The following is a 144179-nucleotide window of genomic DNA, read 5'->3' on the forward strand; positions in this document are numbered from 1 at the left end:
AGAATGACCCAAGATCTACCTTTATCCATGGCCACCACTGTAAGCTATCTCTCTATTCCATCTGCCTCTTTTGGCTATCTCTCTATTCCATCTCCCTCTTTTGGATCTTCCATTGTCGAATCTCCCTTAGCGATTGTTTATTTCAATGAGTCCCTTCTACGATTTGATCCTTTCCAACACATTGTCTTTGCATAATCATTGTCATTACCCACTTAGGCAGCAACCATGTTAGTATCCATAGGGTTATCATCATCCATGGGGGGTCGTCGACACATAGGAGACTGTCATCTTCTAAATCACTGCCATAGGAGGATATGATCACTGATTTTTCCACATGAGGCCTAATACAAATCCATGTTGGTCTTTTGTCAAGTCCAAAAAAACACCATTGTATTACTAGGAGTTTTAAAAATCTCAATTTGGATAGGTGTAACGTGCCTTGTGACTCTCCTAAACTTATTCAGACATGCTGTATAAGAGACTCCACTTGCATTTGCACTCCATTTGCATTGGTTCTAACTCAATATGTATTATGTTACTACCCTCATACAAAATCCAGGGTATGGGGCGACAAGGTTCATATAGAATCTGCATAGATTTCCTTTTAAAATTTCAAATATGTAAGGGAAAAATATGAAAATATCATGTCCCCCCTCCCACAAAATTTAAGGCATATGCCTTGTAAAATATGCACGAATTTAAGATTTGTACATATTTTTCATAATATGTGAGGCCCAAGGGGGGGGTCTTTTAGATGGGGGGGGGGAAACAAAAAATACAATAAAATAAGAAAACCCACCTCCTTTCAAATTAATGTAACTTTTTCATGTGTTATCTAAATTTCAAGGTGTGAAGACATATTTAAAGCTTTTTTAGTGTAGAACACAACCATGTTAATTTGACTATTTTCTACTCATGGAATAATTTTAAATTTATCTCATACTCAATATTTTGAAAGTTTTTTGTTACTAAAGAGAGTTGGCTCCCTAGGCATTGAGTACTACAAGGAACCACTAATAAAAGATACTACCTTAGTTCCAAAATAAATTTATTTTCATTCAAGGGGGGGCATATTAACATAAACCAATTCCAACACACAACAGGTAGGCACAAATTGATTTTTTATTAAAAGGGGGGACATATTGTCATATTGACAAAATGTAAAGAAGAGTCTACCTACATTTTACTAATTTAGTACTAAACCAACTCCACTATGTTATATGCTAGTTAATCACTACTACCATTGTACTAGATCAATACTAGCATAATACTAAAGTAGCTACAATAGAGAAATAAATAGTACTAAAATAGTAAAAATCAACAATTAGTTCATAACCTTAAGACTAAGTAAACGAAACAAAACATCAAACATATCCATCCAAGTTCATGACACTTTATTTTTAGAGTTGATAGAATTTTAAGATACATGGTCATCTCACTAGACAAGTCCACTAGGTAGATACCTCATTCAAACACAAATTTGAACTCTGATTCATCTTATACTCACTTCTTCTTCTCAAGACCGTTGCAATTGGATAAATTCCTTAAAAATAAAGTGGAAAAGTCTCTATGAGATTTTTTTGGAGATTGTGCTTTGCGCTAACCAACGTAGACGAGTCCACTAGGTAGATACCTCATTCAATCCCAAATCTGTACTCTTATTCATGTTATACTCACTACTTCTTCTCAATACCTTTTCAATTGTACAAATCCCTAAAACAAGAGTGTAAATTTTTCTATTCCCAAAAGAATCACACAAAATAGTACAACTTAATTGGCTTGCTCTATTCTCAAATAAGATTTTTTTACACATGGAAAACAATTATAGTAAGCCTTAGTCCAAGTTCTTAAGAATTGACTCCAAGCAACCCATAAACAAAAACAATTAGTGTGATTCATGGATAAGCCACACCTATCGTCGATAATTCTTCTCATATCTCATGATGCAACTTAAAATTAAGGAGCAAATATCATACAGATAACTAAAAAATTACATCTGAATATGGGGGTAGAATTCCATATTCACTCTTACTTAAACTAGGCACTCAAACCAAATAATATGTTACTAAAATTAATACTACTGTAACACTAAAGTAGTTGTAACAAAGAAACAAAATTCAGTGTTGGAATAGTAAACTAGTACTAAGATAGTAGGTGTAAAAGATAAATACATAGTAATAAACAGTTAAATCACTAATTAGTAGAAACTAGTACTTATATAGTGCCAATTTAGTTCTAACACAAATTGATTTTCCATTTGAAGGGATTGAAATAAATTGACTCCAACGCATAGTAGTTAGTCACAAACTAATTTTCATTCAAGTGGGGGACACTGACATATTGACATGCTGTATAAGAGGCATTTGCATTTGCATTGAGTACTATAGGAACTAGTTTGAACTAGACCAATTGTAGTACCATACATATTAGTTAATCACTAATAGTATAGTACTAAATAAATACTACCATAATACTAAAGTAGTTGTAATAGAGAAATCGATAGCATGAAAATAGTAAAATCAATAATTAGCACTATCTAGTACTAATATAGTGCCAATTCAATTATGACACGTCACCATTAGTATGCATAGTCCTAAAAATAGTTCAACTAGCATACAATACTAAATAGTGCTCACGTAGTACTACGTTAGTACAATCAACATAAGACATAGTAAATTAATCAATCTATAGTATGGAATACTATAATATTTAATGCTAACATATTACTATTTTAGTTTTAAAATGGAACAGTATTAGTACTAACAAAGTACTTTATTAGTATACTACTAGATTAACAACATATTACATGTCTAGGATTGTAATGATTACTATAAAAGTGAAATGTTAATAAACACACATGTTGCAAAGAAAATTTACCTTTTCTTTTAATCCCATAGTAGCCATCCATGCATATGATACAGAATTGTTGTAGGACCTCCATAGGACTAAGAAATACATTTCATGTACTCAAAAAAATGAAGTGTTACACACAACATGTGATATGTGTGCTAACATGGTGTAAATACCACATCAATGGTCTTTGTACAAAATCCAAGCCCACAAAATACCCACCTATGTATCTATGGAAAGGGTTAGTAGTAGGTACTAGTTTACAGACCTAGGCCTAAGGTAAAGCACAAATTTTGTTAATAGAATGTTTATCTTACCATTCAATGTCCACCAAACTACTTGCAAAGCCTATTGGATGGTGTACTAGATCATAAGCTACAAACCTTGCTTGGTAAGCTGCTCCGTAAAGTGCTTCATCTTACTTGAGAAGCTTCTACTTCCCTCCACCTACTCTCTGATGCAAACACAATGCATTTTTGCTAATTCTAACCTTCTTCTTGCCAATTCTAGATCTAATTCTAAGTTGTACATAACATTCATAAGCTCTTGCTCAAGTTCCTTATTAATGGTGCTAAAGGCATGCAAAAATATTGTCAAGTTTGCTATAGACCCAATTGATAGTATGCATAATTGAGTCAAACTTTTTTTTGGGCTCTTAACTCACTTAAGTTAGCTAAATCAAATTGTGACAAAGATTTGGCATTCTCCTCACCCACCTTACTCTTCCAATCACATAGCATAGTTTCCTACTCCAGAGTCAATCTCTCAAACTGCATACTAGTCACCTCCATTTTCATAGCATGTTTCGATTTCAATACTTTCATGGGGTGCCTACATCGTTCTACTATTTATACATGTTTTGTCCTAAGTACTTGCCCTTAGGTTTTGATATTTTTGGTGGGTGAATTCATCCCAATTCATGAATCTCGTATAGTCCAAAATTGCTTTGAAATAATGTTCTTAGGTTGAATCAATCTTTGACATTGCCATGTCACTAATTTGTCAATCCATGTCTCTTCAAAAACTAACATGCCATTAACATGCATGTCGGCATATTCTATACCACATTTTGCTTGCTATGAATCCTTAATATTATTGATCTCAATATCTTCTTGTCACCAACACTTCATTATCCCAAGAATGCTTACTTCATGTTTTCATCTCCTACAGTCATAATTTGTTGTCAAATTCTTGTTGTTCTAAACACTCCCTATGGCATCAATATCCCATTCTTCATACTCAATTTCCCATCTTGTTGGTTTCCAATTCTTCAATCGTCCCTATTTTCAAAGTAGTATTTTCCACTCCAAAGTCTCAAAAATTGCACATTTTGACTCAAATCGTTTCAAGTGAATTCCTTTTGTATTTACTATTCTCTCTTCGAATTTGGTGTCTCCCAAACATAGCTAGAGGCTTCATTCTCTTTTTGTTGTGGGTTGTGACAATTTCATTCCATAAAGTTTGATCTTGCAACAAAAAAGTCATCAAGTCTGTAGAAGGATAAATCCATTCATTGGAGCTTGTTTGCATAAAGAATGTTGCACATAGCCTTATATGTGAAATGCTCACAAGAGCAAGACTTAGAATTGAAATTGAACATCGAAAGTGCAAAAGAATGAGTGTGATCGTATACGCTATAGTCAATATTGAAAAGAGGTAGTTTTCCAATCAAAGGTGGCTTGTTTCACTTTGTAAAATAAAGTGAGCACATTTAGTATCATGAAAAAAAATCCTTATGGTTACTACAATCATCTCTTGCCTTGAGCCCATAAATATCAAACGTGTTGTATCACCCACAAGTTTGGCAATGTAAAAATTTATTTTCCCTACGACGAGAATGCATCATTTAGCTAACAGATATGTAGCACTAACTGAAGCTTGGACATATTAATATAGCAATAACTAGTGTATGCAATCCAATGACGTATAATGAAATGGTAGACCTTGGAGGCACAGTATGCTCTCAAAAATGGAATGATAGTTGACGTTATATGATTCAAATACCATGTGGGCATGTCTAATAATTACACGCATTTGCAACATGCTGCAGTTATCAATTCCACTTCCAAAGGTGTGGAAAGAAAACTAGGCACATGCAATGTCGCATCATTCTCTATAAAATACATCACTGTACTCTGGTGGTTTCACAGCTTCTCTAATTAACATCTTCCATGTCATGATCATTGTCATTGTCTCCATCGTAAAACTCCTCTTCCCGCTGAATTTGTTTGTCTTGAGTATGCTCTGCATAAGAAGAAGTCAAGTTAGTTCACAGCCTAGATGTTGGAAGTTTTGCTACTAAAGACAGACGGTTCATGAGGCCAACGTACGGTCAATGCGCTCATCTGGATTGAGCTCATCTTCATCAATGTCAGGTATATAAAAATCTGGAGGAACCTGACCATATGATCAATATGAGCCAATGTTTTCAAAATCAGTGAATTTAAACAGCAAGGAGAACCCCCATATACTAGCTATATATATGGCCTTAACCTCAATATACGTACTACTAGAATCAACAATTCCTAGAACAGAATAGAATGTCATCAGAAGTCGCATATTCCTACACATTTGACACAGTATAGATATACATCCTTTAAGATTCTCTTATTGTTGACCCCAGCTCATTTTACGTGCCTCATGTACGTAAAACAAACAGCTCGCAGTCTTGCAAAAATGGGTCTCAGGACACTGCCTCCACCAATTAGCAAAGTCCAAAGAAAGGGGGTCGAGTGAGGGTGGAGAGAGAAAAAAAAACTCAGAAAGCAAGTACCAGCTATTATGTCAGCACCCAGTTCCCTATTCTTACCACAACATCTATAATTTTCTTGAAACTTAAAGTTATTATGAAGGCCATAGGTCATATCCCACAATTTACTCACCCCCCTCTAAATCCTCTTCCCAGGAGCAGCAGCAATTAAATTAATATCAAAGTATGCAATTATATTTGTAGAGATGCTTATGCCATCCCAGTGCTGTAAAATGTAAACAATTACAATTAATTTTTCAGCTAGATTTCTCATAATCTTGATATTTCTTAAACTGCATTTTCCAAAGCAAAGTGATGGATACTACTAGAGCTGTGTCACCTCTGTTTGCTGATTGCTTGCACACACTGAAAGACTCATCTGTGTCTTACAGATGCGAGAGTCGAGTTTCAGTTCTGACACCTCCACTCAAAACACAAGCTTGAAAGACAAACAAGCACGTATACATTTGAAGAAGGCTTGTTGTGCAGAAGAATCTCCGTGAATGCACACACACCCGGCCACACAAGCACGCGTACAAACCAGACTTTGATTTTCTCTCCTCTCCTCATTCTCTTTAAAGAATTGTTCGGCTGCCCAGACCTTACTCTTATACTCTTATATGCTCAGTACCAAGACAAACACTACAACAATGAGCTGTCGTTATTAAAAGATGGACTGCACTTGAATTCTCCATGAAATCCAAGGTCATTGTTCTTCAATATGGTATCTAAGCTTGAGTTTTCTAAGCTAGAGGTACATGTTGAGATTTCATAAATGGTATTAGAGCCACGCTGTCAATGTGGGATAGTTGTGCTATCAAAACCCCAGCAATCTATTCCAAATACCTGCTTCTACAATTGAACATGCAGGCCCTTGTCCTAGGAAAGGAGGATGACTGCAATTCAGTCAAGAGTGCTATTGTAATCAAGTGAAGATTTGCAATCAGTGCGAAGGACGTCAATTGACAAAGCGAGGATCTACAAAGGCATCTATGGCGTCTCCTATGCATCTCCCTAACTTTGGTAAGAAGGGTAAGTTGCATGGAACTAACTATCCTGGAAAAAAAAGATACGGAATCACACTATGGCTAGAGCCTTATGGGAGATTATGATGGTACCAAACCCCAAGCCCCAGGATCAAGCGGATGTGTTGGGCAAGGTCGTGAAGGCTGTAGATTCAAGTTTCAACACAAGTCAAAGATTGGGAGCTCAAGGACGTTGAGGCAATATGGATGATCATCTGTACGACTAAGAATTTCATGCTTCTACACATTCAATTGGCAGAGACAGTTGTGCGGACTGGATGATATTAAAAGATCTGTACAAGACCACCAACGTCCTACATTAGTAACACTCTAGATTCAGCTATTCACACTGACAGGTGGCGAGGGAGAGTCTGTCAATGACCATTTGGTCAAGGTAAAGATTCTCAAAGATCAACTCCCAGCAGTTGGCCAAAGGTTGATAGCAATCAGTTAGCCATGTTATTTAGAAGCAAGCTTCCATGCAACTTCAAGGGGCTTGTGACTGCTCTGACATCTGGAGAGAGGTTTAAGCATCTTACCTTTGAGGAGGTTTGTGCTCTGTTGCTCCAAAGAGGTTGGAGTTGCAGGACAAAGGTGGCAACAAGACTATAAATAGGGCCATTGTTTCCCGCTGTTGTACATCGTTTGATCAAATCTTCTCCAGTGTATAAAGCAGAGTTTGTACCTACTTGTGTGCCTCCTCCTCTTGGATCCCCTTCTCTTTGCATCTATGCCACTACATACTCTGACAATATGATCACAATAACAGAACTTTTTCTGTTCCTGCTTACTATCTGAAGAGTTTCTATTTGAAGAATCTTTTGGACCCTGATTGATCTTGCCCCTTCTGTTAAGCCCTTGCTGAAGCAGTAAACGCCAGGAAGTGCCTGCCGGTCGGCTGTTTAGTCAGGCTGATTGGCCTGGCATGGTTGGCTGGACCAAGTTGGTATCCCCGTTTCCTTAGGATAATTCAATGTGACCATACATCGTTCCCAATAGAGATACAAGTTTGGATCTACAAACGATCTCCGAAACCCTTCCTTTGAAATAAGGCATCAACCTTATGGTTCCAAAGCCCTAGGGGGCCTGTTTAGACTGTAAACCATATCTTTTTTTCGAAACCTCATCCTAGAGGCTGCTCCACGTACACCTCCTCCTACAAGTCACTATCCATGAATGCTGATTTGACATTCATCTACTACAATAGCCACTACTAATGAGAGGCAAGGGCAAGAATTGTCCAAATTGTGTCCATCCTCGCTGTCAGTGCGGAAGTGTTCCTCCTAGTCGATGCTTGGCCGCTGAGCATAGCCCTTAGCCACAAGTCGGGCCGTGCACTTATCAACAGATCCTTCTAACGTATACTTGGTCTTGAAAACCAAGTTGACACCAATAATTGACCATCTCAACACGACTCGGAACCAAATACCAAGTCCCATTCTTCTCTATGGTTTCCATTTCACTTGCATGGCTTTCCTCCAAGTCTCCTATGAGAGAGCTTCCATAGCTGAGATAGGCTCCTTGTCCCGAATGATACGAGACATCAATGCATAGTTCACCTGGAAAGGCTCCTCCGATTGGGCTTTGTCACAAACTTGGTGCGAACTTCGAGGTCCATCCTCGTGGTCCACTCGAAAAGACACTTTGCCACTCCGAAATCACAAAATGTACCACCAACCACTTTGGTAACCGAACACAATGTTAAGCCTCCTGCTGCTACGGTGGCTCATCTCCAACCTCGGAAGTATCCTCTACTGCTGGCTGAGGCTGGGTGTCAGGAACACGAGACCAAGCCTGATATCTCTGCTGAGAACAACTTCCCTCCCCTCTGGGGCATATAACCCCTAGCTTTTGGAAAGAGAGTTACATCCCACAAAACAAGCTTCTAGGACATGGAGTCAAGCTTCCCCCTCTGCTTCTTTGGAACGTGTACATAGGCATCACTCCCAAAAACACGAAAATGGGACACACCCCGTTTCTTAGACCTCAAATGGAGTCACCTATGGAACAGTAGCCATTGAAGATCGGTTGAGGATAAGGACAGCTGTCGCCACAGCCTCTCCTCAAAGTGGACACAAAAGGTAGCGATGCTCCAACATTGTTCTTACCATCTCTGCCACAGTCCAGTTCTTTCTTTTACCTATTCCATTCTCTGAAGAAGTCCCTGTATTGGCAGCTCCCTCTTGATGCCCTTCTCTACATAGAATCCAATCACATTCCTTTTCCACCAAAGCACACGATGTTAGAAAGATAGAGTGGGAGAGCTTGCTTGCTTAGGCCAACACTCCCCGCACGCAGCAGAAGCTTAAAATACAGAGAGAGCCAACTAACTTACACAGTGGTATATTCAAATCCAACTTCCTTTCCTTAATGTGTACTATTTAGATGTGCAGACAGTAAATGGGCAATGCACAAGAGAGAGATGTAGAACCAGCAAAATATATTTCCGTCCAATGTGGACCAAATCATATACAAAAGAGTGTTCAGTGGGCCATCCTCTACCAGAAGAGTGCTAACTAGATGTGGACCCCTGCACACTGCCCTTGGCACCTCCAAAACACTGGCATGCATTGCCCCCCTAGAGCTTATGTGGTCCTCGTAAGATATGCCCCGCCATCACACCTCCCTGCTGCTCCTCAGGGCAGTGAATCCTCAGGCAGTGCTTTCTGTAGATTCTTGACCTCCCTACTGCTTTGAAGGCAGCCCAAACTGAGGCACAAGTCTCCTCCGGATTCCGTCTCCTTTGCTGCTGTGAAGACAGCCCCTTGATGAAGACTTCTAAGATATCTGATTTGCTGCAAACAGCCACCTCCCTTACTGCACCAAATGGTTCTTGGTTACAACCTTGAAGCTGGATGTCTGCCCAAAATCTGACTCCAGTATGAACTAAAGAATGAGCCCAAAGGGGCTCCTTTTATAGGTTGGAAACCCAGCCCTAAATGGCCAACTTTCCCAGACCTACCAGCTGACCAGGCAGTCACCTCTAATGATATCTCCTTCCCAGCTTGAAGAAACTCCGGCTAAAGAGCTTGCAGCTTATTGATGTGTTCCCGCATCGTTGAAGACTTTGCAGGATTCAGCACACACATCTGCAATTCCAAGGAGACGGTCTCTGGGCATAACAGCCTCCTCCTTGGTCCTGACCAGCAGATTGTTGGAGAGCGTAGGGGAGAGCTTCTGTGCTGCAGACGAATTTCTCACAGTTCAGGAGTCATTGGACAATCCTGAAGCACACAAAAGGGTAGATCTACCCACAATAGAAGAGCCGGATCATGGTGCACAGGAACAGCAGTAGCAGACTCATCTAGAGCAGCCACTGAAGTCCACTGAGGACAGCAGTGATCTAGAAGGTGTCGACAGCAGAAGGATCAGTAAACACAGCCTATTCCGATGGCTTACCTCAACGCTTGTTTGCTGAAGGTGTTGTCATAGTTTCTTGCTATATTTTGTACTTGGATATTACTCTATTTATGAGATTTTGTTTGGCAGAATATCTGTGTGCACTGTGTATTCTCTCCATATGTAAAGTGTTCTCTCTATTAGCACATGGATTGAGTTGTGTTCGATAGTCCATCTTGTGATCTCGGGGTTATCTTCTGCTGTGTGAGTAGTGTTGGCTTAAGCAAGCAACTTACCTCTAGTTTTCCAACATGGTATCAGAGCTAAAAGTCATCATGCTGCTGGTAATTACCAATCATTATTTGGATACATAAGTTCATCAGTGAAAGAAATAATCGCTGATGTAAATATAGATTGGGTGAAGCTTTTTAACTGCCTCACGTCACTTCAGAGAATTGCAAGGTTTAAGTCTCAGCGTTACACAAAGCCCAAGAGGTCGAAGACCGGAATCTTCTTCAAACTGAAGGGTGGAGTCCTTGTCAAGGAGGGAGGAACTAACATTCAAAAGTGCTTGTGTGACCTGCAGTCAGTGCAGCATAGGCCAGCAAACATCAGCGATTTCAGAGAGTCAAGGAAGTTGGATGGAACCAGCTATCCAATATGGAAAGTAAAACTTCGATGATATGGTGGCCAGGGAGATTCAGAGGATGATGGACAGCAGGGAGCCAAAATGAACTCGTGTGTTGGATGCCTCGAGGAAGATCACCAAGCCGACAGACCCAAACGAAGAGGAGTGGATCTTAAAAGATGCAGTTGGGCTGTCCATGATCAATGGGCTAACTGCGGTCTCATTGATAACACACATCCAGCTAGCAGACACAACGCACGAGGCATGGAAGACCCTTCCCGACTCTATTACACGGGGAACACAGGGAGGATTATCATGCTTCAAAACCAATTCTTTAGCCTACATATTGACAAAAAGGTGTCATCCCACGACTTCCTAATGAAGGTAAAGATTGTCAGAGATCAGCTCGGAGCAGTGGTCACAAGGTAGACAATAGTCAATTAACCATGCTCCTAGTCATTAAACTTCCAAGAAGCTTCAGAAGGTTAGCGCCAACTCTCACCGCTAGAGAACAAAGGAAGCTGGTTGCTTTTGAGACGCTAGGTCTATTGTTGCTTCAGAAAGAAACTCAAATAAAGTTGTACGACAGGTAGTATGAGGACAATGGCGATGAGAAGGCTTTCATAGCGAAGAGCAAAGGTGGTGAATGAAAGCCACACAAAAAGAAAGATGCCAAGGGTGAGGATGGGTATGCTTCTAATGGTGACAAGAAAAAGAGAAAGAGCCAAAAGAAGTGCTTCTATTACGATACACCTAGACACTTTGTTAAAAATTGCAAGGAGGAGGACAAGCGAAAGAAGACTGGTTGGAGCCGAGAAGAAGGAGGAGGACCAAGCTAAGGAAGACAGTCGGAGCCGACATGATACATCAGCATAGCGGTAAGAGAAGATTTGTTCTTAGTGATGACCCCATGTCTGATTGAGATAGAGTTTGTAGAACATAGGAAGGACAGTGTTCATGAGAGATCAAGGAGCGGAGCACAGAGCTTGCCTTTGTGATGGAGGATGGAAAGCACTGCTTAGCCATGAGATCTAAGGACCAGTCTAGTATCACTGGAAAAGATGAAGTGGCTCACTCAAAGATGGACCTTGAAGCCACCAAGGGGACGACATGCACAAACTTACACAAAGGCAGGAATGAAGATGGTACTTTTGGGAGGTACCTGGCTTGCTCCAATAACAAGCAACAAGACGAATCTTTAGAATATGTATCTTCAGTTTTCATTGAAGATTTTGGGAGTATGCTTTAGGATGCTTGTTTGTATAAGAGTTTCATTTCCTAGGAGAATAGGGGGTGACCCTCCATACAGACAGACGAAGAGTCCTCATTGTGGAGGCATTCGACGCATACTACAAGATTGCCATAGCGGCTGGTGACAAAGACTTTGAGGAGTTTGGGACACTGACCAGTACAGGTGATCACGGGGTTTCACCGTGGATACCCGGTTGCACTTTGCTGGAAGGACCAAAGGGTGAACCAATTGAACCCATTATGGTAGAGATTGGGGATCCAAAGGACTAGAGGATGTTTATGCCTGAGGTGGAAGATTGTTAGAATTATTATTATAATTCAGCAGTGACCAATGTAATGTAATAAGTAGGTTAGGGGCACTTTTCTCTCATTTAGAGGTTTTTTCCCCTAACCACAGTTAGTTCACTAACTACGGTTAGTGAAGGATAAGGTTTTGTCACTTAGACAAAACCCATCCCACTTCTTGTATTAGTCACTTCTTCTATTGCAAGTACTACGTTCAGCTCTCTTGCTTCCTGCTCTCTCACTCTCTCTTTTCTAACATTTGGTATCAGAGCATCTGCTTCTCTCTCCGGACTTCTGCCATTGTCCGTGTGTGAGAGTGCTCTTAGATCCTGAGCTCCTGTTTTCTGGACTAGCTCCCACATCTTCTACTCCAGCCCACAAGCTTCAGCTCAAGCGTGAGAAGCTACCTACCTGCGAATCATTCCGTACAGCCATAGTTGGCTGTTCCGTACAGCTCTCGTACCAACAACTTCCGTACGAGTGCAATCGTTCGTACACCCAGCGTCGCTCCAGTCGTACTGCATTTCGTACCAGCGTCAATCTGCTCTCAGCTCCCGTCTGTACAAGCGCCATCGTCCGTACTACAGAGTAGCACTGTCGCCATCTTGTACACTGCTCCCATGAGCAGTCCGTACACTGCAATACAGCACCGTACATGCGCTGTCTTCTGAACAGCTACCACCGGACGTTGTACCCCCGACAACCAGGTACCTGTGCCATACCTTCGCTGTACGACCGTCGTACAGCTGATAGCATACCATCGTACAGTTGGCCGTACACTTGCATCAGTCCGTACACATGTTCCCTGCACTGTCCGTACTACTCCCGTCAGTCCTTCCATATGTACCTGTAATAGCTCCGCTACCAACGCGTATTAGCCCGTACAACTGTACGGTCATCCGTACTATTCTGATCACCTGTACCTACGTCGACATTTGGGCCGTACAGCTCTCGTTAGCTGTCCGTACATCCGTATAGTCCGTACTGTACCGGTTGTTCTAATCTTTCTGAACAAGAGTGCCTTGGTCATTTGGAGAGTTCTCAATGCAGGTGAATCTTGCAAGTGTTAGGCATTTGTGCAGTGAGCCATTGTTTGACTGTGGATTCAAGCAGGTGCATTTTGGGGTTGAGGGTGTGCTCATTTGCGCACATAGGCCGTAGAATTTGGTTCTTTTTGCAGATAAATTGCAAACTGAGGCTTTCAGTCAATTTGCCCCTTTTTGAGTTGCAATTTCTTGCAAAAAATTGGGGCTTTTTGCTTTACACAGCAATTTCTTGCATTTTTGGGGCTTTCAAGCAATTTGCCCTCTTTTGGATGCAATTTCCCTGAAGAAATTGGGGCTTTTAGCATTCTGATGCAATTTGGCAGTGTACAAGCATTTTGGGACTGTTGCAGGCAATTTTGGACTCATTTTGAGCGACATTGCAGACACTGGCAAATTCTGCAGTGTTTTTTGGAAGTTTTTGAGAGCATTTGCAGGACAAATTGAAGTGCATTTTGAGCCTTTGATAGGCTGTGACAATATTTGTCACTAAGGGCAGATTTTCTTTGGCAGATTTTATTTGTGCATCTTGCATCCCAGGAAGGGATTTTACTTGTTCAGTTTGCTGTATTTCTGAGTTTATCTGGCAAAAATGGCACAGAACAACTCAAATGAGGTGTTCGGGGTTCTCACACAAGAGGATAAGTTGGATGGCACCAACTACTCCTTGTGGAGTTTCATGGTTCGAAATATCTTGGTTGGCAGAAATCTTTGGGATTATGTCAATGGAGATGAAGAAAGACCAGATACAACGCCTATACCTGTCACTCCTACAACTAGAGGCAGGGGTAGAGGTGATTGGAGCAGCCGCTCCAGGAGCTCCCACAGCAGAGCAGAAAAGATGGGACTCTAGAGATGCACAAGCTCTTTCAGTAATTTCTCTTTCTGTCAAGAGGTTCATTATACCTCATATTCGGTCATGCAAGACATCTATGGCAGCTTGGGTAATACTGGAGAGTATGTTTGCAGCAAGAAACAATGCCAAAGTTTCCTTTCTGAAGAGAGAACTTTCCCATATACATATGGAGGAGGGTGATTCCATGAATTCTCACCTCATGAAGCTTCAGGATCTCAGGAAACAATTGCTGAACATTGATGAAGTCATTCCGGATTCAGATATGATCTCCACCACTCTGAACTCTCTTCCTGAGTCCTATCTCGGTTTCCGCACCTCGCTGAATTTGTCATTGAGGGGGGGCAGCAATCCTCTCTCCTTTCACGAGTTGGTAGGACTTCTGTTGTAGGAAGAACAAACATGCAGAAATATGGCAACCCGGGCTGGCGAGCATGCTATGCTCTCCAAGTTCAAGCCCAAGGGTAAAGGGCAACATAAGCCACATGCCCATCGGCCCACACATCAGCATAAAGCTGATTCTGGACAGCCTTCTTATAAGGCACAGGGTGATACAAACAAGCAGAAAAAGAAGGGCATCTGTCATTATTGCAAGAAGCGAGGTCATTATATTGGAGAGTGCAAGAAGCGCATAGCCAAAGAAAAGAAAAGGGATTCCGGTATGGCTGTATCAGATGCATCAGGTCCACATTGCCATGATGGAGGAGATGTTGCAGCAACTTGGTTGAAGAGCACTATGCCTTTTTGACTTGCACTTCAGATTTTTCAGTGGGTAGTTCAGATACTACAGCCACTAATGATGATGACCCATATGCTTTTTTGACTTGCAGTTACGATCCTTCAAAGGATGAATGCTCTTTCAGTGTTGATGAGACACTACATACTTGGTATTTTGATAGTGGTGCTTCAAAGAACATCACTTCCAAAAAAAATCTGTTTGTAACTTTGCATTCTTCACCCACCAAGAAGAACGTAACTTGTGCAAATAATTCTTCTTATTCAGTGTGTGGAGTGGGAGACATTATTATCACATCCACTGATGGCACAGATTTCAGAATTTCAGATGTACTCTATGTGCCAGGTATAAAGAAGAATTTGCTTTCAGTGTCCTCACTCAATAGAGGAGGATTTCACGTTGTTTTTTATGATGACAAGTGTGCAGTCAGAGACAAAGAAAATGAATATGCTTTGAGGTTGTCTGGCACTTTGTATCGGGGTCTTTTTCAGCTTGATTTATATGAGAAAAGATCTTATCTTGCATTATCATTTAGCACTCCCACTGCTGCGATGCACAATGCGGAGTTATGGCATGCCAAGTATGGGCACATGAGCTATGGCAGCTTAATGACACTTCAAAGGCATGATATGGTTGATGCATTACCTCCTTTGGAGTCACCTCCTCCTCATGCATGTGAAGGTTGCATTCTTGGCAAAATGCATAGGCTTCCCTTCAAGAAGGATGGTGCAGTGAAAGCTACAAGAAAATTGCAGCTTATTCACAGTGATGTCTGCAGTCCCATGAGGACACCTGCTTTTGGGGGTTATCTCTATTTTGTTACATTCATAGATGACTTTACCAACTACACTTGGGTTTATGGTCTCAAGGCAAAATCAGAAGTGTTTATGCATTTCAAACACTTTGTGGCTATGGTTGAAAATGAGACAGGACTCAAGGTGCAAACACTTCGCACAAATCGAGGGGGGGAGTACATGTCTCATGAATTTGAGACATTTCTAAAAGAAAAATGCATTATGCATCAGCTACAGTGAGGCTTACACCTCAACAGAATGGCAAAGCTGAGCGGAAGAATCGCACCACCATGGAAATGGATAGATGCATGCTCACAAGTAAGAAGTTGCCTCACAGGTTTTGGCTGGAAGGCCTCATGTGTGCAAACTATATTTTAAATCGGGCTCCTACAAAGGCTTTGAAGACAATCACTCCCTATGAGGCATGGCATGGGAGAAAGCCTTCGGACCACTTCAGAGTTTTTGGTTGTGTTGCATATGCCCACGTGCCTGTGGAGTTCAGACACAAGTTGTCACATAAGGCACTAATGCATTTTTGTGGGATATAGTTCACAAAGCAAAGGCTCATTCAGTTGAATCAGCTTATGCAAGTACTCTTCTTGATGAGGAGGAGCCTAAGACATTTGAAGAAGCAAAAGATAACGTGCATTGGATGAATGCCATGCACGATGAGTTGCAGTCCATTCATAAAAATCAGACTTGGGATGTTGTGGATTTGCCACCAGGTAAGAATGCCATAGGTACACGGTGGGTTTTCAAAGTCAAAAGAAAACCAGATGGGTCCATTGATCGGTACAAGGCAAGGCTGGTTGCAAAAGGATATGCTCAGAAAAAGGGCATAGATTATGAGAAGACTTTTGCTCCTACATCCAGGATGACAACCATCAGGTCAGTTATAGCCATGGCTGCAAATTTTGAATGGAATGTTCATCAATTGGACATTAAAACAGATGGGTCCATTGATCGGTACAAGGCAAGGCTGGTTGCAAAAGGATATGCTCAGAAAAAGGGCATAGATTATGAGAAGACTTTTGCTCCTACATCCAGGATGACAACCACCAGGTCAATTATAGCCATGGCTGCAAATTTTGAATGGAATGTTCATCAATTGGACATCAAAACAGCTTTCCTTAATGGAGACTTGTTGGAAGAGGTTTATGTTAAACAACCTCCGGGCTTTGAAATTTCAGGAAATGCACTTCAGGTATGCAAGCTGAATAAAGCCTTGTATGGGCTGAAACAAGCCCCACGTGCATGGTATGCCAAAATTTATGCCTTTCTGACCAGCAAGGGGCTGCACAATAGTCCAACTGAGAGCACCCTCTATATCAAGAAGGATGGGGGGGATATTCTGGTCATCATTCTTTATGTAGATGACATGCTGCTCACCGGATCAAATGAGGAAGTAATTGCAGATTTCAAGGCCCAATTGAAAGCTACATTTGATATGTTAGACTTGGGCTTGTTACATTTCTTTTTGGGGATCCAGTTTATTCAAGAGAAACGTGGCATTGTTATGTCTCAATCCAAGTATGTTCAAAAGCTCTTGGACAGATTCAACATGCATGATTGCAAGCCTATGTCCACTCCCATGGAGCCAGGGCTGAAGCTGCATGATGCGGGTGAATCAATTGATGTCACACTCTATAGTCAGGTTGGATGCCTCATTTATCTCTGCAATACACGACCTAATATTCAGTTTTCAGTTTCTTAGGTGAGCAGGTATATTAACAGCCCAAAGATTATGCATTGGCAGGCTGTAAAACGCATCTTCCGTTACTTGCAAGGTACAAAGTCTTTTGGCTTGATGTTTCCCAGGGGGGGTGACTTGCAGATGCATGCTTACAGTGACTCAGATTGGGCTGGAGACTATGATACTAGGCAGTCCACCAGTGGGAATTGTTTCTTTCTAGGACATGCTTGCATTTCTTGGTTGAGCAAGAAACAGTCTACAGTGGCTACCTCCTCATGTGAAGCTGAGTACAGGGCAGCTTTCACAGCGACAGTTGAATGTGTTTGGGTGCGTCGTTTATTTGCTGATCTTCATCTTTCATTGGAGGGTCCTTCTCTGATTCTCACTGATAGTCAAAGTGCTATAGCAGTGGCAAAGAATCCTGTAATTCATGCTCGCACGAAGCACATTGAGGTTCACTATCACTATGTCAGAGAGAAGTTGCATGCAGGAGAGATCAGTATGATCTATGTGTCAACACATGACAATGTTGCAGACATCTTCACCAAAGCACTTCCACGTGAAAAGTTTGAGGCATTTCGTAGTGCCCTGAACTTATATCCTTTTGGTGATTGATCATTTCCTTGTACATGACATTGGCACTGCAGGGGGGTGTTAGAATTATTATTATAATTCAGCAGTGACCAATGTAATGTAATAAGTAGGTTAGGGGCACTTTTCCCTCATTTAGAGGTTTTTCCCCCTAACCACAGTTAGTTCACTAACTACGGTTAGTGAAGGAAAAGGTTTTGTCACTTAGACAAAACCCATCCCACTTCTTGTATTATCTTCTATTGCAAGTACTACATTCAGCTCTCTTGCTTCCTGCTCTCTCACTCTCTCTTTTCCAACAAAGATTGTGTGGTGTTTACCCAATGGTGTCAATTCATTGACAAGTTGAAACAAACTTGGAGGACGTTGTACTTTGCAGGATTCAAAGAGTTCTAAGTTTCTGAGAAGGGGACAATCTGATGGACCTGTTCATAGTACCTGGATCAAAATACGAGTTCAGTGGTACCAGTGACAATAGGTGCTGCCTGGATGAACCTTGCATTTCATGATGGCTAAATTATTTGGAGCCTCACTTGATGGATCAAGAGCTACAAAGTCAAAGACCCGCATTCAGAGAGGCCTTCAAAATGTTCCAGAGGCTTCTCCGAGGGAGCATACGGAGCTGCTGCATTGACATGTGGGTGTGGGTCCATTGTGGATCGGTGAGGGGGGGGTGTTGGAATATGAGGGTCACCTCCCCACTTGTGGGCCCTGAGATAATGAGAGGAGAGGGTGGAGTGAGAACTGCCATGTGGGCAGTAGACTGGCTGCCGCATGGGCAGCACCTAGATCCTCTGGTAGAACAAGGCCAAATAGCTGAACAGTGGCAATACCAGAGGCTACTGGTGGTTATGAACAGCATCAGTGTAGGCCATCTTCTGGTGGTTCTAGTGATGCCCTATAGGCCATGGTATGTGCCTTGTAGGCATAAGTGTAGGCACTTATAGTGTTAGTGCCTTTTAGGCCACATAGGATACTTAGTCCTATGTGACACCTAGGACACTTAGTCCTAGGTCTACATACAAGTACTTTGTACTTGTATGTTTTTGAATAATCTAAGATTTTGACGTGACGGCTGTTCTACTATGACTCCTTGCTACCTGCACTCTCTCTCTCTTCTCTCCGATCCTACAGTGGTATCAGAGCCAGGTTTTGCTCTCATCTTCCAGCTCTCCTCAGCCCCCGAGTCCTCCATTGCTCATTGGGAGTCTGCTGCCCTGCTAGTCGACACATCTCCAACTGCTGCAGTTTTTTCGAGGTCTCCTTCAGCACCCGTGGCCATCAGTCGCCATTTTTTGTGCTGCAGATCCAGGCGTCCAGCTTCACCTGTTCCGTACAGCATACAGTACCTGCACCATACAGTCCATACGTGAGCAGACGTACAGATCCTGCACACGTACATCGCCGTACTGCATCGCCATACCTACGCATGGATCCGTACATATGTGCTCCGTACATCTGCGTCGCCATACCTGATCCGTACACTGCGATCCGTACTTGTGCCGCCGTACAGCCACGTGTGAAGACCCGCCCACAGCTGCGTGAAGACCTGCCGCACAACGTTGGAGACGACCTGTGCACCGTACAACGCACAGCTTCCGTACATCGTATCCGTTCAGTGCATCACCGTACAGGGGTCCGTACAAGTTTCGTACAATTGTGCATCTCGCACTCGTACAGCGGTACATTGGTTCCCGTACTGTTCCGTACGTCTGTACGGTACCTACGCTGTACATTGTACTTCTTTCGGAATTTGGTTCAGGACTGTCCTATTGTGCCACGTCATCACTCAAGACATTGAGTCAGATTTTTCAGACATTGAGTCACTTCTGCAGGATATTGATTCAGATTTGCATACATTGGGTCACATTTGCAAAAATTTCAGCAAAATTTGGGGCTTTTCTACATTTGCCCTCTTTTTTGCCTATTTGCCCTCAATAAATTTGGGGCTTTTGCCAAATTTGCTGTTCTTTGCTGTGAACATTGCCTGTCACAGTCACATTTGGGTCAGATCTGCATTTGCCCTTTGATTTGGGTCTGAAATTTGCAGATATTTGCTGTCATTTTGGGACAGCCAGCTTTTTGCACTGATAGCCTTGAGGCTTTTGGGTTTTTAGGTCTTTTTCAAGGTATCACATTTGCTATGGCTGGGAACAATCAAGATTTATTTGGAGTTCTTCGTGAAGATGATAAGTTGGATGGCACCAACTTTCCGATGTGGTCTTACCTCATGAAACATATTCTTGTTGCAAAGCATTTGTGGAATATTGTTTCTGGGGCTGATCTGAGGCCAGCCAATGCTACAGTGGTTGCCTCTACTGCTGGTCCTTCAGCAGGGGATACTCCTCCTGATGCCTCTTCCTCTAGCCCTGCTGCTGCTCTTCCAACTCAAGAACAGTCAAGATGGGATGCAAGAGATGCAAATGCACATTCATGCATTGCTTTATCATGCAAGAGAATCATTATTCCACGCATCCGGTCTTGCAGGACAGCAAAGGATGCTTGGGATAAATTGGCTTCTCTCTATCAGATTCGCAATGAAGCTCGTGTTGCATATTTAAGAAGGCAATTACAGGAAGTCAATATGAATGAAGGTGAGTCAATGGATGCATTCTTGACAAAGGTCAAGGACCTCATGGAACAGCTTGCCAACATTGATGAGGTGGTGCCAAATTCACAGCTTGTCAGTACCACATTGAATGGACTGCCAGATACATATCAAGGGTTTGCTACAACCCTTCGATTAGTGGCCATGGGTAATCCAGACCACTATTCTTTTGATCAGCTAGTTACTTTGCTTTTGCAAGAAGAGCAAAGTAGAGCTAACAGACAAGCCATTATTCCTGATCATGCATTTGCTTCACAGCAGACAGGACGAGGCAAGGCTTCCAAGCCTATGGGCAAGCCAAAATCTGCGCATAGCAGCTGCAATTCCTCTCATGCATCTAAAAATACAGCAAATAAGGCAAAGAAGAAAAGATGCAACTATTGTCACAAGCCTGGACATGACATTTCAGAATGCAAGAAGCGCATTGCTTCGGAGAAAAAGAAAGCACGATTGACAGTTAATGCCTCACATGCTATTGAATCCCATGAGCCAGCAGATGCTTCACATGCACATGCTCTTCAGGATGATTGGGCATGGGCTGTCCATTGCTCATTTGATCCCTCCAAAGCTGATGCATTCTTTACTGCTAATGATGCTCAGTCCTGGTACTTTGATAGTGGTGCTTCCAAGCATGTCACATCTTGCAGACAGTTGTTTCATTCTCTAGCTGATGCACCTTGAGGGGGGACTGTTACATGTGCTAATAATGCTTCATATGCTGTAAAAGGAGTTGGATATGTGCCTGGCATTGAAGTCAACTTGATTTCAATTTCAGCAATTGCTACTTCAGGTTTCAGAGTAATTTTTGATGGCTACAGATGCCTAGTATATGATCTTCGTGATGACAATGCCATAGTTCTCACTGGCACTTTGCAAAAAGGGCTTTATCACCTTGATCATCATCCAGCTGCACTTTCTATTGAAGCATTGGCTATTTCAGATTCACAACTTGCTGAAACTCATCTTTGGCATGAGAGAATGGGCCATCTCAATTACAGAGCTCTTGCAAAGCTACATTCACAGCAGATGGCAAATGATGTACCTCAGACTCACACAGTTTCCAAACATGCGTGTGAGGGTTGTCTTTTGGGTAAGATGCATCGATTTCCTTTTCAAAAGAATTGTCCAAAACTCTCGCAAAGGAAATTGCAGCTAGTACACAGTGATGTCTGTGGCCCAATGAGGACAAATGCCATTGGGGGGTATAAGTATTTCATGACTCTCATTTATGATTTCACAAGATATTGCTGGGTATATCCTTTAAAGGCCAAATCTGAAGTTTTCTTATGCTTTCAGAGATGGCTGAATATGGTTAAGAATGAATCAGGAAGCAAGCTTGTCACCCTCAACACAGATAGGGGGGGTGAGTATATGTCAAAGGAGTTTGATGCATTTCTGTCTTCACGGGGCCTTATTCACTCATGCACTACTCCTTACACTCCTCAGCAGAATCATGTTTCTGAAAGGAAAAACAGGTCCACAATGGAGATGGCCAGATGCATGCTTAAGGCCAAGTCTTTGCCCAATAAATTTTGGCTTGATGCAGTAATGTGTGCCAACTATGTGCTGAATAGATCACCTACATGGGCATTGAAGACTTTTACACCTTATGAAGCATGGAAAGGCAAGAAGCCTTCACTCTCCCACATGAGAGTTTTTGGGTCTCTTGCATATGATTATGTACCATCTCAGGTGAGACATAAGCTTGATGACAAGGCAATCAAATGCATATTTATTGGTTACAGCCAGGAGAGCAGAGGGTATCGGTTATATCAACCAAATACTGGGAAGATTATTGTCAGTAGAGATGTGATCTTTGCTGAACATTCAGCTTCTCCTCTTGTGGACTGCAAAGCAAAGCCAGATGTTGACATGTTTGATGCCTTTGAATCTTGGTTACCTCTGCCATCATCAAAAGAGGATTTTGAGCAGCAACATGAGCCTCCTGCAGGCCCTCCACTAAGCAATAATCAGCCACTACCTCATGCTGATTTGCAGGTTTCTCTTCCAGCACAAAATGATCCCACTACTCATGATGCAGTCATTGAAGAAAGAGCTGTCAATAGACAGCAAAGGCAAGTTCCTAGATGGCTTCTTGATACATTGAGGGACAGCAAACAAGATCAGCCTTTTGCTGCCCGGACAAGATCAGGAAATAGACAGCATGGTCACTTTCTTGAGTTTGCACTCCTTGCTACAGCTTGCAATGAAGAGCCTCTGTGCCATAAAGACGCTTTTGATAGCAAAGAGTGGATGGATGCAATGAAAGCTGAGTTACAATCTATTGCCAAAAATGACACATGGGAATTAGTAGATCTCCCTCCCGGCAAACATGCCATTGGAACGCGGTGGGTCTACAAATTAAAAAGGAAATCTGATGGCAGCATAGATCGATACAAAGCACGTCTTGTTGCAAAAGGGTATGCCCAACAACAAGGCACTGTCTTTGAGGAGACATTTGCTCCCACATTCAGGATTACTACCATTCGATGTGTCATTGCCATTGCAGCCCATCATCATTGGCAAGTGCACCAACTTGACATCAAGACCGCTTTTCTTCATGGGGATCTGCAGGAAGAAGTCTATGTCACACAACCTCCTGGCTTTGAGGTTGTTAATTCTGAAAATAAGGTATGCCGGCTTAGAAAAGCCCTTTATAGTTTGAAGCAGGCACCCAGGGCATGGTATGCCAAAATTCATGCACACTTACTATCCCTTGGTTTTCAGAATAGTCCCACAGAACCCACTCTTTATGTCCGTGGGAGTGGATCTGATTTTTTTGTGCTGATTTTATATGTGGATGATATGCTCATCACGGGCCCAGATACTGAGCAAATTGCAGCTTTCAAGGCTGATTTGCAGCAGATTTTTGACATGTCAGACATGGGACAGCTCCATTATTATTTGGGCATTCAGTTTGCTCATGTTGAGGGGGGTATCATGATGTCTCAGTCCAAGTATATTGGACAGCTCCTTGATCGTTTTCAGTTTGAGGATTGCAAGCCAATCTCTACTCCAGTGGACCCTGGCTTCAAATTCTCAGCTCATGATGGGAGCCCACCATGTGATATCACTCTTTATCAGCAAGCTGTTGGATGCCTTATTTAATTATGTCACACCAGACCTGATTTGCAGTATGCACTATCACAGCTCAACAGATTCATGCACATGCCCAGTTCACAGCATTGGCAAGCAGTGAAGAGAGTCTTCAGATATATTAGAGGCACTCAAGATTTAGCCCTCTTCTATGGTGATCAGGGTTCACTTACCATGCATGCTTACACGGATAGTGGATGTTCCGACACCAGAGTGTCACATACGGGCAATTGTTTTTTGCTTGGCAATTCATGTATCTCTTGGCTCAGCAAGAAGCAACCATCAGTTGCCACGTCTAGGTGTGAGGCTGAGTACAGGGCAGCTTTCACCGCTACAGTAGAGTGTGTTTGGCTTCGTCAGTTACTTACAGATCTTGGTATTTGCCAGACATCCTCCACTATTGTCTACACTGACAGCCAGAGTGCTTTGGCCATTGCGCGTAACCCAGTGTTTCATGCACGTACCAAGCATATTGAAGTTCACTATCATTATGTTCGGGAGCGGTTGTCAGCAGGAGACATAGAGTTGTCCTATCTTCCCACAGAGGACAACATCGCAGATATGTTTACAAAGGCACTTCCTCGTCCCAAGTTCGAAGTCTTCCGACATGCTTTACACTTGGTTCCCTTTGTTACATGATCTAACATTCCTTGTACATTCATAGGTGGCTATATCCTTTTGGATGAACATGTGCCACCATGACCAAAAACTACCAGGTATTCTGAGATGTTTCCAGAGTACTTCAGCCCATCCCATGGAGGGGGGCTTGTAGGCCATCTTCTGGTGGTTCTAGTGATGCCCTATAGGCCATGGTATGTGCCTTGTAGGCATAAGTGTAGGCACTTATAGTGTTAGTGCCTTTTAGGCCACATAGGACACTTAGTCCTATGTGACACCTAGGACACTTAGTCCTAGGTCTAGGTACAAATACTTTGTACTTGTATGTTTTTGAATAATCTAAGATTTTGACATGACAGCTGTTCTACTACGACTCCTTGCTACCTGCACTCTCTCTCTCTTCTCTCCAATCCTACAATCAGCAAGTACGGGAGGCAAGGAGGCTAGATCAGGCTGTAGCAGGTTGCACAGGCACAGGTTGGTGCAGAAGCAGGCTAAGCGGCCTGCACAAGTGTTGAAGGTCTTAGAGACATCTGCAGGCGCAACGACAACAGCATGGCAGGAACAAGAAACAAAGGTGAAGCGCCTGCAAACAATGGCCTATTCAGACTGCAGTGCAGACTTAGTATGTGCAAATAGTAGTGTACCCTCTCCATATGTAAAGTGCTCTCTATAAGCACACAGAGTGAGTTGTGTTCCATTCTCTATCTTGTGATCTCCGGGTGTATCTTCGTCTGCGTGAGTAGTGTTGGCCTTAAAGCAAGCAACCTCTATTTTTCCAACAACTACTCAATTCCCAACGAAATGTCTACCCTATCTAATCTCATGACATGGAACGACAGCTCCTCCGAGTAGTCCTAGATCTCACACGAAAATTCAAGACCATCTCCACCCGATTTTCTGAAGCACCATGCGAGAGATTTGCAATGTAGCGATGGCTACTGTGAATAGTTCGGACACAAAATCTTTGTGCAAGAGAAGCATTTAACTTATGAGTACTACCATCATCAAATTAAACATGAAGTGGATGCCCATTGATCTAACCCATTGGATTGAATCAACATATTAACGTTGAAACAGAAATGTGCACACCTAGTATTAGAAGAAAAGACGTCAAGACTAGCATGGTGAAAAGACATCAAGAGTAGCAAGGTGAAAAGGATTTCTGATTACTTGGAGTCTTGCTAGACTTAACCAAGTAGAACTACTTCCAATTAGAGGAGTGGACGGTTTTTCCTTTGGATCCCGCCACCATGCAAAGGCCTTCCCTCGGAAGATACATCTCCACAAGGGTAGCGCAGATGGGCCCATGGTAAAAATGATGTCATTTGTTCTGACTGAGCAACAATTCTATTATACTTTTAAAACATTTCATTTATTACAATAGGGTGAATGTGATGTCTTTTCATGTGTTTTGAAACCCGCTTTTAATCATTATATCTCAATATCTGGATAAGCACACTTATGAAGCAATTCTTTCATGCGATTATGTTGGGAGGATGTCAGTCATGTGATTTGATAGTAAAGACTATTACTGTTTTGATGAGGCTTATAAATACTGAATCATTTGTAATGTTGTCTTTACTCTTTTGACTCTTAAATTTTCAGCATGATTATTCATTTGTCAATTCATGAATGTTTGAAATATTCAAAATTGGATGCTTAGAATTTCAACTAAACCCACACAAGACACATACAGGTTTAACACTTCCAAATGCTACTTGTATGATTTTGATCACTCCCTAGACCACATCTAGGGCAGTTATCTCACCACTCTTCTAGAGCACATAGATGACGAGCCAGATATCAACGCCAAATCCCTCCTCACCAATTCTCTTCATGTGGCAGTCCAAGAGTCCTTTCCGTACACAGTAAAAAGCACGGGAAAGCCACTAAAAGGGTCAATATCCTAGAATGGTTGGTACAATGATGAGGGCAAACCGCTTAGGTAAGATTGGCATTCTGAGACCAAACAAAAACACCCAAACAAGGATTGTACCAAAAAAGAGTACCAGCAGCTAATTCGCCATAAGGCACAACAGTTTCTTATCCCATCACGAACAAGAAACTTGAGTATGTTATATAGTAGTAACTCCAACGAATTTTGTGCAAAGATCTTGGAAAGGAAATCACCATGTCTCTTCCAAGACATAGTTGCGAGCAGAAACAAAAAATTGGGGAAAATGAAAACGGTAAAAACAAGGGAAACGGAGTTCCCGGCCCTAGCAAAACAGCAAAACAAGGTAAGGCAATATGGCACAATTTACAATTATCAATAAAGTGCTTAAAGTGACAAATTATGCTATTTAGCATAAGTCAATCATGACTCATGCAACATGCTTCAACATCAATGATTCTATGATCTATCCTTCATGAATTATGATTTGAGGAGGGAGGGAGAGTAAGAATGAGGAGAGGAGTAGGAGGATTGAGATACTGGAATAGGAGAGTAGCAGCAAAGGAGGGAGTAGGTGAGAAGTAGGACAGTAGTAGGAGCAAAAGAAGTAGGAGAGGAGTAGAAGAGGCTGGAGTAGGGGGCAAAAACCCTGTCAAGGTTTTTGGGAAAAAACAAGTTTTCGAAACAGTATTTTGGAAACTGTGCCGTTTAGGTGTTTTCATTTCAAGGTGCTCAAACAGCATTTCGTGCAACTATGTGTTTCCAAGACCATAGTCTTTGGAAAGCCTATGCAAATGCAGTATACAACATTACCCATGTCCAACCTGGAAGACATACTCCGTCCTACTATTTCCATACACTCTTGACCACAAACCGCCTAAAAGAGGCCATCAAGAAGGTGCAAAACAAGGCAGCCAAGGATCAAGAGGGCCTTCAAGTAGAACCCCTAACCCATGTTTGGGAGGTGCATTGCTCCAACCCTAGCCAAGTTGTTCGATGAAGTCTTCTATACAGGCTTCCCCACTTCTCAGAATATGAACACCATCATACCCATTCGCAAAGTAGGAGATCCCATGACGCAATATAACTATCGGGTTATCATGGATGGGTGAAATACCCCTTATAGGTTAGCCGTGGCTGATCTAGGGATACAACATGGATGGGTGAAATACCCCTTATAGGTTAGCCGTGGCTGATCTAGGGATACAACACAATCATGTATCTACGTGCTACCTGCAAACATCAACGAGGGTTAGAACACAAGCACAGGGACACACATGGTGCAGGCTAATGCGTCCCCACCCAACCATGTTGTTGCCCATGGCTTATCTTCATTAGGGGGCCTCACAATTGAGCATCTATGTCCAAGGTGGAGCAATGATTCTCCAACATTATTGCCCTACCGCATTAACCTTGTTATCTCTATCTAATACACCAAGGATCACCCCAAAAGCCACAAAACATGCGAGAATTACTCAAGTGGACTATGAAGACATCCTCGTCTTGTATGGCACGTTGGTCCATGACCTATTGGAGGGTAATCTAGTAATATTTTGGACTTGGAATGTTCAATTGAGCTCATAGCCTATCTCAACCAAAACGAGAACACCCCATGGATTGGCCCCTTTTACACTATCTACCAAATAGATGACTGATCTAACAGCTAATACAGAGGGTGGCAAACCTTCATGCTATTCACCTGATCGGTAACTGATCTAAACACCCAGCATGGGGGGTGTCAAGGTGGTCACAAGTACTACTACATGCACAGGCCCCCATCATGCTATCCTCTCGGTAAGTGACTGATCTGAGCACCTAGCGTAGACACTGTCAAAGTTGGTCACCATGGTCGATAGTCCCACAGAGAAAAGAGATCTAACCACCATAGCAAAGATGGTGAAATTTGATATACATGTCTATGAATATAGTAAACTAGTCAAGAGCACTCTCTCATATACATGTAGGCAGGTGGCCTGTAAAAGGAAAACACAAAATTATCAGTTAAAAATGCATGAGCATAATTATATTCCATGGAAAATAAACTAGTAGCTGAACTGGATTCAAGGAGAGAGGGTGCATAAAGTTTTGTAATGGTCTTATGCTGAGAGAATTTGTTATGCCAATTAGGTTGTTATCTTGCAGCTTAGATAGAACAATTTGATTTCAGCATCAACTGCAATTTTGCCTGTGGTAGCTTGGAGATACAAATTAATAATAATGGGATCTATGGGTTGACTATTAAAAAAAAAAGGTTCCATGGCATATTTTGCAAGAAAGCTGTACAATAATCAGAGACTTGCTTCAGGTATATATGAGCCGCTCTGGTAAATACCTCATGCATTTGCACGCTTGGGGCATGCTGAATACTTCGAAGGTTCTCCAATACTTGCATTTTAATGGTACTCAAATATGTTTTGCTGTTCAAATTCTCCTGTTAAACAGAAAATACAATGGATAGTTAAGATATGTACCTTCATGAGACTATTATACATCCAATCTTACAAATTAATAAATTCTTGAAGAATAAAAGAGTGAGTGAGCGAGCGAGCGAGCAAGCGAGAGCGTGCATGCGTGTGTGTGTGTGTGTGTCTGTCTGTCTGTCTGTCTGTCTGTCTGTTTCTGTGTGAGTGTGCACGTGCGTGCCTAAGCATGAGCATATGTGCATAGGTTCTTATGGGAGTTCACCCAGAATTATTATTATAATTAAATTAGTAAGTGTCCACGAGATTTGTCCCTCGCGATCATCTTTTTGTACAGTTTCATGGCTCTAAAAAGCTTACAAATCCAATTCCCATTCTCCAACATATTTGTGTCATCAACCAAATATGGAAAAAGTAGAACCGCTATTTAGATGAAGAAAACATGATGCAAGGGAAAAGGCATTGATACGTGATGTAGGTGGTACCTTGCACATGTAGCTCGGGGGCCGCCAGATTTATCTAATTACCACATGAGCAAATATTACTCATAGCATATAGCTCATCCCAACCAAAGAGATTCTAAGGCCTTCAAGACTGGGTCTGAGATGTTACACAATTAATACCACCAAAGTAGGCTTTTAGATTCCCGCATATTGGAAAAATACTCACGATCTTGTATTTTACTTCTTATCTTGTACACATGTCACTCACTTCATGTACATATCTTTCTTTGTTTCAACTCAACATGAACATGGTCATCAAAGACAAAAAGTTATGAAAGCATGAAAAGCATAAGTCGTTCAAGGATGAGTTAAGCTAGTGCAGGTAGTGGACCCCAAATGAGGAATCAATATTGTTCTTCTCCAAGGCATTGATTGAATGTTGGCTTACAACAAACTTTAATTAAGATATAAGATTGCAGGGCCTAAAGGATATAAGGTTGCAAGGACCTACTCACTATGGTCTAGTGTGCTCCATTGACCTTGTACCCCTGCCATCATTGACAAAGCCTACTGAAGAACGGTGGGTCTTTCTCTCTCTGCCCCCACCTACATCTGCCATCCATCTGTCTCTCCACCCTACCAATAGAGGGATCACCTTGCCACACCCTCCATCCCCGCTGGCCAATAGGCAGCCCTATACGCTGCCTCCAACGACGATCACCCCGCAGGAGCACCATCAACCTGATGGGGTTGAAAAGCTTTGCACCAGCAAATGCACCTCTTGGTCACTCCATCGACCCCACGGACCCCTTCAGCTTTCCCCCCATTTTAGTGCACTGCCCAACCTCATCTAGATCCACCTTTCTCGTGATCCTTAATCCATCAGCACGTCCACAATCACCACATTAATCGGCTTTTGGCACAAATTATGGGTGACCTTCCAAATCTCCAAGGAACCAGTCCTAAGGTCTGAACTGCTTCCAAATAGGCATCTCACAAACATGACTTCATAGAAAAATGTTCCTTGACAAATATCTTGTGTTTATTAAACTTAAGAAAATTAAGGAAATACGTTACCATATGGTTTCCAGAACTTATCTTCAGCGTGCAGTCAGGCTTGAAATACTTGATGTAATCATTGTCGGGTATCTCTGCAGCAAGTAAGAACAGCACCAAATGTAAAACTCCAGTCCCACATAATAATTGTACAACTTTCAGGAAAGAGCCTCAAACAGAAAATAGGTAGCACATTAAATGACCATTCTGCCTATTGTACCATCAGCTTAGGTATACATCATTGAAAGCAAGGCATAGAGTTTGTATGCAAAACTCCAGTCGCACATAACAATTGTACATCTTTCAGGAAATAAACCTCAAACAGAAATAGGTAGCACATTAAATGTCCATTCTGCCTACTGTACCATCAGCTTAGGTATACATCATTGAAAACATGGCATAGAGTTTGAATATTACATAAAGCTCGTCCAGACCATTTCAAGTTATTCTCATGCTGAATGTAGCAAGGAAGTTATGGACATGCCATCAGCTGTAGAAGGGCACCCCATAAAGTCTTCAATGAACATGGAAAGGAAAAACAGATAGAACAAGGACCCAAGATTTCACAATCTTATCATTGCAATAAGATGTGCAAATTACAAGGCATCCTTTAAACTTGCTCTCGGTGATTACTTGAATGCAAGGCCAAGAAAATTTGCTTGGAATGTCTCATTACACCCTGCCTCATGATCACTTTGCTCACAAATCAGCATATAATACTGGGGAGCCAGAGATATGAAATACTTATTCTCAGTTCACCCTTCACAAAAATGTCCTAAACATGCCAGTTTCTAATGTCTCTTAGCAAGATTTCAGAATACCTACAATGAAAACATGATACAAAGTGCTGTCCACAGACTTCAAGTCATTCACAGCTGATGTGAACAAACCACGATTGCCATTCCTTCCTTCCAAATCAGAACAAAAGCCTTATAAACTGCCAGACTGGAATCTTAGAGACAGCATCACAGCTTTACATCTGACACAGGATCAAAATCAGTGGTATATACAACCGTAATTGGCGAAACAGCACTGAGAGTGGAAAAACAGCAATAGCTTCACGTCAACGACGGAATTACATGCTCCAAAGGCTCTCCCTCACTCCCTCTCTCTGAACATACACTAGGGCCCAGGACAAATTGTCGGGCTGGACCCCCCCGAAGGTCTTTATTCATTTCAGAAAATCTATTACAGAAATTCAGTTTCAGCTTTGAGCTGTCTCGTAAGTCTCACCCTCTTCCAACGTGAAAAGAAATTCCTTCTTTTACAAGAGCTTCAAGCTCTATTCAAATTGGCAACATGCCACTTGTCTAAAATCTAGACTAAATTCTTTTACAAGCCTCTAAGGGCTATTCTGGAGTCTTCAAAGCTCTCGGTCACACGAACCGCCTCCTAGATGCGTGTCAGGCTCCCATTTCGCTTAGGAAAAATAATCCTTCCTAGTACCTGCAACAATTAATTAAAAGCGCACCACCATGGTACCCATTAATTGTTAGCACTTTGCATGCAAATAACACACTGTGGACTAATCCTAGTCACGGTGGGCGTCCCCACTGAACACATGTGCACATCTAAACAAATATATATATATTTTCTCTGATTGACCGGAGTCAACACTCTTGATTATAATTAAAGAGCTTCGACCCAAGGTCAAGGCGCCTTAATTATAGCCAAGTCTCTCCAACCGAGGTTGGCACATCTTGGTTAACCGGGGTTAACCCCTCTTGGCGCATGCCAAGTCTTGTTGACCGAAGTCAACACTCTCTGACCGTAGTCAGGTTTACTTGACTAGAGTCAAGTATCTTTGACCGTAGTCAATCCTTTGACCATTAAAATAACTCTTTGACCGTAATTAACACATATAAAACTCTTTAATTATGATCAAATAAATGGTCAACTGTACTTTGACTTAGGATATTTACATTGTGGTGACATCCCCTCGGCTTCTATTCAGTTGACCTCAACTGAAAAGCTTCCTTGTAAACATCCAAAAGCTGTGGATGATCGGATAACATGTCTTCGTCCATCCACTTGGCATCTAATGCCGTATAATTCTTGAATTTTACAAGATACCTGTAAAATTCCTTACCTTGAGGGCCTTTACGTACAGTATGGTACACAATTTGCTCTGGCTGAAGGACTTCCTCCAGCTCATCCACTTCTGGTGGATCTTCGGATACTGGTTCTGTAGGCTCTGGTCCCTGAAATTTCTTTAGAAGACTCACATGGAATGCATTGTGAATCCTCCAATGCTCTGGCAATGCTAATCTGTATGCAACCTCATTTATTCTTTCTGTAACCCTGAAAGGGCCATAGTATCTGGGAGATAACTTTGCATACACTTTCTGTTTGCCTTTAAACTTGCGGAGCCTAGCTTTTTCAAACCTTAAAAGTATCCAGTCCCCTTCCTTGAGATCTAGCTGTCTCCTATGTTTATCTGCAGCCCTTTTATGTTTCTCTTGAGACCTTTCAATTGCTGTCCGGACTTGGCTGTAAGCTGTCTAGAGGTCTCTTACAAACTGATCAGCTGCAAATATTTCATCTTTAGTCCTCAATATAGGTGGCAAAATCACCTTTCCATATATGACTTCAAAAGGGGCTTTCCCTGTAGAGCTATGTACTGTATTATTGTAAGCAAACTCTACTAAGGGTAGGTACTTTTCCCAGTCTGAACTCTGGTCACCCACGTAGCATTTCAGCATATCCAAAATGGTAGAATTTGCTACTTCACTTTGACCATCTGTCTGGGGATGGAAAGAAGAAGAAAAATTCAGATTCGTCCCCATGTTATCAAATAAAGCTCTCCAGAATAGACTGGTCATTCTGGGATCTCGATCACTAACAATGGACTTAGGCATACCATGATGTTTAAAGATTTGTGCCATGAACATCTTAGCCATATGATCTGCCTTTATGGTTTTGCGAACCGGAATGAAATGAGCTTGCTTGCTGAATCTATCAATGATAGTCCAAATCCCATCATTCCCTGACTTTGATCTCGGCAAATCAAAAATAAAGTCCATTGTAAGATTTTCCCATGGTGCCTGAGGCACGGGAAGAGGCATAAGTAGGCCAGGTGCCTTCTGTCTATCATACTTCATTTTCTGACACGTAAGGCATTCAGTAACAAACTGATGTATATCTTTCCGCATTCCTGGCCAAAAGAAATACCTCTCTAGTGCTAGAGTTGTTGCTATAATCCCTCTGTGTCCAACATAGGGAGGTGCATGGCATTCTTCCAAAATCTTTTTCCTCATCTCCTGGGTGATGCATAGGCAATCATCTTTCATTAAATACCCATCTTTCAGGGAATAGTGACTGGTAGATTGCCCTTCTTGCATTTGCTGTAAAATTTCACCAAAATCAGAATCATGAGCATATTGTTCCCTCATGCCTTCCAGGTCCTGATGATAAGCAATAGTCACATTATTGACCTGGGGTCTTCGGGACAAGGCATCTGCCACTCTGTTCTGAATTCCTGGGGTATGGACAATCTGAAAATGATACATTGACAACATGTTTGCCCATTTCATATGCTTCTCTGAAAGCTTGGTCTGAGTCAAAAAGTATTTCAGACTTTGGTGATCTGTTTTGACAGTAAAATCTGCACCCAGAAGATAATGTTTCCAGGTATGGATAGCATGAATTACAGCCAATAACTCTTTCTCATAGATTCCTAAATATCTTTCCGCATCCCGAAGTCGTCTGCTTTCATAGGCTACTACATGACCATTCTGATGCAATGCAGCCCCAACACATTCTCCACAAGCATCACAATCAACATCAAAAGACTGATACAGATCCGGAACTACCAGAATAGGCTCTGTAGTCAACTTTTCCTTGAGTGTATTGAATGCTTTCTTCTGTGATAATCCCCATGTGAAAGCTGCATTTTTCTTAGTGAGGTCATGTAATGGAGCTGCGATATCAGCAAAATGTCTGATAAATCTTCTGTAGTAAGAACACAAGCCTAAAAAGCTTCGAACTTCATGCACAGTTTTCAGCTCTGGCCATTCCTGAATGGCACGGATCTTCGCTGGATCCATTTGTATCCCATTCTTGGATATTATATGCCCCAGATAGTGGATTTCTTCCAAGAAGAACTCACTTTTCTTGCTGTTTGCATAGAGCTGATGATTTCTCAGCTCTTGAAACACTATAGCAAGATGTTCTCTGTGCTCTTCCTTTGTCTTAGAAAAAACTAAGATATCATCAAAGAAAGTACCCGTAAAATGCCTGTACTTCCGGAAGATGCGATCCATCATTCTATTGAATGTGGCTGGAGCATTTGTCAACCCAAAAGGCATCACTAAGTATTCATCCAACCCGAATGTAGTGCGGAATGCTGTCTTGTGCACATCCTGAGGCTGTATCCTCACTTGGTGGTAGCCACTCTTTAAGTCTATCCTGCTGAAAACTGAAGCTCCATTTAACTGATCCAGGACATCATCAATGCGCGGAATAGGGAATCTATTCTTGATGGTCATTTTGTTCAGTGCGCGATAATCGACGCACATACGGAATGAACCATCTTTCTTCTGTACTAACAGTACAGGGGAACAAAAAGGAGACGAGCTGGGCTGAATCAACCCTTTGGACAGCAAGTCCTGTACCTGAGCCATAATCTCCTCTCTCTGAGTCGCACTGACTCTATAAGGGGGTCTGTTTGGTGGCTCACTACCAGGCATTAACTCAATCTGATGATCTTCTGGTCTCTCTGGGGGTAACTCCCCTGGCAAAACATCAGAAAAGCAATCTTTAAAGTTTACAAGAAACTGGAACTTATTTTTGTCTGCATCATTCATTTCAGCATGCATATCATTCTCTTTTTCTTTTACAAAAACCATGTACGCAGAAATTGCAGACTTTATTGCTTTACCGCATGAAACATCAGATACAATGGGGATAGTGTCCCCTTTATTCCTGGCAATTACACGCTGATTTTTCCCCCTATGCACAAATTCCAGCACTCTTTCAGGAAGAGTCAACTTCACTGCCTTGCGGTGAAACCAAGGCATCCCCAAAACTACATCATAATGTTTCAGTGGAGAAATGAAGAAGTCTTCCTGATCCACATAACTCTGAATATGAAGACGGAGCTTCCTATCAAGGGAGTAACTGGCACAGGATTCCCACAAAACATTTGATCGGCATCCAAAGCCCTGCCTAACTCTTCCGTCTTTATTCCCAGCCTCAGGGCTAGATCCTCTGACATGAAATTATCAGTAGCCCCTGGATCAAATAAAATTAGAGTTTGCTGGTCTCTAACTTTGCCCCATGATAGCAGCAATTCTCGTTCTTCTGGGTTCAAAGCATGACCCAGTATGTCAGGAATTCCCCCCGCCATTGGCTTTTGCGGTCCTCGTGGCTTCTCTGCCTCTTTTCCCTTCGATGTTGAAGGCTTTTCTGGACACTGGGCAGCCACATGCCCCTCTTTACCGCACCTGAAGCATTTCCCATCTCTACGGAATTCCGCTATCTGTTCAGGGGTGAATAGAGATTTGCCCTTATAGGTCTTTGAGAACTGAGTACCCCTCGGCTTCTGAGGCTGAAACCCTTTCTTTTCAGCCTTAGGGGACTCTTTCTTTTCTGATTTTGTAAAATCAGATTTCTTTTTATCAGCACGTCCTGCATGCAAGGATGGCACTGTAGATGGATCTTGTAGCGGCACAAGACTCGCTACTGAGGCTGAATGCATAAGATCTTGAATATTCTTTGCCCCCAAAGCATTCACTACTGCCTGAATTCTTGGAGTGAGACCTGCTCTGTACTTTCTCATCTGGGTACCTTTGGAGATCTTTTTGAACGGTGCAACCTGCAAATAAGCATCCCAGAACTTTTGGTTGTACCCATCCACAGTATCTCCTGCATCCATGTGCAAGCTGTCCCAATCTTGAAGAACATGGTCTCTAAACTGTTTAGGCATGAACTGCTGGTAGAAGGCTTTCTTGAAGCCCTTCCACTTTCTCGGGGCTGACCCATCTGTGGTCAGTGCACTCCACCATGCACTAGCCGTTGCTGTTAAGTGTAGGCTGACCATTCTTAACTTGGAGGATTCTGAAAATTTCTCTGTACCGAATGCAGCATCAAACTGTCTGATAAACTGCAATGCTTTGTCTGTATGACCATACTGTCCATTGTAGGTCATAAACTTGACAGATTTTCCTCCCTCTTTAAATTCCCTGGTCGCTTTGGAAGACTTTCTCTTCCCAGACTTCTCGTGTTTCCTTCTTTTCCTGGATGGTTTATCTGATAAGGAAGAAGAAGACACAGAAGTCGAACTCGAGGTAGACGGTGATGGACTAGGAGATCGGTGATGACGCCTCGATCTCTTTTTACTATGGGACCGTCTCCTATGAGATCTATGAGATCTCTCTCTCTCAGACTGTACACGAGAGTGTGCCTCTGGCATTGGCACGTCATATACTGGATTAGGCATAGCCTCTGCTGGAAACAAATGCTGAGCCCTGGGATCCCTTTTAAGATTTTCCAGCTCTTGTATACGAGTGCGTACCATTTGTTCAAATTCTTGTTGAGTTTGTGGCACATTCCTCTGTCTTGGATGCACATCCCTATCTTGAGAATCCCACTGGATAGGTGATTGATCCATATTCTGAGATCTGCAGATTTTTCTCACACTGTGCAAGTAACTAATGCACACTACCTTTGCTTTTCCAACAGAAAAGGTACCTCAACAAGAGGTGTTTTGCATTCACAATCTATGCCAGTACTGGCTGTCAGTTCAAGGCATACACCCACACAGTTGCCAAAGCATTATCAACTATTTTGCCCTTTTCTGGCTGCTGCAGATGGCTTCAAAAGGCATCTGTTTTTCCCTCTTTTTACTGCTCAAAGGCATGCATACTCCTTTTTCTGCAAATCTCTGTTTTCTCTGCTTTTCTCTGGTTCTCTGCTACTTTTCTGACAGTAAAAGTCTGACAGGCAGGAGAAAATTGATAGCCAAAACTGTCTCTGCAACTGTCTTTTTTTTTTTTTTTTTTTTTGAAAGAACAGTAACCAGATGGAGTAACTGCTAGTTAGTCTAACCAGACTAACTGGTTCTGGTCTGATTAGTCTGTGACTGGATAGTTACTGTCTGGTCAAACTGACCAGACTGGTTCTGCTCTGGTCTGGTTTGGTTGGGCCAACTAACTGGACATCTTACCAAAGTCCAGCTAACCAGACTTACACTAACCACAGTTTTACCACCTGTCTGCCACGTGTCAGTGCTATGTCAGCATCTGAGCTGACTGCCACCTGTACTGCCACGTCAGGAATCCACACGTGTCTGCCACGTCACCTGCCACGTGTCAGATTACACACGTGTGCCACATCAGCACCTTGCAAGACCTCTGCCACGTGTCCTGCGCCACGTGCCCGCACCACGTCAGCGCCTGCAAACCTGCCCAAACTTTGGTCATGGTCTGTTCGTCGTCGCGCGTCGCGCCCTGGGTGACCGTCAGTCTTAAGTTTGCACAGAAGCGGTGCGTTACAACTACCTCCACGCCTCGAACTCACGCTACAGCGCCTCCGTCACCTGCGAAAATCTCCACGGCACCCTGCGTGGGCTTTCCACTAGATATCTTTAGCCTCTTTATGCATCACTTCACGCATAGTTATTTGCTTCTCGTTAGCTCTGCGTCAGAACCATCATTTCGTCGATCGTCCGCAGGCCTACCAGCTAGCTCCTCTTAAGCTCCTTTGCTAGAATCGTCACAGCCTTGAGAGGCTATGAACCTACGCTCTGATACCAATACAACCGTAATTGGCGAAACAGCACTGAGAGTGGAAAAACAGCAATAGCTTCACGTCAACGACGGAATTACATGCTCCAAAGGCTCTCCCTCACTCCCTCTCTCTGAACATACACTAGGGCCCAGGACAAATTGTCGGGCTGGACCCCCCCGAAGGTCTTTATTCATTTCAGAAAATCTATTACAGAAATTCAGTTTCAGCTTTGAGCTGTCTCGTAAGTCTCACCCTCTTCCAACGTGAAAAGAAATTCCTTCTTTTACAAGAGCTTCAAGCTCTATTCAAATTGGCAACATGCCACTTGTCTAAAATCTAGACTAAATTCTTTTACAAGCCTCTAAGGGCTATTCTGGAGTCTTCAAAGCTCTCGGTCACACGAACCGCCTCCTAGATGCGTGTCAGGCTCCCATTTCGCTTAGGAAAAATAATCCTTCCTAGTACCTGCAACAATTAATTAAAAGCGCACCACCATGGTACCCATTAATTGTTAGCACTTTGCATGCAAATAACACACTGTGGACTAATCCTAGTCACGGTGGGCGTCCCCACTGAACACATGTGCACATCTAAACAAATATATATATATTTTCTCTGATTGACCGGAGTCAACACTCTTGATTATAATTAAAGAGCTTCGACCCAAGGTCAAGGCGCCTTAATTATAGCCAAGTCTCTCCAACCGAGGTTGGCACATCTTGGTTAACCGGGGTTAACCCCTCTTGGCGCATGCCAAGTCTTGTTGACCGAAGTCAACACTCTCTGACCGTAGTCAGGTTTACTTGACTAGAGTCAAGTATCTTTGACCGTAGTCAATCCTTTGACCATTAAAATAACTCTTTGACCGTAATTAACACATATAAAACTCTTTAATTATGATCAAATAAATGGTCAACTGTACTTTGACTTAGGATATTTACATTGTGGTGACATCCCCTCGGCTTCTATTCAGTTGACCTCAACTGAAAAGCTTCCTTGTAAACATCCAAAAGCTGTGGATGATCGGATAACATGTCTTCGTCCATCCACTTGGCATCTAATGCCGTATAATTCTTGAATTTTACAAGATACCTGTAAAATTCCTTACCTTGAGGGCCTTTACGTACAGTATGGTACACAATTTGCTCTGGCTGAAGGACTTCCTCCAGCTCATCCACTTCTGGTGGATCTTCGGATACTGGTTCTGTAGGCTCTGGTCCCTGAAATTTCTTTAGAAGACTCACATGGAATGCATTGTGAATCCTCCAATGCTCTGGCAATGCTAATCTGTATGCAACCTCATTTATTCTTTCTGTAACCCTGAAAGGGCCATAGTATCTGGGAGATAACTTTGCATACACTTTCTGTTTGCCTTTAAACTTGCGGAGCCTAGCTTTTTCAAACCTTAAAAGTATCCAGTCCCCTTCCTTGAGATCTAGCTGTCTCCTATGTTTATCTGCAGCCCTTTTATGTTTCTCTTGAGACCTTTCAATTGCTGTCCGGACTTGGCTGTAAGCTGTCTAGAGGTCTCTTACAAACTGATCAGCTGCAAATATTTCATCTTTAGTCCTCAATATAGGTGGCAAAATCACCTTTCCATATATGACTTCAAAAGGGGCTTTCCCTGTAGAGCTATGTACTGTATTATTGTAAGCAAACTCTACTAAGGGTAGGTACTTTTCCCAGTCTGAACTCTGGTCACCCACGTAGCATTTCAGCATATCCAAAATGGTAGAATTTGCTACTTCACTTTGACCATCTGTCTGGGGATGGAAAGAAGAAGAAAAATTCAGATTCGTCCCCATGTTATCAAATAAAGCTCTCCAGAATAGACTGGTCATTCTGGGATCTCGATCACTAACAATGGACTTAGGCATACCATGATGTTTAAAGATTTGTGCCATGAACATCTTAGCCATATGATCTGCCTTTATGGTTTTGCGAACCGGAATGAAATGAGCTTGCTTGCTGAATCTATCAATGATAGTCCAAATCCCATCATTCCCTGACTTTGATCTCGGCAAATCAAAAATAAAGTCCATTGTAAGATTTTCCCATGGTGCCTGAGGCACGGGAAGAGGCATAAGTAGGCCAGGTGCCTTCTGTCTATCATACTTCATTTTCTGACACGTAAGGCATTCAGTAACAAACTGATGTATATCTTTCCGCATTCCTGGCCAAAAGAAATACCTCTCTAGTGCTAGAGTTGTTGCTATAATCCCTCTGTGTCCAACATAGGGAGGTGCATGGCATTCTTCCAAAATCTTTTTCCTCATCTCCTGGGTGATGCATAGGCAATCATCTTTCATTAAATACCCATCTTTCAGGGAATAGTGACTGGTAGATTGCCCTTCTTGCATTTGCTGTAAAATTTCACCAAAATCAGAATCATGAGCATATTGTTCCCTCATGCCTTCCAGGTCCTGATGATAAGCAATAGTCACATTATTGACCTGGGGTCTTCGGGACAAGGCATCTGCCACTCTATTCTGAATTCCTGGGGTATGGACAATCTGAAAATGATACATTGACAACATGTTTGCCCATTTCATATGCTTCTCTGAAAGCTTGGTCTGAGTCAAAAAGTATTTCAGACTTTGGTGATCTGTTTTGACAGTAAAATCTGCACCCAGAAGATAATGTTTCCAGGTATGGATAGCATGAATTACAGCCAATAACTCTTTCTCATAGATTCCTAAATATCTTTCCGCATCCCGAAGTCGTCTGCTTTCATAGGCTACTACATGACCATTCTGATGCAATGCAGCCCCAACACATTCTCCACAAGCATCACAATCAACATCAAAAGACTGATACAGATCCGGAACTACCAGAATAGGCTCTGTAGTCAACTTTTCCTTGAGTGTATTGAATGCTTTCTTCTGTGATAATCCCCATGTGTAAGCTGCATTTTTCTTAGTGAGGTCATGTAATGGAGCTGCGATATCAGCAAAATGTCTGATAAATCTTCTGTAGTAAGAACACAAGCCTAAAAAGCTTCGAACTTCATGCACAGTTTTCAGCTCTGGCCATTCCTGAATGGCACGGATCTTCGCTGGATCCATTTGTATCCCATTCTTGGATATTATATGCCCCAGATAGTGGATTTCTTCCAAGAAGAACTCACTTTTCTTGCTGTTTGCATAGAGCTGATGATTTCTCAGCTCTTGAAACACTATAGCAAGATGTTCTCTGTGCTCTTCCTCTGTCTTAGAAAAAACTAAGATATCATCAAAGAAAGTACCCGTAAAATGCCTGTACTTCCGGAAGATGCGATCCATCATTCTATTGAATGTGGCTGGAGCATTTGTCAACCCAAAAGGCATCACTAAGTATTCATACAACCCGAATGTAGTGCGGAATGCTGTCTTGTGCACATCCTGAGGCTGTATCCTCACTTGGTGGTAGCCACTCTTTAAGTCTATCCTGCTGAAAACTGAAGCTCCATTTAACTGATCCAGGACATCATCAATGCGCGGAATAGGGAATCTATTCTTGATGGTCATTTTGTTCAGTGCGCGATAATCGACGCACATACGGAATGAACCATCTTTCTTCTGTACTAACAGTACAGGGGAACAAAAAGGAGACGAGCTGGGCTGAATCAACCCTTTGGACAGCAAGTCCTGTACCTGAGCCATAATCTCCTCTCTCTGAGTCGCACTGACTCTATAAGGGGGTCTGTTTGGTGGCTCACTACCAGGCATTAACTCAATCTGATGATCTTCTGGTCTCTCTGGGGGTAACTCCCCTGGCAAAACATCAGAAAAGCAATCTTTAAAGTTTACAAGAAACTGGAACTTATTTTTGTCTGCATCATTCATTTCAGCATGCATATCATTCTCTTTTTCTTTTACAAAAACCATGTACGCAGAAATTGCAGACTTTATTGCTTTACCGCATGAAACATCAGATACAATGGGGATAGTGTCCCCTTTATTCCTGGCAATTACACGCTGATTTTTCCCCCTATGCACAAATTCCAGCACTCTTTCAGGAAGAGTCAACTTCACTGCCTTGCGGTGAAACCAAGGCATCCCCAAAACTACATCATAATGTTTCAGTGGAGAAATGAAGAAGTCTTCCTGATCCACATAACTCTGAATATGAAGACGGAGCTTCCTATCAAGGGAGTAACTGGCACAGGATTCCCACAAAACATTTGATCGGCATCCAAAGCCCTGCCTAACTCTTCCGTCTTTATTCCCAGCCTCAGGGCTAGATCCTCTGACATGAAATTATCAGTAGCCCCTGGATCAAATAAAATTAGAGTTTGCTGGTCTCTAACTTTGCCCCATGATAGCAGCAATTCTCGTTCTTCTGGGTTCAAAGCATGACCCAGTATGTCAGGAATTCCCCCCGCCATTGGCTTTTGCGGTCCTCGTGGCTTCTCTGCCTCTTTTCCCTTCGATGTTGAAGGCTTTTCTGGACACTGGGCAGCCACATGCCCCTCTTTACCGCACCTGAAGCATTTCCCATCTCTACGGAATTCCGCTATCTGTTCAGGGGTGAATAGAGATTTGCCCTTATAGGTCTTTGAGAACTGAGTACCCCTCGGCTTCTGAGGCTGAAACCCTTTCTTTTCAGCCTTAGGGGACTCTTTCTTTTCTGATTTTGTAAAATCAGATTTCTTTTTATCAGCACGTCCTGCATGCAAGGATGGCACTGTAGATGGATCTTGTAGCGGCACAAGACTCGCTACTGAGGCTGAATGCATAAGATCTTGAATATTCTTTGCCCCCAAAGCATTCACTACTGCCTGAATTCTTGGAGTGAGACCTGCTCTGTACTTTCTCATCTGGGTACCTTTGGAGATCTTTTTGAACGGTGCAACCTGCAAATAAGCATCCCAGAACTTTTGGTTGTACCCATCCACAGTATCTCCTGCATCCATGTGCAAGCTGTCCCAATCTTGAAGAACATGGTCTCTAAACTGTTTAGGCATGAACTGCTGGTAGAAGGCTTTCTTGAAGCCCTTCCACTTTCTCGGGGCTGACCCATCTGTGGTCAGTGCACTCCACCATGCACTAGCCGTTGCTGTTAAGTGTAGGCTGACCATTCTTAACTTGGAGGATTCTGAAAATTTCTCTGTACCGAATGCAGCATCAAACTGTCTGATAAACTGCAATGCTTTGTCTGTATGACCATACTGTCCATTGTAGGTCATAAACTTGACAGATTTTCCTCCCTCTTTAAATTCCCTGGTCGCTTTGGAAGACTTTCTCTTCCCAGACTTCTCGTGTTTCCTTCTTTTCCTGGATGGTTTATCTGATAAGGAAGAAGAAGACACAGAAGTCGAACTCGAGGTAGACGGTGATGGACTAGGAGATCGGTGATGACGCCTCGATCTCTTTTTACTATGAGATCTATGAGATCTCTCTCTCTCAGACTGTACACGAGAGTGTGCCTCTGGCATTGGCACGTCATATACTGGATTAGGCATAGCCTCTGCTGGAAACAAATGCTGAGCCCTGGGATCCCTTTTAAGATTTTCCAGCTCTTGTATACGAGTGCGTACCATTTGTTCAAATTCTTGTTGAGTTTGTGGCACATTCCTCTGTCTTGGATGCACATCCCTATCTTGAGAATCCCACTGGATAGGTGATTGATCCATATTCTGAGATCTGCAGATTTTTCTCACACTGTGCAAGTAACTAATGCACACTACCTTTGCTTTTCCAACAGAAAAGGTACCTCAACAAGAGGTGTTTTGCATTCACAATCTATGCCAGTACTGGCTGTCAGTTCAAGGCATACACCCACATAGTTGCCAAAGCATTATCAACTATTTTGCCCTTTTCTGGCTGCTGCAGATGGCTTCAAAAGGCATCTGTTTTTCCCTCTTTTTACTGCTCAAAGGCATGCATACTCCTTTTTCTGCAAATCTCTGTTTTCTCTGCTTTTCTCTGGTTCTCTGCTACTTTTCTGACAGTAAAAGTCTGACAGGCAGGAGAAAATTGATAGCCAAAACTGTCTCTGCAACTGTCTTTTTTTTTTTTTTTTTTTTTTGAAAGAACAGTAACCAGATGGAGTAACTGCTAGTTAGTCTAACCAGACTAACTGGTTCTGGTCTGATTAGTCTGTGACTGGATAGTTACTGTCTGGTCAAACTGACCAGACTGGTTCTGCTCTGGTCTGGTTTGGTTGGGCCAACTAACTGGACATCTTACCAAAGTCCAGCTAACCAGACTTACACTAACCACAGTTTTACCACCTGTCTGCCACGTGTCAGTGCTATGTCAGCATCTGAGCTGACTGCCACCTGTACTGCCACGTCAGGAATCCACACGTGTCTGCCACGTCACCTGCCACGTGTCAGATTACACACGTGTGCCACATCAGCACCTTGCAAGACCTCTGCCACGTGTCCTGCGCCACGTGCCCGCACCACGTCAGCGCCTGCAAACCTGCCCAAACTTTGGTCATGGTCTGTTCGTCGTCGCGCGTCGCGCCCTGGGTGACCGTCAGTCTTAAGTTTGCACAGAAGCGGTGCGTTACAACTACCTCCACGCCTCGAACTCACGCTACAGCGCCTCCGTCACCTGCGAAAATCTCCACGGCACCCTGCGTGGGCTTTCCACTAGATATCTTTAGCCTCTTTATGCATCACTTCACGCATAGTTATTTGCTTCTCGTTAGCTCTGCGTCAGAACCATCATTTCGTCGATCGTCCGCAGGCCTACCAGCTAGCTCCTCTTAAGCTCCTTTGCTAGAATCGTCACAGCCTTGAGAGGCTATGAACCTACGCTCTGATACCAATACAACCGTAATTGGCGAAACAGCACTGAGAGTGGAAAAACAGCAATAGCTTCACGTCAACGACGGAATTACATGCTCCAAAGGCTCTCCCTCACTCCCTCTCTCTGAACATACACTAGGGCCCAGGACAAATTGTCGGGCTGGACCCCCCCGAAGGTCTTTATTCATTTCAGAAAATCTATTACAGAAATTCAGTTTCAGCTTTGAGCTGTCTCGTAAGTCTCACCCTCTTCCAACGTGAAAAGAAATTCCTTCTTTTACAAGAGCTTCAAGCTCTATTCAAATTGGCAACATGCCACTTGTCTAAAATCTAGACTAAATTCTTTTACAAGCCTCTAAGGGCTATTCTGGAGTCTTCAAAGCTCTCGGTCACACGAACCGCCTCCTAGATGCGTGTCAGGCTCCCATTTCGCTTAGGAAAAATAATCCTTCCTAGTACCTGCAACAATTAATTAAAAGCGCACCACCATGGTACCCATTAATTGTTAGCACTTTGCATGCAAATAACACACTGTGGACTAATCCTAGTCACGGTGGGCGTCCCCACTGAACACATGTGCACATCTAAACAAATATATATATATTTTCTCTGATTGACCGGAGTCAACACTCTTGATTATAATTAAAGAGCTTCGACCCAAGGTCAAGGCGCCTTAATTATAGCCAAGTCTCTCCAACCGAGGTTGGCACATCTTGGTTAACCGGGGTTAACCCCTCTTGGCGCATGCCAAGTCTTGTTGACCGAAGTCAACACTCTCTGACCGTAGTCAGGTTTACTTGACTAGAGTCAAGTATCTTTGACCGTAGTCAATCCTTTGACCATTAAAATAACTCTTTGACCGTAATTAACACATATAAAACTCTTTAATTATGATCAAATAAATGGTCAACTGTACTTTGACTTAGGATATTTACATTGTGGTGACAGTATAATTCACCACTTAGGCTCAAAGAGCACTAGAACATCACAGACCGTTGAGCTTGATCAATAGTTCTTAAACAAAACCTAATTATAATCTATGTGCATGAGTGTGTACATGCACAATTGACATGTGTGTGTAAGCATGCCCTGTATGTGTGCATGTGTGCAGGGATATGTTCCCGCTTGTGCTCGAATGAGTCCACCATACCTTTGTTTGGCTAGAAGGGCGCTTGGCATGGAGTGCACGGTGCATCTTGTTTTGTAAAAAAATGGTCCTCATGGTCCAGGTTATATACATATTTGTGTGCCTTCATGTATTATTTAAATCCCCATCCTGCCTTGTGGAATTTTAACAACTATGCATTGTGAAGATTCTGCTTCACATAAAAAATGTACCTAATCCTTGTTCTGCTGATGAGTTGTTGCTTTGTGAGAAGCTTTGCAGAATTTAGAGAAAGTGCTGAGAAAAAGAATGATTCTAATTGGTTGTTGTCAATGCATTGTGTCTTTAGGTGCACTTGATTTCCAGAAGGTCCAGTTAAGTCCACCTAAGTACAGTGGAAATTCCAACCTCTTAAATACTTTGTTTTCTTGGTGAAACAGCGATTGGGACTAGCTTTGGTTCAGATTCCATTTTTTAAAGGGTCCCCCATGTAATGGGACAAGCCACATGCCTCATTGGGAACACTAGATCTCTCAATCTTTCTTGTGTATCCTTGCTTCAGGTCATTAGAGCAAACCCCCTCTGCCATGTCTTCCAATGAAGAAGTGATGGCTGCCAGTACACAAACAAGAGAAGCCTGCTCAAATTATCGTGATGTTGCACAATGAATATGCAGAATTTCCTATGATCTAGTGTACAAAGGCAGAGCAAGAATGTGGTTCTTCTTAATGAAATGGCTATCCTACCTTACCCTTGTTCATCGCCCAATCCCCCCTTCTCACTTCTAAGTCAACCAACCAGTGCATATTTGAAGGAAGTTCTGGGACACTGCAGCAAAATTCTGGATATGCCACACAGTCTAGCCAGACATACGCTAACAACACAGAAAATCTCCATGGAAAGTCCAAATGAAAAAGTGCCATTATCTCGTTTGACAATGGTTTCTAAGATCCTGAAGGGTCACAAGTGGACTGTGATAAAATCATGTCATATCATGTGCCTCACCAACACACACTCTTTTTTGGGTGAAATCCATATATGATTATATTACAAGAAGAAGTCCCAAAGAGAGGGACAACTAGTTACAAGGATCAGAAAATCTCATTATATGACAAGCAGGCATGATAATCTAGATCCCGTGCATGTAGACAATCATAGAACGATGGCCGTAGAGATGCCCGGAAGAACTTGTATTTAGCAAGAGAGGGATCACCAAAGACCCCATGGTTTTGGTCCTTCCATGGATCCGGAGAGCCCAATAATGGACCCAATTAAAAAGGAAGATCATATCCCTGTCTAACTGGATGAAACACAAACAACCAAAACAGGTTGCCAAAAGTAGCACTAGGGAAATGGGAATGAAGCTGTTACTCTAACAATAAGAAATAACGGGGACTCTGGCCAATGCCAGAACAAATGGGGCATAGACGCCTCAAGGACAGACATCGTCTACATGTGGCAAGAGCAATATGACGACGAGCCAAGATCTGTCCAAAAGTGAAAACCCCAAGCAAAACTCGCCATATAAGAAGAACTTTTGCCGAAGAGGACGTTTCGAAGCCCAAATGTGCTGTAATCTTTTGCGCCAGCACTCAGACGTGGGTCTCATAGACCGAATACGATTGGCATGAAGGGAAACCCAAGGAGGAGGCAGCAAGACCTTGTATAAAGATGCAACCGTGATGGCAAACATGGTCATCTGAGAGAAGAACCCACTCTTTGAGACAATCAGCAATCTCAAGATGCGGTACAGGCTGAAAATCATGAAGCATCTGTGATAATAAATGCCATAAAAGTCTGTAATGCTGCCCCAAAGCATATCGTCTTACCACTGCCGGAAAAGAGAGAACCATAACAGCAGCATCAAGCATGTCATCCCCCTGTGAAATTCCTTTAGACGAAAGAAAATAAGAACAGCAAGGTTCCTGCAAAGCCAAGGGTGCATGAACACCTTTGACCAATGAAGGCTCTCGGCACGTAAAGAATATCCTGCAAGTGTATCCCTGCCATTCCATTTAAGTGGGAAAGTATGTGCTTCCAATCAGAAATCAAACATGTGACAAACGAGCATTCCTTGAGGGTGCCAGTGACCAAAAGCAATGGAAGATAAGTGCATAATCAAGTGGTGTTTCATATAAATCCATGGCCGACCACCTTGCATGCACTATAGCATCATTTCCCCCTTATGCACAAGAATGTGTATGTGAATATTAAGGCTATTTAGCCCCCCATGCATTTTAGGCGAATAGAGGTCATCCGCTGAAAGCAGCATAAGGGCTTTGCGGCAATAATAGCAGGACCACCAGAAAATCAAACATAAAAGATGCAATATCATGCTTGCTAAACATCATCAATGGCAAACAGAACTACATATAGGCAACCAGTATGGATTGAACAACGCGATAACGGACATGTAATGGCCAAGTGGCCCTTTTCCATTTTTAAGGATATTCAGTCCACCATGCATTTTTTAGGCAAACAAAGGAGATCCACGGAAGGCGGCGATAGTGGGACCACCAAAAAATCTTCCATGATATCAAACATAAAAGATGCAATATCATGCATGCAAAACATCATCAATGCCAATTATAACTCGATATAGGCAACAAGTATAGATTGAACAATGAGATAATGGACATGTAATGCAAGTGGCCAGTTTCCAGTATTCCAGCTTCTTTTTAAGCATGTCAAGAACCCAATCCATCAACTAACAACGAGTGCCAGTTTCCAGTATTCCAGCTTCTTTTTAAGCATGTCAAGAACCCAATGTCCATCCCAATGGGTAGCCAAGGTGGCGTACAAGTTGCGTAAGTAAGACTATGTCCCCTGGCCATAAAGATATGATGCCAGGCTTTCTCATGGAGAGGGAGAAGTTGAATTTACTCGTAGACCAGCAGCAAGGCCATATCAAGATAAAGCATGCATGAGGCATCAGAGATCCCTCTCTGTGTTCTGAGGCATGAAGAAGGAATCATGAGCATATGCCTGCGTAATTAACGGCTTGTTGCCATGTATCTCCAACCCATGCAAAGCACCTATAGCTACTAAATGATCCATATATTGAAGCATAGGATGAGTAGCTATGGCATAAAACAAAGCATTGAGAGGGCAGCCCTGTCATACTGAACAAAATAGAGTCCATTCTTCAGTGATATCACCTACCAATAGCCAGCAGCTTTGCTGGCTTGATATAACCAATAGATAACAAGCTGTACTTTCTCCCCAAATCCTAGAGATTTACTGGTCTGTGAGATGAAATCCCATTGTATAGTATGAAAAGCTTCGCAATATCGACCTGTAATAAGAGAACATCCTGCTTAATGTATTTTGCATACTCAATCCCTCTTATAATGCAAAATTGTTGCATTCACATAAAGAGATTGGATAGATCAGCTATACCTGTCCATCCTACACTTTCTCCCTGATGAAGGAATACTTGATGTCAATGTGCTTGCCTGTAGCATGATCCACACGACCAAAGCAATGCAAGATTGATTGTCACAATCAATGGGCACTGAATTGCTTTGTTACGCCAAGATCACCGAGGAACATTTGACACCAAATTGCTTCACATAAAACAGAAGTAGCAGCCATATATTCAGCCAAGCAGAAAGAGTGATAGTCTTCTACATTTTGCTCACCCATGCTATACTCCCACTGAAAGCACATCCAGTTGTGGACTTCTTGTCCTTGCTACCTGCCCAACCACCATCTTAAAATCCTTGCAGCTATGGAGTTGCATCTGACATAAAAATATCCAAAATGAAAGGTGTACTCCAGAGCTTCATGAACGATTTGTGGAAGCAGTGAACCAGCTGGGTGGTGCAGAGTTTAAGTCGAGAGGAAAGACTGATGTGGAGATCTCTCAAGATGCTTCAGCTCACTAGTTTGTGCATTTTTTACCTTTTTTTTTTTTTTTTGCAAAAAGAGACTTCTATTAAGTATTAAAGAAAACCATTAGAGCAAGCTCCATACAGGATACACCATGCAATGCATGAAAAACTCAAGAGCCAAAAAGAAAGGATTGCGGCTGATAGTGCCATCTCAATCCGGTAGAAACCTTCGAGAAAAAGGGAGAACCCCTCCAAACTCAAAGAAATGCAGTCCTTCTAGAAGAGGCTACCTGTGAAGGGCCCTGCATGCTAGCCCATATGGCTATCAAAGTGTGAACCGTGTCAGTCCAAATACCCGTGAACACCTGTGATGGGTGTATTTGGATGCCATCCAAGGCCTCTATACATCTAGCTCTCCAAATGTGCCACGAGGAAATTCTAGCCAAAATCTCCCAAGAGGCGTCCACAGAAGCATGAGAAGCTCTAAAGGGAGTAAGTGGTACATCCTGAAGAGAGCAGGGCTCTATCACCTACCAGCGGACTGAGACTGCCCAAGAAGAAGCCTCACACTCATAAAACACATGGGGCCCAGTAAGGGATAACCATGCGACCGAGCCCCAAGTCATGAAGAAAGGGGAAGTATGAAAAATGTTGAGTATCCGAGCAACCCCTTTCCAAACAGTCCTCGCCTGACTGCAGTCCCAAAGGCAATGTTGCACTAACTTCTCTGCAGAATGACAGCGAGGGCAAGTGGGATCAGCCCCAAATCGTGATCTCCACAAGTTCACTGCAATCCCTCCATGAATAGAAAGCCAAAATAAAAAACTGATCTTTCTATTTCTGAGGGATTTCCAGAGCCTCCTCTAGAAATTCCTACGCAAATCTGCTGTGATGAAAAAGCTGGCCCAATGGGGGGCTCTGGAGGGAATCCAACCCCTACTGCTCAGCTGAAATCTCCTGGCATTACCAACCGTGAAACGAAAGAAGGGAATCCCCCTCTCTCGGTGCCCATGATCTATCTACACCCACTCTCCTGGGTCCCACTGCAAGCACCTGATAGGTGCACCACCATATAACCACAATCTCCAGGATCCCATGGCCAAGAGCAGAGGGTCGAGGTCTAAGTACCAATGCAAGCCCGCTTCATGGTCCACAAAACCAGCAATCCTAGCGACTGAAAGGCAACCTCTAGAAGAATATCATCCGTGGATCTAGAGAGTATACCTCCATCCCCAACGTCAAAGACCAGTGCATCTTCCTCGAGACCACGAAGAGCGATCACCTGTAGAGGAACAGCTGTCCTCGAAAAAGCTCCCATCCAAGTGGTGGATGTAATAGGCATCTCAACTATCCATTCCACCGGGATGGCTGCATCTATCTGTTGAATCCTGCGTGCTATTCCTCTGAGGTGACTCACGGACTGTAGTCTCTGATCCTCAGGTAGCCTGATAAATGCCTTCCAAGTGCCTACAGTGTAGGCAGAGCCTCTCTCCCATCTAGACAACTTGCATGTAATGGGAAGTGCCCAATGGTCTACCATGCTCATCAAGTATACTATCGTTCCAAATGATCAGTTGCCTATCAATCTCTTCGAGGATAGAGGGTGGAACCCTTCGAAGAGTATGACTGAAGCTCCCCCAAGCTTTTAGGATGGCAATCATGAGAGAAGAGGCAGGAGATCTAAGAGGGACGGAAGTAAAAATCCAGCAAGGGCTGTCCATCCAATCATCTCCCAAGGTAGGTGTGCAAGCTTGCATGCGTCCAAAAAAGAAATCCTTCCAAGGTTCCTGCCCAGGCATGAGTCCCCTCACCACCACCTTACAAAGCAATGCCCTGCACTGTAAGTCCGGGTCAATGACATTAAGGCCCCCTTCACATGTAGGGAGAATAATGGTCCCAGGCCACCCTCGCTATAACATCTGCCATGCCATCAAGTGCACTCCATAAAAAATTCCTTACTAATCTAATGAGCTGAGTGAAGCAATCCCTAGACCGGCACCAGCAAGAACACACAAACCAGGTGATGGCCAAAAGAACCTAGTTCACTACCACAACTTTAGATGCAAGGTCGAGTTTGGCTGAGCTCCAGAAAAGGAGCTTTTTCCTTATACTCTACAGTACTGGGGCAAACTGCTGTGCTGGAGAGATGCCCAATGCTACCTGGCATCCCAAATATCTGACAGGAAGACCCCTCTGAATCTAGGTAAAGCCAATGTCAACTCCCCAGCCTGGAGTGTCCTCATCACTGATCCAAAAGCCAAAGGATTTATGCCAGTTAATATGTGCCCCTACAGCTGAGCAAAAGATATCCAAGGCAGTCCAGAAAGAATCAAGTGACTGTGAAGAGGCCTCAATAAAAATAGCAATGTCATCAGCCAACTCACAGTCAAGAAGCTCCTGCTCCTGTCTCAAGGGCAATCTCAACCCATATAGATCAGCCTGAGATCTAAGGAAGATACTCATACATTCTGCCACAAAAAGAAAGAGGAAGGGGGCTAAAGGACATCCCTGACGAACTGATCTGGAAATCTAAAACCCGTCACCCCTTACCCCTCCAATCAAAACCTGGCTGTGGGCTGATCTATAGAGGGAGGCCACCCCTCTAATCCATGCATCTGAAAATCCAAATCGTAGAATAGTGCCCTCAAGAAAACCCCAATCTACTCTGTCATAGGCTTTCTCAAAGTCCAGGAGTAGAACTACCAACCTCTGCCTGCTCTGCATAGCCCACTTTGTGGCTTCCCAAAACGAAAAGATATTAACAAATATGCTCCTGCCATGCACAAAGCCTATCTGAGTATCATGGATGAGGTCTGGAAGAAGGGGCTACAATTGGATGATGATCACCTTGGCAAGGATTTTATATAGATTGCCCAAAAGAGTGATGGGTCTCCAATGGGATACAAAATTCCTGTTGCCACCTTTCAGGATAAGGTGTATGAGTCCCTCGGTCAGTGAGTCAGGCATCTCAACCGAGTCCCAAATGCCCTGCAGGGCTGAAGTAATATGATCACCTATCATATCCCAAAAGGCTGTAAAAAAAAATGAAGTAAGACCGTCGGAACTACGGCACTTGCCCTTATGAAGGGCGGAGACAGCAGTCCTGAACTCTGTGTTGGTAAAGCGTGCATCAAGTGATCATATCATCTCTGGTGTGACCAACACAGGTAAACTCTGCCAAACTACATCAGCTGACCTCCTGCCATACACACGAGGTCCAAGGGGAGGAAAGTCCATAGATGAGAGAGAGAAAGATCTCTCAATAGGGATGCTGATAACTCGCTCTCTGAAAGTGGAAGGTACAAAATCATCATCTGGGAGGTCCGAGAGGTCCTCAAGAGCAGAAAAGGAGTTCCACTGAGCCAGTCCTGGGGAGGGGGTCCGAAGGATTCCTACCGAAGCAGGGAGAGAATGTAAGACCTCCTTCCCTCTATCCACGGAAGGAGGCACCTGTACTGGGTCCTGATCAAGAAAAGCTACGGACGAGGTGCCAACAACCTAGGCTGCTGAGGGAGTTACATCCTGATCCTGGGATGGAGTGGAAGAAGGCTCCTCAACACTAGGCTCCAAGGCATTAGCCTCCCGAGGCTCCAAGGGGGTAGCCTTCAAAGCGGTGGAAGTATGATCTGAAGTAGAGGGCCTAACCGCAACCGGAACCCACAGTGGGCCGGAGGTGGTGCGGGGTGCAGGAGGGACTCGAGCAACCCTAGGAGGAGGGGGGAGCCCATGTCTGAGGCAGTGCCTGTGGAGTAGTAGGTCATGCTCCTACTCTCTGTCGTAAGCTAGTACGAGCTGGTTGCTTTCTGGGCCTCTTTTTCTTCTTTGGGTAATCTCTGGCGAAGTGCCCCGAGGATCTGCAAATCCTACACTGGTTATGCCGCCCTGCAACCTCAAATCTCTGGCGGACCTGGGCTGCTGAGGGAGTTACAGCCTGATCCTGGGATGGAGTTGAAGAAGGCTCCTCAACACTTGGCTCCAAGGCGTTAGCCTCCCGAGGCTCCAAGGGGGTAGCCTTCAAAGCGGTGGAAGTATGATATGAAGTAGAGGGCCTAACCGCAACCGGAACCCACAGTGGGCCGGAGGTGGTGCGGGGTGCAAGAGGGACTCGAGCAACCCTAGGAGGAGGGGGGAGCCCGTGTCTGAGGCGGTGCCTGTGGAGTAGTAGGTCATGCTCCTACTCTCTCTCGTAAGCTAGTACGAGCTGGTTGCTTTCTGGGCCTCTTTTTAGTTCCCCATATCTACAGAGCCATCAGCTGATCTACAGACTCAGGTCAGCGGGAGGGAGGTGGTGAAACCTATATAAAGGCCCCCTCTCCCGCCCATTTGATCATCATCCAAAGCAGATCCAGCTTCAGCCTCAGAAGCCCTCATCTCCAGCAGATCCGAGGAGCATCAGCACTCCTTGAGCATCAGTTAAGGAGAGGAAGAAGAGGAGAAGTCTGCCTCTGTCCATCTCCAACCTACAGGAATGGAGAGCCCTTCATCTACAGTTGCATCTCAGCCATGTGGCAACAGTTGTATCTCAGACTATTGGTAAAACAGTAATAAAGCTCAAATACTCTCTACAGAGAAGAGGGCAGTTGCAACCCACTCCCACATTCCAACAGTGGTCCAGATGTCTAGAAATCCTCAATCTAATACGTAGTGGTATCAAGGTTGAACTTATAATATCCAGGGCACCATCATTGCATGCTCCTCTGTCTCCACTTCATGCATGTTGCATAGACTATAACCCATAATCTAGACTTTTGCTCCACCAGTTTCAGAAACTCCAGACTCTATTAGGGTCAATCCTACTAGCGCACCTCTATGATACAGTATGTTTGCCTTTCGTTTCAGCTGTGTACATGTTTGAATGCATGTGCCCTATACTTTTGTGCATTTATTAACCCACCATAGCTACACTGCCACATTATTACTATACAAACAAGCCCAGAACCCTAGTGCTAGAAGAGCAAGAAGACAGTCTCCCTTGCAAATGGAGTACTTGCATTTTGAAGAGCAGAGCAATTGCTTTGGAAAAAGCCACGGTGTATGTGTACACAGAAGAGATGCTGAAGCGAAACTAAGTGTAAAGAGACCAACACCATGGAAAATTTCAAAGGACATTAGAATGGGGCGCTGCAAAAGGAGGAAGAGCAAGAGCAAAAATGAAGGTCAGGTAAAGAAACATCAACAGAAACGACAGCTGAGACAACATTTACACACGAAAAAGGAGAAGCAGAAAAGGATGAGAAATATGCAACCCGTTGGGGAAGGATTTTGGAGACTTGGGCACGACCTGTATTTAAAAATCCTTATAAGGAGTGATAACAGCAGGGATTGAGCAGACAAACTTCAGCAAGTTTATTTGACATCCAGAAGTTAATTTTTGAAACGAATGAAAGAGAGCCAGTGACATGTAGATCCTAGCAGCAATGCAAAAAGTACAACCATTCAAATATCATATGCAATGTAACAAAAAGTCCTTTCCTGTTATGACCAAAAAGTGCATCGAAGATACATCTTCCTGCATCTAACAAAGGAAAATACCATTTGGAAGTTCTGTATCAAGGAGAGCACCGGTCTCTACAGTCCAACAGCGTGCAACGTTTTCCTTTGTATAGCCACCTCCCCCTGTAACCTGTGTGAATATCATTATACTCCATAACAAAGTAAGGAAATTGTTGAAAATTAGAAATATGAATTATGCACTGGATGATCGTTCAGAAAAGTTTGATTGTAGAATACCAAAAGAGGTAGATTCAGCTTCTTCACAAATCTAACACACTCTGCATGACCTGAAACAGTACAAGAAGTTTTTAGAATCTTAACAATTGCAGGTTTTCTGAATACTTGCAAAGAAGGACTTGATTTTTCAGGAAATGCTTAGCTGCCTCAGTTTAGAAAAAGATACTTCATTCCTAAAAATGATAGACAAACATTGTTCATGAGGAACAACTGTTTCTGATGCAGAATACCATTTCAATTAGACTCATCATGCCTCCAATTTTGAAGTTAAAAGAATGTAAAGTATTTCAGGACACTCAAGTGTGCCAGAATTTAACCATACTATCCACCAGGAAAAGAGCACATCCAACAAATCAATGCATGGGAAAGGAGCTGTCACCTTTAGAGGTTCTACTGAAATCTAAAAACCAAAATTCCACACTTTTTGCTAGCTTACCACAGACATCTGGAAGCGAAGAATAGCATACAGATGTCCCCATCATGGACCTAGGTGTTTGGCACACACGACATCACTCTATGACATCTCGATACATGCACCACTTGATATGCCCTTGCCCACATCAACCTTGTTCACTGCACAGAATGTGCGAGCTGCATTGCGTCGGCTCCACAAAAAGAGAGCCCAAGATCATGAGGGACTGCGTGTAAGCACATGGACGGGAGGTCTTGGCCCCGATCTTAGCACAGATGTTCAATCATGTTGTATGCCACAGCTTTCCCCCTACTTAAAGTACCACCACCATCGTGCCATACACAAAGCAGGGAATCCCATGGACACTGGCAACTACTGCACTCTCAAGGCTGGTCACACAATGGCCAAGATTTACAGATCAGTACTTGAGACAAAGATCAGCTCTTACCATAGCTACCAAAAACGGCCGTTTCTAGCCTAGAAACGGAAATGGTGAAACAGAAACGGAGTTTTTGGAACGCCGTTTCGTAATCCCTTTTCTTTTTTTTTTTTTGGTATGGGTTTGGTTGTGTGGCCCTCTTTTGATTAAACTGTTTATGCCTTCTTTTGATTAAAACGTTTTTCGCCGATTCGTCGCCTCCTGTCGTTGTTTCCGCCGCCTCCCGTGTTGCTGCTCTCCAGCCTCTCCATCTTTGATTCTTGGGCCCTCGTACCCGCAGCCTGCTCTCCTCTCCATCCCTCCATCCTACAGGCTAGTAGTAGCTGCTCTCCATCCTCAGCCTGCTCTCAACTCTCCATCCCTCCACTACCTCTCCTCTCTTACCTCTCCATCCTCCTCCGACTCCTTCTACCTCTCCATCCTCTTTCACCTCCCCATCCTCCTTCTACCTCTCCATCCTCCCTCTCACCTCTCCATCCTCCCTCTCAAACTTCAGATTGTTGTAACTTCAAACTTGTTAGAAGTTAGAAGTTAGAACTTAGTTCATGACACATGTTAATTGTTGAAGCGCCATTCATGGATGATAGATGATACTAGATAGATCAATCATCATAGGAATTTAGAAACATAGAAACATGCATGATGCTTGGAGTATAGATAATTGTATTATGCATAGTTTGCACTCTATTGATAATTGTATTATATATAAAAAATAAATTTTTATACATAAATTGTACCATATTGCCGTTTCTTCCGTTTCCGTTTCGGCGAGGGCCGGAAACTCCGTTTTCCCGTTTTCGTTTCTTCCGTTTCGGTTGGCAACTATGGCTCTTACACAGAGACAGAAGGACAGTGAGCTTCGGGATGGGCTAGATTCTGGAGGCAGCATTCTACTCTTAATCGCACCTTGACTCTGCGGGTGGTTATCGAGGAGGTGAGATCGATATCCCAAAAAGTCTACGACTTTCGAAAGGCCTTTGACACCGTCCCACAATCTCGGATGATTAGGAGACTTCAGGAGATGCAAATTCCAAGAGACATGATTTGGGGGGTGATGAGTTTATATCAGTTAGTCATGCCCCTGAAGGCCAGTCGGATTGGATTGAGAGCACAATCGGAGTGAAGCAAGGATGCCACCTCTCACCGACGCTCTTTGGGCTCTACATTGATAAGATCACTGACTTAATTGATCACCTCGGAGGCGAGGGATCATTGCTTGCTGATTGGATAACACATATACTATTGTAAGCAGATGACATAGTCCTCCTATCCTCCTCAGCGGCGGGCCTACAAAGACACCTAGACGCCTAAGAGGTGTTTTGCATGGAGAGAGACTTAACAGTCAACCTTGGCAAAACCGAGGTTATGAATTTCAATACTTCACGGGTAGTAAGCACACTTCCAAGACCCCCCAACGAAGGAATGGCTATTTAATACACTTGTGAGACCGAAGGGATGGCTAATTGATACAATTGTGAGGCCGACAACCATATATCAGCACCCTTTCGTGGGACTGATCTCTCGAAAACCAATTGACGGAGATTTGAGAGGCTACAAGGGATTATTGGATCCTGGATGATTCGGAGTGAGCCCTGAGTCCCTCATTAGATAGTACAAGAAAAGTTCGCCATGACATCACTCTAGATTGATGCCATCTTCCAGACAGTGACATATCTTCACAGGGTTTGGGCTTTGCCTAGTTGTAGACTACGGAGGATGCTACAAGAGTCATCCACCCAACTAGCCGAGAGAGGAGTTAGCATGGCCTAGTGTGCACGCGTATCCAGATGGTTTGCCAATCAGGGTATTCACATCGACCGACTCCTCCTCTTCCAATGCCGCTTGGATGCCTCTTCCCCCCTCCTCCCACAAGATGAGATCAACCGTATCATATGGTTGAATCTACTCTAGCTCTACACGTCACAGACTTGGGGAGAGAACCAAGAGTTCCCCACCAAGATTCAGTTCTATCACGACCACTCTCTGAGAATATCATAGGATGGAGTGATTATCAGACCTAGTACCTAGAGGAGAGACGAGTCTCACATGCACTAAGGATTCCCATTGGACACATGCGAGTCTTGCCACATCAATTGAGGATCGAGGCAAGGAGAACCGCATGCACACCTAGGGAGAAGCAAATCTACAGATTATGCACACTAGAGGAGGTGGAGACACAGGAGCATTTCCTATGCGCTTGCCCAATCTATTATGAGATCCACAGACGATACCATTGTCTCTTTCAGGAGGGGCACAATTTAAGGCCACTCTCTTGGCTTATCCACTTCCATTGGCCTCTACCTGATTGAGATGTGGCAACATAGAGAGACCCTACTTAGATAGATCAGGCAACAGGAGGCGACAGTGCAACAGGAGACACAGATAGATGGAACACAACAACGTGTCACGGATTTCTATGCATTTAAGTCAACCCAGGATATAGTGAAGTAGAGGAGGAGGAGCTAGCTAACATGAGGGAAGAGTGGGTCAGCAAGAAGCGACACATACGATACATGACTAGAGCACGCACAATGGGTTCTAGCCTATCTTAGCTCTTCTCAGAGCGGACCGTCAGAGCCAAAGTGTCACCCTTGACATGGCTCACCAAATACAAAGAGCACAGAGACCACGTCCCCCGCCACAGCTAGCTTCGCATCCCACCGGAGAACCACCATGGCACCTGGCTTTGTATTTTGAATACTAGTTTTGAGTTTTGAGCTTTGAGCTTCTTAGCATAGCACTCAACAAGGGCCCTCATAAGCCCTTTGCCTCAACCCACAATGGCTGTATGAGTTACTCTTTTGCTTATACTTTGTCTCATAGGCCCGCGAGGCCTCCCGAAGACATAAAGGCAGCCGTTTTGGCTACCCCACAGTGGGAGACACTCCAATGGCGGATGCCAAGGCTTTCTTCACCAAGATGGGTGTAAATCTCACTTGTAAGACAGCTTGGAGAGTGGACAAGGTTGAGGCCCTTGCAAGGCCACTAGTGATGTAACTCCGGACAACAATGGCTAGGTCCACCCTCATGAGCATGAGGGCAACCCTGAAAGGAGCTAAGATTTACATGATGATGATCTCTCCCTCCTACAGCAGGATCACCGTAGGGAGCTCGTGATGGCAGCCCGACAAGCAAGGAAATGGGCTCCATACAGAGATGGGAAAGTGACCATCCAAGAGAGGGCAGATAGGGAAGAAAGGAAGTGGGCAGCATATAACGGCGTTTGACTCATGAGACCAAAACACAAACACGTTGAAGATGGCAGTGTGGAATTGGAATGGCACTCTCTGGTCTGACCCAACGGGTTTCTTAGAGACAGAGACTTGATTTTCCACACTGAGACACATGAGAGTACAAAGAGAGGCTGCTACTCATAGTGATAGGATACACCTAGGAGTCAGCCTATAGGAAAGAGATGAGGAGAAACAGCAGGATACGGGGCTCTAGAGGAGTAGCAGTTCCTTCATATCACATTTGAGACCGATTATATCAGTAACAGAGAGAGAGGAGCACGCGTGACATATGTGGATACAAGTCCAGCTACTTGATGCATGACCGATCTTCATTGCAGTGTGCTACTTCCCCCAAACACATCATCCTACGCGCATGAGGTCACTATAAAGGAACACAGCTCATATGAGACAGTATATAACAACATCATGGAGTTCTCCAAGCAGGGAGGCACCCTCCTTCTTGCTGACTTCAATGCACGCACAAGAGATAGGCAGGTGGGCTTGCTAGATTTTGCAACTGATTCCCTCATAGTATTGGAGCTAGATCCAGCGAAGGTTGGGATAGTGAGGCACTCAGCAGATGCACCACATGTGACACGATATGGGCGCCATCTACTAGAGTTGAGGGATGGCCATATCTGGCGGGCTCACTTGTTTCCCACATGGCGGGGGGACAAGCACAATGGATTATCTGATAGGTCCCCTAGCCTTTGTATCACAATTACAGAACTATATTGTGTCTTCTCCCCTACTCGGCACTTACCGCTCATATCTTGGCTACTACACCGACCACTAGGAGACCAGCTCCTAGCCCCCTCATGTCAACATCCATTTTGACCGTCCTCGACCCGGTTTATGTGAGTCAATTGGCCCGTGCGCTTCCCGCTTCACTTGGAGAAGATGATGCAAACCTCACCCGTGCATCGGACACCCTTGTCTCATGGTACAGGACGCTGCTACTAGATCTTTCCCCACGACTCGATCCACAGCACACATCCCAGTGATCCGATCATCCTACCATTGAGTGGAGGCTTCTATCTGAGGGAAGCCAGTGGGGATATAGTTTCCAAGTATATGAGATGTATCCAGGATACTTTAGCCATACCAAGGAGGGGGTTTGTTAGCACTTAGCCTTGGTATAGCCTTGTAAGCAGTCAACCCTCAGGTTGACTTTGTTGGTCAACTCTCTGTTTGACTTTAGGGCCTACATTGGCCACCACTTGTACTAATATATCTACATGAATCCAGGAACATGCCCAAACTCATCCTCTAGAAACACAGTGCAGTTTCAATCTCATGATAGTCATTCACAAGGTTGAAACCATAAACTCCACGCATAGCAGGGACTAGCTACTATGACATCCCCACTCAGGTCATCAGCGCCCAACAGTGGGTGTAGTCCATAGGATAAACATATGCCCTCACACATACAAATCCACACACCCACACATACTTAAGCATAATCCATTTCAAGTATTTCATGTTCCTTCACCTCGTTGTTTGCTTCCTTGCATTCCATTCCACTCCATTGCTCCCGACACCCAACAAACTCTATGTGGCGCCGCATCTCCATCAGGTACAGGCCAATGCAAGCTTGGTCATGAAAGTGGATCAACCGAGAGAGTGGCCCAAAAACCTACCTCTCCTAAAAGAGACAATGGAACCGTCCTCGTTATAGACTAGGCAAGTATATAGGAAGTGGTCCTTTGTCTCCAACTAGGCCAATGTGCATAACTTGCAAATCCGTTGCTTTCTTGGCGTGCCGGTGGCTCTCCCTGCCTCGATCCTCAGCTAATTAGGCAAAACCCGCATATGTCCGATGGTGATCCTCAATGCGTGTGAGACCAATCTATCCTCAAAATAAGACATCCTTCCCCAAAACTAGATACTCTTTTTCGACCCTTGTGCATAGCATAGTCACCTAGCCATAAAACATCCTAGAATTGAACATTGCTAAGTATCAGAAGCACATACAAGATGGCACTAAACCCTAATAATAAATACATTAAAATTTGTGATTTTCTTATACCAAGATGGCACTAAACCCTACACCAAGTGCTCCTATAGCTAATGTAATGCATCTAATAAAAAACCTATACCAAAAAATACCCTGAAACAATGAGATTCAGGATGGTGTGACCTAGCAAAAAGTAGGCCCAAGTCCATCATCTCAGATCTCATTGTTTGAGTACATTTCTCATTCTACTTTTTTATTAGATGTATGATATCAACTGTAAGAGGATTCTGGATTGAGGGCATTTCTCGTTCTACTTTTTCATTTATGAATGTATGATATCACCTGTAATAGGACTCTGGCGCAAAAAAAGCACAAAAGAAAATTATCGAGTCCACCATTAGGTTTTTTAGATTTGACCAAAAAGTCTCAATGAATTTGAAATTTTAGACATGAAAGAAGCCTCCAATCCTATATTTTTTCAGGCCCCTCTAACCCTAATTTTTTATAGGGTACTTTTGGTAGGCCTCAATCAAGGCTAGAATTCTAGACACAGTACTATCCTCAGGGCATATTCAGTGAAAGAAAATTCCAACTTCCTTTAGAAATCGGGTTTTTTTAGACATTCGGTTAAATCTAAAAACCCTAAATTTAGATTTTGAGAGTTTTATTTTATGGTTTTTTTGAAGCATAATGCTCTTCCACCTAATTTCATTGACCTGGTGAAACTTCAGATTTAAAAAATCTCGAGAACCAAGAAACCTAAAACGATGCGTCCTAGGCCTACTTTTGCAAAAAGTAGGCCCAAGTCACCCCGTTCTAAAATTTTGGTTTTTGGGCTGTTTTGGATCTGGTATTTCATGAGATGCATGGTTTTAGGTAGAGGAATACTCTGGTGCGAAAATTTTGGTATTTTATGAGGGCATATGTGCATATCAAACCCTGGTTTTGAAATTAGTCTTGCTTTGTGTTTTGTTTAAAACACAGTGCTTGTCTGCCTTAATTCATGCACTTAGTGAAAATTCAGATCAAAAAATCCTAGGAACCAGGAAATTCAAAACAGTGCATTATGGGCCTACTTTTTTGCAAAAAAGGTCACACCATTCTAGATTTATTGGTTTTTGGGCTATTTTTGTTCTGGGATTTGATGGGATGCATGAAGTGAGGTAGAGAAACTCTTTGGTGCAAATTTTTGGTGTTTCATGGGGGCATTTATTGTCACAACTAGAAGAAGAGGAAAGAGGAGGCTAGAGCAAGTTGTGGGATACAAAAAAAAAGATGAGAAAAAACACACAGTTTGCATTGGCATCAGCCTTACAATGATTAAGGCTCCTTGTGAGCTACATAAGGCACACAAGGTACTATCTACACAAGATCCCCTCGGGATCCCAAGCTCCTTCACCCTATCCATAATCAACACCAACCAATCAAATTGATATAGATTTACATCCTTTTAGTCACCTTGATGTATAAATATCAACACCCCCCCTTCTAATTGAAATGGGTAGAATATTTCACAATCATCAAATGACATAAATGGAAAAGCCTTTATTAGTAACAAGCTTATTAAAGGGTTTTGTGTTAGAAATGACGCAACAAAGGGTACGCATAGTGGAAGACTGATAGAATTGCCCAGGAGCTCACACAGTGTGGTGTGGGGTGTGAAATCACAAACTTCTTAACTTAATGTGCATAGATATGCAAGCCAGTAAATAGACAATGCTCAGAGACAAATATAGAAACAACACTTAATATTTCCGTCCGTCCACAAAGTAGGACCGGATACAATACCAAAAGGTTTCCTACTAGATGTCAAGAACTTCTAGATCTTTGAGCCCGCGTGCTCCACCTCAAGCGTATGTAGACTCTCTATCCAAAGTGTTCTTCTCCACCTTACTACACACGGGATATCCCGCTCTGTGTAGCAGCACAATAGTGGTAGGAAGAGGGAGCCGTGGCATACGGCATGGTTGAACATATGTGCTAAGATCATAGTCAGGGCTCAAGCATGATTAGGAGCCCGCATGATTAGGAGACTTCTATGCGAGAGGAAAGCCCGCCTCTTATTGCATGTCAACTCATGTGATATCTCTTGGGTCATTGTGAGGTGTCCCAAAGCCAGCTCACGTAGGAGGTGAGATCTCATCTCTCGGCACTCCTCATCAAACCATGGATTCTGAGGCATCTTCGCAACTAGAAGACGTATTGCAAATCGAGTTGTGGGGAAGGATCTAGTGGCGGCATCTTGAACCATTGATACTAGAGTGGCATGGGTGAGGTATGTAGTATCTCCAAGGGGGATCAATAGCTCACGAGACAAGTGGCTCATATAGCCCGCATCAAGGGCATAGTCAAAGTGTATCTAATTCACGGGTGGGGATCAAAGGGTCTCGTCCTATAGCTAGCATGGTAGTCCGAGGGTAGTCCAAATGCTAAATGCCAGATAGGAATGATCAATGCCAAGTGGGGGGGGAGGGACACTAGGATCATGCACATGCGACGCAAAGGCTGGGGAACCCATTAGGTAGTCCACTGTGCTCGTCCCCCCTCCATGTGGAAAACAAGTGAGCCCTCCAGATAACGGCCATCTAGTCATGCACTGCTCCCAACTCCAGTAGGTGACAGCCATATCATGTGACCTGTGGTGCATCCTCACTATCCCAAGCTCTACTAAATCTATCTCAGGTACTCTGAGGGGGTCCGAAGTCAAGCAAACCCACTTGTCTGCTCCCTGTGCGTGCATCAAAATCACCTAGGAGGAGGATGTCCCCCCTGCCTAGAGAACTCCATGATATCACCATATGTTTTCTCGTATGTGTTGTGACCCTCTATGGTGACCTCATACGCATATGATAATGTGTCCGTGGGAAAAGCATACTGCAATGAAATAGTTGTGTGTGAGCCGACTAAACTCGTATCCACATGTGGCATGCATGCTCCTCCTTCCGCATCACAAATATTGGTTGTCTGAGATGTGATTTAAAGAGGCTTTCCACTGCTCCACATCCTCATATCCCACTGTATTTCCTCATCTCCCTCCTGCAGACTAACTCCCAGATGTATCATGTCACTGTGGACAATCCCCTCTCTAGACTCCCATGTACAAAATCACACCTTCGTTGGTGGAGGTCTTTGAGAAACCCCCTAGGTCGACCAGAGGGTATCATTACAGTTCCACACTACCATATGCACTCTGTTTTGTGCTCTCATCTCATCGGCCCAACCCTTCATGTGCTGTCCACTTCCCCTTCTTCCCTTCTTTCGTTTCTATTCTTTCAAGCCCTCTCTCTATTCTTCCGTTTCTATTCTGGCTGGGACCGAGGGAGCTTCTAGTGAAGGTCAGCTTCTACAAGGATCACAGCCTGCATATCACAGAGGAGGGGTTCATTGACCCACCAGGATACACGCAGATCCACTTACCCCACTCACTGAGGATCTCTATTGGGCATTTTCGAGTCTCTTCACATAGACTCCGTATCGAGAGCGGCAGAGCAAAGGGCCTACCCAAAGAGAGGCGCATTATGTGACATACAGGATGTTGAGACGGAGGAGCACTTCATCTTCAGGTGTCTTGTTTACTATGAGATCCGAGGGCGTTTCTACTGCCTCTTCAGAGATAGGTCTGGGGTTTTGCCCCGATTCCAAACCAGAGATGCTTGGCGCCTTTCATTCATGAGGCAGTCAGGCACCGCAAGAGGCTACTTCAATCATGGAGACAAGAGCAGACTTCTTCCTTGGCAGATCCCTCTCAGAGCTCTATCATGGAGTTCTTCCTGCCAGATCACATGGATCCCCACAAGACAAGGCCTCGACTGATCGTGACCCAAAGCCAGTGACTCGACAGCTCAAACAGAGGGTTGACGCACAGATTACACTTGGGGATATCCCCTTCCTATTCAAAGTCGAGAGCCCGGCCGACAAGGGTTACTATAGCCCTTGTTAGGTGCAGAGCTATGACCAGGAGACGTCACAGGGTAGCACTCGTGAGCGGCCGACAGCACTCTATCGTTGCTTTCATGCCTCCATTGCCTCATCCACCCTGATGTCTTGATGATGATGATGAGATTGATATGTAGTCGACCACTGACATGACTGTTGTACTTAGTACTTATTACTACCATTTTGCATTTTTGCATTCTGCATTGGTGTGGATGCTTATTCGGTAGCTCCACCCTCTTAGCTCATTTGTACCAGGATTTCACAGTCTCATACACCCATCGGTCTTCCGAAGACTAATAAATTTTCTTTCTTTCTCTATTTCTCAAATAACAACTTTGCCATCTCTATAGGCAGCCCACTTCCCTTACTGCCTTGCTGCCATCACGCATACCATCCCTTCCCTTCAGTGTTCTTATTGTAGGAGCATGAGATCATCATCCAAGGAAGTCTTGGTTCCCTTCAACATTACCCTCATGCTCATGAGGGTGGACCTATCCATTTGAATCTCACTACCAAAGGCCGTGTAGGTGTGTCGGCCTTGCCCACCCTCCACGGTGCCTCGCAAGTAAGGTTGACAACCATCTTGGGTGAACAGGGCTTTGGCATCTGCCATAGCAGTATCACCTACTGCTAGGCCTCTGACTAGAACATGAGAGAGAGAGAGAGAGAGAGAGAGATTAATAAGTTAACGAATGGAACATCCATTATAATTGAGCATTTGTTTGAAATCATCTTAAAACAAATAAATTATATGTACATGAAAGAATCTCTTTACGCCTTGTGCAAGCCACATATAACTATTACAACTTCATAGATGTTTTAGATCCCGACAAAAGATTTTCTTGAGGCTCACCTAGGGTAGCCACATTCACAAAATAACATGCATCAAGACCTTCTACTACAAACATGGTTGGAATAGTAGCTTGCAATAGTACTAAGGTCCTTCCCCTTAGGAAACCGCGATGCAAGATATACAACTCCTCAATATCTAGTTTGAATATCAATAGTGCCAACCTCAAATCTCCTTTAAGGATCAAATAGTCCAAGTAATCCATTGAAGAACAAAATAGAATATTCTATCATGTCCAGATACAACCTCACAAATTTTACGAGATCGAAATGCGTGCACGTGTGTGTACACCGCCCACATATCAATGTGAGGGAATAATGAGCATGACTTCGAAATGTTATCAATTATAATTCAAATCAAACTCCTCAGCAATAGTCACGTATAACACATTATTGAGATGCATCACATCTAGTAAGATATACCTTTGTAAGAGTAGTAAGATGCATCAATTTGAAATCTTAGCCATACCATCAATGGAAAGGTTGAAGCAACCAAGTCGATCTCCTGCAAGAGAATCCGCACCACATTGAAGCACAATGGCACCCGGCTGATAAAACTCCACAACCTTTGAAATTATCTGCCAACAATCCATCACAACATTCCATTAAATTACAAGATCACACCTCTATTAAATGACAACCTATTATAGAAGCTGAAATATAGAAATATTTCAATGTACATGCATCCAAAATCAGTTATAAATTATACCAACTTGAACATTCTTGTGAAGCTCGCATCATCAATCCCATCTTTTAAGGGCACATTTATTGCATAGTACTTTCCCTCCCTGGCTCCAACATCCTTTGAATGGCAAAAAACAAAAACCAATAGCTTGAGCTAGATGTGTAAAAGTGCCTCATCAAACTGACACGATTATCACAATTACATTGTCCCTATGGCAATCCTAGGCATTACAAAATCTAAGGAATGAAAAAAATTATGATTCCATACAATGTGATTCATAACTCTTAGATACAATTTAAATGTCTAGGAAGCCATAGAGCATGGGCCAAATTTCTCCTCTTAGATTCAATTTAAATGTCTAGGAAGCCACAGAGCATGGGCCAAATTTCTCACAAATGAAATGTGGTCTCTTGAATAAAACTATATACATCACCTTTACCTTATATTATCCTTCAATTAGATGACAATCAGATTCATCTAGGATGAAAAGCTTCTTCAAGTGAATTTATAATTCTTCATAATTGAAATTTGTATTTACCTTTACATCTCCAGTTCCAGGGAAAAAGAAGTCTCCAAACTTGTGAAAGCTTACTGTCATTACTCTGCAAATACAATTGTTTATTTTCAGACCAGATAATCACTTGCTCAAGGATAGTCAATTCGTGCCTACCCTATGCCTTGAGAAATCAGAATTCAATGTGAGTGAGTGATGACAAGTCAAGCTCTGGTTCACACAAGCATGCAACTTCTAAATAGCATTCGCGCACTATGCAATAAAAAAGCAAGCATGAATGCACAAGAAAAGTCCAAACAACAATTGCACTGATGTGAGAGAGAGAGAGAGAGAGAGAAAGAAAGAAAGAAAGAAAGAAAGTGTATTATTGTCCACTAGAGGCCAAAATGGGCCCATGGGACATCAAGAACTTATTTTAAGTCTTTGAAAGACTGAACGGCAGAAAGCCAAATACAATAAAAGCTAAGGGGTGGGCCCACTACACCAGCATCCACACCCAAGGCTAATGTCCAAGACGAAAATATGAATAGAGAAATACACCATGATCTCTTTGTGAATGAGTACACATAACCTAGCACAACTACAGTCGGACCACTCTCCATCAGACTGTCAGAATCTCTTGTCTGGGGGGGACTAAATCAATCGGTCAGCTAAGGATAGAGGAGATGATCCCAATCAGCAATGGCTTTGGTGAGGGCTAGCATCCTTCAGATAGAAAGTCAGTAATAGGATGTGGTGCTCAACCTGGTTAGTCTATCTGGCTCCCCCTCTCCTCCTCTGTGGTCTCCCAAAGGCAGCTCGTCTCTGGCATGCACCACCGTCACTCCAATCAAGGGCAAGTCTATCATGTCTTGTATCTCAACTGCATCTGGCTCCCTCTCTCCTCCTCTGTGGTCTCCCAAAGGCAGCTCGGCAAGCACCACCATCACTCCAGTCAAGGGCGAGTCTATCATGTCATGCTCTCTGTATCTAGAAGCCTCTACTCTTTTTCTTTTTTCAAGAAAAAGACTTCTATTAAGTAAGAGAAAAAACCCACGAGAGCAAGCTCAAAGCGGAATGCATCATGAAATCATGAGGATAAATAAAAAATCCCCTAAGAGTGAGGTGGAAAACAACCAAGGCTGAGGCTGAAAGTGCCACCTCAACCCTGTAGTAGTCTCAGAGAAGAAAGGAGAATCCTTCCATTCCCTGAAGACAGAAGCCCTCCTAGCTGAGGCTGCACGGGAGTCTCCCTGCATACCCATCCATACGGCCATCAAAGTATGTACGGTGTCTGTCCAGATACTAGCCAATGTGTGCGCCCTAGATCGGCATGATCCTTGTGAGGATCTACGGTTGCGTGGTGACACAGTAGCCTACACCATGCGTGTCCTTGGTTTGTGTTCCAGCTGCTGTTGGTATTTGCAAGTAGCTTGTGGGTAGAGGACTGCATCGCTCCCCTAGGTTAGCTGTGGCTAACCTGTAAGAGTTCATAGGTTGGAAACAAAGTTTTATAGATTGGAAACAAAGCTTTATACAAGCACATCTGATTATCCGTAATTGCATGGTCAAACACAAAACGTAGAGAGTGTCCTTGCAACTCACAGTTTCCTTCACACTTACGATACCTATGGTGTGGAACTACTAGTCAAAGGTATTTAAGTTTGATGCACAAGAGCAGGTGTCCACACATTGATGTGCATGAGGTATGCCCAGGAAATGTTGTGCATAGTTAACTATATCAAAGGTACCACTGGTAGGGCATTTGGAGTTATATATTGAGGGTAAAGCTGGTGATGTCATACAAGACCATGGTCACATCAAAGAGGCCATGTGCTGCTAAATGATTCAAGAGGCTTACAGCAGCATCGGAGGCTTTTTTGCACGAGAGTCCCTTACATTCGCAAGTAGTCAAACGTGGCATGGACTGTTAATCTCGCCAGAGAAAAATTATGAAGTCCATTTCCAGCATCATTAGCTAAAAATGTTCGTAAGTTGGTCATAGAATGGAAGGTCCTTAATCTAGGAATTGGCTATGTTCTTCAGCACAACATTTGTTTCAGAGATAACACAAAGACATCGAAACAAAAATTCTCCCAAGAGGTCCAAAAAATCCAAAATTTACTATGAAAACATCCCCACTTCATACTGTTCATTTATATAGTACAGCTTGCAGACATGAATGAAAGAGCCTCAGATCAAAATGTCAGGTCTCAGTTGCCTCATGATTTTAGTTGAATGGGGGAAACATCAATGGAGATTTGCAAAGCTCAAGGGACATTGTTTGCAGACCTATCTGTCAAATAAAATGCCTCCTCCACGCCATCACCATGATGTACATCAATGTCAATATATAGCACGCGTGCGTGAAACTTCAATAACTCCAACACCCCAAGGACTAGATCATTTACATAGCAAAAACCAGAGGCTTCACATTTTTTGGCATGATGCAAACCACCTGCCCAGTTTATCGCTATATCACAGAGTCCACTATTTAACCTATGGGCAGCATCTGCTTGTCAAGAGAATTGACCAAGAACAGTTAGTAAATTTAACAATGTATTGAATTCAATGACAAAAAAAGCAATTAACTGAAAGTAATTGAGACTAAATTCCAAAAAGCATACCAATTGTGCCACCCGCATAGATCTGGCAAAACTCAAACAGATTATCAAACACAGGGCAGTCCTCCCCCATGTTATCTGACAAAAAAGTAGTCCTCAATTTTAGCAAATAGACTATTATTAGGGTGTAAATGCATTCATTTTAAATCACGATCGCTCTCTCATAGTAGATACGCACAATAGTTAAACCAGAAATAATGGAAGGTCATACAAACAAAAGCTATGCCAGCACTGTAGCCACACACTGAAGGACCACCTAGCTGCAATGCAGAGCACCATCTGCATTCAAGTGTGCATAGGTGTGTCCATAGATGCATGCAAATTGGAACATGCCTACTGAGATATCATATGAATAATTTCAAATCACAAATAATGCATTGTGCATGTAAACAAATACAAAGAAAGACATGCCGCACTGTGAATGTAAACAAATCATGGATAAAGGATTGTGCATGTAAACAAATACAAAGAAAGACATGCCAGCACTGTGACAAAACTCTGCAAGCAGCACCATAACATGGGGTACCATATGAACTTTCAATTGTGCGTACATAGATACATGTGCCTGTGTTTGAAGGTGACTCACACTTCTGAAGCTCCTTGGAAAACTGCTCTTGTGTCTCTGGTGTGATTCTGTGGAGGAACTCAACATAATCCGTTGAGTGAAATTGAGCAAGCTCGACTGGATAAGCCTTATGTGGTCTCTGCAATGTAAGAGTATTGTCAGGTCGTACTCAACACAAGGCTATTAGATATATCTAGATGAACCCTGGAAGATGCCCATTATATGAGATTTGCACTGGATAGAATGTAATGGAATGAAATGTGTACATAAATCTCCATCTTATTATGGAGCCCATATGCGAGAACTAGGCTGTGAGTCATGCATAGCCGATGAGGCTTCATTGGATGATTGGGTCCATAATATACGCTACCAACATCGCCTGCAATAAACAAGGCAGTAAACATTTCAGACTCGTACAGAAGGAAGTATATCAGACAACATCCCTCTGCTCTCAAAATTTTTGCCAGACAAAACACATGCTCTAAGCTCAATCATCTTTACCCTTTAATCAACTTAAAGTTTACATCAGGACAGCCACATCTAGATATGCGGAGTAATTGACCATTTGTGTGATGCAGTTCATTCTCAAATGCTTTTAAGATATCTCTTTATCTTTCAATAAACCATTTACACACAAAAAACGGCAAGATTCTTCAAGGTTCTTCATGATAAGTCTATTTCTATATATCTGCTATAAAAACAGGGACAACCTCAGCAACATGGAATGCAAATGGTACCTAGAACCTGCTAGAGACAAGCAATGGCTAGCTCCATCATCAACGAAGGATAAGAGTGACTCGCATCAAGATCATATCCAATGCCTCCAAGAAAAAGACGAAAGTTAAATTGGCTGGCTCCTCTATATGGCACAAAAACATTGAAAAGTACAAATATTGCACCTTCCATCCAAGTTGAGCCATGCACAATCACAGGAAAGGATCAAATCCCAAAGTGCATCCTGGCAGTGCATCTTTTATCAAAGAAGAGACAAGCATTCCTTTATGAATGGCGAGCCCCATGATAAATAAATTCTCAGTCAATAATGCCTTCAAACGACCCTATATAAAGTTGGGGGATGAAAAACTTAAAAAGTGCCTGGAAATCACAGTTGTGACTGCCTCCCCCAATTATTTATATTCTACAGATGCAAAAATAAGAATTTATAGTTTGAAAGCCTTTATGAACAGTCATATCTCAACTAACAGAGTATGTCTCTAACCCCAAGGGACTGCAGAAATCAGCAGATACAAGGATTTGGCCTTTCTCAAGGAGCTCTGTCGGATCTACATAAACAGTATCACCTTACCACACTACAGGAGTTGAAATACGCTAACAAGAATTCTCCTACCACGAATGGGTCGGAGAATGGGGACAGATACAAGAGGAAAAGATCCTCCTCCAAATCTAGCTCCAACTTCCACTCAACGTACGCTCGACATGACTTCATCCCCTTTGCATGGATTTGATGCTGACCATTTTGACAACGACGTCTGGAGTCCTGACGTTGATATAGCTCGAGGTGACTCTGTTCACTTCCCACCGCTGAAAAGCACGAACTCTCCCTCTAAAGAGCATGAACCAAGAAGAGCTGGAACTTTGTTATCCCAGTCTCCAGCTTCTGGCAGTCGACCTCCCAACCCGTCAGCAAGGCCCTCGTACACAGGCGTTGTCCAAGAATTCCATGGAGGTCTCTTCACCCCCCCGTTCACGCGTCGTTCTCCTAGCTCTGAGTAACGGTGAGCAAGATGGAGCAAGCGAGAGACGTAACTCCTTTAATCAACGAACCTCCTCCAATGGAGAGTACTAGGAAGCAGCAGGAGAACCTGGAGGAAATGCAGACAAGAGTCGAAGGCCAAGCGATACTGATGCAGACTCCCCGAGGGAGAGGGGGATATCGAGCCAAGAGAAAGAGAACTTGCAGCCGCCCTCCAAGAGTCCCTATCCACAATCCAAAGACGGGCGCAGAGCAGGCAGCTACGTAGGAAACAGAACACCCTCCCCCACTATTAACACCGATGATTGCGCAAACGGAGAGACCAAGTCATCAGCCGGTGCAAGCGGAGGGACCCATCCAGCAATCTACATAGGACAAGCTGAAGGAAATGCACCAAAAGACCCACGACAACATCAGTAGGAGAATCAACAGCTTGAAGATGAGAAGAAGCCACCTCTTAAAGATAAAGTGGCTGCCTTTCTTGATGAAGATAGATTAGAGCAATCCATAGATTGGTTGGAATCTCATGCTCTAATAGGATATCTCCCAAGACCTAGACCTCCAACTGCCTTTCTTGAGGGGTGGCTTAGGAATAATTGGATAAGAAAAGGATTGGTGGTCACCAGTGTTAGATTCTTGAGAAGAGGTTTCTTCTTTTATTTGAGAGAGAGGATATCGCCTAGAAGGCCCTTCACCATGCTCTCTGGACTATAAGACATCAACCTCTTTATTTAGAGTTTTGGTCTCAATGTCACTCTGCTTCAACAACATGTATCCACTTGCTTGGTAATTTTTCTTTTAGATTTAGATTTGATATGTTTTGCAAAAGAATAAAAAAGTTTTTCCTATTGTTCAATTAGGTACATGGGGGCAAGGTTTAGCATTTGAAGGTGGGACCCCTTTGTTGGGGTTACGGGCATTAGTGTCCCATGGAGTTATGACCTCTAAAGGAGGGACATTGGAAATCACACTCCACCTGAGTACCCCATTATGGGACCAATCAAATGCACAGATTGTATACCGACCTAGCAACCATTTAGGAGAATGTCTCCATGCTTTGTTTAGGTACCCGATCGTGAAATCAGAATTGAATTCTGACCACTTTGTAGTTTTAAGAGCCATGCATGGACCATGACACCACTTGTCACTACAGCCCCATGCAAGCTGCCAAGTGTCCCTCCTTCTATCCTTGGCTGAATGGGGGGGGGGGGTCAGGAGGGCCTTCCCCATCTCATTCTTGCAAAGAAAAACTCGTTTTTAGCCTCTCTCCCTCTCTCCCTTGTTTCAGCAACCCCTCCTCCACCCTTTGGGACCAGCCAACTCCTCTCCAGGCCTTTCTCTCTCTTGCTGCAGGCTTTCTCTCTCCTCTGCCAGTCTCTCTCTCTCTACTGTGCAGAAATTCTCTCTCTACAGTTTAGGCTCTTCCCCCTACAGAAATCAGCCTCTTCTCTGCACTTTTGAGACAGCAACAGCATCTCTTTCCCATCTGCTAGCCTGGGAGCAGCCATAATACTCTCTTTCTAAAAGCATCACTCCTTTCAGATTTTCTCTCTCTAGCCTACACGCCTCTTTTCTGAGTTGTTCTCACTCCAGCCTCTTGTTCTCACTCTTCCCATCCAAGGGGGCTGCAAAAGCATCAAAGACTCCATCTCCAAAGGAGTCAAGTCATGAGGGGAGTCTGTAATTTCAAGTTTGCCTCATTTGCAACACATTTTCATGTTGGTATTGCTCTCTTTCTAGATAACTAGTCTTGCAACTAATGTTGGATGGAAGTGGTGATTGTTGCAGGGTTCTTCCTTCAGGATTGAGATGTATAGGAGCTGAATCCATTCTAGTCTCAGTTATTCTCTCTACTATTTATCTCTTTCTACAGTGTTCCTAAGTCTTCCGTCTAGGTCATAGTCATTAACTGAGTTCAAAGTTTGGGAGGTGCATTACACCTTGGTCTTGTATCTCTTTTTCAAGAAATAAAGTGAGCCTCGATAAGGGGGGAGGATCGTCTTAGCCCCTCCACTTGTGTACTCTTAGCAAGTTTTGCAAATTTCAATTGTGTATATCTCTTTATTGCTATTCATATTCAGCAAATTGTCAAGCTTTGCAAGATCTCACATTCTCATGCAATCTCTTCAGAATGCATCCATGAGCACCTTATAAAATTCTGAATAAAAAGTTTGTAACTCCCTATCTCCAAGTTGTCAGAAGCACTGAGTAGTTTACATCTCAGGACTTCAATCCTGACAAACCTAGGTCTACTTTTGTTCATGTTTGGGTAGAGCTCCCTCACCTTCCTTTCTCTTTGGTTAACCAAGCTCCTAACCTTTGCAGAAGCTTAGGACAAGTCACAGATGTAGAGAAAGAACAATTTATTAATCCTAGAGGTCACCCCCAACTTTGTGTCAGGTTAGATGTTGCTAAGGAACTCCCAGAGACACTGGTAATTGTAAACAGAAATGGGAGTGTTTATATGGAACAGCCTCTGGTATATGAGAACCTTCCCAATTCCTGCTTTTTGTGTGGATTGTCATCACACACTTAGAAGTTTCCCTCTAAAGAGGAATAGACCTAAGCAAACCCAAGAACCAGCTCAACAACAGGCTAGCCACCCCCCCAAGCCCAAGCGGACTGTTAAAGACAGACAAAAAAATCAAACTTTTGAGAAAAGTGCAGAAGCAGGGACAGATAAGGCAGTCAAGGAGTCAGAGGAACAGAGGATGCATGATGTTCAACAAGAGAAAGAAAGAGTCACTTTTCCACTGGCCACCAACAATGCATTTGAGGCACTCATAGACCAGGAAACTGAGCAATGATACAGGATGTCAAAATGGAAGAGGCTGAAATTAAGCCTGGCTGGTCCAGGGAGTTTGAGGATGATGTCAACCAACTAGATGCTAGTATGAGTGAATCTGATGTTGGGGAGTCAGAGGAAGAACTTCCTCTTGCACAAAAACAGGATAAGACTTCCCTGTCAAACCTCAAGCCATTGCCCAAAACAAGAGAAGGATCTCTCAAGTCAAAGGCCAGAGTGCCCCACCCAAAAGCCCTGCCCCTAAGGCAAAAAAGGGAAAGAGTAAGATTGATAAATAAACCATACACATTTCTCACACTCAATGTTTGTGGGTTAACTGGCCCTTGGAGGAGTCGGGAGCTAGCCAAATGGTTGAGGAAAAACTCTTTTTACCCAACTTTTCTTGTGTTACAAGAGGCTAAAGTTATCAATGACACCTTAGAAAACAGATTTAAAAATGTTGACAATAGGAGGATAAGGTACTTTACGAATCATGATGAAGGCAAAGGAGACACTGTGATTAGTATACTTTCTCACTACAAGGATTGTATCATCAACTGTCAGCAGGACCTAAATCATAGATGGCAATGTATGAACATCTTCTGTATGGCATCTGGATCTAAAATAAACCACTCAAAAACTAGGTATGCCTTGATAATTGGGGACTCCCAAAACCTTCTAGATCAAATGGGCTGCAAAAGAATTCCTCATGGGCAGATTTTCAGACTAATGGGTATCCCTATGAGTTTCAAAGTTAAGATGAAAGTTGTTCAGTTAAGGATAGGGGAACCAATCAACTCGAGATCTATTCTTTTGGGAGATGTACTCAAACTTCCTTATGCCACATGGGTATACATCAGGGCACATGCATTATGGTTTATTTGGATTTCCATAAATGCTTATCAATTCAATGAAGAGGTCATGCATGCTGATTAGATCTTTTTTAATTGATATGAAAGATATTTTCCTACTAACTGAACACTACTTGCTGCGGTCCATGCCAAATTCTTGTTGGACCAAGAGTTCCATAACTATAATGATCAGGTTTCACAACTGCAAGCAGAACTTGAAGACCACATCAGAGATGCAGGGAGGTGTACCTGTGAGTGTGAGTGGAGAGAGAGCAAGAGAGTGAGCTGAGAGCTTGAAAGCTTTTGAGATTAGTTGCAATAGAAGATTGTAAGAGAGTTACAACTGAAGGAGTGATAAGGTTTTTTGTCCTAGTGACAAAACCTTAGTAGTCACTAACCATAGTTAGTGGACTAACTGTGGTTAGGGGGAAAAACCTCTTAAAGAGGGAAAAGTGCCCCTAACTAGCTTATTAAATTACATTGGTCACTGCTGAATTATATCCATAATTCTAACACCCCCCTGCAGTGCCAATATCATGTACAAGGATGATTAATCACCAAACGGATATAAGTTCAGGGCACTGCGAAATGCCTCAAACTTTTCACGTGGAAGTGCTTTGGTGAAAATATCTGCAACATTGTCATGTGTGGACACAAAGATCATATTGATCTCTCCTGCATGCAACTTCTCTCTGACGTAGTGATAGTGAACCTCAATGTGCTTCGTGCAAGCATGAAACACTGGATTCTTTGCCACTGCAATGGCACTCTGACTATCAGTGAGAATTGGAGAAGGACCCTCCAATGACAGATGAAGATCAGCAAATAGAAGACGCAGCCAGACACATTCAACTGTTGCTGTGAAAGCTGCCCTGTACTCAGCTTCACATGATGAGGTAGCCACTGTAGATTGTTTCTTGCTCAGCCAGGAAATACAAGCTTTACCCAAAAAGAAACAATTGCCACTAGTGGACTGCCTAGTGTCATAATCACCAGCCCAATCTGAATCACTGTAGGCATGCATCTGCAAGTCACACCCCCCGGGAAATAACAAGCCAAAAGACTTCGTGCCCTGCAAATAACGGAAGATGCGCTTAACTGCTTGCCAATGCATAGTTTTTGGGCTGTGCATATACCTGCTCACCTGAGATACTGCAAACTGAATATCAGGTCTAGTGTTGCAGAGATAAATGAGGCATCCAACAGCCTGACTGCAAAATGTGGTATCAACTGATTCTCCTGCATCATGCATTGTGAGTTTCAGCCCCGGCTCCATGGGAGTGGCTATGGGCTTACAATCATGCATGTTAAATCTGTCCAAGAGTTTCTGCACAAACTTGGACTGAGACTTAACAGTGCCACGTCTCTCTTGAGAGAACTGGATCCCCAAGCAGCCCCAAATCTGACATGTCAAAGTTGGTCTGCAAATCAGCTTTGAAATCTGCAATATTATCTTCATTGGACCCTGTGAGCAACAAGTCATCGACATAAAGAATGATGATTAAAATTTCCCCCCCATCCTTCTTGATGTAGAGGGTGCTCTCAGTAGGACTATTGTGCAGCCCCTTGCTGGTCAAAAAGGCATGAATCTTGGCATACCATGCACGAGGGGCCTGTTTCAGCCCATACAAAGCTTTATTTAGCTTGCATACCTGAAGTGCATTTTCTGAAATTTCAAAGCATGGAGGTTGTTTGACATAAACCTCTTCCAACAAGTCTCCATTTAGGAAGGCTGTTTTAATGTCCAACTGATGAACATTCCACTCAAAATGTGCAGCCATTGCAACAACAGATCGGATGGTGGTCATCCGGGATGTAGGAGCAAAAGTCTCCTCATAATCTATGCCCTTTTTCTAAGCATAGCCTTTGGCAACCAGCCTTGCCTTGTATCTGTCAATGGAGCCATCTGGCTTCCGTTTCACCTTGAAAACCCATCGTGTACCAATGGCATGTTTACCTGGTGGCAAGTCTACGACATCCCAAGTCTAATTTTTCTGAATGGACTGCAATTCATCGTGCATGGCATTCATCCAATGCACATTGTCCTTTGCTTCTTCGAATGTTGCAGGCTCCTCCTCATCGAGAAGAGTACCTGCATATGCTGATTTCACTGAATTAGCACCTTCCATGTGCCTTACTGCACTGCGAGCCCTGCCAGGGAATGGAGCATCAATCTTACTCTCCCTAAGAGTCTGTAACAGCCAATTTGGGACTGTTTTTGCTGCATGAATGTCTGCAATTTCTTGCTGAACCACTTGTCCCACTGCCTGTGGAGGTGGCAAGACATCCTGTGGCTGAACTGGAGCATTGGGAGGTGGCTGTAAATTCTGATTTGCATCAGAAATATCAGCAGGGGAACCCAAGGCAATGGGTAGTAACCCCTCAAAAACATCCTCTGAAGAAGAAGGCATATGACCACCTGTCCCACTGCCTGTGGAGGTGGCAAGACATCCTGTGGCTGAACTGGAGCATTGGGAGGTGGCTGTAAATTCTGATTTGCATCAGAAATATCAGCAAGGGAACCCAAGGCAATGGGTAGTAACCCCTCAAAAACATCCTCTGAAGAAGAAGGCATATGAAATTCAGCCTGAGTGTGAGCTGAATTTTCTGCAAATATCACATCTCTACTGACAATGATCTTGCGTGTAGCAAGATTGTAGAGACGGTACCCCTTGCTTTCTGCACTGTACCCAACAAATATGCACTTAATTGCCTTATCTGACAACTTATGCCGAAATTCAACTGGCACATGAGCATATGCAAGGCATCCAAAGACACGGAAATGATCCACTGAAGGCTTTCTCCCATTCCAGACTTCATATGGAGTTTTTGTTTTCTAATCCTTAGTGGGAGACCGATTTAAGATGTAGTTGGCACACATTAGACCTTCAAGCCAGAATTTGTGAGGCATGTGTTTGCTTTTCAGCATACATCTGTCCATCTCCATAAGAGTTGTATTTTTCCTCTCAGCTTTGCCATTTTGCTGAGGGGTCAGCCTCACTGTGAGCTGATGCACAATACCCTTGCCTTTCAGAAAAGCATCAAAATCTGCAGACAAGTATTCCCCACCTCTATCTGTGCGCAATGTCTGTATCTTGAGTCCAGATTCATTTTCAACCATGGCTGAAAAGTGTTTAAACACTATGAACACTTCTGATTTGCGCTTCAGCCCAAAGACCCAAGTGAAATTGGAGTAATCATCAATAAAAGTAACAAAGTAGAGATGACCACCCAATGATGGAGTCCTCATGGGACCACAGACATCACTGTGTATAAGCTGTAATTTTCGGACAGCTTTAACTAAACCATCCTTTTTGAAGGGGAATCTGTGCATCTTGCCTAAAATGCACCCTTCACAGGCATGTGGAGGAGGTATTTCAAGAGGTGGCAATGCATCAACCATAGAGTGCTTCTAAAGTGTCATCAAGCTGTTGTAATGCATGTGGCCATATCTGGCATGCCATAACTCTGCATTCTGCATGGCAGCAGTAGGAGTAGAAACTGCAAGAGCATGGGCTGCTCTTTTCTCAAAAAGATCAAGCTGAAAAAGCCCACGCAGCAGAGCACCAGATAATCTCAAGGCAGATGCACGAGCTACAGGCCTATACTCGATGCTTATATGAGCTTCACTACACACGTCGACGTAGAAGACCTGGGCATTTTCCCTGTCTCGGACAGCACATTTGTCATCCTCAAAGATGACCTGAAATCCAGCCCTATTAAGAGTGGACACTGAAAGGAGATTCTTGGTGATACCAGGCACATACAAGACATCTGAAAGTCTGAAAACTGAGCCATCAATGGCGGTAAGCTCAACTTCTCCTATACCACGTACTGAATATGACGAGTTGTTGGCACAAGTTACTTTCTTACCAACGGGAGGTGGATGCAAGGAAGTGAAGAGACACTTCCTAGAAGTGATATGCTTGGAGGCACCACTGTCAAAATACCAAGTATTCAGTGTTTCATTGACACTGAAAGCTGATGCATCCGTGGAAGGATCATAACTGCAAGTCAAAAAGGCATATGTATCATCATTACAAGTGGCTGTACTATCCTGAGCATCTGGAGCAGCCAGCCTAGAATCTGAAATGCAAGATAAAAAGGCATAATCCTGTCCAACAAAGTTGGCTGCAGCATCCCGACTGTCAGATGCATGAGGAGCTGAATCTGAAACAGCCATACCGGAGCTGTTTTTCTTCTCTTTAGCAAGCCTTTTCCTGCATTCTGCAATGTGATGACCTGGCTTTTTGCAGTAATGACAAAAACCCTTCTTCTTGGGCTTACTTGCATCATTCTTAGCCTTTTGTGAAGGCTGTCTTGACCCACTGGAAGGCTGATTTACTGATGTCTTTGCCTGTCCCTTTCCTTTTGACTTGAACGTTGAGAGCATAGCTTGTTCACCTGCACGTGAAGCCAAGTTTTTCCTAGTCTGCTCTTCTTGAAGCAGAAGTCCTATCAACTCATGAAAAGTGAGAGGATTTGCACCCCCCCTCCCCTCAATGATAAGTTCAACGAGGTATGAAAGCTGAGATAAGTCTCAGGAAGAGAATTCAGAGTAGTGGTAATCATCTCTGAATCAGGAATAATCTCATCAATGTTCAATAATTGCTCTCTGAGATCCTGTAGCTTTGTGAGGTGGACTGACATGGAGTCACCCTCTTCCATATGTGTATTACTTAACTCTCTTTTCAAGAAAGATACCCTTGCATCATTCCGGGCTGCATACATGCTTTCTAAGATATCCCACGCTGCCTTCGAGGTCTTACACGACCGGATATGCGGAATGATAAATCTTTTCACTGAAAGAGCGATGCATGACAAAGCTAAGGCATCCCTGGAATCCCATCTCTTTTGTTCTAGAGTGGTGGCTACAGCTGCACCAACAACCTGTCCTGCCCTGTGCACGACCTCTTCCTCCTCCTTGCTGGGGAGGGGTATTAGGTGCCATACGTGCTGGTCGGATCTCATCCCCATTCACATAATCCCACAAATTACGAGAAATCAGAATATTGCGTACCATAAAACTCCAGAGGGAGTAGTTGGTACCATCCAACTTGTCTTCCTGTGAAAGACAACCGAACTACTGGAAATCATTCTGATTTTGCTGGGCCATGTCTGAGAAAGAGATTACAGCAAATACAAAACTGAATTCCCTTGCTGGGAATGAAATGCACAACTCCCAAAAAACACAGCCAAGCACTGGCTGTATATGCAACTTAGATTTCTGCACTTGCACTGTCAGACATCTGTCCAAGCATCAAAACTCTCCCAAAATCTACCAAAAGTGCTGCAAAACACTTACAGAAAGGCAGTGTGAACTGAAATCTCCAAAATTGCTCTCCCAACACAAAAGCCCCAAAATAGGCCAGAAATTGCAACCAGAAAGTGGCAAATTGATCAAAAGCCCCAAATGTTGCAAGAATTGCGCTCTATCTGCAAAAGCCCCAAATTTCACTGCGAAATTGAAGTGTAATCACAAAATCCCCAAATTTCTGCAAGAAATTGTACTGCAAAACTGAAAGCCCCAAATTTCGAGGTTGAAATTGCAACCAGAAAGAGACAAAAGCACAGAAAGCCCCAAATTTTTGGGCTAAACCTTTCAATCTGCCTGCAAATGAACCTTGCAGGTAGATCCCTGCTCAAAAGTCCTGCAAAACTGTAAATTTCCAAGCCCACCTGCAAACAGTACGGCAGTCTGTACGGAGCTGTGCAACTTAGCCTGTACTGTCAAAATCCGTACGGCTGTACGTCTGTGTACGGCAAGCTGGCACAGATGTACGGCGAACGTACGGACTAGCTGCATGTGTACGCCCTGATAGATTGCACAAACTACGAGGCGCCACACGTGTGGTACGGTCGACGATGTACAGCTGATGCAGGCTGATAGTACAGATGGAGCGCTAGTACGGACGACAAGCAGATGTAGTACGTGCTGGAGTAGCAGGGCCGTACGGACCTGTACGGAATGTACGACTGCATGGTGTACGGAGACGAGCTGTACAGCCGTACGGTGCTGCACAGAATGTTTCAAACTGTACGACGTAGGTACGTACGGGGCTGCAGGCTGTACGGCGACGAGCTATACAGCCGTACGGAAGCAGAAGGTACGAGCAGATCTGCAGTTGACAAAGCAATACGGGTGTACACAGGTGTGCGGCAGGTACGGACAACGAGACTGCAGCAGACAGAAGGTACGGCCAGCAAAGGGAGTTCGCGGGAGCTAGAGTCCGGGAGCAGGGAGCAAGTCCAAGAGCACGATCTGCTCTGATACCAAATGTGAGTGTGAGTGGAGAGAGAGCAAGAGAGTGAGCTGAGAGCTTGAAAGCTTTTGAGCTTAGTTGCAATAGAAGAGTGTAAGAGAGTTACAACTGAAGGAGTGAGATAAGGTTTTGTCCTAGTGACAAAACCTTAGTAGTCACTAACCATAGTTAGTGGACTAACTGTGGTTAGGGGGGAAAACCTCTTAAAGAGGGAAAAGTGCCCCTAACTAGCTTCTTAAATTACATTGGTCACTGCTGAATTATATCTATAATTCTAACAGTACCAACTCCAGCGTTGACCTGCAAGCACAGCTCCTACCATCTCTATTCCCAGTTAAAGAAGAACCCATAGTTTAAAGAGCCACCCTGTTCCTCTGTCACACTGCTCCTCTGTTACCAGGTCAACAGCAGCAGATTTTGTTGTTTTTTCTACTTTGATGAGGAGAAATCCTGGTCTCAAGATGAGGGATGCAAGCAACCAAATGGAGCAGAGCCTGATATCAAAGCACTACTGATCAGATCAATGAATCTGAGCTTTTGTTCCTCTCCTCTGAGTATACTAGATCTTTTGTTTCTCTCCTCTGAGCAGTGGATTTTTTGTATGCATACTAGATCTTCCTCTTTGGAGGAGAACATTTTGTTCACTTGGGACTTCATTGGACAAATCATACGATTATAATATAATCAAATATTTCTTTGCCCAAAAAAAAAAAATCTCCTGCCCCTCACATACCCGTAGCACTTTAGGCTCAACTCCCTGTTGCACATGAGACGATGAGGTGGCTCACATGAATAGCAGAAATTCTACAGCATAAACAGGATGTTGAAACATCAGCATAAACAGACAAAGGGAGTTGGGTTTTTCCTTGTGGGAAGAGTTGGGTTGTCCTTGTGGGAAAATATAATCTGACCTGCTGATAAATTTCTCAAGAATGAAGGGTTAAGGTTCAAGCCCCAAGCCCAAGAGAGAATAGGGTTAGCTGCAGGGTCACTAGGAAATTCATAGCAGAAACAAGATGCCAATCATACTTTCCAGCCATACAAGTAACGAAAGACAATACATAAAGAGAAAGGAGCATGCAGCCACGATCACTCTTCAATGATGGACACTCAGCAAAAAAACATACGAGACACATATGGGGCCAAAATGAAGGAGGAAAAAGGAAGCAGTAAAAACAGAGTAATAAAGGATGCAAAGAAAAATATAGAAGAAGTAGATAGAACGTTTCAGATAAAGAAAGAATATGCACAAATGTACAGCCAAACAGTTTCATATAACTAGATGAGTCCAGGAACATGCCCAAACTCATCCTCTAAAAACACAACATAGTGCAGTTTCAATCTCATGATAGTCACTCATAAGGTTGAAAACCATAAACTCCATCATGCATAGCAAGGACTAGCAACTATGACATCGCCACTAACGTCATCAGCGCCCCGCAGTGGGTGTAGACCATAGTATAAACATATGCTCTCACACATACAAATCCACACACCAACACATACTTGAGCATCCATTTATACAAAGTCTTCGTGCTGAGTTTCTGTGGGCACTCCAGAGGTGAAGGACAGACTCAGCCATGACGAAGGCTAGAACTAAAGGAGAAGGCTAATCAAAAGGTAGTCCAAAATCTCTTCGTTCAAGCCACAACTGCTTGTGAAGACTAAACGATTTCATTTTAGTCTCTCCCTGACAAGCATCTGAATCTAGCTGATAGGGGAATGCACCACTTAAGATAGAAACAAGTCTCGCAAAACTAGCAGGCCGCAACATGGACGAAACCTTCACAAGGTGAAATTTGCATGTCCGTTGATACAATAGAAGCATATACCTAAATGAGTCTAGTTGAAAACCATAAACTCCATCATGCATAGCAAGGACTAGCTACTATGACATCGCCACTAACATCATCAACGCCATAGACCATAGTATAAACATATGCTTGTTAGAAATGACCCAACAGAGGGCACGCACAGCGGAAGACTGATAGAATTGCCCAAGAGCTCACATAGTATGGGGTGTGGACTCACAGAATTCTTAACTTAATGTGCATAACATAGATAATGAACCAGCCAGATATAGAAACCACCAAAATAGTATATTTTCTTCCAAAGCTATGGACACAATACAAAAGAGAGAGATCTAGAGTCCCACCAATGGTGTGGTCCTCTGATCTTACCCCAATGTACTTCTACTATCTACCGGATATCTCTAGACTTGAGCCCACGTGCTCCACCTTGAGCATCTGTAAACTTTCTGTCATGAATGACCTTCTCAACCTTGCTGCCCTGTGTGTCAGCCTAGGTAGGCAGCCCCTTTCAAGCTTTGTCTGCAGTATACACAGGTCCTCTTGGTCCTCCTGAATGTAGGCCCCAAGGCAGCTGCTTCACTGCTCCAATCTGCTTGTGAATGGCTGCTCCAGAAGATGAGGAATGAGGGCCTGGAGGCCCTCCTTTTATAGCCCCCAAGGGCTTGCTAACAAAAACCAACCAGCCTGCCCATTCTGACCAACCAGACTGGCCAACCAGTTTGTGGCTGGTCCAGCCCTATAAGGGCTCTCAAACCGGGGCCCTTTGGCCCACTCTTCTAGGGCCTTGGCCCACTCTTCTAGGGCCTTGGCCCTCCAATCAAGGCAAGGGCCCAGCCCTATATAAGGGCAGGTCCCTGCCTACTAGCAGCCTCCTTTGCTGCTCCACCAGGCCTCCATGTGGCCGACCTGATATGCTGGTCTGCCCCGCCCTTCTGCGTCATCTGCCCTGCCAAACAGCCCGCCACGCAGGCACCTCCAGTCTGCCCTTGCCGCCACATGTGCGCCTTTCTTGCAGGCCCATGGATCCTGCTTTGACAGCTGCACCTTTTGGCCTGCCATGCTTTTCCTCTGTCAGCCTTCTGTGTGCTGCCCACATGGCAGCCTGTTTGCTGCCCATGTGACAGCCCCTTTTGCTGTCCTGACCTTGTGAGGTGCTGACCCATGTGGCAGCCCCCTCTCTCCTTTTCTCATGGGCACATGCCCTAGGTCTCCCTCCCCCATGCTATCCTCATATGGGGGCTTACAGATGAGGAGGTGACCTTTCCAACACCCCCTCTCACCGACACATCTTGGCCCAATGCCAACACATCAATGAGGATGCTCCAGTAACTCCCTAGTCGTAGTCCTCTAGAATACTTCGATGTTGAAATCTTTTCCTGGCTTTTCATCCAGTGCCTCCTGCTCCACCGGGTCTGGTTCCACTTATGCACACCATCCTGGTACACAGGTCCATCTCTGGTAGCACCTGGCACCACCTCCTTTAGTCACGTTCCCGCCTTTGAACTCGAGCAATCCAGCCGCCACTATCTTCCAGTTGTCCCCCTCATAATGAGTAAACAACCTGGAGTCTTCCAGGCACCATGCTCTAAGGGTTTGTTTCAACTTTATTTGGCAAGGTTTGCAACAAATGAATATTTCCAGATCACCTAAACCATGAACTCTCACTGAGCTCTCAAGCAGGTACTCTTTTGGCTTCATTACACCTCGTCCATCACCTTCCAACAATCTGCACTCGAGATTTAAAGAAGCACCCACACTTCCCCTTCTGCCTTCGAAGAAGGCCAATTCCTTCCAATCTCGCATTACCTGAGACAAATGAAGAGTAGAGTCTCTCCACAGCATGCTATAAAGGCTCAAATGAAAAACATCAAATACATACCAGTCCGTCGTACTGCCTGTGTGCTTGCTCTGAAAGCAAACCATGCACCTCATCGAGGCACATACCAATAGCCTGTGTAATCCTGTACTGTCCCATCCTGAAGTACAGCATCCATATGAACATGAGACCCCAAGGCACTCCATGGAATCCACACCTCGTGTCAGTGTCAACAGCCACGCACCTGGAAGATATCAAGCACTCCATGCTGTCCTTCACCTTCACAAAGGGATTTGACTCCTCGTCGACCTACATCTCAATGTCAGACATCATCACTGTGGTTTCTAGGTTGGCATATCTGACCTCAATAACACACAGAGATGTCACCAGGAACAACTCTTTGATTACAACATTTGCTTTGGCCTTTTTATCACCCTCTGTATCTGAGTCGGACTCCTTCCTTTTGATTTTCTAATCCGCCTTCTTATTTCTACAGTCCTTCGCAAAATGTCTTGGCGTGTCACAATAGAAGCACTTCTTATTCTGCTTTCTCTTGGAACTATGATCGTCATCAGAGTCGTCTTTCTTGGACTTGCCACCGTTAGGCTTGCCCTTCCCTTTGCCAGCGTAGTCCTTCGCTAGCAGCGCCTTGTCATCTTTGTCATTGTTGTAGAGCTTCTCCCTAGCTTCTTCATGTAGAAGTAATGGACCCAACTCCTCAAAAGTCAAAGTTTGGTCCTCTATCCTGCTGTCACAGTCGTAACAAAGCTTTTGAAGCTCTGAGGTAGCCTCCTCAGTACCATCAAGGCCAAATGGCACGAGTCCACCTTCTAACCAACTGATGCCAGTTGATCCCTCACCACCTTGACCTTCGTCAAGTGTCATGTACCGAATATCCCTCATCCATATCAAGATTGTAGAGCATGATGCTGAAGAAGCAAGATCCGGGATGTGTTGTCTGTCTCGTACAGATCCTTTAGAGTGACCCACGCCTCTACTGAGGTCTCGGCCATCTGGATGTGAGGAAGCATAGCATCTGCCGTAGTCCCTATGATCAATGCCAAGGAATGGGGATCTTTGTCTTCCCAAGCTTCGAGCTCCCCTGTCTGTCCACCATGTCCTTCCGCTTCACCTACACTCCCGTTGTCAATTTCCACAGCTTCCGAGCCACAACAAGACTCCGGATCTTCACCTTCCAGATCGGATAGTTTGACCCATCTAGTTTATATACCTAGATGAATCCAGGAACATTCCCAAACTCATCCTCTAAAAACACAACATAGTGCAGTTTCAATCTCATGATAGTCACTCACAAGGTTGAAAACCATAAACTCCATCATGCATAACAGGGACTAGCTACTATGACATCCCCACTGACGTCATCAGCGACCAACAGTGGGTGTAGACCATGGTATAAAAATATGCTCTCACACATACAAATCCACACACCCACACATACTTGAGCATCCATTTATACAAAGTCTTCGTACTGAGTTTCTGTCGGCACTCCGGAGCTGAAGGGTAGACTCAGCCATGATGAAGGCTAGCACTAAAGGAGAAGGCTAATCAAAAGGTAGTCCAAAATCTCTTCATTCAAGCTACAACTGCTTGTGAAGTCTAAACATTTTCATTTTAGTCTCTCCCCAAGGAGCATCTAAATCTAAATCTAGCTGATAGGGCAACGCACCATTTAAGATAGAAAGAATTATCACAATACCAGCAGGCCGCAACTTGGACGAAAACTTCACAAGGTGAAATTTGCATGTCCGCTAATACGGTAGAAGCATATACCTAGATGAATCTAGGAACATTCCCAAACTCATCCTCTAAAAACACAACATAGTGCAGTTTCAATCTCATGATAGTCACTCACAAGGTTGAAAACCATAAACTCCAGGGACTAGTTTCCCAAACTCTCCAACGTTAGGGATAGTGAAAGAAAGAAATATGGAGGAGGAGGAAGGGAGAGCAGGGTTTGAAGAGGCTAAAGAGGTTGACATCTCTGCTGCTAAACCACGTAGCAAAGTCGAACAAACTCAACCTTCAGTAGACCAGAACTCTGAACGAACCTGACTGAACCTGAGTCACCCTCCTTCTCAAAAGGGCACTGTCCTCGAGTCGTGGAAGTCGATTCCCAAGAGCTTATGAATCAGGGTCGTCCTTCAGCAAGTTCCATGCCTTCAAGCTCCCACACATTTGAGCCTCCTACTTGGGCTCTGATACAATGTTAGAAATGACCCAACAGAGGGTACGCACAGTGGAAGACTGATAGAAATTCCCATGAGCTTACACAGTGTGGTATGGGGTGTGGAATCACAGACTTCGTAACTTAATGTGCATAACATAGATGTCCGGACTTATCAATAGACAATGAACCAGCTAGATATAGAAACCACCAAAATAGTATATTTCCATCCAAAGATATGGACACAATACAAAAGAGAGAGATCCAGAGTCCCACCAATGGTGTGGTCCTCTGATCTTACCCCAATGTACTTCGATATCTCTAGACTCGAGCCCGCATGCTCCAACTTGAGCATATGTAGTCTTTCTGTCATGAATGATCTTCTCAACCTTGCTGCCCTGTGTGTCAGCCTAGGTAGGAAGCCCCTTTCATGCTTTGTCTGCAGTATACACAAGTCCTCTTAGTCCTCCTGAATGTAGGCCCCAAGGCAGCTGCTTCACTACTCCAATCTGCTTGTGAATGGCTGCTCTAGAAGATGAGGAATGAGGGCCTGGAGGCCCTCCTTTTATAGCCCCCAAGGGCTTGCTGAAAAAAACCGATCAGCCTGCCCATTCTGACTGACCAGACTGGCTGACCAGTCTGTGGCTGGTCCAGCCCTATAAGGGCTCTCAAACCGGGGCCCTTTGGCCCACTCTTTTAGGGCCTTGGCCCTCCAATCAAGGCAAGGGCCCAGCCCTATATAAAGGCAGGTCCCTGCCTACTAGCAGCCTCCTCTGCTGCTCCACCAGGCCTCCATGTGGCCGACCTGATATGCTGGTCTGCCCCGACCTTCTGCGTCATCTGCCCTGTCAGACAGCCCGCCACACAAGCGCCGCCAGTCTACCTTGCCACCACGTGTGTGCCTTTCTTGCAGGCCCGTGTATCCTGCTGAAATTTGCATGTCCACATATACGGCAGAAACCAAACAGATTCATATGTAGATAACAGATCCAAGTACAAAACCTTCTCAAATCTGTTCCATCACCTACAGCGAACGATCGCTGATTTAAGGCACAAGGCTCAGACTGTCTGCTGCTCCGACTGTGGTGGAACTCTCCCTAATTACCGCGTGTCTCCGTCAGACTTCAATAGCTGCTCTAGGTGAATCTTTTGCTGTCTTTCTCTGGATCCTCCTGTGCACCACAGTCTCGCTCTCCTGCAGGATGAAGATCAGCCTCTCTACGTGCACCTGGATGGTGATTTGCTCCTGCAAACTGATTGCTGTGAGGACCTCTTCTGCTGCACACAACCACTCCCTGCTCTCAAACAGGCTGCTGGTCTGTACCAAGAATAAGGCTAGAATGCCCAAATATGAAACTGTGCAATGCCCTTGTATCGGGGCCCTTTTATAGGGGCTGGAAGTACCCCTGCTGGCTGATCCAGTCAGCCAGTCAGCTGACCGATACAGCAGACTGACTGATCAGGTATGCAGATCTGCCAACCTAGCAGTCTGTCTGTACGGACGACCTTGCCTGTCTGCTGCCCTGTGCTAGCCCCTGCAGGCTATAAATAGGCCCTGCCTAGCTGGCTTCTGTCCACCTACAGCCAATCTTTTCCAGGCTGCTCTGCCAACTCTTCAGGCCTGCTTAGTCCTTTGGACTGCCCTTTGGCAGCCTTTGAAAGCTATCCCTGTTGCTGCCCTGCCCCAGCCAATTGGCCCTTCTCCTTAGGCCCATGGCTGGCTGCATGCAGCCATGTTTCAGGCCACGAGTGCTGCCCTAAACTGGATATATGCAGAATGATCTGTTGCTGCCCACGTGGAAGCCTTATCTGCTGCCCATGTGGCAGTCTTTCCACCTGCCTCTCCACCCATCCAGATAGCACACTGCATACCTGACACGACCCGGCAGAATCTAACCCTATCACTGACCTAGAATCTCGTCCTCAATACAACCAGAATCATAGCGCAGTTGCCTCGATCCTCCCGACCACCCCCGAGCACGTGGGCTACAGCTCGACTCATCCATAGGCCCGTATCTAACCCAGGCGTCCCATACCACCTGAGCCCATCCAGAGGACCTTCGATACACCACCTATGATCCGCCATGTAGATGGCCAGAGTCCCGGCCTGGGTCCAAGCCCCATCCATCAGTTGAGGAGCGCTCAACTGATCTACACAATAGCACTCGCCCTCCCTCTATATAGAAGGAAACCCGCTATAGATAGCACAATGCTATGAATAGCTCCCTCCATATAAAGCGAGCACTATATATGAATCAATCTCTATATATAGCAATCTCGGCTAAAAATAGCCAATGCTATGAATAGCTCCCTCCATATAAAGCGAGCACTATATATGAATCAATCTCTATATAGAGCAATCTCGGCTAAAAATAGCCATCCAGCCCTATGCTATCCCGTAACCCACATTCACCTGCTATCCAACCCTAGGTACACCATGCACATGACATACTCCCCTTCCTCTAAGAACTCACTCCTGAGTTCACCAGAAAGCCCGAAAACTCTCTGTGAAGATGAGTCCATGCCAATAACTATACTCTGACTATCAGTTTGAGTGTGCTATACTTTCCATGAGATTCAAATCAAAGAAAATCTAAGGCCAAAGCCACAATCTTTGATAACCAACCCAAGGAAAGGAAATCTCTCAATCTAAACAAGGTTACATATCGTCGAGTAGTCTCCTCGAGAAATCAAGTAACGCTTGAATCCACAGAGTTAATTCCGTTGACATATCCGTACACAAGCATGGTAAAATCTATACCTGAAGGTAAATGATTCTATCAACCTTGTCTATTGAGTATCCTTGAACTCAAAATCTTAGGTTGAGATCGAGGAATCATTGTTCGAACAACCCTATCAATTGAATCCCTTGAGGCCAATTTTTGGGTTGCAATTTCTATCAACCCTAATTCTTGAATTACTTAGTATTCAGAAAATCCCTCAACGGAATACCTTTGTAATTCAAATTCTTGGGTTGAAATACATGACAGACTTTCCATCACAGAACCATTAGGTGTCCCTTCATAACTCATGATGGAAGAATCTTCATGGAAGTATCGATGGGCAAAATCCTGACCAAAGATATGGTCCCCTTAATCTATCCTCGAAATGCCCCTACATGAGGATAATCAGTAAAAATTCAGTTGGCTATATCTAGTCAATGGTACTGTTCTAGACATGTATATAGTCAACCATCATAGGAATAACATCCTATGTGATCCAAAGACTACGGAAACATACAATCTGAAATCTCTTAATACAAGATCCACTATCGAATATCCTGTATAAACTTGTGCACAATAAACCACTCCGATCACAGGATCATCCAATTCTTAGGATCTCTTATCTAGGAACATCAAGTTCCAAACAAGGCATTGACAGACCATCATCAGAAGAGATGTGGTAACCCTCCTTGAGATTGAGTCTAGCCTATGGAGCTCCAGGGTTGAACCCAAAAAATACATGGCTTCTCTCACGGTAAAGAATCTTAGTCAGCCCTCGTAAAAAATACAATCAGGTTGCCCCCAATTCAATTCAGCCTACTTGTACTTCACCCTAGAGGTCCTTGGGTATTAATTCACGCTGGATTATACCACCACATCAAAGAATCTTAAATGTAACATACCTTAGTGTCCCATACCACCAAAGTATACTACAAATAAAAAACTCAGTGGACAATATGAGTAAATCAGGTAGCCAATCCCTCTTCAACTCAGATGATCCCAGATTGAGTCAGGGTGGCAAATCCATTCTCAATCCTTTTCTTAATGTGATTATATCACCCCCTTGTGTTACAATACCCCAACCAATAGGTCAAAGAAGAAAACCAGTAGGTAGCATCCCTAACAACTGTTGAATCTTGACTATCCATGACCTCGGACTGAGAATCAGAACGACCCCGCCTTTGGACATGATTCAAAGAAGGTATCTAACAAGACTCATCCTAGTCTAATCAATAAGAACCTTCATATGTCCAAACGGTGACTCCAAGAAACGCCCTAACTCACAATCACATCGAAATCAAAACTTCAAATAGAAACCAAACAGGAATCTACACACCAAGATTCGAGAAAGGGAAATCCAATTGCCTTTGTTAAATCCGGTCTAATATGTAACAAATACTTGGGCACCATCAATGTACCATATATCTAAAAACTTCAAGACAAGAAAAGTATAATTTGAAAAAAACCATCAAATTATAGATGCCACTAGTTACAAATCAAACCCAAATTAACCAAAACCTGGTCAATTTAATAACAAGACAGTTTATAATTCATACAAAATTGGGAAACATCTTGAAACAAACGTGGTTCAAAAGATCTAGTCGAGCCAAAAATAATTGGGTGTCGGTCAAAATTGAGGATTTCAACCTCGTCATCGCTTCTCAATAAGTCGAAAGCGGTACAAAGACTCTAAAACAAGCTGTCTACATTTAGAACAGCATGAACCTTCTTCAATATATTTCTGATACTGAGGGGTTTTATAGTAGTGAAGAGCTGCCTAGAGTTCATCAAGGAATCCATCTCTCGTAGCAGGTCATGAGGTCTACGAGGAATAACCTCCGATGTAGCCTCGTCCTCCATCTCAATAAAACAGTAATCCAACGTAGGTGTCTCGTTACTTAGATGTCCTTCCATGTCTGGAGAATATCTCGCAAGGGACTAGAAGAAAAACAGCTGCGTCCAAACATGTGCTCTTCACACTAGCAAAAGAGAATCTGGTGCTGCATGGAATCAAGGAAGAAGGCGGGTAGAGGACAGCAAGAAAGATGGCGGAATCTGATAGGCTGATCTCAGATGGAAAGAGGGTGGGAAATTCACCTGCATGCGCTGAAGTGCTGAAGTGAAAGAGAGAGAGAAATCCCAGGTATATAAATAGCCAAGAAGGGCCATCAAAAGCTAGGCGAATTTAGGGTGGGTGCTTGATTTAGAGCAAGTGCTTTCCTTGCTAGAGAAAAACCAAAAAAACAACCTGCTTTTTTGTCCAAAAAACAGTCTCGCTTTAATAGATCTAGTTCCGCTTTTCTCCAGCCAGCCAAAAATAGCCAAAACGTGCTAAAATCAGGCCATACACTCCTTCCCAAAGCCAAGCGCCTGCCCCAATCATATCGCCCCTGTCTTTGATGCCCAAATCTCCTAGACAAGCCGTTCTTTGGCTTATGAATGCCCTTTCTTTCCTCCTACTTCTCAACTGCAGCAAATCTAGGTCTCTAGGATAGGAATCTCATCCTTGAGAACCTAGAGCGAATTGTCTTCTCATCACCTACCCTTCTCAAGGAATCACGATTTCCAAACACATAGCAACCAAGAGAGCACACAGCCTATGGACTTCTATTTCTTCCACAAATCTCTCAATCATGAGCGCACATCATCAGCCAACAATTCAGCCCATACATGAGCAGAAATTCAGATTTGCAAGAGCAATCTTAAAAAGCATACCTGGAAGACATCTTTTCTGCATACCTCACGTTGAATTCAATTGTGATAGGACAGCTCTAAAACCAAATGACACCACCCCGCAGGATCTGACCCTATCACTGACCTAGAATCTCGTCCTCAATACAACCAGAATCATAACGCAGGTGCCTCGATCCTCCCGACCACCCCCGAGCACGTGGGCTACAGCTCAACTCATCCATAGGCCCATATCTAACCCAGGCGTCCCATACCACCTGAGCCCGTCCAGAGGACCTTCGATACACCACCTATGATCCGCCAGAGTCCTGGCCTGGTTCCAAGCCCCATCCATCAGTTGAGGAGCGCTCAACTGATCTACACAATAGCACTCGCCCTCCCTCTATATAGAAGGAAACCCACTATAGATAGCACAATGCTATGAATAGCTCCCTCCATATTGACACGTCCCAGCACTCCTGAAACCTCTGATCTGCAAACAAACACAAGAACATACACACACAACGTAAGAAACTTAGCAGGCTGCTCACCACCCAACCATGACATCTACGGGATGTGATCCCGAATCAAGAGATGTCCCCTCCGAGCCACGAGCTCAGCTACTGGCATGAACTCCCAACCAAATCCAAACCAGCCTGGTGTCCCATACCACCAGGTGGCACTGTGAAGCCTGGGATCTGCTACTGGGCCTTGGGCTACGCTAAGATGCAGGCGCGCGTCCGCGACTCAATCCAGGATCAGACCTAGCACCTGGGAACGAAACTTGCTCCCATCAGCTCCCTGAGAAATGAACCCCTGGGCCCCTTTTATAGACTCGGGCCCCAAGCGCCAAAAATAGCAAAGACCTATAACTGGTTCGTACCCTTGTCACTCAACCCGAGAATCAAGCCTGCCTAGCTCTAAGCCTCCCCAAGCTACCTGAGCCAGTCTTGTGTACCCAGTACACGTCAGATACCAATCCGTGCACATGACATACTTCCCCTCCTCTAAGAACTCACTCCTGAGTTCGCTAAGAAACCCGGAAATGTTCTTTGGAGGTTTTGTAATGTCTCCCATGTTGCATCCTCCTCAACACGATCCTTCCACTTGATCTTGTATTCCGTGATAGTTCGATTTCAAATCTATCTTTCACGAAATTCAAGAATACACTCAGGTTCGTGTGGAATAAAAGTCAAATCTGTAACTTCTATTATCTCTTGAGGAGAAACAAGTTGATCATCCGCACCCAATACTTCTTTCAGTCTACTGACATGAAAGACTGGATGTACTTTAACATCAGGAGGCAATTCTAGTCGATATGCAACTGGTCCAATTCTTTTAATGACCTTGAACGGACCACGGTATCTGGGGGATAATTTCGGAACCAAACCAGTACTTAGGCTCTTGGATTCCTTAGGAATTTGTAAATATACCATCGTTCCTTCAGAGAACTCCCTAGGTGAACGATGTCTATTAGCATAAAATCTGTCCCGATCTTGGGCACTTCTAATAGACTCCTTGGCAAACTGCAACATTTCTTGCATGTCTTGCAAGAAGTTCTTAGCAGCATCATTTTGAATCCCTTTTAACCCAACCATAACTGGTGACTTAGGTTGAAACCCGTACATAAGCATAAAGGACTGTAACCAGTACTTGAATGCTTTGCACTATTGTAAGCACATTCTATCATAGGTAGATAATCTTCCCATAAAGACTGTCTCTTAGATACATATGCCCGGAGCATGTCTTCAACCAATTGGTTGACCTTCTCTGTACTGCCATCGGATTGCACATGATCTGAGGAACTCATACTTAGAGTAGTTTCTAACTTCTCAAAAACAAGTGTCCAAAAGTTACTTGTAAAGTTTGAGTCCCTGTCACTGACTATGTCAGAGGGTAAACCATACAGCTTGAACAAGTGGTCCACAAACTCGTGAGCCAGCTGAACAGCTGAAATAGTTGTTCTAGTAGGTAAAAATCTAGCCATTTTTGTCAAACGCTCAACTATGACCCAAATGGAGTCATGACCCTTGCGCGTTCGAGGCAAACCAGTAATAAAATCCATGGAAATACTTTTCCATTTATTACCTGGAATCTGTAATGGCTGTAATAAACCCGCGCTTCTAAGGCGTTCTGCCTTAGTAACCTAACAAACCCGGCAACCTACTACATAGTTCTCAATAAATGCACGCATCTTAGGCCAATAAAAGGTATGCTTCACAAGAGACAGAGTCCGATGTATACCCGGATTTCCAGCACTAGGAGCATCATGACACTCCCAGAGAATCTTGGATCTAAGGTCCAGAACATCTGGCACACAAATCTTTCCATTCCAGAATAGCAAGCCGTTCCTAATCATCCACTGACCTCCCGCCACCTGTACCATAGGTGGCACAATCCCTGAGTCCTGGTCAACCATGGAGCTCCCATCCTGGACTCTCTGCCAATAAGAACTAAAATGTCTATCAGTTGCGTAAAGTCCTCTCAAGGATTGAAATAGGTCTGAGGATATTTCCGTAAATGACATAGCATTTACAAACTTGACTCGACTTAAGGCATCCGCCACACTATTGAACGAACCCTTTCGATAACGTATTTCAAAATCAAAATCTTGCATTAATTTTGCCCATCTAGCTTTCCGTCCCCTCAATTCAGATCCATCACACACATACTTAATTGACTGATGATCACTCAATACAAGAAACTTTGAACCATACAAGTAGTGTCTCCAAACCTTAAGGGCATACACTACAGCATAAAGTTCCTTTTCTAGTGTGGGCCAACGATATTGGGTGACGTCTAGCTTTTTACTCTCAAAAGCTACAGGTCTGCCCTCTTGGAAAACAGCTGCCCCAATCGCAAAATCACTCGCATCGGCCTCTAAAACATAAGGCCGGGTAAGATCGAGTAATGCAAGAACGAGTGCTTCCTTGATAGAAAACTTCAAGGTTTCAAAAGCCTTGTTCATTGCGTCATTCCAAGAGATCGGCTAGGTAGACCTGCGTCCACGACCTTTCAATATGTTTGTCAGGGGTGCCGTGATATGTAAATAATCACGCACAGACTTCCGTAGAAATACCGTAAATCCTAGGAAAGAACGAAGTTGTTTCACAGTCTGAGGAATAGGCCATTCTAAAACCTTCTGGATACGATCCAAATCAATGCTAATACCTTCAAAAGAAATCTTGTGTCCTAAGTAAATGATCTCCTTCATAAAGAAGTCACATTTACTCATCTTGGCATAGAGCTTATGCTGTCTTAGAATAACTAAGACAATCCGGAGGTGTCCTATGTGATCCTCAAGTGTTCGGCTATATACCAAAATGTCATCTAAGAACACGACAACGAATTTGCCCAGAAAATCTCGGAACAAATCGTAACCAAAAGGTAATACAAGAAACTCGTAGTGACCATACCTAGTTCGGAATGCGGTTCTATCTATGTGTTTAGCATAGATTCGGATTTGGTGATAACCCCTACGCAAATCGATCTTAGTGAAATACTTCGCTCCGGCCAAACGGTCAATCAAATCATCGGAACGAGGTAGAGGGTATCGATTCTTAATTGTCACTTTATTCAATCGTTTATAATCTATACACATTCTCCATGTAGAATCTTTCTTCTTCCTTAAGAGGACAGGTGCTCCCCAAGGTGATTTACTTGGGCGTATATAGCCCATATTCAGGTAATCCTGTAGCTGTGTAGCTAGCTCATCCTCCTCAAGCTGGCTCATCCTATATGGTGGTACACTAATAGGTTGAGCCCCAGGGACTAAGTCTATGCGGTGATCTACTGCCCGTTCTGGAGGTAAACCTTCCGTCAGTTGAGCAAGGAATACATCCTTGAAACTATCTAACAACATTCTCAATTCACGGTATTCAAACACACTTAAATCATTCTTGTTATTTACAGAGACAACAAATGAAGAAAGCGGAATCAAAACACAGTGATAGACATCATAATGAGAAGTGTTTAATATATTCTGAAGCTGCATCGCAGATACAATAGGTCCCTGAGAAGAGGGAATATTATCACACTGAATACAAAATTGGGTGTCCTTATCCACAAAAGAAAGGGTATGCTCCGACCATCCAATCCGAATATTGTGGGTTTTAAACCACTCTATTTCGATTAGCAAGTCCACATGCTCCAGGTGCATAACATAGCACGTAAGAGCCCCTGTGTATGCTTGAATCCGGATAGGAAGCGCTTCAATCTTGCGATCCCAAAACTGCTTCCCAGCTGGAAGCTGCACCTCATAGGTGTGATCGCTAGGTATCGTGGACAGCCCCATCTTCTGCACAAATTTGTAATTAACAAAGTTGTGAGAGCTGCCCGAGTCAAAGAGAATGTGAACTCTTTGGTCCCTAACTTCTCCATAAACTCGGAAAAGATCATGGGAACCAAATAACGAAGTATTGAAAGTGCAATTACAAGAAAGTGGGCAGGTAATGACATTTACAGAAATACCTGTCATCGAAACTTGGTTCGCTCCCTTGGCTTTGGTTCCTGGACCCGCCTGGAGCTTCGGTCCCAGCGCTTGCTTTTGATTCTTGCGCTTTGGACACTCATTCTTGGTGTGGCCCCACTCCTCGCAGTAGAAGCAACGTCCTTCCTTCTTAAGCTTCAAGGTACGAAGGAAACAAGCTCGACCATTCTTCGCCTTAGTCAAGTGTTTCTTGGAGGCGTTGTCTATAGACTTCGTCTCCCAGGTACCAGTCGTAGACTAGAAGAACTTCCGTTTGTTCTTCCCACTCGTGTCGGAAATTGTAGTTGTCTTTGCACTGGCCATGGTATCATCATAAATACGCGCGTAATTCATGGCCTCTTGCAACGTTGTACATTTGTTGTTCTTGATCTGCAACTTGTACCAATCTGGCAAACCATCCACAAAGAAACCTAACAAGGTCACTAGATCCATCTTTGTGGCCCTGGTTTGTAGATCTCGACATAGTTTTTTCCATACGTTACCATACGCATACGTCATACGAGTACGGAAGTATGATTGGAGTATGGTTCAGCCCTTGGGGCTGAAACATACGTGACCCTAGTTTTATCCAAAAATTTTCAGAAAAATATAGATTGATCATTGATCATTGTACACATTAAATTGACACAGAGGTATTAAACTGAAACTTGAAACTTGTATAATTGTATTAATTTTAAAGTCGTCAATCATGAGTCATGAGTCATGAGTCGTGAATCGTGATTCTTCATTCATGAAAGACTCCAGCCTCCAGAGACCGTAGTCATCTGGATTCTAGATTTTGATACATCATAGATGGAATCATAGATCATAGATCAATAATCAATACTACACCAAATTTCAAAAGGTCCAAAACATCATGATCAAACTTCAAAGGAAGTAGGTACACCGTATTAGTAACTAAACCAAAACATGAAAGGAAAAACATCATAAAGAAAAGGCTGCCAGTGTGCCACAGCCTCAAGCTGCATCTTCATTCTCATCCTCTTGCTCATCCTCATCCTCATCATCATCTGCATCAATGCCTGCACCCTCCTCATCCTCCTCCTCCTCCTCATCACTATCATCCTCATCTGCCTCGCCATGGAACTCCAAAAGACTAGAGCTGCTTGAAGCTGCAGCAGCATCCATCGTTCCTGTAAGTGTAACAATAGGGGCTGCAATGTCTTCTCCCTCTGTATCTGCTTGCCTCGCAGCAGCCTATCATCATCCTTCTCCTTGTTGATCATTTCTAGGGTCACTTCTATCTTCTCAAATCCCCTTTCCTTGATTTTGGAAATGAGACACAAATTAGTATGGATGTATACTAATTTCTCGGTATTCTTTGGAAGCAGCCTATTCCTTCTTTTAGTATGGATAAGAGAGAATGTGCTCCAATTCCTCTCACAAGGAGAAGCACATGTGCCTTGTGAGAGCACTCGAAGAGCTAACCGCTGTAAATTTGGTGTGTGAGCCCCAAATGTCTCCCACCATTTCACCCCTTGGTGCATTCTCTTTTCATCCTTTGAATCGCACGAGCAAATGTGCCTGACATGGATTTGTAAATATCCAACTCATCACATAAGGTGCCTTGGCTGTCAACATCATACTTGGTGTACCGCTCTATGGCATCCATCCACCCATCGTGCACCTCCTTGTCACTATCTGGATTTTTCTCTCTCCAAATAGGATGGAGAACAAACGCTGCCGCATGCAATGGAGAATGCATCATATTCCACCTGTCAACACATAAGGCTCTAACATCAGCCAGCTTTGAGGATTCAATCCCATCAATAGTTGCCATCTTCTCGACCATCCGATCAGTGAGTTCATATACAAGTCCCATGGTAGCCCCTTCCCTATCAGCTAGGCGAAGGATCTTCAAAATAGGTGCACAAAGCTTCACAATGAGTCTTGCATCTTGCCAAAATGAAGCACCCAATATAATAGAAGACACCTGTTGTGCTTTCACAGTGCGTGACACCTTCTTCTTGCAATACTCATCACTGACAACCATGCGACGCAATCCATTGTATACCCTCTCATCCAACAAGTTTGCTAACATGATAAACATGTAAGCAAACCGTGTTTGTGCTGGCTTCACCAATTCCTTCTTGCTGAATTTTCTATACATTGCTAACACGGTGTGTTTCCGGGTAACAAATGTCACAATCATGTTAGCATGTACCAACACTGGCTTTACCCATGGAAGCTTTCCAATGTCCTCAAACAAGAGGTCAAGGCAATGGCATGTGCATCTAGTGTAGAAAATGTGAGGCCACTCTTCCTCCACCAATTCTCCTGCCCGCACACAGTTAGATGCATTGTCCATACACACCTGCACCACATTTTCAGCCCCAACATCAAGAATGGCATCTTTCAGTATCCCAAAGATGTACTCCCCTGACTTATACTGCCCACTTGTGTCCACGGACTTCAAGAAGGCTGAACCATATATGCATGAGACCATAATATTGATTATAGGCCGGCATCGAGTGTCAGACCAACCATCACAAGTTATGGTGCAGCCATATTTTTTCCACTTATCCCGAAACTGTAGCATCTCTTGATCTATGCATACTACTTCATTAGTTAGCTCCGTTGTGCGCAAAACATTGTAGGATGGAGGCTTGAAGGTAGGCCCAACTTGGCCAATGGCACGAACCATCTCCAAAAAATAAGGGCTCCTCACCTTCCAATGAGGAATATCCTCTGCAAAGAAAAAACGACGGAGAGCAATGTATGCATCCTTCCGTGCTTGTGACTCCCATGCCTTTTCCAAGGTTCCCTTTGACGTCTTCAACTTCTTTTGCTTTGGCTCATATGCACTGCCAGATGCATTTCCACTTGCAGTACCACTCACTGAGGCATCTCCCAAATCAGCCACATCTTCAACAAGCTGTTTTGCAGCAGTTTTTAGGGGCACCTTTGCCTGCAATCTTCGACAAGTATCTTTCACATTTTCAGGAGGAGCAGTACACTTGTCAACCCCCAAGCCTGTGATCCCAAGAAAATGTGCCCTTATACGGGTCGGTCCTCCATCCCATGAATGAGGGCAATATTTACATTTACAAGTGAATTGGCCCTTCCCCAAAGGCTTCAAGGCCTCTACAAATTCCCATTCTGGTCCTTTTTGTCTTCCCATTTGTAGATCTGCAAGCTGCAAATTTGCAAAAGAGGGCATATAAATTATAAGGCAATGGGCATTGGGCAAAGGAACAATTTCCAAAGAGGGCTTGAAGTCCTTGCAGGCTGCCCTGTTAGATGGCATCAACTAAAGAGAGAGCACTTGCTGCAAAACAGGAAAAAAAAGCAGCCATTGCATTTACCTTGACACTTGGAGCAGGTAGAGCGTAGAGGCAAGCTGCGGGCTGCAGCCTGCAACTGTACGGTGACCACTCACCTCCAAAGCAAGTATAAGAGGGCAAAGGGCTGTCTAAATAGAGGGCAGCAAGGTGCTGAAGAAGAGGGCAAACTGAAGAACTTAGAACTTAGAAGAGTGACGGGCTGAGGGGACTCGGGAGTCGGGACTGAAGAAGAGGGCAGCACTGAGCAAGGTGCAGAAGAAGCTTAGAAGAGGGCAAAGGGCTGCAGCCTGCCTAAATAGAAGCAAACGTCAGCCTAAATAGGCTCTTGAGGCCTCAGGCAGCAATGGTCGGTGTGCAGCGGCCAGCCTGCAGGCTGCAAGCAGAGCTGAGAGCGTCGGTCGACGGTGAACAGCACGGAAGCCTTCGCAACTTGCAAGGATGTCGTACGGAATCCGGATTCGAATTTCGAACATCGCAGCCCAGCAACAATATAAGGTACGCATCCCGATTTTTTAACCCCCAAAAAAAGTCACGTACGGAAATCCGTACGGACGTCCGTACGTACGGCCGTACGGAATCCGTACGGAAAAACTGACCGTACGCATACGGTTGCAATCATGGATCTTGAAACCTTTGAAGATAAACTTCAAATGTCAAGTTCAGCTTAGACATATCGAGGGCTTTAAGCTTGCCTACGATATCATAGTCGTCCTCCTTCAGGAACTCCTTCCTGAAGACCCCTTCGAAATCTATCCATGTTACCGGCTTAGGTTGGAGTTCCTTCCACCATAACAAAGCCTTTCCTGACATGAGGCCGGCTGCAAGCTGTATTTTCTTTTCATCTGGGTACGGGTGGAACTAGAAGTGTACCTGCCACTTGTGCAACCAAGTGTCAACAACCTCCTTGGTTCGAGACTTCTGATCTCCCGGAAAAGGGTCTGGAGTTATGTTCGGACCTAACACTGAAGCCATGGCATCCACATGCGTGAGTGCCTGCGCAGTGCTAGTCAGAAGTGTGAGAGTAGCCTGAATCCCTTGGAGTTGCTGTGTCAACCCCATTTGATTCGCATTAACCTGCTCAAATTTTCCAAGCAGTGGTAAATTCACTGAAGGCCTTCTTCGTAATCAGATCGTCGTAAAGACCCTGGTCTTCCTCAGCAAGGTAGTCCAAATCCTGATCTCCCATGGCAAACTCAGGATTTACAGAATCAGCCATGTCTGAAATCTGATCTGGAACGAGTAGTAAACTGAGAGAAATAACTGGGGGAATCGAAGCTGGAAGGAGAGTGGAGCAGAGAAAAACCGTCCCAAGAGGATGTGACGAAAGAAGAGGAGCTGGCCGAAAGAAGATGCTGGAAACTGACGTTCAGCTGGCGTAGGTGATCCCGGGGTCTCCCCTTGCTGATTTCGGTGCAGGCTGCAGTGTACGGAAGTCTGCTGCAGGCCGTACTGCACGGAAATCCCCCGCAGGCTGTACGGAATCTGACGCAGGCTGTACGGAAGCTGACGCAGGCTGTACGGTAACCTGACGCAGGCTATGGCCGTTCCTAGATGGCGAAATCTAGTAGGTGTGTAAGGTCTTCTTGCGCACTCTAGCTGAGTCTATGGCTGAGCTTGGGACCCTGCCAGACTATAAAGGAGATGGTGCAGCTAATCTAGGAAGCCAAGCTTTCTGGAAAAGCTCACCCTCCCAATCTTGGAGGGTGATGCTTTTTTCGAAAAAAGCAACTCCTCCAACAGTTTGGCCGCACCCTGCTCCAGCCCCTGGCGCACCTCCCTGCCTGGCCGAATTCCTTTCCAGCCCATGGCGCACCTCTCAGCCTCTCCTACCTGCGTCACCTACCTCTACGCAGCCCTGACCAGCAAACGGAATCCCCTCGCCTACCACTCAGCTCTTCTCACGCCTCTCCTACCTGCATCTCCACTCTCTCCTAGCTACGCCTCAACCCTCTCTCACTTTTCCTTTCAATAAATTTCGAAATCAAGACTCTCCTTCTTCCTACCTTTTCCCTAGATCCTGACCACTTCCGATAACCCATGAACCAACAAGATCTTGCAGCAACAAATTTTGAAATTAGGGCATACCTAGAGGAAGAAATCGTCCAAAATTTTCGCATCAGAAGTTCCTCCCTCAGGAGTTGGCTCTGATACCAACTGACACGTCCCAGCACTCCTGAAACCTCTGATCTGCAAACAAACATAAGAACACACACACACAACGTAAGAAACTGAGCAGGCTGCTCACCACCCAACCATGACATCTACGGGATGTGATCCCGAATCAAGAGATGTCCCCTCCGAGCCACGAGCTCAGCTACTGGCACGAACTCCCAACCAGATCCAAACTAGCCTGGTGTCCCATACCACCAGGTGGCGTTGTGAAGCCTGGGATCTGCTACTAGGCCTTGTGCTACACTAAGATGCAGGCGCGCGTCCGCGACTCAATCCAGGATCAGACCTAGCACCTGGGAACGAAACTTGCTCCCATCGGCTCCCTGAGAACTCAACCCCTGGGCCCCTTTTATAGACTCGGGCCCCAAGCGCCAAAAATAGCGAAGACCTATAACTGGTTCGTACCCTTGCCACTCAACCCGAGAATCAAGCCTGCCTAGCTCTAAGCCTCCCCAAGCTACCTGAGCTAGTCTTGTGTACCCAGTACACATCAGATACCAATCCGTGCACATGACACATATAAAGCGAGCACTATATATGATCTCTATATATGGCAATCTCGGCTAAAAATAGCCATCCAGCCCTATGCTATCCCGTAACCCACGTTCACCTGCTATCCAACCCTAGGTACACCATGCACATGACAATACCCATACTCCTACAGGTATCAAGCCCCATTGCACTCCTCGTATGGAGGCCAACAGGTGGGACATTGACCCTATTTATCCAACAATCAGGTTACAGGTAATTGCTCCCGTCCAACATCCCTTCTCTCCAAAGTCAAGGATAGACATACATGATGTCATTGGGCCTCTGTGGATTCCTTGAAATCTTTGTCAAACATGTATCTTAGCACTCACCGCAAGCCTTCACTTGATTCAAAGCACACCTAACTGAGTCTAAGTCACTCTCCGCGCTTTGAGCAAGAGCCTCAGACTTCAACTGCAAAGAAGTCGAGCTCTAAAGTAGGCTATATGAACTTCACCAAGGACTTCACCTCCCTGGACTCATGATATTGTTGGAAAACACACCTGTAAGCATGTGCCTCTTGACCAAACACCATGTAGAGGACCAATGACCTTCCATCACCAACTAAGAGCACAACTCATCCCAATGTGAAAGTTATGCCAGGACACTACAACCACTTAATCTTACTTCAGCAGTGAGCATGTGCACACAAGTAGATAGAAGACCTCTCAGAACCGAGAGAAAGAACACTGAGATGTACAGCCACAAGATCTCATATATAGATATAAAACAAAATGTGAATGCTAGGAGCCCTATATAGCACTGCATGCTCCTCTAAACTCTTCCTGAACTGCTGTGTGCTGTCATAGGCTTTAGTAGCTGCTCTAGGCTGAGCCCTCGGCTGCTGCACTCATGCACTCCCAATTGCTCTCCAACAGGATTTTGGTATGCATACTGGAGTGCCCTGGAGTGAGCACTGACTGACCTGAAAATGACCCGAATGGGTCTCTCTCTCTCTCTCTCTCTCTCTCTCTCTCTCTCTCATCAGCCCACATATGCTAGAGTCTGTACCCTTTGTGACGTGCAGACAGTTGAGACGGAGGCACATGTGGCTCTACAGTGCCCCCGATATGCACATATCAGGGAGAACTACCAGCAGATACTGGAGGACTCCGCTCAGCTGACATCAATTCTCTCTACTCCCTCTCCAGCAGCATTGGGATCTTTTGTCACTCGTCTTTTTACCTTGTGTCAGGAACTCATAGACTCCTGACCCCTCTCCTTGAGGGGACTCTATTTTACATTGTATTGAGACGGGTCCCATGGGTCATTTTTGGCCCCCCGAGGACGTTAATAGACTCTACTTCTCTCTCTCTCTCTCTCTCTCTCTCTCAATAATGTGGGTTGCTTTTTGCACTCCTTGGGAGCTGCCATGTGCCCTCCCTAAAGCAGATGTACTAGACTCTCTCTCTCTCTCTCTCTCTCTCTCTCTATCTATATATATATATATATATGAATCCGGGAACATGCCCAATCATCCTCTTAAAACACAACACATAGTGCAGTTTCAATCTCATGATAGTCACTCATACGGTTGAAACCATAAATACCATCATGCATAGCAAGAGACTAGCTACTATGACATCCCCACTGATGTCATCAGCGCCCAACAGTGGGTGTAGACCATAGTATAAATATATGCTCTCACACATAGAAATCCACACACCCACACACATACTTGAGCATTCATTTATACAAAGGTCTTCGTACTGAGACACCCACACACATACTTGAGCATTCATTTATACAAAAGTCTTCGACTGAGTTTCTGTTTATATATATGGCTCGATGCCCCCAAAATAGCCAACTAGGGCCTAGGGTTCACCTGAACAGATCTGGAAGACTGACCAACCTTACATAGGGTTCTGCTGACCATAGACTGGAGTACAGCCGACCCAGTCATCAGCCCCTACCAGTAACCCTTTGTGGGCCCCGACCCTGCTGTTGCAAGTCGACCCTACAGGCCAATCAGCTTCTTCTTAGAGCCTGTAAAGCTTCCACTGCTGACGGCTTTTGGCTGGGCATTGCCCCAGCCCATGTGCCCTAATCCAGGCTGAGGAAGCAAGTCCCTTTCTTTGACCTAACATGGTATCAAATCTAAGTTTGGTACATGTCTACACTCCAACATTCTACCTGCTAACGCAACTCAGCAGCTAAGTGAACTAATAGATTTCCCTTCAATTGGACTTATACCACCTCACTACACAGTAGGCTAATCTCTGAGTGAGCTCAACTAGGTGCAAGAAAGACACTCAACACTCTAGACTCTAGTGCCCTTGAAAAGCATGTCTTTATGCAGACGTACCATAGGGAAGAGTAGCATACGTGCAACTCGTTACCAACACTCGTTCTGATATGTAACACTGAAACTATATTAACAATGCCATAGCCTCAAAGCCACAATTGAGCAAAAGAGAACTATGCAAGATTGCTTAGAATAGTAAGAACACGATATGCAAGCAATTGCAATATCACACTCGATAACGTTGAGATGAGATGCCATATCCGATCTTTCGGTTAATGCAGTCATATTGCCAAGTTATATGGTGATTCACCCTCGATGTTCACATATAGTAAACGGTACCTCGTGGATAGTGTGTGTATACAAGACGATGTTCGTGTGTTGGAAACGGTATGTAGCTGATTAGGCTTAACATCAGTTGTTTCCATATTGAATTTCAAATGTAAAGAGGGAGAATGTCGCAAATCAAAATGAGCGTCCTCTAAGATTTCTTGTTGACAGAGCAGCTCTCGGGCACGAAGGAAGTTTAAAGCCCGGACAAAAATGAATCTAAAAACTAGGGTTGCAAGTTTGCAAAGGTGCTTAATCCCCTGCCACCGGAAAACTTTCAGCCTACGACCGATTCCAAACGTGGAGCTCGTAAAAGCAATGACGGTTTCACGAAACGTTGCTCACGCACCGAGATGAATTCGTTCCGAAAGTGCGGAGCTATATTCAAGTCTCAAGTTCTGTCATCGCAAACACAGGAAGTTCACTAGAGGGGACATGAAAGCAAAGATTCGACTGACCATCATAGAAGTACGAAACTCGATCTTTGGCAGGCATGGTTGAGAAAGAAGCAGCTTCGACTTGATTCAGAGCTCTTATGCACCCGCTTTACGGGAACAGATAGTGTAGTCGAGGCCTTGTTGAAATTCCAATTCATGGCGGCAACCTTCGAGCTCGTTCAATTTCGTGGGCAGCCCGTTCATGCTCTCATTTGCACGTCGAAAGAAATCCTGTAATGGTCTTTTACAAGCTTTTATATAAGTTGCATTTTCTTATATTTTTTAGAAGCTCTTATACTTGCATTTTCTTATTAGCACTCCCTCTTTCGAAATCCTGTATGGTCTTTTAGAAGCTTTTATATAACTTGCATTTTCTTATACGCTCCTATACTTGCATTTTCTTATTATCACTCCCTCCTTAGAGGGAGTGCTATAGTGCAGGATTGAAACTCTCCACTACTTGGTTTTGAAGAGTAGATGCATGGTGGTCTCTGTTGGCATGCCTTCTAAGAGGATATCTTCGATGGAGCGCTATGTGGAAATCTTAGCCGTCATCTCCGATTTCCTCATGCATGACCTCGCTCTACTGTGCGAGTAGTCTTTTTGGTGGTATTACAAGGATAGAGGGTTCAAGGTTTGGAGGCCTCTACGGGTGTTGAAGGATCTCTGCCTTTTTTGGTACCACAAGCTAGAATTTATTTTCATTCCACAATGCTACTTTGCTAACAAGCTGACCTCAAAGCTTTCCATCCTTGGCAATGGGTCCTCTTGGGAGTGGTGGCATTGAGGGAAATATATGCTCCTCTTCTCTATGTTTGTTAAAAGGACGTCGATCACGGATCTCGACATGCTTCAAAGAGCACTCTAGAACTAATCAAGTATACCAATGCTTCTGTGTCAAGGCATCACAACACACCTTAAAATTATTGGTTTAAAGAAGAATCTATCCAAACATAAAAAGGAATCAATTACAAAGTCTCAAAACCAATTGTAAGAAGTTTATATGTAAACGTATAGCTGCTTGGCTTACAGAACGTACCACCTTTGGGAGAGGTATTTGACTTCTCATTCATTTTCCTTCACTACTTCACATTCATTTTCCTACGATTTCTTCACTTCAGATCGAATTATCCTTATTTGTGATGTATATGATTTACTTTTGGCAGATTTGGAGAGGATGTTCAGTAACAATGTATAGGAGAATAGCTGCGATACAAAATCTGAGTCCTCTCGTCTATTCTGATCCTGCAAAAGTGGCTTTTTGGTATTCAATTTCCTTCCTTGTCGTCATGTAAAAGCAGAATTACGAAAACGAAGAGGAACTAGAATTTCTATAAGCTCACTTGGTCATTGGATTGCCTTATCACTACTACATTTATCTGCGAGTCCGCCTTGATTGACCATAACTTCCTATGTGGTTGCCTCATGTCTTGCTCAAGCTTGCTTTGATGTTGCCTAGCCGATTGGTTCTGACGTACGGTTCACTTTCATGTTTTATTGCGTGCCTTCTGTTGTAAGCAAGTGATGGGAATCGCCACATCTATCATGGTTGCTACCTTTCTTGCCTTGTATTGTTGCTAACATTGCTTTCATGATGAACTAACTCACTTGTGACTGCGTAATAGGAGAGAATCGCTTCTGTGAATTAAGATTAAGGTTGTTGTTGTTATACTATAAAGTTCTCTTCTCTGGGCCCCTCAAAATTTGGTCCTAGCAGTTTACGGTCGCTATAAAATGAATGTAGCTTTTCTCCACCATCACTTCTGTGAAATAAGGTAAAGTGGAAACAATTGACCGAGGTGACAAGTGAGGGGAGAGCTTAAGAGATATTTGGTCATTGACATAGATGAGGGGAGCAGTGTCTTCAAGGGTAAGTGCAGTCCATTGTTCCCTTAAGGTATATGTGGTTCCTTTTTTGTTTAGTGGTGGTTTATTATGGATTTATTGAATGTTGTGCATGGGCTTGTTGCCCCTAAGCACCACAAAAGAACTCGGGCAGACATCAAAGTTTCGCATCCACAGTTTTAAAGGGATGTCCCTTGAGTATATTTCTATGTTCATGCCATGAGTATCTCTCACTACACTGTCCATAGCTATACCATTTCAATTTTAGTGGAATATTGTGGACTTGCATTAGTGCTTGAATTTTCAAGCATTGTGATTTTTACATTGGCTACTGTTCTGGCAATGCATTGCGATCTATGGCTGGCATAGCGACTTGTCAGCGATGTCAGGGGCAACTTTGATGCAGCGGCATTTCGAAGTTGCTTAGTTTTGAAGAGTAGATGCATGGCGGTCTCTGCTGGCATGCCTTCTAAGGGGTATCTTCGATGGAGTGGTGTGTGAAAATCTCGGGCGTCATCTTTGATTTCCTCATGCATGACCTCGCTCTCTTGTGCAAGTACTCTTTTCGGTGGGTGGTGTTACAGGGATAGAGGGTTCAAGGTTTGGAGGCCTCTCCATGTGTTGAAGGATCTCTGCCTTTTTTCGTGCCTGCAAATGAATGGTTGAACTTCTATACAAACGATTGTTGTATTGCACTGCAATTACATTCTGCTTTGTAGTCGCTTGCTTCGTTTGTTAGTGCACGTATTCTCTGTTTCTCCTTATCTTTTGTACCAACTATGCAAGCTAGCAACAAAGTTGATCCTTGTGTATAGCCCATGGATCCAGAAAGTACCAGCTTTGGGAGAGGTGTTTGACTTGCGATTCATTTTCCTATAATTTCTTCACTTTAGTTCAAATTTCCTTATTTGTGGTGTAAATGATTTACTTTTGGAAGATTTGGAGAGGAAGTTTGGTAACAATGTACAGGAGAATGAGCCCTTTGGTCTGTTTTGATCCTATAAAAGTGGCTTTTTTGTATGCAATTTCCTTCCCTATCGTCATGTTAAAGCAGAATTACGAAAATGAGGAAGAACTGGAATTTCTTTAAGCTCGCTTGGTCATTGGAGTGCCTTATCACTGCTGCATTTATCTGCAAGTCTGCCTTGGTTGACCATAACTGCCTGTGTGGTTGCCTTGTGTCTTACTCAAGCTTGCTTCGATGTTGCCTGCCCGATTGGTTGTGACGCACGGTTCACTTTCATGTTTTGTTGTGTGCCTTTCATTGTAGGCAAGTGATGGGAAGCACCACATGTATCATGGTTGATGTCTTTCTTGCCTTGTATTGTTCGTGATAAATTAACTCGCGTGTGACTACGTAATAGGGGAGAATCGCTTCTGTGAATTAAGATTAAGGTCATTGTTATTATGCTACAAATTTCTCTTCTCTGGGCCCCTCAAAATATGGTCCTAGCAGTTTACGGTTGTTGTAAAACGATTGTAGCTTTTCTCCACCATCACTTCTATGACATAAGGTAAAGTGGAAACAATTGATGGAGGTGACAAGTGAGGGGAGAGCTTAAGAGATATTTGGTCATTGACATAGGTATGGAAGCAAGGGGGCCAAAGCTACAACAGCAAGCTTGTACTTAGATTATCTTGAAACCAAAAGCCTTGCTTCTCTCTCTATAAGCAGCCCGAATTTGCCTTGTGGTAGAAGTAGATAGCTACATATCTTAGTAGTGTAAAGGTGGACACTGAGTTTCTGAATAAGTTTTTGATTTTGTAATCTTCATATTGTGTGATTGCTAGTGGAGGTGTCAAGGTATGTATGAATGCTCGTTGCAGCCAAAGTCTCTTGATGATGCAGGGGGGTTGGTTCACTTGTACCTTCCTTGCTTCCACAATTTTTAATCTTGAAATAGTATATGCGTTGGTACTTCGGTGCATCTCTTACATATTGCAACATCTGCTATGACTTTCTATAATGGATGGGGGTATCCATTTATTTGTTGATAAGATTGTCTGGTAGTTGTTTTTTGTCGGGTTTGGTGTCTGGTCGATGTAATTGGGCATTGGTTATGTTAGAATTGTGGTTGTCCCACTTTGCTTTTTGCCCATTGGACACACATCTTATTTACCTAAATTTCCCAGTCAATTACTTTGTAAAATGCATGTTTTAGTGCCACTAAAAATCCATGCAAGCACACAAATTTTGACTTTGCTCCTTTCTCATACTTTTGATAGTTGTGGTTGTATGACGAGGAATTGTTGGTATATGGATTCCGAATTGCAGTTTTTAATGGTCTCATCTAGTATGTGCAGGTTTCAATCCGTTTGTCACGCTCTTTTGTTGAAGGGACAGTAGCATATTTTAAGACATCAACAGTGAAAGACACCTCGAAGGGTAAAGTGCATATGGAGGATGTAGATAGTTATTGCGACGAGGGGAGAGAGAGAGAGAGAGAGAGAGAGCACACACACACACACATAGAGTTTATTTATTTATATTTTAATATTTTGTGTTTTGTATGTGTGTGTGTAGAAGTTTGGTTTAATGAAAGGCTTTTGAATTATTGTTGTGTGTGTGTGCCCGGCGCGCGTATATGTATATGTGTTTCACAAATTTTCTTAAAATTTCTCAAATTTTGAGATTTATAAATGAAACCTTAAATTTTATTAAAGGTAATCTATGATTGCAACCTTAGCCGAGCAGGTCTCTAGCTTGTCGTAAACGGGTGAGGTTACTCGTCTTGACTTTATGGAGCTAGGAAAGCACAAAAACATTAAAAAATGCACAAACGAAGGTATTCATTACTCATGATTTTTTGAACTAGGGGGATATTCAATCTTGAGTACTTTCGAGATTCTAAAAAACCGATAGGATTTCTTTTTGTCGACTAGTCCAAAGAGCTTGTTGAGGCCAATTTATACTAGGTACTCCAACTTTTATGCTCTCAATGTGGAGACAAAACAGGCGAAGTTCTTCCCGAACTCGCCTCAAAATTTCTCGTTCAAACACATCCAAGTTTTTTAACACTTCCAATATAGTCATGGTGGAAGCATGCAGACTGATATAACTGGCAGTCACAATTTGTAGAAGAAATAGTACACATCGCTCGCCTTTCAGACCTTGCCAATGCAGGTGTTTTTCTTTTGAGTTTTGAGCAGCTGGGTGTTTTGCGGCAATGGAGCCCACCATGACTACAATCTCGGAGAACAAGAAAGGAACCGTGTCGCAACTGCGAGCCATAGCATAAACCATGTATTCTGAGAAGCCATTACTAAACTTTTTGGCACCGCAAGAGAATTCGTCAAAGCGGTCCTTTTGACAATAACTACATTTAATCATCCTTCTTATAGAGGGCTGCTTATTTTGACAAGAGCTGCCTATAATATTTCTGGCAATGCATTTGCAATGGAAGTTGTTAGCCGATATATAGCTAATCCAGGAAAGAGGCATTGGGAGGCAGTTAAGTGCATCATGAGGTACATGAACGGTACCAGGAGATGTGCATCTGCTTTGGCATAGGAGAGATGCATGTACTTGGGTACACAAATTCAAACTATGCAGGGCATGTGGATAGCAAGAGATCCACTTCTAGTTATGTGTTTACCTTTGTAGGTAGTGCAGTGTCATGGATGTCTCGCACACAGAAGTGCATTGCTTTGTCTACCACAGAGGCCAAGTACGTTGTAGAGGCACTGAGGGTTGCCAGGAGGCTATATGGCTTGATCGACTAGTGGGAGATTTAGGGATTTATATAGGTGTACCGACTTTGCATAGTGATTCTATCAGTGCTATTCAATTAGTACGGAATTTGGTCTATCATGCAAAGGCCAAACACATTGAGGTGAGCTACCATTTCATCAGGGAGGTACTTGAGGACAAGCGCATAGAGCTTGTCAAGGTTCATATAGATGATAACCTTGCAGATATGTTGATGAAGAGTCTACCTAGTCGGTGGTTTGAATATTGTCATGCATTGATGGGCATTGGATAGTATGTCCACTGGTTGTTCTCCCTTAAAGGCACATTGGCCTTTAAGTGGGAGGTTGTGGGGGTTAAAGGCCACTGTGTCTTAACCCTAGTTATGTACAATACTCAAAGACACATACATATGGATGACATAAAAGATTAGGGGGGTCTGCTCCCACCAAAACTTGTGTGGCCCTCTTTTGGCTCTCCCTCTCTCTCACCCTCTTCCGTTTTGCTTCCATTGTTGTGTGATCTCTCATAGCATGCGCCAAAGTTTAGATATGCTTACCTTCTGCGTACGCTTGTCCGGTTGCAGCTATGAAAGCTTTCTATAATGATCTTGCAACACTAGCGTTCTTTATCCCACCAGTCTTTGACATGCCGCTAGTCTTCAAAGCCTTCAAGTACGCTATCATAATCATGGGTGCATTTGAGAAAGATGTATCTTTTACTTCACAAAAGAATAGTACAATACTGAATTAATCTCATGAGTACACACAAACATAAAGTAGCAAATTCAACAAATGGAGCTAAGGCATCACAAAGCTGCCATGCACCTCAAACCAAAACTATAAAATTTGCTTCAAGAGCATACAAAGCACAGATAATGAGGACAATGCACCTTCAAGCTACCAACAGCTAGTAGAAAACCATGCATGAATTGGAGGTCCAACTTCCTTGCGAGTGAGTGCACAAATGGACTTAATTTGAGATGCAAAGCTCATTTTGGGAGCAATATTCCACTAAAGCTGAGCTGATAAAGCTATGGACAGTGTGTCGAGACATACTAATGGCAGGAGGTCAGTGGACACGTTAACTTAATTTGAGACAGAAAGCTCATTGAGGCACTAATGTAAGTCCACAACATTCCACTAAAATTGAAATGGTATGGTTATGGATAGTGTAGCTAGAGATACTCATGGCATGAAGATAGAAACATACTCAAGCGACATACCTTCAAAACTGTGAATGTGAAACTTCGATGTCTGCTCGAGTTCTTCTGCGGTGCTTAGGGGCAACAAGCCTGTGCAACAACATTCAATCAAATCCATAATAAACCAACACTAAACAAAAAAGAACCACATTTTTTTTTTCTGCAAAAAGTAGTGCTAGTTATATTACTTGAAAAATGAGAGTACAAGAAGGCCTAAAGGCCAGCGGGCTGTAATCACAAAACGGAGACAGCCTGGGGTAAACAAAAATAATTACAAGCCTCTCAGGGCATAATCATCTGAGTGTGGACAAACAGCCACAATGGGGGCGAGTAATGCCACTGAAGACTCTGAGCAGAGTGCTGGAAGAAAAGCTCCTTATGGTCCCAGTCACGAAGGAAGCGCCATCTCTTCTCTTTCCCTGCCCGGGAGTCCCCCTGACTCTGATCCCACTGACCCTTGGGCATGTGAATGATCATGCTCCAGATGTCCGCTAGGGTCTGGGTAGCGGAAGAAGCCTAATCTCCTAGGGTTTGCGCGCATCTGGAGGTCCAGATATGCTAGCCTACAATACTCCCAATGATCTCCCAAACTAGGTGCCGAGTCATTGCTCCTACATTTGTCTTTGTCAGATGCCAAGGGAAGCTTTCCATGTATGCCCAGGTGGCCTGCGTGATGAAGAAAACTGGATCCTGCCGAGAGAACTCGTAAGCCAGGTGATGTCCCAACTCGGTACTGCACCAATAAAAAGCTCCCCAAGTGACCAGTCCTAGCTCGGGTGCCGCCCTTGCTAAGATCCCCATGGCTCCCTTCCACACTGTCTGAGCATGGAACAGCTCCAAAGGCAGTGCTTCAGGGATTCCTCCTCCTGAAAACACATCTGGTAGTGCCCCTCCTGCCCCATCTGCCTCAGCCAGTGGTAGCCCCTTATGGACCACCATCCAAAGAAAGTAAGAGATTTTCCTCGACCGCCAACTTGCCCATAGAGTCCTCTAGAATGTATGAAGAAAGACCAGAGATATCCCTTGGGCATACCAGCTATGTGCCTAGGTGGGTAGCCTGCGCTGAAGAGCCCCAAGAGCACGCCTACCTGTACGCGTGCTGTATGAGAAGAAGGGGGTAGGGTTCTCTGAAGCCTCCAGTGGTGGCCAACGCCACTCCCTTGGGTCCCACTCCACCTCTGTCAAGGAACGGCCCTCCCAAATCCAGAGTCTCCAGTCTTAGGCCTGCACAACGAGGGGGTCCATATGCCATGCTTTCCCTTGCAGCCCTATAATGCGAAGGCGCTGCCAGGGAAGCTGGGGTTTGATCACAGCCTCACTGCTTTGGAGGCAGCTACCATCGGTGATGAAGAAGAAATGAATCGAGGAGTCTGAGAAAAGGCCTGCAACCACCAAGCGAATGCCGCGAGGCGTGAACTGCCCTAGCCACCTCTCATCACCTGGGAGAAACTGTATGGTGACTGTGGGAATCCTCCAACCTGCAGGAATGGCAGCATCAATCTCCGCTCGCCAAGCCTGGATCCCTCGTGCCGTACCTACTGCTGCTGCCAGCTAGTCTGGGCCCAACTTGCTATAGACGTCCCTCCAAACTCGAAGCGAGCATGCAGGCCCACACGCCTAGAGTGCCCATGGGATATGGGACCTCTCTCCAAGCTAGTGACCTGTATCATCTGTCACCTTGCTGCTCCAAATCAGGGGCTATCTATCCATCTCCTCTTGGCAGCTGGGGGGGACTTGGGAGAGGCTGTGTCGCAGCTTCCTCTCCAGACCGAGAGGAGACTACGGAGGAAGGGGGAGTGGGGCTGAGTCAGCAGGGCTGAAGTGAAAACCCATCGGATAGAAGGCTGCCAAAATCACCCCCTCTCTGGGGGGTACAAGTGCTGAGACCTACTGAAGCAAGAGCTTCCATGTCTGCCCTCCTGGGGTCAGACCGTGGATGACTAACTTGCCAAGTAGTGCCTGACTTTGAAGTTATGGATCTATGATGCCAAGACCGCCCTCTGTCTGGGGGAGAATGACCGTCTGCCAGGCGACCTGGGCTCTGGTGGTGGTGGAACCGTCTGAGCCAGACCACAGAAAGTTCCGCACCAGTCTCCTCAGCTGGGCTACACATGATCTTGAGAAGCACCAGCAGGAGGCCACATACCGAGCGGTGGCTAGAAGGACCTGATTGACCACAAGGGCCCTGCCTACTAGAGATAGCCGACAAAAGGCTAGCTTCCATCGTATGGAAGCTAGAGGACCGGTAGGAACTGTTGAGCCGGCATGGTATCTAGCCCTACTTGGAAGCCCAGGTAGCATGTCGTCTGTCCTCCAGGGATCCAGCAAAACCCCAGGAAAATACCCCATTGTGAGCTGCCTCCCAGATCCGTAAGAAAACCAACTGACTTACGCCAGTTGATTTTCGCCCCAGCGGCTAGGCAGAAAACCTCTAGAGATAGTCTCACTTGCTCCAGTGACTCAATATCATCCTGCACATATAGGGCCATGTCGTCTACATACTCGGAGTCTAGAAGTTCTGCATCATCCCTGATAGGGAGGCGCATCCCTCGAAGGCCAGTGGTACAGGCTCGTAGGAAGTGAGCCATGGCCTTTGCAAAAAAGAGGAAGAGGTAGGGCACAAGCGGGCAGCCCTAGCGTACCGAGCGCTCGAGGGTGAATCTCTCCCCATCCTGCCACTGATGATAACCCGACTGGAGGCCGATCTATAGAGGCTAGCAATACCTCTAATCCACTCGTCTCGGAAACTGAACCGAGAAAGTGTGCCCTCCAAGAAGGACCAATCTACCCTTTCATACGCCTTCTCAAAGTCAAGAAGGAGTATGGCTAGGTGCTGGCCACTATGCTGGGCCCACTCTGTCACCTCTCATGCTAGGCTGCATGAGTGTCGGCGTATACCTCCACACCTCCTCCCTGCAATGGCGGGCACAAGGGTCTGGGGGCTCCTGCTGGAAAAGGGATCTATAGAAATCTGTCGCCAAGTCCCTGACTTGGTCAGGATCTGTCCTGACACTACCATCCTATGCCCTAAGAGAGCGGATCTGCTCCCTTGCTGACCTCTGGCCATGAATCCTGAAGAACTCTCTGCACATCCTGTCGCCTTTCCTAGCCCAAAAAGACTTGGAAGCATGGAATGAGAACTTTGAACGTCTCTGGGTGATCTCCTCCAACATGGCTCGGGCTCTAACCTCCTGTCGTCTGAGCTCCTCAGAGCCTGGAGAAGACTATTGCATCCGCTGTATCGAGGCAAGGTCTCGTCTGAGGCCCCTCTCCTTCGCCCACCACTGCTGCCGCCTCCTGCTGACAGATGAGACTAGACTCGGCAAGAACCTAAGCTACCTGAGTTGCGATATCCTCCAAGGGGTCCCAATCCCGCTCCCACAGGTCCACTATCTTGCTGCGAACCTCTGCTCTGGAGTAGATGGAATCTGGGATCCAGCAAGTGCAGGGAGGTAAGGAGTGAGAGGCTGAGTCCAGGACTAGGATGACTAGGGCATGGTCAGAAAGGGTCATCCCTGGAACCACCCCTGACTCTCCACCTTTGCTTATTACCCAATCACTGACATAGAAACGGTCCAACCGCTCCAGAAGTCTGCCTCCCTCCCTCCCGTAACCCCAAGAGAAGTCCAAGCTCCCTGGCCACTTGCAAAAGGAGGGCTCTCTCCAATTGTCCCGACCTCCCACGGCAAACAAGAAGGAGTCCCATCCTGACTGCTCCACCTGAGCTATACCGAGGAACTCTGGCCCCCGTCCCTGCTGATCCTCTAGAGCCTCAAGATTGTTGAAATCCCCACCTACAATCCAAGAATCCATCTCTGGCAATAAGTCTGTCAGGGAGCTCTAGAAAGCGGCAAAAAGAACCACATATACCTTGCTCTCTCTCTCTCTTCTCTCTCTCTCTCTCTCTCTCTCTCTCTCTCTCTCTCTCTCTCCCTCTCTCCCTCTCTCTCTCTCTCTCTCTCTCTCTCTCTCTCTCTATGCCCTCACTACCTAAGCCCCCTCAATGCTTTGATGAGGAGGATGTTAGTGTTCTCTCTCTCTCTCTCTCTCTCTCTCTCTCTCTCTCTGCCCTCACTACCTCATCCCCCTCAATGCTCTAATAAATGATGAGGATATTAGTGCTCTCTCTCTCTCTCTCTCTCTCTCTCTCTCTTTCTCTCTCTCTCTCTCTGCCCACACTACCTCATCCCCCTCAACGCTCTCATGATGAGGATGTTAGTGCTCTCTATCTCTCTCTCTCTAGTGTTCTCTCTCTCTCTCATATTTTTATATTTATTTATGTATATATATATATATTTACATTTTCTAGATATATCTTTCTTCTCTGTGTGTGTGTGTGTGTGGGTGGGGGGGGTACCACAACAAATATTTGGTGTTCCTTCTATTCCCGCCACTACTCAGAATATGGATACAGAGCACCTCACTAATTAGCTTCCAACATGTAATCACTTACTTTGACATCCCATTGATTGCATGCTCATCCCAAACTGCATTGTACCAGAGCCCAATGCAACCCATGGAGCTTATCCCAAGTTCCTCGACCTTCCTTGAATGCCTCCTACTTTATTGTGGATAGCCTCTTACCTTGCGTCAACTATTATTTTAACCCAAAAGCCCAACCGAGATATATTGTTCTTATCACCAAAATATTTAGCATTTGTAATCCTTTAATTACAATAGTTCACTTCGACCTTTCTTATGTCCATAATTGTATAGAGAGAAGGGACAAAACCCCTTGTTTCTATCTAGAGCCTACTCACTCCCAATATATCAATATCGAAACTACATGCAATGTTCGAGACCTACGTGTTGATCTTTGTTCATGTGTGTAATTTGTTGTTGCTTTGTGTGAGATTATGCTATGTAATCTAGCCATAGTTTTTTCCACATCAATGGCCCGACTCTTAAACACTTCTTTTGAGGTAGGAGCATCAATCTCTTTCTCTCTCTCTCTCTCTCTCTTGTTTACTTTGTGTGTGTGTGTGTGTGCACGCATGTGTCTGTGTATAGAAATAAATATATAAATATATAAATATAAAGAAATTAAAAAATATATATATTGTATTTTTTATAAATATAAATATAGTATATTATATATTTTATCTAATATAATATATACTACATTATAATATGTATAATATTATATAATATAATATTATATTCTCTCTCTTTCTCACTCTCTTGCCCCTCTCTCTCTATGTATATATCTATTCGTGTCTCTCTCTCTCTTTGTGCTCTCTCTCTCTCTACTTCTCTCTCTCTCTCTCTCTCTCTCTCTCCTTCTCTCCCCCCCCTCTCTCTCTCTCTCTCTCTCTCTCTCTCTCTCTCTCTCTCTCTCTCTCTCTCTCTCCGTCCCTTTCTCTCTCTCTCTACTTCTCTCTCTCCCTCTCTACTTCTCTCTCTCTCTCTCTCTCTCTCTCTCTCTCTCTCTCTCTCTCTCTCTCTCTGCACCATGTCATCATCGTGCCACGTGGTCGTTTCTGTGACACCTCATGTTCCCTGCACATGCCACGTGCCGTCTTCGCGAGTGTGCACTGTCATCATTACTCTCTCGTGGGCTGCTGTCCTTTGTGCAGACATTAATGTCCTTTGCGCACTCACTGCAATGTCGCTAGTGGACTGCGAACTCCGGGTTCCAGCCCCCCCATGCCACAAGCATTAATATTTGCACCGTGTCATCATCACGCCACATGGCTACTACCTGCACCACGTGGCTGCTTCGGCTGAGGTGCTTCGACTGAGGTGCTTCTTCTGTCCCGCCCGCTCAGGCTAGTGCCGTAGCACCACATGGCCACGCCTGTCTCTGTCCACAACACATGTCATCGCGCGATCGGTCCTTGACTCTCCCTTCACTCCACCGAAGCTCCGAGCCTCCTCCGAACCTCCCTCCTCTCTTCCCAAGCCTTCACAATCCTACCACATTGGCTTGGAAAGCCTCTCTCCCTCCTTAATATAGTAAGATGACCATTAGTTTCACATTTCATTGCATTCATTTATTGATTGAATATTATGTTTTATAATTTCTTTTCCTCATGGAGCACTTGATGTACATGAACTAAACAAACCCATATGCGTTGAGATGAATGATTGGTGACATAGTTATGGGAGTTGCCATTTTGGTGCTGCATAGATGTAGGAATACTTTTCATATCTCTAAATTAGTGGAGGTCATGTAGGATCTTAACATTAATTGAGCATGGTAATACTATGGGTACTCTATATAGTTTTGTAAATCTCTGTTTTTGAAAAAGCACAACATAAGTTGCAATTTTTTTTGCTATCTTTGGCTTTTAGTTGTCTTGTACTACATGGTGTCCGAGCAGGTTTATAAAGTTCACGTTTTTTCCATTTTATTGTCCTGCTCTATAATTATTTGATCACCATCGTTAGTACGAATCACAAGGGATGCTCCTTGGAATGTGAAGCTACTCCTATGACACCTGCATCTACTGCTCTCATTAGTACTACCACAATTGTTGAGCACAATGGGTGAAACCCTTTGCTTGACTTCTAGATATAGAAGTGGCACAATTGGAGCTATCATAGTTTAAGCATGGCAATGAGGGAACCTATATGAGCAAGAGATAAAAAAAGAGGCAACTATGATGTAGTCACAGGAACAAAACACATCCATACCAACATTGAGACTACTAAAAAGCTAGAGAAATGGTTTTGTATGCCTCCCATAAAAGTACTGTTTTGTGCTTTTGCTAGAAAAAATATAAACATGTTGATGACTACTTTGGCAGCAAGTTGCGCTAAAATACCTTCATACAATTCCAAAAATTAAATGTCATTATGAAAAAACAAGTTAATTTTCAAAGGGAAAAAATCTATGTCCATGATAAATCATTCAAGAAGTGTTCTTTACATCGATTTTTTTGTCTCACACAGTGTTAGTAACATGATGATAATGATTAACAAAACCCTAAACCCTTAATCTTAAATCCTAAGTCCTAAACTCCAAAACCTAAGTCCTAAACTCCAAATTCTAAACTTGCCTCCATAAAGATGAGATGGTGGTGTTCCAAATCATAATCTCACACAATGTTAGTAACATGATGATAGTTATTGATAAACTCTAAGACCTAAATCGTAACTCCTAAACTCCAAACTCTAAAATTACCTTGGTCAAGGTGAGGCACGACTATTTCAAATCATAATCTCATGCATGATGTTAGTAACATGATGATTATGATTGATAAAACCCTAAGCTTTAATAATAATCCCGAAACCCGAATGATAATGACAAGGTATTTATTTTCTTAAGAGAACCATGCAATGGGGATGACCATTTTTCAAGCAAAATCTTCAGAGTGTCTGAGCGGATTAAAAAAAGCTTCCAACTATGTAAAAATATGGCAAAAATCGATTTGAAAAGAAAATAGTTTCACTTAGAAATATGCAAAATATTATAGGAATGCCTATTTTATACACAAATATTTACATGAGCCTTTGGGGATGTTGACAACATAATGGGATGTCTTTTGAAGAAACCCACATGTAGAGTAGATTTCTCTATGAAAATTTCCTTATAATCCTTCTTATAACTTTTACTTAATACGGGGTGACATTGAAAACACTCTCTCAACCTATCTTCATGAAAGGGTTTCTCTAAAGAAGCCTCATTGAAGCAAGCCATTCAAAGTAGTTTCGCCAGTGAAACCCCTTTGAAGTAGGTGTTCCAAGGTAGTTTTGATGTGGCGAAACTACCTTAGACAACACTTTTGAAAGTGACATAACTTTCACATCCAATGTCCAAATATAGTCATTCAACCACTCAAATTGACCAAAAAATGTCATTTGAGCACATATATGGGGTTAAATTTGCAAAATCTTCCATATAAAGTCTTAAATCTTACTTGCATTGAGAGTAGATAGATAGGCCTAAATTAATACTTATTTATAATAATTTAACTTCTTTAGAAACATATCCATAAATGTCTTGCTATTTATCTTATAAAAACACTAGAAAGCTCTTATCACATTGATATAAATGTATTATATAAGTAATTATATATGTATAAGATTATTACATTGAGAGTGATTATTGAGGACTTTTCTTTAATAAGCCCATGTTAATACTTATTTAACTTCTTTAGAAACATATCCATAAATGTCTTGTTATTTATGCTCTTGGGGGTTCACCTTGTAAAAAATTAGTATACCATGTGCATTCAAAAGGAGGAGTATTTTAATTTGACCTTTCCACAAAATTTAACAGGATTACAATAACAGGACAAGTTTTTTAATTTAATTTTAAAAAAAAATCACTTAGTCCATAAGTAAAGAGGGGTGTTTTTATTAGGGGGAAAATTTTAGTTGAGTTTTTTTAATACCCTTAACCTTGGAACCTAGACTGCCTGAGGATTCGACATCTTTTTTCAATATTGTGTTTGTCTGAAAACTCAATATTATTTAAAAAAGTTAATTTTGGTGGAAATATTTGCAAACTCTAGTTGTTGCATTTTTTAACTTAGATGTCTCAAACATTTTTTCCTTATATGTTCCCCTTTTTTTACTTTTTATCCAATTGATGGAATTAATTGTATGGCTCAATTATTGATGGGATTTTTAAATCTACACACACACACATAACTATCCCTTTTTTCCTTTTGACCATACTAAGTTACTTTTCCTTCCCTTTACAATCCTTTGAAAACCCTTTTAAACTACTTCTCCCCAGAATTATTCCCTCATCTCTCTCTACCCTTCTCTCTCCTCTCTTTCTCCTAAAACTCCCTATTTACCATCATTTTCCTATTTTTTCCTTTACTATTTTCTGCCCAATTTTCTCCTTTAATTTTTCTACTTTTTCTAAATTTCTTCCTTAAAATTTTCTCCTAATTTTTTATATTTTGCCTAATTCCCTCCTTTTTTCCTAGTTTTCTTTTTCTTAAATTTTCCTAATTTTCCCCTATTTTTCCCTAATTTATTCTTAAAATTTCCTCTTTTTCTCGAATTTGTTCTAAGCATCTAGTTTCCTCTTAAATTTTCTCCTAAGTTCTTAAATTTTCTCCCAGTTTCCAAATTTTTTCTAATTTTTATCTTATTCTCTATTTTGTTTTTATTTTTCTCAGTTATTTTTTCTTAATTTCTCTTAATTTTTCTTATTAATCTTTACTTTTTCCTTCTTTTCCCCTATTTTCTCAAAATTTTCCTATTTCTATAATTTATCCTTTATTAATTATACTAGTTTCGCTTATTTTTATTATCTATCATTCATTTTTTCTATTTCCTTACTTTCTCATTTTTTCATGGTTCTTATTTTCCTTCATTTCTTCTAACTTGTCTCTCCCTAATTTTTCCCCAAACCCCCTCTTCTCTCCCTAATTTTCCTTTTCTCCCTATTTTTCTATTTATACTACACACCTAAAACTAGAAGAAGAAGATGATGTGGCACAAATGGGCTCAAGGAGGATCAAAGGGCTCTGATACCATGTTGGTAAACTGAAAAGAAAGCATGGAGTGAACACAAACTGAGAATTCTTTTGTTTTTTTGAAATGAAGAAAGATGAGGTCCTTAAGTAGGCACCTCTTATATGATCACTGACATCACTGATGACCTCTGAGCTCCATAATCATCTCCTCAATCTGCTCCTAGATTCTCTCAATCATCCTATGTGGCTTCTATCCCACCTAACTGTGCTTATGGGCACCTAACTGTGCCTCTAGCACACACACATAGAAACCAAGGTGTGCCTGAGGCATACACCTTGAGATATCCCAACACTTGGTTTTACCCAGGTTGACCTTCAAATCATGAGACTCACAAAATGACTATAGTGTGTCTAGGTGTCTCTGAAGCCCCTCCGCTGAGGAAGACAAGAGAGCCATGTCATATGCATAGAGCAGAATCTGGATCAGCATGCCCGCAAGAGAGCAACCTACACCCCCCTGTGTTTGCATCACTGTCTCAAGCTCGTCAATGTAGAGGCCAAACAAGGTAGGCGACAAAGGACACCCTTGTTTGACCCCAATGGTGCTCATAATCTCGTCTGTCCACCAAGATCCCACTCGAACGAACTCTGCTAGAAACTCTCTCGTAAAGTGCCATGATAGCCCAAATGATCTCCTGGTCATAACCCAAGTCCTGTAGGTGTTGTATGAGGTGGGCTATGAGGTGGGCTCTCGGAACCGTGTCAAATGCCTTGCGAAAATCCACAAAGCAACAATAAACCCTCTGCTTCCGTGACCTCACCTCCTCGATGATACATCTGAGTGTGAGAATGTGGTCCATGGTTCCATGATCACGCCAGAATCTGGCCTGTCCTGTTGCTTTAAGTCCTCGATGCTCTACAAGTCTGCTAACCTCAAGTCAAGTACTGATGCATATATCTTGGACATGACATGTCCAATCATAATGGTCCTGTAGAATACAAGATTGTTTGGGTAGAGGAGTGAGGTTATGGAGAGAGAAATATTGAAGCTTTGTAGAAAAAAGGGGGGGTAGGTGAGAGGAGTGTAGAAGGGGAGGGGTTTGTGGAAGAAGTGTGAAGGAGGAATATGTTAGATATCAATGCTCCACTCTCGAGTAACTACGTGGGAACCAGCTAACTCTACTTGTAAGCCCCCCATATGAGGAGAAGGCATTTGAGTAGCTCGGTTATCCGGTAGGTCCTGGTTTAAACACCAGATGGGGGCCATGTGTGGCCTGATGGTTGGACGGAGTTGGCACACTGTCAACTAGGCTACATGCAAGTGCGAGAAGGCATCCCATGACTGACCGCATTGAGGGTAGATGGAGCATTTCTCGGGGCAGCCCACTCTTAGGTTGCGGGGCCTGTTTGGAGCCCCAGATGATCCCGGATGGCTCTGGGCCGAATGGAGACCGTAGGTTAGTGGCTCTATTTTGCGCACTGGTTCTATCGTGTGGTCGGTGGCCTATTTTGGGACTGACCCCCAGTCGACCGTTTTGGGCAGACTAGGTCGGTCACCTAATTGGGTCTAACTGACTACTAGTGGTGGCTATATAAGAGCAAGCCCATGAAGCCCATTTCATCACTCGCTATAGCAACCCTGATTCCTTAGCATCTAGCCTCCATCCTCTACTGTTTCCGGCTCGCCATCGAAGCTTCTTTCATAGGAGTGCATGGCTGGGAGGCAGCGCCATCTATTGTATCAGTTCTATAGTAACCAAATTTTTGATTCTCCATACTATCTGCTTTTCTCTCTTGCATACAAGATCCTGTTATCTGTTGAGCATAGACGTTGTATTGTTTTCTTACATGGTATCAGAGCTTGGACTCTAGCAAGAAGATTTGGTAGTGTGTTTCTGTTTGCGAGCAGATTGTGAGAAATGGCCCAGCCTGCAAGATTGCGAATCCCACTGTTCGGCGAAAGCAGAAAGTTGGACGGCTCTAGCTATCCACTCTGGAAGTTCAAGATGAAGACCATCCTAAGCGCATACGAGCTTAGGGACACTACTACTGGGGTGGACGTGAGACCGGTTGTGAGACCAGAGTCAGCCAATGCAGGACAACAGATAGTACCAACTGCGGATGAGATTCTCGCATGGACAAGAAGAAATGCAGATGCGCTGTGTTCTATTGTCTGCAGTGTAAGTGATTCCGTCATGGCGTTAATTCAACATGTCACCACAGCGGAGGAGGCATGGACGGTCTTGAAAAATCAGTACGAGACCACGAATCAGACGCGAATTCAAAATCTGGAGACTCAACTCGCGAACGAAAAATTATCTGAGTCTGAAGCGGCAGAGAAGTTCATCACCAGGGTGAAGAATCTGCGTGATCAAATGACTACGATTGGCATCACCATCACTAGCGAGAATCTAGCACGAAGATGCATACGGATTCTCCCACCAAAGTACGATGATCTTGTTATGGTGCTGAATATGCAGAACAGAAATCCGCCCCTCAACTTTGAGGATTTCAGCGCGATGCTTCTGGAGGAGGAGATGCATCAAAAGACGAGGACTGGAGAAGATTCGGCTCTCTACACTGGATCAAAGAAAGGTAAGGGTAAGGACTCTGGTAACCCATCTTCTTTTGATGATAAAAAGAGAAAGAAGAAGATCAAGTGCTTCTATTGGAACAAGGCAGGGCACAAGCAGAATGAGTGCCGGAAGAAGATTGCAGATGAGAAGAACGGAGTAAAGAAAGAGTCCAGCAACAGTGCGCAGGTAGTACCAGTAGAGCTATTCGTAGCAATTGAGGAGATTTGCATGGAGGCAGTTCATGTACCTATGGATGAACCTTGGATCATTGACAATGGTGCATCACGTCACATGACCAGTCGGAAGGATTGGTATACCTTTCTATAGCCGGTAGGGAATGACATCCTGGTAGCAGTCGGCAATGATGCAAAATGTCCAGCAAAAGGAAAAGGTACGATTGCTCTCAAGTCAGATGGAGTTGTAAAACAATTGTCTGATGTTCTTTATGTGCCAGATATTAAGAGGAACTTGTTGTCCGTTTCTGTGATCACGGATCGGGACCTCAAAGTTCAACTCGATAAGAATGGTGCACAGATTTTGGATCTTCAAGGGTCATTGGTAAAGGTACACGACGCAACAACATCTACGAACTCTCAGCTTTCAGTGCTCAAGCCGATGTGAAGAACACTAAGCTGTGGCATGAGAGGTTTGGTCATCTAAACCTTAGTTCTTTAAAGGAGATGCATAAAAGTGGAATGATTGCAGACCTACCAGAAATTTCAGATTTGCCTGATGTATGTGAAGCTGGCATGATGGGCAAGCAGCATCGGCAGCCCTTTCCTAAAGAGGCCAGCAGGGCAAAGGCTCCTGTAGAGCTCGTTCACACGGACCTCTGCAGAAAGATGGAGAAGGAAGCTTTGGGTGGTTCCTACTACTTCATGACATTGATCAACGACTACAGTAGAAGGATATGGATATACTTCCTGAAGACTAAAGACGAGGCTTTTAGCAAGTTCAAGGAATGGCATGTAATGGTTGAGAAAGAAACGGGGAGGAAGGTGAAGAAATTGAGATTAGACAGAGGTGGAGAGTTCACATCAACTGAATTCGAAAGTTACTACAAAAGTCACGGGATTAAGAGGCAGAAACCCTCGCCACATACATCACAGCAAAATGGAGTAGCAGAATGCAAGATGCGCGTCATCTGCAAAATGGGCCGGAGTATGATGAAAGGGAAAGATTTGCCAAAGACTTTCTAGGCTGAAGCATGTAACACGGCAGTTTACATTCTCAATCGTAGCTACACGAAGGTTGTGAATGGGATGACTCCACTGCAAGCCTTTTCTGCTAAGAAACCTTCAGCTGCACATTTCATAGTTTTTGGATGTGACTGTTTTGTGCATGTCCCTGATGCTAATAGGACCAAATGGGAACCAAAGAGCCGAAAGTGTATTTTCTTGGGCTACAGTGAAGAGGCGAAGGGTTACCATCTCTATAACCCTGTTACTAAGAAGGTAATAGTAAGTCGCGATGTGGTCTTCTCAAAATAGCTGCATCAATTGGAGGAGGATGCTTCCTTCCCAGATAACCAGGACTAGGATATCCATTCAGTACCACCACCAACAGCAGACCAAACTCCCCCAATGGTGCTTGGGAGGATTCAAGATAAAGAAGATGAAGAAGAGCCTGCATAACCCCAATGGCAATGGCCATTCCCGAAGTGGGTAAAGTAGCTTTTAGACGGCAGAGAACCTCCAGCCATTGAGGAGGAACCATTCGAACACCGCTAGTCCAAGAGATTAGAGGAGCAAAGAAGGGCGCAAGAACACTTGGTCAACTATGCTTTGATGACAGAAGTGATCCGTGCTGATGAACCCAAGTGTCTTGAAGAGGCACAGGGTGATGATAGGTGGATGGAGGCTATGTAGTCAGAGTATGGCTCCATAAGGGCTCCATATTGAAGAACAACACTTGGGACCTTGTGAATCGACCACCAAAACGCAAGGTAATCGGCACTAAGTGGGTATACAAGATCAAGTACAAGTTCGACGGCACGTTGGATAAGTACAAGGCTCGGCTCGTGGCAAAAGGATTCGCACAAGTACATGGTTTTGATTATCAGGATACTTTTGCTCCCACAGCTCGACTAACCACAATTCGCAATGTTTTGGCTTTAGCAGCATAGGGAAGTTGGCCCGTGTTTTAGATGGATGTAAAATCCACCTTTCTGAATGGAGATCTCAAGGAGGAGGTATATGTGGAACAACCACAAAGTTTTGAGATCCCCGGTTCCGAAGGTAAAGTCTGTAAACTAAAGAAGGCACTTTACGAGCTGAAACAAGCCCCACAAGTGTGGTACCAGTGGATTGATGCCTACTTTCTGCAAAACAGGTTTAGGAGGAGCCCATCAGATGCAAATTTATATATCTTCAGAGAAGGAGGCAGGTGTATGATCATGGTCCTCTATGTGGACGACCTTGTCATAACAGGGAACCATGAAGAGAAGATCTCATAGACAAAGCATTTGCTAGGAAGAGAGTTTGAAATGATAGACCTCGGATTGATGCATTTCTGTTTGGGGATTGAAGTTTGGCAAGAGCTAAAACAGATCTTCATTACACAGCTGAAGTATGTTGGAGAGATAATGAAGGCATTTGGCATGGCTGAGTGCAAGACAGCAGTTGGTACCCCTATGGAGGTTGACGTGAAGCTCTCAAATGAGGATTCATCACCACTGGTGGACGAAGCGAAGTACAGAAGACTTGTGGGCAGTTTGATTTACTTGTGCAACACGCAGTCGGACATCAGCTTTGCGACTGGTGTACTAAGCAGGTTTTCCAATAAGCCCCGGGAGAACCATTCTGCTAGAGAGGAGAAAGCATATGGCATCATTGCTCTTGCTTTAGGATATGATTATATTCATCACATCTCTGACTTAGAGTCTCCTTCAGAAGCTTGGCAGAAGCTTGACATTATTTTTGGTGCTAGCTCTCACATCTCAAAATTATCACTTAAAATTTCTTTCTTTGAATTGAAGATGGTTAGTGGCACTCCTTTGGCTGCCCATGTCAATTACATGTGGAGTCTTATGACTCAACTTGCTTCTATCAACTCTCCTATCACTACAGATGATGCAATGGCAATGTTGCTCAAGAGTATGCCTGAAGATTATGATCATATTGTTACCACTTTGAAAAATCTTCCTAATCCTAATCTTGAAGGTCTTATCTCTGCTCTCCAAGAAGAAGAAAGGCACATGGAGCTCCGGAAAGGCAATGACATAGCCTATGCCATAAAAATCTAGAAGGGCAAGTTTTCACCTTGCAATCATTGTGGGAAGACTAATCATCTCTCAAAGGACTGCTTCAAAACCAATCCATGCAAACACTATGGCAAAAACAATCATCATGAAAGGTTTTGTAGAGCCAAAAAGGAAGCAACTTCAAAGATAGAAAATGCCAATCAACTTTCAGTTGATGTGCCTCCACAAGATGAGGCATCCTTTGAAGATTATGCTTTTTGAATCATCTCCATGTATGCTCCAGATCTCTCTTTTGTTGAGTCAAGGTACTCAGCCTGGATAGTCCTCCAAAATGAATGAAATAAACTATTGTGTTTTGTAAACACCTCTGGTCAACATATGATGTAGGCCATGTGTATGTGTTTTACTCCATGGTACCTCCTGCAGACATTGTGTGCATGTACTACTCAGCCTGGATAGTCCTCCAAAATGAATGAAATAAACTATTGTGTTTTGTAAACACCTCTGGTCAACATATGATGTAGGCCATGTGTATGTGTTTTACTCCATGGTACCTCCTGCAGACATTGTGTGCATGTACATGCAGGGGAGATAACCATTGGAAGATCTTTTGTATCCCTTTTTGTTTACCTTACACCCATGGGAACCCTTGCTAGCTTGAGATCCTAGCAATTGATAGATCCATGACCACCATGAGATGGCATGTGACACCTTGTGCTAGATGTATCCTTGACATAGCCTGAGGCATTCCCTTGAGGGGGGGTTTGTTGGGATATCTCAAGGTGTATGCCTCAGGCACACCTTGGTTTCTATGTGTGTGTGCTAGAGGCACAGTTAGGTGCCCATAAGCACAGTTAGGTGGGATAGAAGCCACATAGGATGATTGAGAGAATCTAGGAGCAGATTGAGGAGATGATTGTGGAGCTCAAAGGTCATCAGTGATGTCAATGATCATGTAAGAGGTGCCTACTTAAGGACCTCATCTTTCTTCATTCCAAAAGAACAAAAGAATTCTCAGTTTGTGTTCACTCCATGCTTTCTTTTCAGTTTACCAACACCAAGGTCATGATCTTCAATACATCTCGAGCCATCATGTGTCAGGAGCACTTCACATTTGCGGGGTCATCTGTTGAGATAGTTTCATCATACACTTAACTTGGGGTTATCTTCTCCAGACCCAACTTCACTATGAGGTGATAGTAGTAAACTGGCCACAGCCTAAAGATATCCATGAGTTACGATCATTTCTAGGTCTGTGTAGTTTCTATTGCAGATTTGTTAGAAATTTTACACACAAGGCACATCCATTGACCGAACTACTATGTAAGACTCGTGCTTTCTCTTGGGGTGAGCCGCACACTTTAGCTTTTCACGACTTAAGGGTGCAATGATGCACACACCAGTTTTGACCATGCCGGACTTTACAAGACCCTTCTTTGTCATGGTCACTGATGCTAGTGGACAGGGTTTTGGAGCTGTGCTCACGCAAGATAACCATCCAATTGCATTCGAGTCACGTAAATTAAAACCAGCAGAGCTAAACTATTCCACGTATGATAAAGAATTAGCCGCTGTAGTGCATGTCCTTAAACTCTGGAAACACTATCTTACGAGTTACTCATTAAGACTGATCACTAGAGTCTTAGACATCTCCTTACTCAGTTGATGATCTCGGATCGGCATATTAAATGGGTTGCGTTTATTAATAGCTTTAAACCGATGATCCAATATCAACCAGGCAAAGACAATGTAGTTGCCGATGCACTGAGCCGTCGACCTAGCATAAATAATATCTGAGTCATCGAGGGATCGAGACTTTGCAAAAATTTGGCATAAGATTAAGCAAGCTAATAGCACCCCTATGGCCTCATATTCCATTCATAATGACTATCTATTCTATGAAAAGTGCTTGTATGTCACTGCACCATTTCGATGCTTGGTACTAGAAGAGGTACATTAGCCACCCTACATGGGACATAGAGGCATCGCTGCTACGTATCAGACTATAATTCAAGATTTTTTTTTGCCTAAGCTTAAAGTTGATGTTGCAACTTTTGTTGCACAATGTCTTATTTGTCAAAAAGTCAAGAGCTACAAGGGCAAATATCAAGGTTTACTTATGCCTTTACCAATTCCTGATGGCCCATGGGAGCAGATTTCCTACGACTAGATTACTAGATTTCCTACGACTAGCTCAGGTTTTGACATTTTTTGGACTATTATTGATAGATTTAGCAAGCAGGCTTACTTTATTCCTTGTAATAAAAAGACCTTGACCGCAGTTCACGCTGCTCATTTGTTCATCAAGCACATCTTTATACACCATGGCCTTCCAAAAGTAATCGTGTCAGACTGGATAGTAAATTTTGTAGTAACTTCTGGACCGCACTCTTTGACAATCTTGGTATGAAGTTAGATCTTTCCACTGCTTTTCATCCCGAATCTAATGGCCAAACCGAGGTCACACAAAATACTATTTGTGACGTGTTACGTGCTTACGTGTCTGGTCAGCCAGGCAAATGGGACAAATTTATACACATTACAATTTGCCTACAACAACACTAAGCACTCTGCTAGAGGCAAATCTCCATTCCAAATTGTCTATGGAAAGGCCATTCCTACTCCATTGACCTGCCTTAAGCACCAAGTAGAGGCTACTGATCGATTCACTGAAGATTTCTCTAGCATTTTGGTTACTGTAAAAAAGAATATCGAGCATGCTCAAGTTGTGTATATTGCACGTGCAAACAAGGGTAGAAAGAAGGTGACCTAGTCATGTTATGTATTGAGAAGTGGAAACTTAAGAGTATTAAGACACACCCTGTAGTTAAGTTTGCTCCTAAATCCTATGGTCCCTTTAAAGTTTTGGAGCGCATTAATGATAATGCCTATCGGCTCGAATTACCACCCGATTGAAAAATTCATAACTTGGCGTAGAGCATCTTCAATCTCTTGATGTTGTTGCTTCTCATGCTGATAGTTTTCTCACCATTCTTCCTCAGTAAGTGTCATCAGTGTTGAACTTCTTCTTGACTGATGGTGATCGTTTTTCACATCCTCATCATGATGTAGATCTTCAAGATAACCTATCTCTGATGGAATACGCCTTCCAGACATAGTTAAGTATGTGCACGGTGCAAAGAAGAAATCACTATGAAAGGAAATACACACAAACACAAGACTTATCTCAATTCGGTTTCCAAGCTTTGAAAGCAGCTATTTATCAAATAGTATCTCTGTGGGCACTCAAACTCACATGATTCCAACAAGTGAATCCACGTTGCAAGGTACAAAGCAAAGCTCGTGTTTGATAGCACTTGTAGACTGCCCCCTGCTCTTGTGAACACTTGCTTTTTTTTTTTTTTGGGGATTCTCCTCTTCCAAAATCCGTTGGGTTGCTCCCTTGTTTGCACTTTTGCCTTGAAGGATATCTTTATGACTAGGAACTTCAAAGAATGGAGCAACAGAGTGACTTGATCTAGTGGATAGTCACCAATTGTTAAGGGGACTTGAACTAGAATAGTACCAGGATGGAGGACCTCTCATAAAGTTTTAACAGCAATCTCCCAAGGCTTCCTTGCATGCAGCCAATGGCGCAAATGATGCCTTCAGTGCCAGGTATGCCAAGGACTATGCCTTGGTCGCCACCTTGCTCGCACGCTTGGAGGAGCTAAGGTGCGGGTGTGCATTCACAGGCTTCTACCTGCCTACGAACGACTCTTCTTTTGCTGTAAATTTTTTTTTTCGCCGCACGTCCACACGTTTTCTGCCTGTGAGCCGTTCTGCGTTGTTCGCATTTGCTGCTTCGTTGCACTCTTAGTACGCTTGGAGGAGCTAAGGCGCAGGTGTGCATTCACAGTCTTCGACCTATCTATGTACGAACGACTCTTCTTTTGCTGTGATTTTTTTTTTTGGCCGCATGTTCGCACATTCTTTGCCTGCGAGCCATTCTGCACTGTTCACTTTTGCTGCTTCGAGCTTCGTTGCGCTCTTGTGCGCGGTGTCCGCAATCTGATGCGTGCTATAGTTTCTTGTTCGAGGACATGGGGTGCGTGTGCTTCCCGTGCTATGAATGACGAAACCTAGCTCTGATACCACTGCGACGGGAAATGCTCACGGAACCTGCAAATCCTTGAAAAACATAGCAACACTCTTTGAAAATATGTACAAACTCTCAAAACTCACAAACGGAAGAGACAGAACAAGCCTACTGGGTACAATCTCCCCCCATAGGTGTGGTACTCTCCTTCCACCTTCTATGTGTTTTGTATATTCCCCAAAAAGCTTCCGAGCAAAAATCATACAAAAACCTCTGTGCTTTCCTCCATACTCGATTTTACAAAAAGCCCATCCACCTTCTAGAATAGCTGGCTTTTTTTTAAAATAAAGCTTTTTCTAACTTTAGTTTATACACTTAGCCAAGCCACTAATAATCCAAATTTCAAATATGTACATAAGCTTTTGTAATATAAAAAATTAGGCATAAGCCTTATTCATCCCCGCATCACTGGAGTTGCGTCTACGCGCCCAAAATATGGCGGATCATGCTTGCCAGATGCCATTTCCCGATCAATTACTCTTCCTCTGAATTCACACGATCAATATAGTAATGAAATATTTCAAACATAAGATAACCTTGGAATTAATCACCATAATCAATCAACCTTTCAATATTATAGCAACGCGAAATCAATAAATCATAGATGAATGGTGCACACATGCGACACATACCATCTGATGCTACACATGAATAAGATCGTACGGATGGTGCACACATTCTACACATACCGTCATCGCGTAAGTGGTGTACACAATGCTACACACTCATATAGCAGCGTAGCCGTATATCCAACCATGTAGGAGCACACATGCATCACTACGGAACAGTTTGCACACATGCATCAGCTATGTGACAAAAATGCTAGGTCTCACTAATTTAAATACTGAAGGATTAAAATAATGGGATAATTCCAATTCTCATAACAATGACGCACAAAGAAATTCATGTAATACATCTATCCATGTGCCCAGTGCAATGATGATGTTAGATGGCATGGAGTGCATAATTTCGCCTGATGCTTGCACATTGGTGGCAACTGAACCAAGTCGCCAAATAGTATCACTAAATTTTGCTTGAATGGGTCGAGCAATGTGCCGTTGCCGACGTTTACTATTTACCAATCCACTACATCGAAAGTCATCCTTGTTAACATGGACATCTCATCAATGATAATTGCATCAGCCTCCTTGATAGCATTGTGCCGCTCGCTTGTCTCATGGATGGATAGTGGGTATTGATTGTTGTGGATCGGAATCTTGAATTGGTGGTGCACTTTTGTGGCAATGCTACTTAACCATGTATTGTGGCTTCTCCGTCGACGTGGTCAATAGAACCATCTTGTTTTGTGAGATCAAATGTGAGGCGTAGTACTTTATGAGAAGGGTCTTTCCCTTCCTGGAGTTCCAATGATGATGTGTAATCCTGTCTATGATGCTGCGAGTTTTCTAAAGATCGAATCTTGCTCGACTGTAAGTGCTGCGTTAGCAATCATCTTGAACTCGTGCAAGATTTGTAGCATCTTCAATCTTGTATGATTCTCAGTAGCTATTTCGTCACTAGCTGGTGTCTCCAACAGATTGTCTCGAATGAATGTGACTTTATGTAAAATCAGATTGATGAGTTGATCTGTATGATTGGTTGTAAGTAGGTTTCATTGTACGTACTCTGTGACGTACATTTTGAGGTCCTCGTTATTCAACACAAGGCCACGTATTTGACATTCCACAAAGTATGATTCTGTAGTGTTGTTTTCCAATGTAAACTTGGCCTCATTTCAGAAGCTTGTTCTCTTCAGATTGTAGAAGAACCCTTCAAGTTGATGACCAGGGTGGCATTCCGTGAACCTAAAGGGTTTTTGAAGGATTGTAAGGGGAAGGAAAAGTAGCTTAGTATGGTCAAAAGATAGTTGTGTGTGTGTGTGTGTGTGTGTGTGTGTGTGTGTGTGTGTGCCCACCTTTGCCCTAGTAGGATACAACACACTAGGTGAGACAGTAGGTCATCACCTAGTGTGATGACCTACTGTTTACCCGAAGAGAATAAGAAGTATTGAGAAGTGCAATTAAAAGTAATGGAAAAGGAGTAGAAGTACTTGAGTAAGGTAGATTAACAGTATGGAAGCAAATTGGATTAATAGATATAAGGGTAAGTTGTGGTTATAATAATATTAGGCAAGCAAAGGAAGTGTGCAATTATGACAACAATCTAGGTTAGAAGAGTTTTATAGAAAAGGGAAAAAACTAACAAGGTAAGTGTAATAAAACAGTATTGCTCAAAGGAGTCAAAAGGCCAAAAAGCCATGACCTAAACGTATCGTTTGGGAGGTGGGAGCCAGAATCAAGGGTGAGCTATTGAGAGTTTTGGATTTGGAATGTGACATCCGATGAATAATTCTGCAAGGACAAGAGAAGGATTAGAAAGATGTTTATTAGAAAAAATAAAACAAAATAAAGAACAAGTTAAAGAAGGGAGTCAAGAAGCCAAAAAAGGCCTTAATGACTTGAGTGTACTATGTGCAACTATCTAGATTTGCACGGGAAATGACTATTTGTGGAAGATTTGACAACACCCCTTTGCATAGTGAAAAGACAAAAGAGCAAAACTAGACAATGGAATAAGACTGATGACATTAACAAAAAAGTTTGTAAAAGTCGGTGAATCCCTGTTTATAAAGGAAACCAGCAATGGGCCATTTTGTAGAAATGACTTTGTGGAAACTATATAGAAGTTGATGAGCTTGGATAAGTCTTGGCAAGCATCACTTTTATTGAAGAGGGGAGTTTGCCTACCTGCCACCATCCAACAAGCAAACATGCTAAGAACCAGCTTAACTTTAGTTGGGAAGACAAGTGTCATAAACACTCCTCCCTTGTTACGGGATCCCCTGCCTTGTGGATGGGTGAGATAGTGTTAATGGTCCAAGTGTGTGGAAATCCCAAACAGACAGCTTCATTAAAAAGCTTTGCTAAGATCGGGGCTAGGAGGTTAATCCCATATGCAATAAACTCAGTGCATAGCCCCTCATGATCCTTCGCTCGGCCATTATGAAGTTTCATTACGGCATCCTTTACCTCTCCTCTAGTGAAGAGGGTGCAGGATGTGGGAAGAGGCATGTGTGAGAGGTTAGGGACTGGCTGATTTGGGATGTCATAAAGTATGCGTACATAATCAAACCAGATCTGAGTGTCAGTGAGTGGCGGAGGGGACCGTCCTTCTAGAAATCTCCGCCAGAAGTCCTTAGAGTTGTTACTAAACAAAATGTTCAGTAGCTCCTCGTTCCGACGAACGAAGTCTAGTTTCTTTCTCCGTACCAATCTATGGTATTCACGTAGCATATTTGGTGCACTCGGAAGATCGCTTTTGGTTTCGAATCTGAGTTGACAGCGTAAAGCCTTACACTCATCATCATACCAACTATTATAGGGTACGGTTCCAAGGGGTGATGGGCAGGTGGTGTGGGAGAAAGTGTGAATGGCAGCCTCGTGTAGTGAGCGGGTGACAAGGGCAACACGATCCTCTAAAAGGGGTATGAAGTCAATATAAGCGAGAAGTATGTACAGACGGCCAGAGTAAGAAGGTGAGTGATCCCAATCAAAGCGTATATCGTGGTAGGTGGAGTAAGCACTGAGTGGGATGGAAGGTGCTGTGCGAATGGAGGTGGAGATGCTAAAGAAAAGATATGTATGATCAACCCCTGGGGGGAGAGGTGTTACAATGAAGTCAGTAATGCGAGATGTGAAGACAAGGGATCCCATGATGTAATCAACAACACTGGAGCCCCCCCATGTGGAAAGCATGTGAAACCCCCTGAAGCGGGCCATCTGTCAAGACCATTATAGATAATGAGATCATGTATCCTGCCGAGGTCTAATAGCGTCTGCCCATAAGATGAGAATGGACCTCGCGTGTCAGCTGAAACCCGTAGCATACCTACCTCCTCAAGGTCAATATCTGGCAGTAGAGTGGAATCATCTCTGAAGTCAAGAAGTGGTACCTGACGGGCCCTTGTCCTCGCGTTGAAGTCCTCTACTAGAAGGACTTCTCCGTGGCTAGAGAAGTCAACGATGGACTGATAAAGGGCAACAAATGGGGATGTCGCATCATCACCTCGGATATCTCTAGCAAAGTGGGAGGTCTCAGGGGGGAAGTAGCAAACAGTGACAAACAGATCCAGGCTATTCATGTGTCGAATCCGGATCCAAAGAAATCTGGAATGTGTGTCTCTCTGCTCTACTGAAATGGTCTCCTGAAGTGTGGATTTGGAAAGGACTGCAACTCCACCTGAACCTCGAACTCCTCCTGTACCCTCGTCTCATCTTTGTAGGCAGACTTCCATGTATACCCGCTAACTATTGGAAGAGGGATGCTTTGGACTTTGATGTGTCTCTGTATAAAAGACTATGTTGTGGCCTGTATAGGATTCCGAGAATTTTCTTGGTTCTGACCATAAGGTACCATTACAGTTCCAAATGGTGCAGGACAGGGTCTCGGATATCTAAGTCTCATCCAAAACACCTGAGAGACAACCGGGTCGAATGGAGAAGGCTGAAAAAGGGAAGGGGTGGTGCTGAAGAGGGAACTCAGTGCCACCCCAGTTTGAACGGCAGCTGACTTCTCTAGGGCACAAGCATCTCTTTGCAATGGAAGAAACTAACAAGTTTTGAAAAAATTGGGAGTCATAACAATACCATGTGACAACCACACACACACACACACACACACACACACACACACACACACAAGCATCTCTTTGCAATGGAAGAAACTAACGAGTTTTGAAAAAATTGGGAGTCATAACAATACCGTGTGAGACACACACACACACACACACACACACACACACACAAGAGACAAGTTGGGCAACAGAAGAATGCACTTAACATTCATTCATTCATAGTTTAAGCTCCATCAAGAGGCAACTACAACCATGCTTCCATGTTCATTCATTCATCCTTGAAGATTCATCAAGTGGTAGTTACCATGCTTCATGCTCATTACAATTGCTCCTTGCCACGTCATCATAACAAGATCTATGTGGGCCCTCAACCTAAATGGAAGCTCATGCCTCAACCCATTTTCCCATTCATCCTTTGAGCTTCATCAATAGGCAGTTACAAACCATACTTCCATGCTCATTCATTCATTCATCCTTTAAGCTTCATCAAAAGGCAGTTACCACCATGCTTCCATGCTCATCTACAGTTGCTCCATTGCAATGTCATCCTACCAAGATCTATGTGGAGTCTCTTGACAATGAAGCTGATGCTTCAACATGTGGAAGACTACATACGTAGCTCATGCACACCACAATACATATCAAATAGAACATCAGAGTTGTGGCAGCCAATAATTATGACGATGCATTCTTCCTTGGTATTGTTCATGCATCCCACATGCCTTGAAAAAGTCCACAATAGAGTTTTGACAACAAAAATTCCAGTGCATCACTTGAATTTGAAGAAATTGATTGATTGCACCAGTCTTCAATCTCTCTAGCCACCTTTGATGTAGAACAATATAAGTTGTGCATCTCTAGGAACGCACACTCCAATAGGATTGTAACAAAAAACATGCCCTGAGCCAAATTTTCCTCTGAGACTATTCTGCAATACTTCAACCCTAGTAGTTCTAAAGTTAAATAGCTGGCGTTCATTTTAGTTGTGTCAAGTTGTTCTTCCCTTGTGAGCGTAAAGAGGCTAATGATAAGATTATATAGCAAAAATTGATCTTTCCAAGAGAAGACCAAAGAAAACCAAAAGACAAGTCATGTCCTTCATTGATGATCTGGGCATGCCATGTAAGATCACAGTCCAGTAAAGGGCCCAGGTACAACTACACAAGCTTAAAGTCCAAAGTCTAAACGAGGTTATTCGTTATGCTCAGATACATGAATTAATTGGCAAGCACAAGGGCACAGCAAAGAGCTTTTCAACCTCACTTTTTAGAATTAAAAGGAACCCCCAAAAAAACTAAGTTGAGCAGCCCATCGAAGCCAAAAAAACTTTAAGCCTTAACATAAGACTTCGTTTCAAGTGGATAGGCAAGGTCCATATGTTGCTGAAGTGTCTCAGTGTAAATAAGTGGACCTCTGAGCCCACCAAGCAGCCACCGTGCCAAACTCATACAGTTCACATTCTTCCTCTTCACCACCGAGAAACCACTGTGCCATTCTCATACAGTTCAAGTTCTTCCTCTTCCAAGAAGATCAAGATATCGAGAGCTTGTTGTCATGCATGAAGTATTAATAACGCACAAGATTCCCTCCTTTGGCCTAGCATAGAGGCAGTGGAGTGGGCACTTTTGACATAGCAGATAAACTTGATTTCTGGAAAACTGCAGATTCAGAATTCATGCCACTCCGTATCTTATGAAGGCAACTTGCTATGACACAAATCGTAATCCGCCTCCATTTCATCCTCATTTAAATACACTCACTATCAGTCCTGTTGGCTGCCTGTGTGGCCCTAAAACCGACCGCATAGAGAGGTGTCCCACTCCCCTCCCTCCTAGCCACGCTGCCTCTCACTCCCAAAAAGGGCCGACGGGATTATGAGAGAGGCTCCACAATCTTCCTTATATAACATGAGCATTCATTGCACCCCCCTCTTATGGGATTTTGTTTCCATTTAACCACGTGTCACACAGCACCTCCTTGAGGCGTTTATCTTTCAAACAGCCACATATTTTTAATAGCCACATATTTTTGCCTTGATGCCTCATGAAGGGGTTTTGGCCACACCCCATATTCCACCCCCCCCGCCGGGCCAAACACCTGAAACAGCAACCTGGTGCCACAAATTCGACCCCCCACAAAGGTCAACCCATCACGGGCTGCAAGAGCCGACCAATAAACCTGGCTACACCAAATTCGACTCTCCGCAAAGGTCAGCCCATCATAGGACTGCAAGAGTCGACCAACACACATTCAACCAGTCAACACACGCGAACAGCACAAACCACCGCCCACAATATTTGGCTCTGATACCATTGTTGGCTACATGTGTGGCCCGAAAACCACGCCAAGTAGAAAGGGGTCCAACTCCCCCTCCCTCCTAGCCACGCTGCCTCTCTCACTCCCCAAAAGGGCCGGCGGGATTATGAGAGAGGCTTCACAATCCTTCTTATATACCATGAGCATTCATTGCATCCCATGCTTATGGGATGCTGTTTCCTTTTAGCCACGTGTCACACAGCACCTCCATGAGGCATTTATCTTTCAAACAGCTGCCTATTTTCATTAACCACATATTTTTGCCTTGATGCCTCATGAAGGGGTTTTGGCACCACACCCCATATTCCAACAAGTCCAGCAGGAAAATCTCAAATAAGATGGACATTGGCTACTGTAGTTGCACAAACAGACATGAGGTTTCCATCTCTGATAAGAAAAGTTTGCTGCTCTATCTGGGACACGCCCTTCCTCATTTTGAGGCAAAGATCTTCTAGTTTTGCATATATACTCTGCTTTGGTATGTCTTACATCCCTCACCAAAGAATAAATGCACATACCCACTATTGTCAACCTAATAACTCTTTCCTGGCTTCTTTCATGCTTGTTTTCACACACTCATTGCCTTGTCCTTCTTCTCCTCCTGCTCCATGTGAGCATCTGCATAGATGTTAGACATTAAGACATAAGATGCAGCAGCTTTTTCATCCAATTGCACTGCACGTTCAAAGGCCAGTCTTCCAAGCTCTACGTTACCCCACTTTTGACAAGCACCCAATACCGTAAGCCACACCACAAGATTAGGATGGAAAGGCATCTTCTGCACTATTGCTACAGCCTCATCTAATTGGCCTGCCCGGCCAAGGAGATCAACCATGCGAATATGGTGCTCAATAGTTGGAGCAATGCCATAATCTTTGCTCATGGCCTCAAAGTAGTTTTGGCCCTTCTCCACTAGGCCCGTGTGACTGCATACAATAAGAACCATATAGAATAAGACCCCATTTAGTTTTGCCCCTTCTCCTCTCATTCTCTCAAGCATATTAAAAACAATTTCACTTTCTCCTTGCTGGGCATATCCTGAGACTAGAGCGGTCCACGAGATTGTGTCTCGAATTGGCAGCTTGTCGAACGCTTCCCGTGCTTCTGCAAGCGAGCCACATTTGGAATACATATCCACCAAGGTGTTGCCAATGGAAAGATCTCTTTCCAGACCCTTCCTGGAAACCTCAGCGTATATTTCTCGGCCCTTGTGTATGGCTCCTATGCTGCCACAAGCTTTCAAGCTGCAAACAAATGTGACAGCATCTGGAGAGAGACCCTCCAGTTGTAACTGTTGGAAACAGTTCAATGCCTCCTCACCAAGCCCATACTCCGCATATCCTGTGATCAGTGCAGTCCACGAGACTTCGTTTCGAACTGGCAGCTTGTTGAACGCTTCCCGTGCTTCTGCAAGCAAACCACATTTGGCATACATATCTACCAAGGTGCTCCCAACAACAATATCTCTTTCCAGCCCCTTTCTTGCTATCTCGGCATGTATTTCTCTGCCCTTGTCCATGGCTCCTATGCTGCCAAGAGCTTTCAAGCCGCAAACATATGTGACAGCATTTGCAGAGGGGCCCTCCAGTTGCATTTGTTCAAAACAGTTCAGTGATTCCTCAATGAGCCCTTGCTCGGCATATCCTGCTATCAGTGCAGTCCATGAGACCTCGTTTTGAACTGGAAGATTGTCAAACGCTTCCTGTGCTTCTGCAAGCGAGCAACATTTGGCATACATATCCACCAGCGTGCTGCCAACAACATCATCTGTTTCCAGCCCCTTTCTGGCTATCTCAGCATGTATTTCTCGGCCCTTGTCCATGGCTCCTATGCTGCCACAAGCTTTCAAGCTGCAAACAAATGTTACAGAATCTGGAGAGAGACCTTCCACTTGCATTTGTTCAAAACAATTCAGCGCTTCCTCATCAAACCCCTGCTCAACATATCCTGTGATTAATGCATTCCATGAGACCTCGTTTCGGACGGGCAGCTTGTCAAAAGTTTCCCATGCTTCTGCAAGCGAGCCACATTTGGCATACATATCCACTAAAGTGCTGCCAGCAACAAGATCTCTTTCCAGCCCCTTTATGGAAATCTCAGCATGTATTTCTCGACCCTTGTCTATGGCGCCTATGCTGCAACAAGCTTTCAAGCTGCAGACAAATGTGACGGCATCTGGAGAGAAACCCTCCAGTTGCATCTGTTCGAAACAGTTCAGTGCTTCCTCACCAAGCCCATACGCTGCATATCCAGCTATTAGTGCAGTCCATGAGATCTCGTTTCGAACTGGCAGCTTGTCAAACACTTCCCGTGCTTCTGCAAGCGAGCCACATTTGGCATACATATCCACCAACGTACTGCCAACAAGAAGATCTGTTTCCAGCCCCTTTCTGGAAATCATGGTGTGTATTTCTCGGCCCTCGTCTATGGCTCCTATGCTGCCACAAGCTTTCAAGCTGCAAACAAACGTGACTGGATCTAAAGAGAGACCCTCCAGTTGCATCTGTTCAAAACAGTTAAGTGCTTCCTCGCCAAGCCCTTGCTCAGTATATCCTGCGATTAGTACAGTCCATGACACCTCATTTCGAACGGGTAGCTTGTCAAACGCTTCCTGTGCTTCTGCAAGAGCCCCACATGTTGCATACATAGCCACCAAGATGCTGCTGACAAAAAAATCTCTTTCCAGCCCCTTTCTGGAAATCTCAGAGTGTATGTCTCGACCCTTGTCTATGGCTGCTATGCTGCCACAAGCTTTCAAGCTGCAAGCAAATGTAACAGCATCTGGAGCGAGACCCTCCACTTGCATCTGTTCGAAACGGTTCAACGCTTCCTCACCAAGCCCCTGCTCAGCACATCCTGCAATTAGTACAGTCCACGAGACCTCATTTCGAACTGGCAGCTTGTCAAACACTTCTTGTGCTTCTGCAAGCGACAAGCCACATTTGGCGTACATATCCACCAAGGTGTTGCCAACAAATAGATCTCTTTCCAGCCCCTTTCTGGATATCTCGGCATGTATTTCTCGGCCCCTTTTTGCATCTTTCAGCCTAGCACAAGCCTTCAGAACGGAGACAAAGGTATACTTGTTAGGGTGTACAAAATCCTCTTCCATTTCCTGGTAAAGGTTGAGGGCATGAATTAAATCCCCACATTCAACATAACCTTTGATGAGAGAAGTCCAAGAATACACATTCCGATCAACCAGCTTATTAAAAACGTGCTGAGCATCGCACATGCTTCCAACATCGACCAACATTGGGACCAGGTAGTTCCCAACAGATCTATGATCTTCCAGACCATTTTTGCACAAGTAGGCATACAAGCGCTTGGTATACGCTAGATTTTTCCTTGCTCTGCAATTTTGCAAGACGCATGTGATGTCCTGAACTGAAGGCCGCTGGGGCATCCCTTCCATAGACGTGAGCGCCTCCTCTAAGCTGAGCGTTTTCCAGCCACTCGTCTCGCGCGGTTCTTGCACATTATATGCATTGCCCTTCACTCGAGACCTGAAGCCGGTCTCCTCCACCAAGCCACGGTCTTGAGAGTGACTAGCGGATGCTTTAGGCTCTTTCTCGAGCATGTCTTTAATCCAACCTGGATTGGACCAGCCACCGATCCATTGCAACTCTTTGGTAATCTTATACTTGAAATCTGGAAATGTTGGGTTTGTCTGTCGTTCACAAAACACTCGTCAGACTACCCAATCTACATACTTACCTGTGTATATTATTCAGTTCAGACTCGTCGCACACTTACTTTGCTCCCTGTGTTGTCCCACGACTGGGAGGGATCCGTGAAGTACTCCTTCCATGAACGCTCGGTCCCTGGGCTACCTGGGAAGCATATCACCACGAAAACCAATTGTTCAAAACAGCCCTCATGGTGCGTTCCAGATTCGACCGGTGCAAAACGCTAAAGGACGGCAGTACCTGAACGCGAACATTCCTTTATCAACGCTCCGGAAGCCATAAGAGAGTCGATGCGTGATTGTCTGAGTAGGTGAGGTGCCAACCAGTAGGAGTGTGGATCTGCGCTACGAAAAATCCGAGGGTTGATGAGAGGATTGCATAGTTTCGTTCCGGTAGCGTGAGACAAATGGCATGGATCCCTGCCTCCTCCTGCATGTATGTTCATCGTCATCGCGAGAGCACCTTAACGAAGCTCCGGCGTGAGTGCAAAGCACGGTCCTACTCTCATTTTCTTTGAGCGCAATCAATAGAATGATGCCATAACACAAGAGTGGGAATTTGCCAACAACACGGGAAAAAGTACAATGTCCTAGCTCTCTTCCTAAATTGTCTTGTTGAAAAAGTCAGTCACCTGCCCGTTTGTGGCGGGTTCTTGGCATTGTGTTTATGCTTGTATTGTTTCATGAACTATTCTAACATTGCATTGCCTTGATGTCTTGTTGTGTCCTTCAATAATTTATTTAAAAAAGATATTTTAATAACATTTAAATTAGTAAAAGTAATTTAAATGTATGAACAAATTATATGTATGCATGCATGCATACATGTATGTATGTATGTATGTATGTATGCATGCATGCATGCATGCATGTCTATATGTATGTATGGCCCATGCATGACATTAATTTCTCATAAGAGTCCTCTAAAATCTTCAAGATACCATA

The 144179-nt window shown here is 43.8% G+C and overlaps 3 protein-coding genes across 3 annotated transcripts; all 3 read right to left on the minus strand.

Annotated features, from left to right (window-relative positions):
- Positions 1–4718: 4718 nt before the first annotated feature.
- On the minus strand, positions 4719–106856 carry HDA9 (histone deacetylase 9). Its single transcript, XM_087401368.1, has 14 exons — positions 106625–106856; positions 70570–70682; positions 70325–70442; positions 69742–69816; positions 69407–69626; positions 67160–67223; positions 66646–66738; positions 66406–66514; positions 55111–55160; positions 54913–55003; positions 29997–30070; positions 28389–28487; positions 5181–5247; positions 4719–5094 (listed from the first exon to the last, which is right to left on the minus strand). Exons 1-14 carry the CDS (start codon positions 106659–106661, stop codon positions 5006–5008), a joined length of 1299 nt encoding a protein of 432 aa, XP_087257494.1. The 5' UTR covers positions 106662–106856; the 3' UTR covers positions 4719–5005.
- Positions 99082–100746, minus strand: LOC147881698 (uncharacterized). Its single transcript, XM_087401194.1, has one exon. It carries the CDS (start codon positions 100729–100731, stop codon positions 99082–99084), a length of 1650 nt encoding a protein of 549 aa, XP_087257320.1. The 5' UTR covers positions 100732–100746.
- Positions 106857–138815: 31959 nt separating the features above from the next.
- LOC147881699 (pentatricopeptide repeat-containing protein At4g39530-like) lies at positions 138816–143895 on the minus strand. The gene is made up of 4 exons (XM_087401804.1): positions 143867–143895; positions 143476–143697; positions 143303–143379; positions 138816–143216 (listed from the first exon to the last, which is right to left on the minus strand). Exons 1-4 carry the CDS (start codon positions 143892–143894, stop codon positions 140115–140117), a joined length of 3429 nt encoding a protein of 1142 aa, XP_087257930.1. The 5' UTR covers position 143895; the 3' UTR covers positions 138816–140114.
- Positions 143896–144179: the final 284 nt, after the last annotated feature.

This window comes from Dipteris shenzhenensis, chromosome 30 (assembly GCF_047967505.1).
Source record: "Dipteris shenzhenensis isolate YYH24624 ecotype China chromosome 30, Dip_SZ_1.0, whole genome shotgun sequence".
Lineage (NCBI taxonomy): Eukaryota > Viridiplantae > Streptophyta > Polypodiopsida > Gleicheniales > Dipteridaceae > Dipteris > Dipteris shenzhenensis.

Bases quoted from the DNA above. Each gene is read 5' to 3' on its own strand.
- LOC147881698 (XM_087401194.1), bottom strand. From the start codon at position 100,731: ATGGGAAGACAAAAAGGACCAGAATGGGAATTTGTAGAGGCCTTGAAG.
- HDA9 (XM_087401368.1), bottom strand. From the start codon at position 106,661: ATGCCTGCCAAAGATCGAGTTTCGTACTTCTATGATG. The intron at 30,071-54,912 runs GTATTTTCCTTT...TACTTGCTGCAG, and splicing joins TGATACAGAACTTCCAAATG to AGATACCCGACAATGATTAC. The intron at 28,488-29,996 runs GTAACGTATTTC...TCTGTTTAACAG, and splicing joins TAAGTTCTGGAAACCATATG to GAGAATTTGAACAGCAAAAC.
- LOC147881699 (XM_087401804.1), bottom strand. From the start codon at position 143,894: ATGCCAAGAACCCGCCACAAACGGGCAG. The intron at 143,698-143,866 runs GTGACTGACTTT...AGCTTCGTTAAG, and splicing joins AACCCGCCACAAACGGGCAG to GTGCTCTCGCGATGACGATG. The intron at 143,380-143,475 runs GTACTGCCGTCC...TATGCTTCCCAG, and splicing joins AAAGGAATGTTCGCGTTCAG to GTAGCCCAGGGACCGAGCGT.